Here is a 144,179-nt window from a genome sequence, read left to right on the forward strand (position 1 = left end):
AGCTGACAGGAGCAATAACTTCTCACAGCAACACACACACAGGTTCATTTGAAGCTGTTCTAAAATGATCTAAAAATGTGTGGTTGAACACATCTTCTCTCTTGTTTTGACATATTTATATATCTAGATTTTGAATGTTGGTGCAGTCTTGTATCCTCCTATGTTTTTTGTGATGCTCTGCATTTGATATAATTGTGCTATTGACATACACTGATTCCACCTACAACCAATTCTGTTTGGTCAGGATTAAAAAGTATCATCTATTTTCCCGTCAAAAACCTAACAAGACAAAACTAGAAAATGGCGTCTTCCATGTTTCCATGCAGGGCTGGCACACTTTGCATTTTTCCGGTGGGCCAACTCACTTTGGGGCCAATGTGATTTGAATTTTTAATATTAATTAAAAAAACAACAAATACCCCTCCACACAAACACACACATACACAAACATCAACAACCGGCCCATATAACTGGGGCAGCGGCCCATTGATTCATTTTTTCTTATGACACCAGACTGGCCCATTCACATCTCCTCCTGCACTGGCCCCACCCCTCCCTCTCTGTCCTCTCTGTGTCAGAGCGACAGACCTGTGGACGAAGAAGGGAGACTTTCAAAATGGACAGACGGCAACATCAAAAATGGAAAAGGGAGGTGCGGAGAAGTTGCGAGTGTGAAGAATTTACAGGCAGGGGCCGCCAAGTGTGCCAAAATCCCACGTTTGCTTCAGGGGCCACAGCAACATCAATTTCTGTGGAGTCTTTCAGGGCCATCGTGCAGCAACAGATGGAAGGAGGAGAGCAGACAGAGCAGCAGGAGGAGATGCAGGAGTGTGACAGGGAAGCCGAGGAGCACAGGGAGCAGGAGGAGAGTGTAGTCAACAGCAAGTGAGTATACTGGTACACTTGCACTGGTGCACTTGTCCATGGCACAAAAAAACACAGCTGTAGTACAGTACACATACTGTATTTAAGGGAACTGCAAAGGAGGTGTGGTGGGTGGTGTTCAACCGATCGAGAGGGGGCTGGTCTGGGCCAAAATTGCCAGGGCCGATTTTTTGTCGTCTTTTTGATGATTTTTTTGTCCCGAACTTAATTTGGTGTAATTTCCATTATTCAAGACCACAGATGACTGAGGTTAAATTAAACCTTCAAAATAAAAGAGAAATTTAGTGTCAGAATACACCTCTTTGTAAATGAACGGGTTGCCCTAGATTTAGATTAAACTTTATATTAAGTTAGTCAATGTGCAATACTGTTGTACTGTATAGTGATGTTAGCTGAGTAGCCCCCTGTTCCATATTCCTTACCCAAATAAAGAGCATGCATCTACAATATAAAATTGAAAGGATACCTGAGGCTCCTTTCAGGGTTCCTCTGTTTGCCACACTGGTGGATAGGGATGTCACTATAGTAGAATTTTGGTAGCCGGTACTAACACCATTGAAATTCCATGATTCTTGATACCAAAGACACAGCTAACAGCAGGCGCTGCTGCACACAGGTGTGCATGTGTGAGCACGCATACGCAGACTTCCATATAGTCAGTGTGCAGCAGTAATGTAAACAGACTAACATGGTGACAGACCATGGTGTGAAAACATTCATCTAAAATGTCAGTATTATATTTTAACAGACTGAACAGTGATGACTATAGCTGCTCATGTTGAGCACCCAGCTCATGCTGTTAGCCTAAATAAGCTATGGTTGGCCTAAACAAGCTGACATTAGTCTCTGTGAACATTGTGTGTGTTGCGTAGCTACAAAAGATGTCAGCTGTCACAGTTCACAGACAGTAACAGTAACATTCAGGACATTTTGACGACATGTTGATATAAAGTGAACAACTGGAACTCATCGGTCTGCACTCTGTGAACAGAGGACTGTACTATGAAGCAAGTTCAACATACCTAGGATAACTTTTAGTTATAGTGATGTCATAAAGTGTAATTCAACAACGTGAAATGTAAACTAACTACAATAGAAAAGAAACAGTAGAAATGATTTCTAATTATTTAAGTCAGATTAAGGATATTGTCATGGTTTGCTATGGCAGACACTTTTTGTTAGTTTTGTTTTGGAGTTTTTGCACTTCCTGTTTTATTTTGTAATTGGTTTCCATGTGTGTCAGTGTTTTTGCTTCCTGTCTTGGTCCTGTGTCTGTGATTGTCTGCCCCGCCCTAATGTGTTTCACCTGTGTTCAATCATCCTTGCCTCCCTTGTCTATATAGTCCTTGTGCTTCCCTTTGTCTGTGTCGGTTCGTCCCTTTTCAGTTCCGGGTTTGTTCACGTCTGTTCGCGTCTGTTCATGTCACGTTCATGCCATGTTCATGTTTGGATTTTGGATTTTTGTTTAATAAACCTGCCTGCACCGTCTCCCATGTGTTAGCTGCATTTGGGTCCTACTTACCTCGCAAAAACCCTGACAGAACGAACCGACCAGAAATGGACCCAGCAGTCTACGCCAGCCTCATGGCTTTTTTGAGTGTGCATCCATCCTGTAAGCAAGCGCCCTCGTCGGTCATCAGATCTCTGTTCAAGCTGCCTGTCCCCTTCTCGGACTTGGACCTGGAGGACTCTGATCGGGAGGACCCTGACGAGTCCCCTTTCAGGGGAACTCGCCTGGCAATTTTCAGGGGATCTCGTGGAGGCCAAAGAAGGCCAGGTAATCACGGCTCCCGTCGCCATGGGGAGGCTCGGCCTCGGCCCCAGCCCCAGGTTTCTCGCTTCCAGCCCAAGCCAAAGACCAAGGTCCACCGCTTCCAGCCCAAGCCCCAGCTACCCCAGTGTCCAGAGCCTCTAATCCCCTGTGGGCAGGAGCCTTCACCAACCACCCTGGCTGACGCATCAGCTGTTCCAGCGTCGGGGGTTCCAGTTGGCGTTTCGTCGGCTCCTGCCCCACCTCCTGGGTCGATCATCCCGGCCGGCGCATCAGCTGTCTCAGCGTCTGGGGTCCCGGTCGATTCCTCCCTAGCCCCTGAATTGGGTGGGCTGGACAAAGTCTCCCCTGCTCCACCTGTCCTGTCGCCGGTCCAGCTGACTCCAGACTCTTGTTCCCAGTCAGTGGTCCGGCCGATCCCTGCTCCTCGTTCCCTGCCGTTGGTCCGGCCGAATCCTGTCCCTCATGTCCAGTCGGCACTCCAGCTGACTCCTGACTCTGGTTCCTGGTCAGTGGTCCGGCCGATCCCTGCTCCTCGTTTCCTGTCGGCGGTCGCTGCTCCGTGTTCTCCAGCGGCATCTACGACTGTTCCTGTCCCTCCTGTGGTGTCGGCGGCCGCTGCTCCATGTTCCCCGGCGGCGTCGACGACTGTTCCTGTCCCTGCTGTGGTGTCGGCGGCCGCTGCTCCGTATTCTCCAGCGGCGTCGATGACGGCTACTGGTGTGACGTCACCACCTCTCCTGGTTCCTGATGTGACGTCACCACCTCTCCTGGCTCCAGCCATGACATCACCCCCGCTCGTGGTTCCTGCCAGGGCACCACCCCCATTGATTCTTGCCCTGACTCAGCCCATGTGGCTCCTGGTGTCCTTGACTCCTGCCAAGGCGCCACCTCCAGTGGTCCCTGACTCTGTGCCGCCTCCGGTGGTCCCTGACTCTGTTCCGCCTCCGGTGGCCCCTGACTCTGCGCCGCCTCCGGTGGCCCCTGACTCTGCACCGCCTCCGGTGGCCCCTGACTCTGCACCGCCCCCGGTGGCCCCTGACTATGTGCCGCCCCCGGTGGTCCCTGACTCTGCGCCGCCCCCGGTGGCCCCTGACTCTGCGCCGCCCCCGGTGGCCCCTGACTATGTGCTGCCCCCGGTGGTCCCTGACACTGTGCCGCCCCCGGTGGTCCGGCTGATCTCTGTTCCTCGTGTCCTGATGGTGGTCCAGCTGACTACTGTCCCTGGAACCAAGTCAGCTCCTGTTCGCCTTCCAGAGTGGCGACGCCATCCTCCGGCTCGACCTCCGGAGAGACCACGTCTTCGTCGCCGTCCTCCTGCTCGACCTCCGGAGAAACCCTGTCTTCACCGCCGGCCTCCAGAACGGCTCCGTCCGTTTGCCCGACCTCCGGGTCGCCCCACTGAACTGCCAAGCCTGTCCATAAGGCCTCCGCCTCGTCCCCCTGAGTTGCCATGTGTTGCCCCTGAGCATCGGAAGATGCTGTCCACTGGCCCCTGGATCCCTCCTCCCGCCCGAGTTTATGTTTTTGTTTAGGGTCGTCTGGGATTCGACCCTTAAGGAGGGGATTCTGTCATGGTTTGCTATGGCAGACACTTTTTGTTAGTTTTGTTTTGGAGTTTTTGCACTTCCTGTTTTATTTTGTAATTGGTTTCCATGTGTGTCAGTGTTTTTGCTTCCTGTCTTGGTCCTGTGTCTGTGATTGTCTGCCCCGCCCTAATGTGTTTCACCTGTGTTCAATCATCCTTGCCTCCCTTGTCTATATAGTCCTTGTGCTTCCCTTTGTCTGTGTCGGTTCGTCCCTTTTCAGTTCCGGGTTTGTTCACGTCTGTTCGCGTCTGTTCATGCCATGTTCATGTTTGGATTTTGGATTTTTGTTTAATAAACCTGCCTGCACCGTCTCCCATGTGTTAGCTGCATTTGGGTCCTACTTACCTCGCAAAAACCCTGACAGATATATTGTAAATAAGTTTTTTTGCTTTTTTGTCTGATGATGAACAAACTGTTATGAACATGTGAAGCAGATCAAACAGTTAAAGTTCATGTCAGACTGTTTCTGCTGCAGAGAGGAGAGAAAGAAAAGAGTCAGTCCGACTGAAATGTTCATTTATAACCATGGAAACAGTGAACAGTGTGTGGATCATTGTTGGTTTGGTTTTGATTTCTCCTCATGTTGTTCTGAGCTGCAGTGATGAAGAAGAGAGTAAAAGCTTCATCACTGTCAGGAATCCTGTCCATTAAAGAGTCTGTGTTCAGGTCAAATGAAGCTACAATAGTTATTATGTAGTTATTTAGTGATAAACTCTCCTCTGTTTGTTAGAGGCTCTGTTTTAAAACCAGAGTGACACATGGAAACAGCAACACATCCACTGATCTATACAAATATGTACTGATCTTTATTACTGATCACTTTATTGTAAACTCTTTTGTCCCTGTCAGGATCCTGTAGGAACGATGACTCAGTTTTTCCAGTGATTTGATTGGTCAGTAGTTTGTCTGTTTTGATCTGATCCACAGCAGGTTAGGAATTCAGTATTAGTTACCATGGTGATTTATCCTGGTAAGAAGTGAGCCACCATCGTACAACTGAAAACCCAGAGTTAAACCTGAAGTTACCTCGATAACCTCAGATCCTGCTTCATAGTACAGGCCTCAGATCTGATGTCTGTCTCTGAGCTGAGATCAGTCTGAGCTGTTCCCTCCTCTGACACCTTTTACATACTGACTGGTGATCTGTGTCAAATACTAAATATCAAGATACATCAGTCGTGGTGGTTCTTTTCACAAGTCGTGGTGGACTTGTTGCTCCACCTGCTGCTGTCATTCCATGTTTAGGTGTTATTGTTTACTGAGCCTGTCTTCTTCTTTTCTTACAGTTTGTTGTCAGAATAGGACACTTGTAGTGTTATTATACTGCCCCCACTGGAAGAATCACATCTCCAGTACCTATGGCATCTACAGAACCTACATTTCTGTAGAAAAGAAGGTATTGTCACATTTTCAGAATTTTGGCGTCAACTTGGTACTGAAGTATCTGTTCTCGTGACGTCCCTACTGGTGGACCCCTTTTAAACATATCAGTACTGAGGAACTTTATCAGGTTGCTTGAGGAACCCTTTTTTTGAGCATGGTCTGGGATCCACTGTGGGTACTTCAGAGCACCATTTCCTCACCATCTGAGATTACTTGAGCAACTGTGAGACCTATTATTGCTACAGCTGCAACAACAACAACAACAACAACAACAACAACTACTCCCACTACTGTTTCTACACCAAGGGATTACAATTCAAGGAGCATTTATTCAATGTTTTTTTTCTGTAAAGCATTAGGAAGAATACAATTATTAGGTGTCACATTATTAATAAAAAAAGAATGAAAAAAAATTACACAAAATAAATAAGCAGTAAATAAACAAATAAATACATGAACAAGACAAGAATTTGCCAGTGCATTATTAAAATTACTTCAAAAACATTTGATGACTTTTAGTGGCACTCTCGTCAAAACAACACAGTGGATTGTCATGTGTTAGGATGACTGGACCCAAATGCAGACAACAAAACAGGCAGGAAGGTTCAATGCACATGCTTTAATAAACAATGAATGTCCAACAAAATGCACAAGCAGGCAGTCAGCAGCAGAACACTGGAGATCAACTCAGGAAAACAGGAAGATTCACAGTCAGCAACAAACAGAAAATTCAAAGGCTGTCCAGGAAAAGAGGGACACATTTGAAGAAGCCTTTGAAATGGGACTGTCTAGTCTTCAAATGCTGCATCTGAAGGATGAGACCACAGAACTGAGACACAACTACTGACTTAAATACACAACACAAAGAACACACTGAACCACATTAAGCTCGGAACAGACAATCACATTGAAGGGAAAATGGACAAAGACAGGAAGTAAAACAACCACGAGAAATGCAAGGGAAGTAATTTAAAAATAAATCAATTTCAAAATTTCATGCAAATGTTAAGTAGTCAACAATAAGTGCTGAAAAGTATTATATGTATTAAAGCATGTATTAAAATGATGCTCTCATGTTGGCTCTATGCCAACATGATCACTCACTTTATACAGTCACAGAACAGTTGTGGGGAGCTTAATGCTAATCCTCCTGAATACCCTTTATGGGTTTTGTATACTTGAAGCTGAAAAGGAAGTAGCAGTAGTAGTATAACATCTAATAAAAAGACTAGGTCTAAACCTAGTACATGTCAGGACCGCCTTTGGTCAAATCTTGATATTATAACTGTGACATCGTCTTGACAAAATCAATAAATAAATGAAAGAAAATGACTGAGCTGTGGTTTAGGCCATATTTACTGTAAAATGATCTCTCAGAGAGAAAGTTAAAAGAAACTAGCTTTCTTATTGAGTCTCTCCGTCTGGATCCACAATAGTTTAGTCTTTATTTACTTCAGCTCCAGAACATCACAGACTTTTAATAGAGGCAGGTCTTTATGTCTAACTCCCTCTGTTTGATATGTAGAGCTGGTCATTGTCGTTAGTATGAAGCCTCATTACCGATGACTTCTCGCTCTCCCTCCCTCTCTCCTGCTCTCTCTGCTCAGTGTGTCTTATGTTCAGTTATTCCTCTGCCTCCTTTAGTAATAATGACACATGTAATCAAAGTAGTTTATTTGCTGTAATGGAGGCGAGGCTCAGTGTATTGGAAGTGCTCCTCCTCTTCCATGCAGTTCCTGAGCAGCGTGGAAACCAGAGCGGCTCAGTGGACTGCCTGTAACAAGGGGTGCAGCCCTGAGCCCCTGGTCAGCATCCACACACGGTCCAGACCTGAACCAGGTTTATACCCAGACTGTTTGAAACCAAGTTTCTAGATCTAGAGGCAATGAACTAAGTTGTCAACACTGCAGCTTTAAACACCCCCCTAATAGAACCTGTTTGAGCCAAATCATTTTGAAAGAGTCACCAAGTCAGTCAGGATTCCTGTTGATCTGATAGTCTGATGAGGGATGTGTTCATTTCCACCAGTTCTGCCTTCACGGTCTATGACGACTACAAAGGCCTTCAATGACCATGTCCTCTGAAGGATGTTGGCTCTGAACTGAGATACAGCTTATGCGGCTCTGCATGTGTTTCTTTTTTTATTCTACTTGTAGATGAAGGACATTCTCCTGTCCTTCACCGTGGAGCTGTGTGACCACGTCCACAGGACTTCAGATCTTCTGTTACAGGACTCTATCTTTGCCAATTGGCCAACTTTACTGTCCACAGGCATTTCTCAGGCTTTAGGTCTGAATTCTCTTCAGGCAGGAATCATTACAAAGACCTTCTCACTTAGCTCTCCCCCAAGTCAGGTCCAGCATCTCCATCCAATCTGCCAACTCCGTAACTACATAACAACTTGCTTTATGTAGTTGAGTGTCTGGGTGGAGATCAGTGCTGATAATTTATGATGATAACAGCGATTTTGTTGGTGAGAATGTTCAACATGGCCTCCGTTGTTGTTTTTAATGGAATTTTAATCAGGTTGTTGAGCAAACCATGATACGTACCATCACTGACACTGTTTTAATGTTCACACAAAAACTTTGTTACTGTTCTCATTCATTGAGGTTCCTGTTTCAGTGTCAGTCAACTGAACGACTTCAGTGGTTTGATTGATGCAACTCTGTGTTTCCTCACAAATACAAATAAACTTACTTGCTACCCTAACACCTGTGGTTTCATTATTTGTTTGTGTTTTGTGTTGCATTCATTAAAAAAATATTCATTTTAATGGGCGTTGAGTGGCGCAGTGGGTTGAGCAGGCACCCCATATGTAGAGGCTACAGTGGTTCGAATATCGCATCGGACGGCCCTTTACTGCATGTCATTCCCCCTCTCTCTGCCTCCCCATTTCCTGTCTCTCTCTACTGTGCTATCCAATAAAGGCATAAAAAGCCCAAAAAATATACTTAAAAAAAAATAATTTTTTTTTAATCAATTTATTATTGATACAACAATGACAGGAAATGATTATTAGTCACTACTGTGTATTTTGTCCATAATGAAAGGTGACATGATGAGGTGATGATATGATCTTCCTCCTAGTTCAGTAGCTACACAAACATTAACTCCACTACCTCAGATGTAATAATACAAATTTAGAGAAAACAGCAGATCTGTGATCTTTGAACTGACAGCTCAGCAGTGAGTCAATGTTTGTCGCGGTGGAAACAGGACGACGACAGTGTACAGGTGGATTACTCTGCAAACAGTGTTTGCTGTTAGTCACTGTGTTGTGTGTGAGCAGGTAGAGCAAACACTGTGTCCACTCTGATCCACAACTGCTCTACACCCGAGATCAGAACATTTCTACACCTGAGATTAAAACATTTCTACATCTGAGTTCAGAACAGTGCTACACCTGAGATCAGAACTGTCCTACACCTGAGATCAGAACGTTTCTACACCTTAGATCAGAACATTCCCACACCTGAGATCACAACTGATCATGTCAAGATTATCTCTCCCTACATATTCCATTTGTACGGGGACTGACCCCCACGGGGGCAGCTGATGCGGATAGTCTTTAAGACACATTATCTGTGGTGGCCACGCACTGATTAGCAACACGTGATTATATAAGCACCATGCATGCGTGGCCTTTTTGGTTAACCTTGATTTGAACCATTTCGGAGTGGAGATGTCTCCACCCTACATATTCCATATGTACGGGGACTCTGTAAGACACACCATGCGGAAACCAAGCAGACCCCACTCCTCCTGCGGAAGTGTGTATAGAAGCTTGACATTTGTTTAGAAGAGAGTAAATGTAGCATTTGTGTTTGACATCAGCGTGGTCCACTTACCTTGTGAGTAGGAGAACTGGTCTACGGGCCCCTCTCTGGACTGCTGCATTGTCTGACAAACACAGGCTGGTGAAAGTGTGGTAGCTTTTGGCACTGGGTTTTTCCAGTCAGCTGCTTGCTAGCCATCGTCCCATGTGAAATCTGACCTAGTTTGAGGAAGTGGCTTTTCAGCCGATCGCCTTTACACCGTGGCTGAAGTGTGGCTTGTGTGTGTTGGCGGTGGCGCCATGTAACACTCACAGCCTTTGTTGAACGCGAGCGAACATACTTTAGTTGTATGTGTTTTCAGGAAGTAAACAAGGTAAAAGCCGGGTGACAAAAAGGGCATGCCTCCATGTTCCATGAGTGTGGGATGTATGAGGGCTGAAGAGTGTTCCCGGTGGTGTTTTGCAGTGAATCCCAAGTTACATAAGCATTCACATACATTCAAACATATGGAAGCAGACTGGTAGCCCACACCTGTCTGGGTTGTGGCATAAAAATGCCAATGGAGGATGGTCATGATCAATGTGGCCATTGCTTAGGGCTGGACCATGCCCGCATGGCCAGCCAGGACCCAGCAGTCCTGCATTAACTGTTTTCTTCTGCCAGCTAGAGTGAGGGAGGCTAGGGCTCTAGCATTCTCTCAAAAAAGTCCAACAACTTTCATTTAGCAGCTGCAGCAGGCGAAGCAGCCGAGAATGGTGGTTTGGAACGACTAAGCGGGGGTGAAGCCTCAATCGGTCAATATCCTGGATGTAGCTATCAGGAAACGGTTGGCAATGCCCTCCCCTGTGTCAGAACCGTTTACTGCACAACAGCTGTCCTCTGCCCAGGTGAGGCAGGAGTAGCTTGATATAATGCGTTCCATGTTTGAAGCATCGGATGAAGGGGAGATTGACATCATGGAGTTTGAGTCAGAGGTCGAGGAGGCCCATCCCTGGAAAGGTCTATGTAGATGACTAGCATGTGTGCATGGTCGGGAGAGGATTGGCTGTAGACCACCACCTCCCATGGATCAAGCCTTAGGGGCCTTGGTGTCCCCCACACAATCTGTCTTGGGGAAGCCAAATTATCCCAGCGGGAACACTAAAATGATGGATACCATGCTTGCCAGAGTGCATGGAGCTATAGCAATCCAGGGACAGCTGGTTAATACAGGGGCTATTTTTGGCCTTGTATCAGCGCTAGTTGTCACAGTGGTTGGGGGAGGGATTTCTTACCTGGTTGCTGAGCTATAGCAGGTGTCCTCGCACCTGGCTAAGCTAATGAAAGAGCACGCAGTGACAAATGGCAGGGCCATGGCCTCCCTCTGGATGGTGAGGCATCATCTCTGGCTGTCTTAGTCACAGTTGCAGGGGGAAGACCGTGCCTGTTTGCTTAGTCTGCCTGTGGTGCCATCTGCCATGTTTGGGCCAGGTGCAAATAAAATGGGGAGAGACAAATGCTTCGACAGTGCGCTGAACAGCTGGTCCCGACAGCTCCACGGCCTGGGTCACCCCAGCCGGACTCTGTGGCTTCAGGTGACCTACGGGTCCATTTGGATGCCAACCGGTGTATTAGAGCTAGATGTGGTCAGGGATCCCCCAAGCCCCCCCAGTCCTGACGGCTCTCAGTACCCAGCCTCCCCTTGCTGCCTCTCAGGACAGCTCCTGTCCTGGGAGACACTTGGGGTGGACCCTTGGGTAGTTTCCACCATGACTCAGGGTTATCGCTTGCAGTTTCTGCATCCGCCCCCACTGATGAGGTCAGCCACCTTTTCAGTAGTTGCAGACCCTCAGCGCAGGAGGATTCTGGCTACAGAGATCGACACTCTTGGTGAACAACGCCATCAAAGAGGTGACACAGAACAATCAGCAGGCTGGGTTCTATACCCGTTATTTTCTCATTCCCGAAAAAGATGGGATGCTTTTTTCAGATCCCAATATGGGAGGCACACAGACACTACCTCAGGTTCGCCTTCAATTGCAGAACCTTCGAGTTCTGTGTCTTCCCATTCGGGATATCACTGGCCCCTCGCACATTCACAAGGTGCATGGATGCAATCTTGGGACCATTGCATCGGGAAGGTCTATGTCTCAACAGGAGGAAGAACAGGCTCCAGCCTTCACAGACTATGGAATTCCTGGTCATGTGTTTGGATGCCAAGGCAGGAAGTCTTTCTCTACTCCTTGAAAACAGGCTGCCCTCAGGGCTTGCTTGTCCCAGTTCCGTTTGGGAGCGAGGGTAACCTGGAGGTTATGCCTCTGCCTCTGGGGGTTGATGGCAGCCATGGTCCACATTGTGCCCCTAGCTCTCCTGAACATGTGCCCAGTGCAGTGCTGCCACCTGCGCCTTGGACTTTGCCCACAGAGGGATCTGCAAGCCACAGTGTTGGTGACACGCAGAGTCCGTGTAGCTCTCAGGTGGCGGGAGCAGCCAGCCAACTTGGTACAGGGCAATGCCAAGTCTTCAGTGGCTGGTGGCATGGGTTCTGGTTGCAGGCTGCCTACCTAGCTCTTCTGCACTTCCAGCCAGAGCTGGACAGGGAGGTAAGGGTTTCCCTTAGCCTTTGCAGACTGGCTCGGACGATATGGGAGTGGGCATACCCACAGTTTAAGTCCCTGAGAGTGATGCATGTGCCGGGTTGGACAAACCATGCGGCTGATCAGCTCTCTTGTACACCAGATCTGGGACCACTTTGGTACTGCCATAGCCGATCTCTTTGCCTCCAGGGAGATGGCTCACTGTCCCCTCTTCTTCTCCATGGGGAGAGACGATCCTCCCTTGAGCACAGATGCAATGGCACATCAATGGCCGCAGGGCTTCCTGTTTGCCTTCCCTCCCTTCATCCTCCTGCACCCGCTCCTACAGATTGTCCAAGTAGAGGAGGTGAGCCTCATCCTGGTGGCCCCCAATTGGCCCCAGATGATCTGGTTTTCAGCTATAGCACCCTTCCTTCGAGGACTGCCCTGGGAGCTCCCTGTTCAGTGGGACCTCCTGTCTCAGGCTCATGGGACTCTATTTCATCCCTTTTCCCTTCCCTTTTCCCTTTGAGAGGGCCGAGTTCCTAGCCATAGGATAACCCCAGTCAGTGGTTAGCACTCTGCAGGGAGCCTGGGCTTAAGGTGCAACTTGAGGCAGGGGGACCCCCTCTCCTGCACGGCCCATGACATTCTCCAGTTCCTCCAAGAAATGTTGGAGTTGGGAAACTCTCCCTTAACTTTGAGAGGAATGTTGGCAGCCATAAAGGCAGCTTATGTTGGTCCTCAGAAACTGGCAGGGGGGCGCTGTGACCTTATTGCTCAGTTTCTTAAAGGTGCCTGCAGGATTACTCCTTACCAAAGATGGCCAGCTGTCCCCCCATGGGATTAGGAGCTGGTGTTGAGAGCCTTGCAGCATGATACTTTCAAGCCATTGGAAACAGTTGGGCTAATATGGTTTTCTCTTAAATTGGCATTCTTTTTGGTGGTTACATCAGCAAAGAGAATGGGAGAGCTTCATGTCCTTTCAATACATGAGGAATGCTGCCGCTGCAATGCTGGGCTGGTGCGTCGCCTTAACCCTGCATTCCTCCCTAAGATCTGGTCCGAGTCCCACTCTGGTCTTTCTATTGAGCTACACCCTCTCCGCCCACCTCAAGACGGTGTTGGGGGGGTGAGTCAGACATCACTGTTATGCCCTGTCAGGGCCTTGACAGTGTATATTTGCCCGACATGTGCCCTCAGGACAACAGACCAGCTGTTTGTCTGCTACAAACCTAACTGCCTTGGGTGACCAGTCTCCAAGGCAAGATTTTTATCCTCAGAAAGTTATTTATTAGGAGAATATGGACTTTCAGTTCCTCACTGAAACCCCACAGAGGAATTTGAAATATTCCCCCATCATTGAACTCTGTCCCACAGACTGCAGTTCCATCAGCATGCCGAGGCTGTCAGGTCATGGCGGAGGTCTTTCAGTGATTTTCAGAAATCGTTTTGACTGCCAGTTAATTAGCACTGAGACCTTCGCCTCCTCTGAACTTAACATGACTAAAGTTGGTTGGTTTAAACCTTTCTATTGCATTTTAATTTACTGACCTCCTGGCCCACCTGACACATTCATTTCTGATTTTATTGAGTTCTAGTCTTGTTGGACAAAGATTATTGGTGATTTTAACTTTCACATTGATGATGCCTCCTCTAAGGTGCATCGAAGTTTCTTAATATCACTGAGTCTTTCAATTTTAAACAGCACGTTTCTGGGCCCACACATAGAGCAGGACATACTCTGGACTTAGTTTTCTCTTTCTGCCTAACTATTGATAATGTTTGCCTGGAGGATTTCCTGGTCAGTGATCATGTGTTATTTTTTAATGTTTCTTGTAATTTGGATCTGCCCCGTAAATATATATCTCGCAGGTGCATTATTAATCAGAGCACAGCTGAAAACTATATTTGACCCAGGTGTACTGTCATACTGTAATGATGTGGAGACATTGGTTCAGTTATTTAAGAAACAATGCTCGGTGTCGTGTGGCGTAGTGGTCCAAGCAGGCGCCCCATGTGTAGAGGCTACAGTCCTCGCTGCAGTTGGCCCCGGTTTGAGTCCCATAGCAGCGGCCTTTGCTGCATGTCATTCCCCCTCTCTCTGCCTCCCCATTTCCTGTCTCTCTCTACTATCCTGTCCAATAAAGGCACAAAAGCCCCCAAAAAATATATACTTAAAAAGTTGCTGATTTAAAGAAAAAAAAAAGAAACAGTGCTCCTCTGACATAGCGGCTCCTTGTAAATCTAGAAAAATCTGCTCATTCAAATCCTCACCCTGGATGAACGAGTCAATCTGTAGTTTTAGGCGTCAATGTAGAAGGACAGAGCGTTTATGGAAAGTCACAAAACTTGAAGTCCACCCAGCTTTATCTTAAAGAGCTTCTACTAAATCTAAATTAAATGATGAGGGATGCTAGGACTACTAACTTTGCAGCAAACAAAATGAAATCAAAAGTTCTATTCAACACTACAAATTCCATTGTGTCTCCCACTGCTCCACAACTGCTGATTTTGCAAAGACTTCCTGAAGTGTTTTGTGGACAAAGTCGCTGCTAACAGAGCAAATATCCCCCCTTCTTCTCTCCTGTTTCCTTGAAGGACTTAACTGAATTGTTACACAAACCAAACGTTCATCTGCCCCCGTTGACATTCTTCCCTCATCCCTGTTTTGAAATGTCTTTAATTCAATTGGCCCCATTATTTTATCTATTGTAAATATGTCTCTCTCAACTGGTTCTGTTCTAAGCCAGTTCAAGCATGCTATAGTTCAGCCCCTGCTGACAAAAACAAATCTTGACCCCATCCTCCCTATGAATTACAGGTCTATATCCAGGCTGCCTCTTGTATCCAAACTGTTGGAAAAGTTTATTGCCAAGCAGCTTACAGCAGTCTTGCAATCACACAGCCTGTATGACTCCTTTCAGTCAGGTTTATACACTCAACAGAAACGGCTCTTCTTAAAGTTACTAACAACATTATGATGGCTGCAGACAACAGTAAATGCTCATTGGTGGTTTTACTTGACCTCAACTGTGCCTTTGATACTGCCAACCATAGCATTTTACTAAATAGGTTAAACTATCTGGTGGGCATCTCTGAGTCTGCCCTGGACTGGTTCTTGTCCTATCTTGCTGACAGGAGTTTTTCTGTCTCTGTGGGCCAGTACAAGTCAGATGCAGCACCCCTGTTCCACAGGGCTCTGTTCTGGGTCCTATGCTGTTTTTACTATACCTGCTGCCTCCTGGACAGATCATTAGCCATTACAGTGGTATCTCCTGCCACTTTTATGCGGATGATATCCAGCTGTACTGCTCATTTAATCCAGATGAGCGAAACCAATTGTCCATTTTAAATGAATGTTAAGATGCCATAAAGACCTAGATGACTGACAACTGCCTTCAGCTAAATGGTAATAAGACAGAAGCTCTCATAATTGGTACGGAAAATGTAGCATTAAAAATCCAACAAGATATGGGGTCCTTGAGTGGTTGAATTCACCACAAACTTAGAAATTTAGGTGTCATTTTCGACCAGTCCCTATCTCTTGATAATAACATTAACATTTCTCACACGCTCATCTTTCTTCCACTTAGGGAACAATGCAAAACTAAGATCTGTGGTGGCCATGGCCGAGTTGGAGATCATTAGTCATGCTTTTATTTCTACTCGTTTAGACTATACTGCAATGCTCTTTTTACCTGTCTGAATCAAACCTATTTGAATTGTCTGCCTGGCTTTTAACCAGAAATAAGAACACACATCAGACCAGTTTTATCCTCCCTCCACTGGCTCCTAATCAAATTCTGTTTCAATTTTAAAATACTGGTGCTTACCTTTAGAGCATTGCATGGTCAAACACCTCAATATATTGCTGACTCCTCCTCCCTTACACAACAAATCTCAGGTGTTCTGAGCAAAAATGACTGGCCATTCCTCGAACAGGCTATAGGACCCGAGGCGACCATGCTTTTCCAGCCGTGGCTCCTAAATTATGGAATGCTCTCCTCATATCCCTGCGATCCATAGGCTCCTGCCATGCCTTCAGCAAGCAGCTGAAAACATTTTTATTCAGACAAGCTTTTGGTTAATCTATTTGAATACCTTGCTCTTTTACTGTGTAGCTCTTTACTTATTTTATTGCTTTTATTGTCATATTTTAATTTATTTTATTGCTCTTATTTACTTTATTGCTTGTATATTATACAAGTTCATATTTGTTGAACTTGTGTATGATCTATGATGTATAAGCACTTTGTGATTTTTATCTGTGAAAGGTGATATATAAATAAAATGTACTTACTTACTTACACTGGTCCCTGTTCCTCCTTCTCAGAGCATGAGGTGGAAAATAAACACCTAAAGAGGGAAATGAGTTTCCTTTAAAATACAACACAGGCCAGATCCAAACACACAACCTGCACTACTGAACTGTGTGTGAGTGAAGTGTGTGAAGTGTGTGTTTGTTTATCCTGTCTCTCTTCCTCTGCCTGTGATCAGTCTGACAGACGGAGGCTAATTCATCCAGGTGATAAGGCGTGTCATTAGGTCTTTGCACTGTGACCGTCACTACTGTGCTTAATTTGACCTGCTACATGTCGCCAAGCGCGCTGGTCAATATTAGCTCTGCAGCCACTGACTGAGGGACATGTTTGTTCAAGCTGCACCCGCCCCGCCCACAACAGAAAATAAACACAGCCTGAGAGACAGGGTGGTGATGGCTCTGATAGCAGCATGGAACAGTCACTCACCACGACCCAGAGCCAACAACTAAACAGCAGCAGCAGATGTTTGGTAAAGGAGAACTCAGGACTGCAGCTGGATGTCACATGTTTTTATCAGTCACCTGGGTGCTGATGGTTTTATTTGTTTCTCTAGATATTGAGTAAAACTTTCATACCACGCCCTGCTGGGGACTGTTTAATATCCCTATCCATCAAACAAATGTACAATATACACCCAAAACACGAACACACTCACATGACATGTCCTAATAGCAGCATTAAACACAATTAAACAAACTAAAACATTGTTAATTATATTACAGTTCAGGAAATCAAATTATTTCTCAGCAGAGAAGAGAATCATGTTAATCTCACAGTCTGATGCTAACACACTTCAACCTTCTGTCAAATGTCAATTTATTCATTGTGAATTATGTTTAACAAAGGTTTAATATTGATATTCAATGATACACTGCTGATATACGTAAGTGTGTTTCTGACAAATACATGAAATCAAAATCCCTTCATTTCTCTAAGTGTATTGTAATATAAAAAAGGATTTTGGTGTTACCTACCTACCTACCTACCTGCCTATATTATCTACCTGCCTACTGACCAACCGACCGACCCACCAACCAACCAACCGACCTATAGTTTTGACATACTTAGTTTTGTCTCCTGCTTTATGCCTTTTCCCATACTGAGTCACGTAGACATCCAGAGGCTGCACTAGTAATCCTGATGAACATGTTGTTATCTATGTGCACAGCATGAGACTGAGTACTTCCAAGATAAGAAAACTTGTGGTCTACTGAAGGTCAGGCCATCATATTGCTGACTGTTCTGTGTGGTTGCAAAGTCTGGACAGAAACTGAACCATCTCTGAGTCTCAGACAGCTCAGGAGGACTGACTTAGCTGGGGGAAAGTCGTCCAGGAAGCTGCAGTCCTCTGAGAGCAGCAGAACCTCTTGTGCTCTGTTGAGGTGACAGCAGAACAAGCAGGTGTACAGGTGTTCCTAATAAAGTGCTCAGTGAGTGTACAGGGTCCAAACCAAAGTATATTGTACAGAATTGAACTCCTGGGCATTTAGACTGTGATGTAACAGTAAAACACTCCACTGATTTACAGCATAGTATTAAAATATATTCATAAATACAAATGAAAACTATAGAAGTAGAGTTATTTGAGGAGTAAAGGGTGTGTCAGACATGAACACACCGCAGTCAGAGTAGCTGGTCTAACCCTGTTCACTGATTCTGAATTCAAAGGTAAAAAATGACTTTGTGTTTGTCGTCTCACAGCTTGTGTGTGTTTAAGTGTCTAAATCCTATATGAGGATTTATAGTGGGCGGGCGGGGGCGGACTGTGTCACTGTTTCGGCTCATATCCTGTTTGTTTAGACTCTGCAGCTCTATGAGGGCAGCAAGGTAGCAGCTCACTGGGTTTGGATTGTTTGTCGTTTGGCATTTCAAGTGGAACTAACAAGCCTATAAAATGGTAACGAGAGGAAGATGGGAGGAGGCTGAGAGCAACCTGGAGAGGAGAGGGAGAGCCATTCAGAGAAGGGGGAGGAAGAAGAGGGAGGAGGTGAGGAGAGGAACAGGAGATGGATGAGGAGAGACAAAGGCTGCGACACAAAATGAGAGCTGCACCTCACAGAGATGGGAAGAGGCTGAGTGGGAGAAATTTCGGGAGAAACTGTTGTTAACAATATCTGTTTTTTTTTCCCCGTGAAACACCAGAGACCTGAGTGGATCGCTGCTGCACCAAGGCCAAGTACATTTCAAGACCACTTACAGTGGGAGTCCCTAAACACTGAGTCTGAGACCAGATGAAGTCCAGTGTTTTTAAATGTTAATGACATTAAATCATGACTGTGACGTGAAAGGTCATGAGTAATAAACAGCTGATGATTCTTCAATCTGTAACTGTGCATTAATCAGCCTCTAAACTCATGCACATAAAAACTGTGCATGTGAAACGAGCACACAGAACAGATCCATGAGTGTGACACTCACTCACTCATCAAGTTGACAGTTCAGACTTTGGAGGTGGCGACAGTGGCTGATGAGGAGTCTCCGCTCCTCTGATTGGTCACCTTCAACACCGGATGCTGCATTGGCCGCTGGATTATACGTCCGATACCCGACAACGCTGGCTTGTAAACACATGAGTAAACAGAGGAGCTGAGGTTTTTCTGGAGAAAACAAAACTGTAACGTTACACTTATCAACAGATTTCAATAGTTAATGATCCTTGTGCAGGAGAAATGTTTTGTCGAGTTTCGAGTTACCTAATAGTTAGAGGAGAGAGTGTGTGTTAGGCTGAATGACTGAACTTACATGGTGGAAAATATATTTGAATCTTTATTAAACATCTTCAAATAATAAACGACATTATGCATGTTAAACACACCTAACAGTGATTCCATGTAGCACACTTTACAAAACTAATACAAATGGTTAATACCTAAATACAGTAGCCTATATATATAGTTGTCAGTTTATTAGAACAACTTGGTCAGTCTACCACAACAGTCCTGTAATAAATCCTCCATTATGAAGTTCTAATGTTCACTTTGTGTTTGTATTGATTCATCTTTGTGATGCACTGACAGGTGTTCCTATTATCACCTGTGTTGTTTAGCTTTAACTAGGTGTTCCTGATAAACTGACACCTGAGTATATATAAACATTTATAAACTATAATATAAGCTAGAAAATTCCTGGAGAAATTTTGAATGTGCCTGCTGCTTGGTGTGTGTACTTCACTGCTCACATTTCAATCTGTACAAAGGAGCTTACTTTTAGTTTCATGCATGTTGTAGAGACTTATCCTGACACTGACCTCAGTCACTGCAGGTGTCCCTCAAAAAGCCATTTGAAGCTGTCAAGACTGATCAAAATAACCTCACAGGGATGGTGTCTAACCCAAATTTGTCCCTACAACCGCAGCAAGACATGTATACACACATGTACGTGCCCTAACAGCAATAAAGCTATACCATAATATACCCATATAGACGATAGCTTCTAAGATCAAACTTTTATTATCTACTTTACCTCTTACCTTTTTGAGACTTTTATTTTGAGAGTGTATGTGCTTATGTTTGGCAGTATAAATTGCATAAGGTTTTGTACAACAGAGCCAATAATTTCCTTCCTTACCATGTTAAGCCTTTTATTTTGGAAATTGTGGAGTTGGTGTTTTTGTGTTTTTTTTTTTTTTGTGTGTGTGTGTGTGTGTGTGTGTGTGTGTGTGTGTGTGTGTGTGTGTGTTTTTGTGTATATGTGTGTGTGTGTGTGTGGGGGGGGGGATTTTTAATGCTACAAAATTTGTATTGCAGTCAATGGGAGAAGTGCAGGGTACTCCCATCACTTACTAAACTGTAAAAGATATCAGAATGAGACTGAAACTGACACTGGGTGATACAGGACAAAAAAAAATCTCAACATTTTTAGTATAAAATTGTAAAGAAAGGTTGGAATTTGTGGGATTTAAAAGAGCTTGTCTGATTTTCTTGAGGAAAATTTTCAGAGATGGCAGTTAGAGTGCGCAGTTGGCTCCGGTTAGCGAGTGGAGCTGTGCCTAAAGACAGCAGACATCGCTGAAGATAATAAATATCACAATCCTCTACACTGAAGTTACAACAACCCCACACTGAGCAAGCGAGAGAAAGGGAGAGAGAGATTAGCTAGTGGTAACTGCCAAGCTAAAGCAACTAGCAGATCTTACCAACATGTAAACAACTGCTGAGTTAGTGAAAGTTGCTAAAAGGAGCAGAGAGCTCTGGGTGCTGGAGCAGAACTAGTGTAAGTTTAAATGTACAGCACGTAAACGAGGATGTGGTGTATATTACATTATACAGTGGTGTGTCTGTTATTTAGCCGACCCTCAGTGATAAAAAGTGCTGGTGGTGGTGAATCAGCTTTGTCCATTTCTGCCTAGATACTGCGTTAGTAGCAGCTGCTGAGACCTGAGACCTTCTGAATTCTGTATTGCAGCCTATGGGAGAGCTGCCCTGATGGTTGAACAGTTCCTGTAGCTCAACGCTCAAAGTAAATTCAGTATGTCTGCTGCTGTATTTACTGTTGTACTGTCCAGTCTGAACTGTAATCTCTCTCTATGAGCACTAACTTGTTAACAGCTTTCTCCCTGTGTGCGTGTGTGTGTGTGTGTGTGCGTGTGTGTGTGTGTGTGTGTGTGTGTGTGTGTGTGTGTGTGTGTATGGGGCTGTGTTTGTAAACATCACAGAGATCAAAGAGCCTCTTAACGAGCTGGTTCACCTGTGTGTAGCTGGAAGACACAGAGCTGATTTTGGCTCGACGAGCCTCTCAAACGGCTGCTATGTATGAAAAAACGGTAACTCCTCTCAGAACCATGAGCAGACCATGACCGGTACAAGACCTTTGTGCACTGCATATTTTGCTTTGGTGTTTTTAGAGCCAAAAATGTTGAAACAGGAGCAAGTTACAAAAAAATGTCGTTTTTGCATTTCTGGGGAAATCAGCTCCTGAATTAGTTTTGCAGTCGATGGGAGAGGTGGAGCGGACTCTCATCACTCTGACGCTCATCTTCAAATTCTGTGCTGAGGTAGACACATTGTATGAAACAGGACAATTTTTTCTAATACTGAGGAAGCCACGATGTGAACATTGAAATATGTGGCAGTGAGGATGAGTTATACAGAATTTTTTCAGAGGAGTTGTAGAGCTTCTCCCAGTGGATGATGTCATCCACTCCAGCTCTGAACATTCAAGACACACCCCAACGAATAAGTCTGCAGAATAATAATATATGCCTTCAATGCTATTGCATGGCAGGCACATAATTAAATTAACTTTAAGGGGGTTAATTAGTATACAGTATAATAAGGCATTTTCCGTCTTTTTTAGTTTTTCTTAAAGGTAAATATTTTCCTCTTCTCCTGTGTTTTGTTGGAAGTTTTGATCCATAAGAAGATATATTTGTATTTTTAGGACCAAAAACCATCTCCATGTAGTTTTATATCTCCTCCCTCAGGCTTCTCTCTGAACCTCTAGTAACAACAGGTCAGTGAGCCAATCAGAAGGGGATAATATTGGATATGGACCAATGTGCAAGGGTGAGAGTGCAAGAGTGTTTAGTTAGAGTCTGATTGCACGAGGCTCCCCCACAAAGCAGGAAATTACAACCAAAAGTATTTGTACAAGTAGACTGAATTTTTAGCTGTAAACTGGAGATTCACTCATACAGCTGAGTTCTGTGTGAAGTTTTCACCCACAGACAGTTTACAAAGTGTTTTGACAACAAGTCCACAACAATAATATAACAGAAGGTGAAAAAGTGAGGCCAAACAACAGCAGCATAGAAATCAGATAAAGTTCAAAAGAGAAGACCTAGAATAGACTTCAATAGAAACAATTACAGGACCATAAAAAGATGACATCACAGGAAAGTCTATAAAAATGGGTTTAAAGAAGTCACTGATTCTGCCTCATCTCCTCTGGCAAGTTTTGTCAAACTTGAGGGTTCCTGATGGCAAAGATATGGTGACCTTTAGATTTAAGTCATGACTTTGGAACAACCAGAAGGGCCTGACTTGAGGATCTGAGGCTGCAAACTTGATTATATGAGGTTAACCTTTCTGTATGCAGTGTTGTGCATGAAGGCATTCAATGAATGGCGTTCATTGAATATGTTCATGTTTTTTGTGAACACTGAGCTGAACGAATCAGAGTGAACGCCGCTCACATTTTACGACAGTTTTATGGCACGCCGCATGACGTCTCCATAGACACGGCCCAGCTTGGCAGGTGTTAGTGGTACAGGTGGTACAGATGCATCTACTACTGCTGAAGCCAGTTGGTTTGAGCATTTGAAGCAGTTTTATGAACAAACAAGTGAAGACTCAGACAGATTATATATATATATGGATTTTAAATGTAACTCATGTCTGTGATTCTTCAGTGGTGTTCAGTAATTCATTGAGTTTGGGAGTGGCAATGATTTGGGGCTGGTGATGGATGGTAGAAGGAGGTTCCATTGGAAAAGAAAATCGGCCTTTACTTGTTAAAAATAAAAACGGAACAAATGAACATGAACCAGTTCATTTTTGGAATTGTGAACTTAATTCAAAATGTTAAAAAATGAACTATGAACGTGTTCTCTAGTTCATTTTCATATATATGAACTGAACTTTGAACTAGTTCTTTTTAAGTGTGAACTGGCACAACACTGTCTGTATGTAGCTCGGGTTCGGCTTGGTGTGGTTTAAAAGTGATCAGTAAAATCCTTTGAATGAAGAAAAGTGAGGATCAGGCTGACGTGACGTCTTCTGTTAAAACCAGGAAGAAGCCGAGCTGCTGTGAGTATGTGAGAAAGTTTCAGAACAAACAGCTCTCCAGCAGCTCAGCAACAATATGTCAAGTCATGAACACAGGTACAATTAGGAGCTGTCTACCACACAGCTACAGCTGCTTCCTGGTTTTAACCACCAACTGTCACAGGCAAAAGGCAAAAGGCAAATGCAATAACACAAAGCTGTCTTACATTGTGACTCGGGAGCAAGTCAATTATTGTAATGAATGTGTTCAGATAACATGCTGTTTTATTGCTATTATAATATGTCTTGTTCACCTGGGCTTTCAGCTTTGATCTGGATAATTGGCTCTGCTGTCTGTGGATCACTCTTCACAAACATGTGTCTCTGCAGTGTGAAGCACTCACACCCATGAAGTACAGGACTGTAAGTTAGATTGAGAGTGATGAATGTCTCTTCAGACAGCCAGAGAACCAGTCTGCTCCTGCTACCTCCTTCTCTGCCGAGTTTGTGGACAGGGACATGATTGTGGACCGACCTTCTCTGGACGAGATGGGTTTCAACTGGGAGACATGGAATACAGGATGAATCCTTATAGTTTTGACCAACTTTAATCTAAAGGCAAATGGGTGAATGACTAGGGTGAAAGTTCTCTAGAGTCTGTCTTGAGATATTTTTAGAAGATAGCCAAACTCTCTGACCTGCTTCATATGTAGGAGCCGGGGTCCGGTGGGGATCAGCAATGTGCTTATTTACTTATTTGCTTAAATAACACGCTTCTCAGAAGAGAAGCTCGGGTTTCCTTCCAGATAAATGATGGAGGTGCACCGCAATTTCTACTTGCCACGTAAAGAGAGGGAGCAGGTAACCCAGGGGTGCAGTAACACTCAATAAAGCAGTTAGCGCTCTGTTTGGCTGCTTGACTGAGGGTGAAAACAGACTGACGGAGGCTCCCAGGGCTTCACAGAATACTCTCAAACATGATGATGAACTGAAGACCCCTGTCTGAGACACTACCTCAAGTAATGAAGTCTGAACACACGGGCAACTTCTGCAGATTATCAGGGTGAAAGAAGCTCAAGAAGGACATCAAAAATGCACTGCTTTAGAGAAATGGTTAACTGTGATGAGTATGACAGTGTTACCTTGTGGTAACCTGCTTTAGGCGCAGACTGCAGGCTGAGACATAGTTACAGGTGTAGTCCACCCGTGGCTTTGAGAGGACTCAAGGTGCAGTTGTCTCCAGGACCATCAAACCAGGAAGTGTGGGCCCAATGCAAAACCTGTGAATGGAGTCAGACACAAAAAGACTTCACTTGGACCAGTATCTGGGTTGTGATTGCTGGAGCTCTCTCACCATTCATTCGATCGCCTGTTTCACTGCCGCCACTACACAGGACGGGGGAAGAAATGGTGTCAGGACTGGCAGATGACTCCCCTGCATTGTACTGTTGAGACACAGCATCAGGCTTGCTATTCCAGGACCCAGGATGAATTGAGACAACTGAAAAAGATGGCAGGAGTTCAACCATTTGGCTGACTGGATGAAGGTGAGGTTCTTGTGATCTGTCCACACTACTAAATACTGCTCAGTCTCCTCCTGCCAGTGCCACATCTCTTCCAGCACCAACTTTACTAACAAAAGCTCTCAGCCTTACACACTGTAACTTGGCTCTGCTGGTGACAACTTTCACAAAAAAGTGAGAAGTGCTGAAGTGAAGAGGCTCTTTAAACAGGAAAAGGTGGAATCAGCTTCAGTTGTCCAAGTGAAGGGGATGTAGGTGTAAGCTGGTGAGAGCTGGTGCCTCCTCTGCTGTAGTCTTTAACAAAGCAACTATAAAAATTAGCAAAGCCCAAAAAACCTCAGAGGTAGCTTGTGTGTGGTGGGTTTTGGCCTCTCTGTCTGTCTTCACCTGTCGCTCTCAATAATGTCTCCCAGGAGTCTGACTATAGAATTCACGCTTCTCTGCCTTTACAAACAACTTGTTCTCTAACAGCCTGGTGGACATGAGAAATGTGTTTAGTCATGTTCTTACAGAAAAAGAGAATATCATCCAAATAAGCAAAAACAAAATTGTTTCAGGAAATCCCTGAGTACATCAATGACCAAAGCCTGGAAGACAGCGGGAGTGTTAGGTACGATGGCTTAAGAAAACACGCTGCAAATTCAGAAAACATCGTCATCAATTTGACAACACATGTGCTGCAAATACTCACAACACGCTACTGCTTCACTCATTATCTGACGAGCCATGCTAACTCGCATTTCTTAGTTAACTAATCAAGGTTCCTTCAAGGGAAGGAAAACAGAGGAGAACACAGGAAAATGAGGCCAAGACAGTTTCTGACCCAACCACGTGTTTTCATTCTGGACAGCCTTATCCACAGCTCTCAGTTTAATGCTGAATCATTAAGGGGTCGAATGCCTGTCACACAAGAGTCCTACAAGAGCTGAGATATTCAGCCTTTTGTCCTTTGACCTGGAGGGTATCACAAAGGAAAGAAGGCTTGGGTTCTCATTGACTCTGATTGACTGTAAAGTTCAGAAATATCTTTACCATGTGATTTTCACATTATAGTTCTGAACATTTGAGAGGAACACCCTGACAGTAAACATGGACAATTACTATATAGCTTTGATTTAGCTTTGATCTCATTGAGGGAGGGGAAGCAGCTGGTTTGTATTGTACTCTAGTGAATCCTCTAAAGACCATCTAATTTGGGAGAAGAGGTGCAGGTTCAGTAAAATAATCCTCGTACTAAATCATCCAAGTCTATGTCGCTAAGATACTATTTATTTTCATTGAACTTGTCTTGACCCAAGAACTCAGAAAACCAACACACACACTGATGCATGCAAACGTTTAGGGGTGATGGGCTTCTTCACTATGGGACAATGTGATGGTCACAGCGACACAGGATAACATTATTCCAATCCTCCTTATTCACCCCATTAACTTGTTATCAACACAGGTTCTTTTCATTTGCAGTCAGTCACACTTATACATTTAATATCACACAGTTTGTTTGATTTAGGATGTTGCCTTGATGAGGGAACAGCTGGAGGAAATGAGTGAGCTTGCCCAGTCACACATGGCAGTGGCCCAGCAACAGCAGAAGTCCTGATACAATCAATCAGCCCAGCAGAGATCCTTCATCCCTGGACAGAATATCTTACTGTTCCATATTAATCTCCCGAAGGAGTGAGCGCAGCAACCTGAAAGAGGAAGAGGAAGTAAATGGTGCTATGGTGGACCTTGACCTCAGCCACCTCCCAGAAGACAAACAGCTTCAGGTGAGATTACTCTTGTGTTGTTAAAGAAGGTGCTGTTATGAGACAACTTGGTTACAGGATTCCTGATTGTCTGCTGGTGTCACTGAAAAAGGAGATTGACCTGATGCTGTCCCTGGGGATCATCAAGACTTCAAGAAGTGAGTGGTGTAACCCAGTGGTCCTGGTGCCAAAGAAGGATGAAAGCACAGGGTTTTGCATTGACTTCAGGTACCGGAATTCAATGTCTCAGTTCAATTCCTATTCAACACAGAGAATTGATGACCTGCTTCAACAGCTGTGAAAAGCAAAATACTTGACCATGTTCGATCTGCCTAAGGAGTGCACTCACTGAGTGGTCCAGGTAGATGACTGCCTTCAGGACACCTTCCAGTTCACAGTCCTGCCATTTGGGTTGGTTTCCGGTGCTTCCAAAAGCTTATGGATCAGGTGCGTTGTGATTTCTGCTGCACGGGTTCTGATGTAGCATATCTGGATGACATTGTCATTTACAGTCCCACTTGGGAGGCGCACCTGGAACATCTGCACACTGTCCTGGATCAGGTTACCATGGCTATGGACAGCCTGAGACAGCAGCCCCCCCCCCCCCCCCCCCTGAGCAGAGTAACCTGCAGGAGAGGGAGCAGGACGGAGGAGATGACAGATAGTAACCTTTGTCTGTGTTCTTCATTCAGCTTCACTCAGCAAAACTGTATATGCACATTTCAATATTTTTTTATTTATCGCAAGTCATATCATCATCGCAATATTGAACGGTGTCATCGTACATAAGATTTTCCTCATATTGTGCAGGACTATTGGTCTTTTATGTTTTATTGCACTTACAGTAAAGTTTGTGATAGTTACTCTAGTAATCTTCAATTATCTGTACTTCACCTGGTTCTGTGTCCAGCACAGCCTCTGTGCTCTGCTGTTCGCTCTGTGTGTGTGTGTGTGTGTGTGTGTGTGTGTGTGTGTGTGTGTGTCCTAAATGCAGCCCTGCCCAGAGAGCAGAGGACAGATATATATATTCTGTATACAGTGTCTTTTACATATATATATAAATGTATAAGACACTGTGTGTGTATATATATATATACAGACACACATATATATATATATATATATATATATCTGTGTGTGTGTGTGTATGTGTACATATATATATATTTATAGAATGCTTGACAAGTAGCAGAAAACAAGTCAATGTCACAGCAGAGGAGGGAGATTCCTGTTGGGAATTTACATTTGTTTAGACGCTTTGAGAGGGAGACATGTTTTATAGATGAACCACATGAAGTAACTGAATATTAGCATGCTAGTTACATAACTTGTCTGTCAGTGACCCAGCTAATGAGAAAGATTTGGAGAATTTCACTTTGATGTCTAACCAGACTTCTCCATGTTCTGTATGTTGTGTGCTATTGTGTTCTGAACCAACCAACCTGCTTCTTTAACAAAAGGAATGGAACATCATAACGAATAAAATGTATAATGTGAGATGATTCATATCTAAGTAACAGTTTTTAAAGTCTGTTACTAAAGTCCTGCAATTACTTCTAATGACCTGTAATAACCTGTAATGACCTGTTTTATTTGTGTGCCTTTGTGTCTGAGTTAGAGAAACTTCTGTCCAGTAACTGTTGCTCACAGTGTCTGGTTGTTCTGTTGTGCAGTGGTTTCTGTTGGTTTCAGTGGAGGTGAAGATGAAGATGGAGGTGGGAGGAGCTGGATGAGACACTTTTACTGGTGACCAACCATAAACATCAGTAACACACTGACCTGAACACTTACATTCACACACTCACACACACAGAGTCTACCATCATGTATGATCTTAAATTACATTGAAACTCTGTACTCTGTAACTGGTGAGAGAAGAAGCTGAGACGAGACTGTGTTTATGTGTGTTAGTGATGCTCTTGTGCTAAACGCTGATGAGTCACAGTCTCACTGACAACAACAGAAACATGATGAAACCTCAGGATCATGAGCCTGAGATCTACAGTGAACATGGAGATAATGAGAGGAAGAACACTTAATTCATATGTTAACAGCTTCTTCAGCCTGACTTACATGTCGTTAACTATAATCATAGTCCATTTTCATGATGACACACACACCCACACACACAGACACACACACACACACACAAGTGTTACAACCTTGTCTCATCAAGTAGATTACATGCCCTTCTGTTCACCTCCAGAGGTCATTGAACCTCATGGCCTGTTGGGCAACAAGCTGTTCAGCTAATCAGTGAGAGCCTCGTCTCTCCAGGGGAAGACATATGGTGAGCAGCAGAGTGACATCACAACAAATAACAACCACTGTGACATCACAAAAGAGGCTGTGCAGTGACATCATTCATCTCTTTGTGACCACATCTGGCTCCAACATGGAGGTCTCCTGCCACGCCAGCTCTAAGTCTTCATATAGGAGACTGTGGTGATGATGATGGTGAAGGTTGTTTTCAGTGACAGGTTATACAATGTCATTTAACATAAAACACCAGCTAACTGCTCCATGTCATGTTAGTCCATCACTACTGTGTTGTAACCTAGATTTCTCACAGATGAGAATCATCTTCCCAGACTGTGACCTGTGATCATCAGGTTTGGACCAATCAGCAGGGTCCTGTGAGGGAGGAGTTACTGGCTTTTATACACAAAAAAGACGACAACAAAAATCTCCCAACATGCTGTTTGTTGTTGTGTAACTACATCATGTGATTGATTGATTGATTATTTTTTGAAAGCAAACAGTTTCCGACCAAGCCTCACACATGGTTCTGCGTAACAAACATCTGACACACAGGGTTACAGGTGATCTACTTCAATATCACAACTGCTACTGGAGAGAATGAAATTCATTGTCTCCAGATAATGATCCCACCGAGTTTGGTGATATGACTTTTTCTCCACCAACAGGTCAGAGACTGTGAAATAAATATCTACTGAAAATATGAACACAAACATTTTCTAGAAATATTAATGGTTCGCAGAGATCCTACTGACTGATGGTTCCCTCATGTTTCCTCTGGCTGACATTTATGTCTCAACATGTATCTTATGGATGCTGGTCCTCTCTGGTACATTCATGTTGCCATCAGATCCTGTTGATCCTCTGACTCTAGTGCCATCATCAAGCCAGAATTTATATTTATGTATGTTTATGACCAAATACCTGCTCAACTAATGACGGATATGAACATGCTAGCATGCTAATGTTAAAATATAGCTTGCAGCACTGCTCTCTAGAGCATGTCTGTAGACTCTTTGTCTTCAGTCATAGTTTTTATATAAAGGTCTGCTGTTGTGTGCCTCTTTTAGAAAAACATAGCTTAAAGTATATTTTTCTATACATATACATGACATAAATACAGACGTGTCTGTAATAACAGGACGAAGAGGACTGAACACTGTACAAGTTGGATATACACTGTTGCTCATAAAGTTGAAATAAAATATTTTTTACCTCTTTCCATGAAATGATTTTGACAATGTGATTTATTCTTGACAGATAAAGTGTATATCTTCTCAAAACTTCAGTAGTCAATCTCTTCCGAACATATCGCAATGAAAATGAAACCACAATTAAACTGAAAACAAAATTATTCCAACTTTATGGGCAACAGTGTATATATATATATATATATATATATATATATATATATATATATATATATGTATCCTGAGGGCTCCAGGTTCACCTTACACGACTTCTACAGTGTTCATTCCTCTTCGTCCTGTTATTACAGACCGTGGTACCTGTGACTCCACAACAGCCATAGACTGTAAATAAAGGTGGATGTAGCCTCTGTGATGTCACCAACAGGTTTCTGAAGAGCGGTTTTGAAGCTCAGAGTGTGCTGCACCACCGTTGCCATCTTGGCAGTGTCTGACTCCGCCCCTAACTCCCAGCTTATCCAAAAATGAACAAAGGGCGGGGCCTGTGGGGAGCTGAGACTTCGGTGAATGTCGGTTTGTGGCAAGCATGCACTCACTCTTCAACATAACTTTAGTCCTTAATGAAATGTAAACAGGTGTTTTATATAAACAGGTGTCATGAAGGAGGAAATTAGCTCTAGAGACCAAAACTGTTTTTGTACCAGGCTGTAAACATGTTTATTCCTGCTGTAAAATTGGACATTTTAACATGGGAGGCTATGGGGGATTGACTCACTCTTGGAGCCAGACTCTTCATTCGTTCATTAGAGGAACTGCAGTTTTTGGTTCTTCAGTGTTGATGCTTCATTTTTCAGCCTTGGAAGCTGATGCTTGACTTTGCCATGGACTCACCTCTTCCATATTATGCAGGATGTGAACATGTAAGGATGTCACAATACCAGAGATTTGGTAATTGGTATCGACATCATTGCAATTCCACAATTGTTGATACCAAATTGAATACCACAGCAAGAAAGAAAAAACAACAGGCTCTGCTGCTACATGCACACACACCTCCATATGATGACTGTAGCTACTAATATTGAGCACCCAGCTCATGCTATGAGCTGTCACTATGTTAGCCTAAACAAGTTAACATTAGCCTAAACAAGCAAACATTAGCCTCTTTGAACATTGTGTGTGTTGCATAGCTACAACAGACGTGAGCTTTCATAGTTCACAGACAGTAACAGTAACATTCAGGACATGAACATGTTGACGACATGTTGTTCATATAAAGTGAAGAAGTGGAACTCAGCGGTCTGAACTGATCTGATGTCTGTCTCTGAGCTGAGATCACGCTGAGCTGTTCCCTCCTCTGACACCGTTCACATACTGACTTCTGGTCATCTACACCTCGTCCCTGATGATCTTTGTCAACAGTGAGATAACATTTATTTAAAGCTAGCTGTCAAGTTTTTTAATGGAAACTACATACATTTATTTCTGATGACAACATATACATTAAGGAACAAACAACCTTAAGTGTTTTGTCCACTTGAGGGCAGCAGAGCCAGTGTTCCCCCTCTTTTAGCTCTGTGTTTGGTCTCCACCAGCTCCTCTTTAGCTGCTAAATGTTGCTCTGTGTTCACCAGAGGACAGAGGCTTCATCAGAGTGGTGAGAATGTGAGAATAAATGAGCTCCACAGAGCTGGAGTTTCTGCGGTTTCTAATGACCACAATTCAGTAGTGTAATTGATGCGTGTTTTCAGAAAGCTGCAAGTCTAACATCTACGCTAAAGGATGTCTGTAGGCTACATGATGCAAAAATGTTTCATTGTCCACTTTTAAGGCTCTTTCAGCTGCATACAGTACTACAGTACTGTGCTGGTCTTATATCAGACTGGTTCTGTTTCAGTGTATGTGAAATCTAAATGGTCACATGCAGTTCCAGTGGACGGCTGTGGAGGCAGTGAAACCATTCATCTTTGAGTTAATGGTGTCAGTGATTTGACTGTTATTATCAGTGCAAAGATGTGTTTCATGAATAAATGTGAGGGTCATCTTTTCCTCTGGGTGTAGGAAAACATCAGACTCTTCAAAGTGTTGTGACGTCACGAGATTATAGATAATTAAAAATACAATATGACCACTCAGTTAATGACCTCAATACAGAACTTCTCTTCATACTGTCCCTAAAGGTGATGATGATGATGATGATGATGATGATGATCTGAGGAGGAGGGGGGAGGAGGAGGAGGAGGGATATCTCCAGTTAATAACCCCTGCCTCCTCTGCCTGTCAGCATCATGATCACAGAGTGTGCCGGGACCTCCTCACCAGCGGAGCCGCGCCATGATGACTGTCCGCGGGCAGAGCTGCAGCCCGGTGACGCCTGACATTTCCTGCGTCCAATAGCTGATTCCTCCGAGCAGCGCGGCGTGAAGCTGGAGCCCGGGCTCCAACACACACACACACACTCACTCAGTCACACACTCACCGAGGCTGCTCTGTCCACGTCCCTCCGGGGCTGCTGCTTCCGTCTGGGGATTCAAACTTGAGGGACTTTACCGTCGCAGGCGGAGAACAAAAGGCGGTTGGACGGCCGGTGTGTCCGCCTGGTGTGAATGTAGCGGCGGGCACGGAGTCTGTCTGCGGGGCGCACAGCGGTGCTGCTGGACCAGCCGAGGACGCACCAGGTCCAGTCCCACATCTCCTTCTGCCCCCTCCGGTGTCACGAACACAACCAACATGATCCTGCTCGGGACTGTGCTGGTTCTCTTCTTCTCAGGTGGGTTCAGGTTTTCAGTTTTATAAGAAGAGGTTTAATCTGCGGCCACACACTTCACCAGTCTGTTTGAACTCTGAGAGTAAAGTCTCCCTCTCCTCTCACATTCACCTCACAGTAAAGACTCTTTATTCTCTACTTTCATGGACCTTAGTCCAGGTATGGTCCGGGAAGGTTCACTTTAGTCCTGGAGCCACGAGGATGTAAAACTGTTTTTCAGCAGAAGAAGAAATTCTTCACACGACTGTTACTGAGTATTCCAACACCAGAGTCTCATGTAATCATTCCGTTTTGACCTGTGGTAAAATAATACAAATAACTACGATATTTTTGGATTTAAACGCCGCTAGGCTACGCCCTTCAGCTCCGAGTCCTGAACCCAAACCCTGGACCCAGAGACCGGCTCACTGATGAAGTCAGGTCCCCAGACTGTGTTGTTTTATCCCAGCACAAGCACAGCAAAAACTAACATTTATTTAGTTTGTATGATGATATACAAGCTTAAAGTATTTTTTTAATAATAAAATAGAAATATAATAAATACAAAATAGGCTAAAAAAAAAAAACATTTTTACCTACAATATAGAAAATACAATATTTTAAAATGAGCTTGTCTTAAAAAACAGGTTTTAGTTTTATAGTACTGTGATTTTTTTAAATGTCATATTTTGTCCCATTTGTAAATGAAAAAGCAGGAAAAATACAAATAATAATAATGATATAAATATTTCAAGTTAAAAAGTGAATTTTCCGTTACAGAGTTGTGATAATAAAGTAAATACACACTGACAGAATGTCTCAATTGTACACCTTTAAAATTTCCGAATGGAATCTCCATAAATATGTTAATTCCGTGAATGAGATAAATAACTTTACGGAAAAAAGAGGAGACTCTGATCATCCGTAGACCAGAACCTCAGACCTCCTCCTTCTGCTCTCATGACTGAAGTGTTCAATAGTCTCTGGTGTATTTCAGCAGCTGGAAACAAAGGGAATTTAACTGATTCTGTGGAGTCACAGTTTCTATGAATTTATACGCAGTCACAGACTGAGTGAAATATTTGTCTCCAGTTGTGCCGACATGTTGTTCTCCTGTACAGATCTTTACACTGCCGCAGATGATTTTCACCTCAGAGGAACATTTACAACACATTTCTTCTTTTCTTTACAGTACATGTTCTATAAACTGTAGAACGTTCTTCTTATTTTTCATCTTTTGTAATTTTTCCATTTGCGGTTCTTCTGATGAAGACGATCTGACAGATTTAACTGTTATCGTGCGGATGCTTTCATTTCCTCGTCATGTGTTTAAATAGCTCTGATCATGGTTTTTAACTGAAAGGATTCTTGAAGATTGGAAATAAATAATATCACATTTTCTCAGAGACACAGAAACACAGTTTTTGTTTAGACTAGATTATAAAACCAGATCTTTGTCAGTATCTGCAGGATGAATGTGCGGGCTGGGCTCGTACTCACAGTGGAGCAGCTTTTTAATGATCACTTCAGTAATTAACTTAGTGTTGGGTGTGATGATGTCCTGAGGATGACCTTGTTTACCTCACTCTTCCTCTTTGTGTGGTTGTGTAGCAGTGATTTGAGTGTGTGTGTGTGAGCACTAACAGCTTGTAAATGAAGAAGAAAAGAGGATCTTTAACAGCACAGTGAAGTGGAGGCTGTGGTTACATGCTACACAGGTGTGCTACCCAGAAAGCTGAAGATTAGATAACAGCAGAGTGGTGAGCCGACTCTAACAGCAGCAGTTTAACTCTAACCTGTATACAGAGGTTAGAGACAAAGTGTGAGGTTAAACACAGGGACAGATCTGTATCTTAATGTTGTGTTTGGTTGATTTGTTTTCTGTGGTTGTGAGTTTGAGAGGACAGAACACAACCACATCTGACTGTTAAGAGACAGATACTACTGCTAAGTGAAGCTGATCACTGTCACCTGACCTCACTGAGAACATGGAGACTGATGTTTAAAGTGACTTAAATAAAATCACATTACACTAATATAAATTCACATTTATAGAGCTGCTCCACAGCCTCCAGGTGTCCACAGGAGTCCCATGGTTTGTGTAGACCCCCTGCTGTACTGCTGCTGAGAGCAACATGAGGATGGTCTGTCCTCCAGCACGGCCCTGCTGTGTTCAGCAGGGCTGTGCCCCCCCCCCCCCCCCCCCCCCACCCCCTCCAGGCTTTCAGGTCGTGTCTGATTTTCCTTTTTTTCCATCTCAATCTAAATTCCCCCTCGGATTCAGCGGCGCGTCAGAATAAATTGTTCAAGTCGTTCAATGAGGAAGTGCAGTGAACCGATGCCAGTGTGCAAACACATTTGGAGCGGCAGTGGTTGACGTCTTATCGGCACGCACACAGGTGTGTGTGTTTGTGTGTATTTTATTAGGGGGGGTATAGACGCCACCAGTGGGTTTCTGAAGACCTCCACTGATACCAGTACTTCAGGAGTGAAGTATTCCCACAGGGAATTGGCTGGATCAGCTTCTTACCACAGTGACGGGCTCCTACATGAACACAGCAACTCCTATCCTCCTATCCTCCTATCCGTATTCCCATGCCATGCACCAATCAGAGTTTAGCAACATCTGAATCAATGGTCAATCAAATGTGATCAAACCAGTTGCACACAGTCCTGATGAGGAGGAGTAGTTGAGTTTTTAGTGTAAAACATTCACAGATTATTTATTCATAGCTAGTTCATGTTATAGAGAATTCCTTCTGATTTTAAACTTTCAGGAGATGATGATGTAGCTGGAGACCAAACTCAGGTTCTGATGATATAGTACATTAGAGCCGGGTATTGCCAATGATTTCCTGAATCGATTCAATTCCGATTCAGAAAGTAATTTGGTAGTAAAGTAGTAATTTGATCCGGTTTGATTCGATATTGATTCAGTCAGAGATATTTCAGTTACAACATAAATTTTTGTTGGATATGAATGAAGTTCTCAGGGAACTAATGCTTTAAATTGTTCCTCTAACCTGATGCATTATTAAAAACATTAATGTTGACATTATGAATGGACACAAAGCAGTTACATTAATACACCGTCTATTTAACATGACCGACAATTTAGACGCATCTCAAAAAACAATAAGTGTAATGTGCATTGTTAACATACTGTAGTGCACCGGCTACAGTATGTATGAACAGGTGCTTTTCACATGTGTCTTTAGACCTGCCACTGACTTTATTGGGACCTCATCTGTCATGTTATTGTGTCTCCTGTGCAGAGGTGTAGTGCTGTTTGTATATGTACCGGAGCACACCTATGGTCCACGCGCACGCTTGAGTTGCGGCTCGTTACAAAGGTTATGTAACCTCTGTTCCTACAGTGACAAGTTTACACGCATTTACTGACCTGTCGGTAAAATGAAGCCATATTGGAAACATCCATTCAGAGAAGCTGTAGTGGAGACAGAGGTCAGGTGAAGCTAACAGGCTAGGCTATGAAAACGTAGCTAAGCTAGCTTTCTGTCCAAGTGTAACAGACTGACTTTTGTCATGTTTCTGTGTAACTGCATCACAGATAAAGAAAGTGTCAGAAGTGAATAATGAATGAAAGGAAGTTTTCTGTCGTTTCATCTTCACTAATTAACCATTTAATTCACTGAGCAGCTCAGAGGCTACCGGCGGCTCCCAGCATCTTTTAAGGTGGAATGTTTTCTTGCTCATTGCATGATTGAGGTTTGGAAATCAATCAATACACCTAAAACGACAACATGACAACTCCGACCGTTTCATTTGTTTTAATTAGTTCTCAACATGAATTACACAAAGTGATTGGATCTTCAAGCTCCTAAAACTGTAAATATATTTCAACTGGAATCAGCAAACTGCAGATATTTTATTTCATCACTTTGAGAAAAAAAAGGAAAAAAAGGGGTGGAGCGTCTTTCTGGAGGCGCTGGCAACTCTACACCTACGCTCACGTGAAAAGATCTTGTTGTGACAGCCTCAGACATCCACAGGAGAGTGTAAAAGACATACATTAAATGATTGATCTTGGGTTTATGAATCGATATTGGATTATTAAATGAAGATCCATTTTAATGGGAGAATTGATTTTTTCAACCCAGCCCTATGGTAGATGTGGTTTTTGAGACGGAACCCAGGTCCTGACAATCTGTGGGTCAAAGTTCACCTAATCCTTTATTCATGGAGATTCCACTGGAATCGTGGAATTCCAGTAAATTTATAAAAGCTGGTGTAGAGATGATGTAAAAACACAGTCATTTATGGGTTATAGATCCAATTCCGGCTAGGGCAGCATCAGGGTCTGGACATAGACTTTGGTCCACCTATTAGTGACCTCTGCCAACGGCTAACTAAACTATAAAGTTTATCAATACATGACGTAGTACATAGACTCACATACTCACTCATTCCTGATCCAGTACTTTAGGCAGGACCAGGCATTCCTGAGACTAGTATCAGTATCATGGCCACTGTAGTAACTAGGTCCAAAACCAGGGTCCTGCTGAGCCAGTCTGATGTTACACAACTGTTTTCACCAAGAGCAGCAATCGACCTTCTAATGAAACATTAATCATTAATATGAATTATTGGATCCTACTTTAAATTAAAGGAAGGTGTCAGGTGTTGAAAGAGCGGGTTATCTTACTGTGGTAACACAACTATTACTGATGATTCCACAGCGCAGCAGGGGCATGAGCTGAGAACAACAGGAGTCCTTCCACCAGGCAGGGAGCAGGGAGTGGTGGGGTGGGTGTGGGGGCTAGAGCCAGAGAAGCGCGGGGGGGGGGGGTCGTCTTATCTGTACTGACCTCCAGTGACAGACAGCAACACTTCTACGAAGAGCAATGAGGCCAGAGAAATGAGCATTATAAACCTGCTTTGATGATAAGTGTAAAAAATGCTGGGACAGGAGAGGCGGTCATCCCAGGTCAGGGGGGAGACAGAGGGGGAGAGAAAGCGCGGGAGTGGGGGAGAGAGATGAGGAGGACTGAAGTGTATGAGGTGAATGAACCTGGTGAAAGAAGAGAGGAAATCCATCTTCCTTCCTCTGTCACATTTAATGAAAAATGAGCAACTTAACTGGCCTCCATCCACCTGGTTCCATCTGATCTGGGTGCAGAGGTGTGTGTGGGTGTATGTGTGAGAGAGAAAGAGAGAGAGCGTGTGTGTGTGTGTGTGTGTGTGTTGGCGTTCTTCTCTGGTGTATCCAGGGGGAAGTTTGGATGTCTTCTGTGTGTTTTGTTGATAACTGGGATTTGGAGCTCAAACACAGGGGCGGCAGATGGTGTGTTGGCTTCTGCTTCCTTGGCTGTGTGTGTGTGTGTGTGTGTGAATGAGTGTGTGTGTGTGTGTGTGTAAGAACAAGCATTAGATGGAGTGCTGTGTGTGTGGGTGTGTTGGTATGTCCTTACCCAAACTCAGTGTCAGACAGGAGTCAGTGGTCCCTGAAGGTAGCGCTGCTTTCTGTGGTCAGAGCTTGGACTGTTCCCAGGTCTGACCTCAGGCCCATCTGTTATCATGATGACAGATGTGTCAGAGACTGGCCTCAGATCTGTGGCTGGACCCACAATCCCCAGTTAGTCTTTTTGACAGACCGCCCCCCCTGTCTGCCAGACATTTAGTTCAGTGCTTCAGATCCAAAATATGTTTGGAGTGTTTTCATCTTCTTCTTCTGTGACTGTAGAAGCAGGAAGCTGATGGCACAGAAATCTGATGCAAAAGTAAATACTCATCTTCAGAAACACATCCCTTACAAAGTGAGTGTGAGGTTTCTCTGGCAGGGAGAACCGTCCTACAAGAAAGAGGTCTGGAAGATAAAACAGAAGAGACAGAAGTTTGAAGAGAACAACAGAATGATCAATGACAGGATGTAACATTAAAGCCTGAGGCCTCGATGATATGTTTCTTATTATGTGTTGTTTGACCGTGCCTGAAGACAAAATTGTTTATAGCTGCGGCAAAACACTTTATAGCTGTTTATAGCTGTAGTGAAGAGCCTTCTGTCAGCCCCCCCCCCCCACACACACACACACACACACACCATAATACAGATACAAAGGCTCATGTTGGTTTGTTTCAGTCCACAAAGCTTTATTCTCTTCAGAATCTTCTTGTGCTCACCTGGACACTTTGACCTCCAGGTGACAGTAGAGAAAACTGAGAATCATGAACATTGAAAATCTAAATGTGGAAAATAATTGTGACTGATCCTCTTGGGACCATGACAAGGTAAGTAGGTAAGTAAGTGGAGTTTATTTAATGTGCTGAACACTGGTAACAGTATGGAGGCTCCTAAAAAGGGAGCAAAAAGGGAGTGTGTCCCATTCTGCTTGCCTTTCTCTCTCTCTTTCATGGATATGCTGAGTGATGACAAATACATTTTATGGCTATGTTAAAACAACATCATCACAAATAATGTGTCTCTCTCCTTGACTGTCCAAAAGTTCTATTTCCATCCATAAAAAGCAGCAGGATAACAAACTGTCTGTCACACAACGAGCAGCTTCATTACAATCACCTGGTCAGAGTGTTGGTTATATGCGGTTATATATGTGAAACTGTGACGTTGCAAATTAAAATTAATACTACAAATAATAAGTTACTACATTAGTGGGAAAACAAATCAAATATCGTCTTGACATTTGCAAAGGCATGAGCTATCCTGATTGTTCTGATGATCGTTGATCGGCACAACCTTAGTCTGAATGTGCATGTGTGCATGTGTGTTCCATGTAGTAATATTCTTTATAGTCTCGGTGGTTTTTAATGCTGTGAGGGACGGGTCACTTTTTCAGCCTCGTCCGTGCATGCAGAGATTTCTCTGGGTTCTCAGAATCTTCTGATGATGTGACGATAGACGGTGAAAGGTTTTTAAAGTCTTGGACCATTTTCCCATGTAGTAGTGAACCTTGCACCTCACAATCATGACACCATCACCTGTTTCAGTTCACCTGTTTACCTGTCCAACTTTACAACTTCTTTGAAATGTGTTGCTGGTGTAAAATTCAGAATAAGCATATTGAAGTTGATAAGTTAAAACATTAAATATATTGTCTTTGTTGGCTTCAATTGATTATATATCATGCACAATCTTACTTTGTAATATGATCTACCTCAGATGAATCGTACAGATCGCCCCATTAAAAGTTTCCATATTTCGATATTTCGATATTTAATAATAAAGTTCAGTCTCTGCTAACCAGACCATGTTAAATGTTAAACAGCTAGCTTAGCCCGCTAAACGCAGCTGGAGACTGCAGCCTCAGCGAGTTTGGTGTAGCACCACATGAACCAGTTCTCCACAGGAGCAGAGCAAGAACCACCGTCACCAGCTGCAGTCCAAGTGGACTTACAGTCCATCCCCGGGACCATAGACCTGCTGCAGGACCAGAGACCCACCTGCAGGCAGGGAGAGAGGAGGCGGGGCTATCCAGGGCACAGACTGAACTTCAAAATTAAAACACATATCACACCTAATAAATAGATAAGTCTGAGTGGTGTTGTTGAGTCTTTGAGTCTGAGCGGTGTTGGTTAGTCTTTGAGTCTGAGCGGTGGTGATGAGTCTTTGAGTCTGAGCGGTGTTGTTGAGTCTTTGAGTCTGAGCAGTGTTGTTGAGTCTTTGAGTCTGAGCAGTGTTGTTGAGTCTTTGAGTCTGAGCGGTGGTGATGAGTCTTTGAGTCTGAACGGTGTTGGTTAGTCTTTGAGTCTGAGCGGTGTTGGTTAGTCTTTGAGTCTGAGCAGTGTTGTTGAGTCTTTGAGTCTGAGCGGTGGTGATGAGTCTTTGAGTCTGAGCGGTGGTGATGAGTCTTTGAGTCTGAGCGGTGTTGGTTAGTCTTTGAGTCTGAGCGGTGGAGGAGAGTTCCACCTCAGTTCATGATAATTGGCTTCCTGTTGTGTCTCTAGTCTATGTGTGTATGCGCAGCATTATTGTCTTAAAGTCTGACATCACAGTCCTGAGCAGATCCAGCTCAGCTGATGCCCCCTTTTCCATTCAGACTCATAACAGTCTGAAAGCACAGGGACTGGAGACTCGGCAGGAGTTCCTTTGCCTTATGTAACGAAAAATGGGCGGCATTCATCCCTGTCTGAGACCTTTGCAACTATTCAGCCATTATCCATTATTGTGCTCTTTGATCATAATTACACTAATTATGGCTCCTCTATTACCTCAGTCTTTCATAAACAAGGAAGCGGGGAAATGAGAGTGTAGAGGCTTAGTGATTCAGAGTCTCTTAGAGTCTGTGAAATGTGATTAGAAATGTGCAGGTGACACACTGACTTCTGTACAAATGATTCTGGTTCATCTGGGGAGGGCATGAAGTGGCAGAGAGGGGAACCAGAGCTCAGCTCATAGTGCTGATTTTCTGCAAACTGCTCCACATGGTCTTGCTCCTCAAAGTTTTCTATTATTAGATTGCTTGATGTACCCTGGTGCTGCAGAACTCATTTTAACAATATGATGAAGTTTTTTCTCTGTTACAAGGTCACTCAGACTCCAGTTATTGGCTCTGAAACTTCAGTGATCAGCCATGAACCAACTCTTCTTCTGACGTCAGATAAAGCTGCAAGGCTTTGGTACTGGGTTCAGGAGTGTCTGAGGTTAGATACGCTGTAGCTTGTTCCCTGGCTTTCTGACTGAGGAAATCATGATGACTGACAGCTCTCATTGGCTGTGATCATATTAGGGCTGTTACTTCTGTGAAGGATCATCAAACTCACCGCTGTCACTTTTCTAACATCTTTTTTTGAGAAAACACACAGGAAATACTATGACACTCATCCTGTTGGAACGTGTCCATGGCAGAGGACAGTCCTCATCAGTGGACAAGTTTCCATCGCAAGTAGACAAATCACAGTTGTGAATGTTCTTTGTTTCCACTGAATGATGTTATGTGAATAAAGCAGTTTTTTCCCCTCCTGATGTCATTCCAATTAAACATGATGACAGATTTTCATCAGCCTGCCTCTGTGGTGGACCTGGCTCTCTCAGGCCTGATAGGACAGGACGCGCGACTTGAATGTGAAATAGTGTTTCCATTTCAGTGTTGTGAAATACTGCTTTGTGGGTAAAAAAACACGTCACGGTTTAAGGTAAGACGTGAGTTTTATTTCTCAACTCATTTTCAAGATTAAGCAGGTTAAGCCAAGAACTCTCACAGCAGAAAGAGTCAGAAAAAAGACCTGTTGATATCATAGACATCATAGCAGCAACATCACAGAAAACTGACTCTTTCCACTATAGTTTCTATGTCTAGTCAGAATCTGAATGTGACACAGACATGAAAAAATATGAATATATTTTTGAACTATTTTAACAGCGGACACAGTGACATTTTAGTGATGTTTTTCTGTCCAAAATAAGTCAGATATTTATTAATAATGAAGAGAAATTCAACATCCAGTAACCTATACACTCTATGTAGAGAGATAGCACTGCAGCAGCAGAGACGCAGCTGGTGTGCACACACGTGCAAGCTGCAGCAGATCAGCAACGCAGCCGTCACACACACAAGGCAGACAGTTTGTTCCTGGCGTAATGGAAACACAGCTACTGAAGACTTTTCTCTTGAATGAGTGAAACATGAAATATGGTCATCATAAAACCCACATCAGAGTATCTTAGTGTAACTTTGCTGTAGGTCAAAGGCTACTGAAGATGTCTGAAGTGTCTTTACAGAAATGAGTCAGCTGCATGTTTAGATACCAGAGTGCTACTTCAGCTTCATAGTGAAGTGCTGATGAATAACTGAACCAGCTTCCTGGTCACTGACTGATTACCTCGGTCTCCAAAATGTTGACTCCACCCATCTGAGACATGGCACTTCAGTGAGTCTGTGTGATTGTGTCTGTTGTGTATCTCGATGCTGAGCAGTATATTTCCCAGCAAACACTGTGGTCACTGTCGATGTCTTCTTCCCAGGAGTCTGTTCACTTGGCTGTGGTTGCCATCACTTCTCATTCTAACTGACCACTGATTCCTGTCTTTGTCCCAAACAAACCCAACGTGTGAAACACATCACTTTCACTTCTCGTCACAGTGGAGGGAAAACATTGACCCAGAGAAACACAGAGCCTGTTTCTCCACCACAGCCAGCTTCTCTGTGCCAAATATGAGAGGAAGATATTTGAACTGAGAGGAGGATAAGAGCTGATAACAGCAGCCAGTATACAGTATACTCAGGTAAGTCAAAGACTGTGCAGCTGTAATAATAGAAGAGAATCACTGTGGATTACCTGCAGTTGTGCTTTGTGCTCTGAACTAATCCAGCAGCCTCCACATTAAATCCAGCCCTGTGGCTCAATGATGTAAAATACACTCTAAAGGCCAGGAGTAGGTTTTTATGCTAATTATATTACGGCCTCAGAATTAATGTAGTAATTATTTATGATGCTGGAGTGCATCATTATTAGAAAGAACTGTTTTATAGGTGAAGTAGCCTCAGGTGATGTATCACAGTTGAATCACAGTTCATTTATATATTTGTCTGTTCACCTGCTCTTCACACAGTGCTGAGAGAATTATAATGAGACAGACCAAAGAAAAAAGATGGTACGTTACTATTATCAGGTGTGTGTTTGGTGTGTGTGTGTTGCAGTATTGTGCTAGTTCACACTTGAGAAGTGTGAGAACTAGTTCAAACTTCAGTTCATATAGATGAAAATGAACCAGTTCACGTTCATAGTTCATTTTTTTAAAATTTTGAACAAAGTTTGCAGTTCCAAAGATGAACTAGTTCATGTTCATTTGTTCCGTTTTTCTTTTAAACAAATAAGCCGCTATTCTTTTTCAATCAAACCTCCCACCATCCATCACCAGCCCCAAATCATCGCCACTCCCAAACTAAATGAATTACTGAACGCCACTGAAGAATCACAGACATGAGTTACATTTAAAATCCGTATATAAATATAATCTGTCTGAGTCTTCACTTGTTTGTTCATAAAACTGCTTCAAATGCTCAAACCAACTGGCTTCAGCAGTAGTAGATGCATCTGTACCACCTGTACCACTAACACCTGCCAAGCTGGGCCGTGTCTATGGAGACGTCATGTGGCGTGCAGTAAAACTGCCGTAAAACTGTCGTAAAACTGTCGTAAAACGCGCACAAGCTGACGTTCACGGTTCCGCGTTCACAAAAAATATGGACGTGTTCAATGAATGCCGTTCATTGAAAGCATTCATGCACAACACTTTGTGTGTGTGAGATAAATTTTAACATTGTATTATTTCCTTGAGTGTTATTTTTTGTATAAGCTTTTTTGTACACATGATGAAGTGTTTTAGTGTGAGCTACAGCTCAGCCTCTGACTGATGTAAAACAGAGCAGAGTCTCTGTCTTTCTGTCTGTTCTTTGTCTTACAGTCAGGACTTGTGGTCATGCAGCTGTGGGGTAGGAGCAGTTTACACTGCCCAAACCTTCACACCCAAACACCCACCTGTACAGATGCTAGCTGTAGGTAGCAACAGATGTACTCATTGTGTGTGTAAGTAGTGAGTGTGTGTGTATGGTGTGTATTTCTGGTATTTCCTCTGGACAGCTCAGTCCAGTCATTAAAGGTTGTATTTGCCACCTTATGCTGAGGCAGATTTTTGCTAATTTTTGTCTCTGCAGTCTCCACATCAGAGAAAGTCCTCATCTGTTGAATGAGGGTGGGGTTGGTTCTTTGCTGATGGGCACAGGTGTGTTGCAGGTGGCTTCTGTGCTTCTCTTTGACTTCTTGTAAATAGTAAAAGCAACATGCAAAAAATCACATTAAATGACACTGAGGGTAAAACTACATTCAAGGAGCAATTTGTAAGTTTTGTTATTGCTACATAGCTAATGCTAGCATTAGCAGCTGTTTACTTACTGAGAACTTCAGCGATTGTTGCATTTACGATAGAGGTTATAATACATCCTCTGAGCAGCTTCATCTTCAGGACAGGCTGGAGGCTCAGTGTGGAGGCTGGAGGCTCAGTGTGGAGGCTGGAGGCTCAGTGTGGAGGCTGGAGGCTCAGTGTGGAGGCTCAGTGTGGAGGCTGGAGGCTCAGTGTGGAGGCTCAGTGTGGAGGCTGGAGGCTCAGTGTGGAGGCTGGAGGCTCAGTGTGGAGGCTCAGTGTGGAGGCTGGAGGCTCAGTGTGGAGGCTCAGTGTGGAGGCTGGAGGCTCAGTGTGGAGGCTCAGTGTGGAGGCTGGAGGCTCAGTGAGTCTCTATCATGAAGTGGCCAGGGCTAGCTGGTTAGCATGCTAACTTCTGGAGAAGAAAAGATGTAATATAGACAAGATTTAACATTGGTGTTTGTTTCCACCTCTGGAAACAATTTGACATAATCTAATTCAGAAACTGTTAACTCTGAAGTGAACAGTTCATATGTTGAAGTCTGGCTGTGCTGTACTTAGCAACAGCAGTCCTACCAGTGTGTGTGTGTGTGTGTGTGTTTGTGTGTAGAGCACATCTTTATGTGTGTAGCTCAACCTCTGACTGCTCTAAACTCACCAGTTCTGTCCCTTATTTCCCTTTTCCTCGGGCTCATGACATGTTTCATGGTTATTTTTGCCATTTGGTCCAAAGGTAACAAAATCCAGTCCACATAGAGAGGTTGATGCCTTTTTATCAAATATATCAGTCCATATACAGCTGCCTAAATAACACAAATCTGCAGCTGTTTACATTGTGTATGTTGTGAACTTATTAGTACTGTATTTATAATGATTGGTCCAGTGTCCCTGAGAGTCTCCAGGTTTCACTATAGGCAGAATGGTCAATTAAACGAATCAATAAATAAAAACATTGCTAATTTCTTAAGTCGACATGAAAGCTGTTTATGTTCAGTAAATTTTGTGTGCTCAGCCTAGTGCAGGAGTCTGCAACCTTTATTATTAAAACAGCCATTTTTGGCTCCTCTCCCACAAATTAAAATCATCTGAAACCGCAAAACCTATTCGACCCTTAAAATGAAGATAACACAGCGTTAAAGTTTTATATATAGTTATACTATATATAAAAGATCTATGGTTTATTGCATTTATGAAATTATAGAACTACAAAAAACTGTTGACATTTTATTGCTGTTTTACCTGTTATAACAAAGGAAAACACCAAACTCTTATGAATAGGAGAAAAAAACCCTGGCATGTGTATATCTACTTTTAAATAAAACAGAACTGTGCAGGATTATTTGAGTCATTCTGTTATTTGTGAAGGATTAAAAAAAAAATAAGTAACCCACTTTTAAATAAATAAAACAAATATCTGCAGCCTAATAGCTTTAAGAAGAGTAAACATAAGAACAGGCCAGTTTGTATTTAATTATGTTTGTATTTAATTCTGTTTTTATCCTCAGCCAAGTACAACATTCAACCGTCGAGACATTCAGAATTAAACTCTTTATTTTTTCTCCGAGACTTTTCTTTTTTTGGATTTATCCATGTTTAGCTTACCGGGGTTCTGAAACTCAAGATTAGCCAAGAGCTGAAGAGCCGCATGCGGCTCCAGAGCCGCGGATTGCCGACCCCTGGCCTAGTCATACATCTCATTCACAGATCATGTTGTAGTTTCTTGGCTGGTAGCTGTGACCTCTTGGAGTCTTAAACTGAGGCTGGCAGGCACCCAGCCAACAACTGTCACACAACCTCTGAATAACACAAGACAGTTGTAGAAAAATCAAGGAAATGACAATGAGTGCAGTTTGTGTGTTAATTTGATCCATTCTTGTCAGGGACCCTGAGCTGGTCCATGGAGAGAGGCAGAAGGAGGACAGGGGTGCACCGCTCATAGTACTGACTTTAACATGATGTCAGTTGGCTGCAGAATTGTGGGGACAATGAAGAAAGAGGTTATCAGATGAATCTGTGTCTTCATGTGAACCTGATCCAACATTGACCTGGACTAAAGAACAGCTGGAACATCCTGTGGATGAGAGTGTGTATTTCTCTTGAAGTCAGTACTCTGTTGAAAACCTGCAGCGTCTGGTGACCAGTTATCGACTGAACGTTAAACAAACTGGCTCAGTGTGAGCGGTCGTCTTCTCGGAGCAGCTCAGCAGCCTCCTCTGTGTTTTCACATCGGCCTGATGTGCAGCAGATGGTGTGCTGGATGTCCATCGTCCATCAGTGGGAAACAATGATAAAGTCAACCAGTGCTGATGGAGAAAGCTGTCTGACCCCGACAGTGGTTTCATCTGCCCTGCTGCCTGATACTGATGACAGACAGGTTCTGGAGATTCAACCAGGACTGAGACATGGACATTTATTTATCCCCTCATGTTCCTCTGTGATCAGTAAAGAGCTTTTATCCTCAGATAAACAGTTCAGAGTCTGGAGAGAAAAAAGTTTCTGCCAAATTAGCTTTTGCTTTAGCTAACCATTTCACCTCCATTGCCCCCCTCTGTAGTCAGCCTGGCCCTTCTGGCTTGGCAGCGTGCAGACTGTTTCTGTGGAACACCTCTTTAAAAACACTGGCTGCCTTATTCATTTCAATGGGCTGACTCTGGTTCAGTCCTGTCACAGTGGTACAGCAGAGACGTTGGTTCTGGCTTCAGTAGGCCTTGTGCACTGTTTGCCAACACAACATGTGCGACATGCAGAGCAGCTAGAGGGAAACACAGTCAATGATTTGCCTCTTAGTTCATTGTAATGGATGAATAGAAAGTGAGACCGGAACTCGTGCTTTTGTTCCAAAAGAAAGAAAAGTTCATTTAAAGTCACAGACAAACAACTGAGCTGACTGAAACAGTGTTGTTCATTCCCCATCATGTTCTGTGCTGTATCTGTAATTCAGTCTCAGAATGTCAGAATTTATGTGTCTGTCTATAAACTGTCTGTTTTTGTACAGTGAGACTACCTGTTTAAATAAAGGATTTAATATTAATAATAATGATAATATTTAATAAGGGCTGTGGTGTTGCTACAGCTCTTCACATCACACACATCACACATCACACACGTCACACGTCACACATCACACACAGCGTCACCGCTGTTCTAAACTGAAAAAGTTCCACACCAGACTTCATTAACAGTCGGCCATCATCACTGTCATCACTCTGTTCAGCTGCACTTTTATAGAGACATAATTCGCATGTGACTGTGACAGGCAGAAGGAGAAATAGTTCCTATCAACCCAGGTCTTATTTAGACGAGATCCTGGTGACAGAGGTGTTTCTCCCTACTGTGTCCCTACTGTTGATGATGAAATATACAATTACCACAAATCACTGAGTTCATATCGATCTTTGCAGAATTGATCTCGGATCAGAAACCTCTGGGATCTGAAGTATCAATATCTCAGGATCAACCCAATCACCACCATCTGAACATCAATGTCTCATATTAAAGTGACAGGTCTCTTCCTCTGTACCTGACTGAGTCACACTGAGTTCTTCAGCAGTCCAAGCCTCAGCTCAGTGTTTGGCTTCAGCCTGTGCCATGTGTGCAGGCTGTCCAATGTTGGCACATTTAGTTCACCACAGTCTGAGTTTGATGTGTTGTCAGCTGCTGCTGAATAAGACAAACACTGACTCCAGAGCTGCTCAGTTAATGACGTCCTGCCAGACGCACAACACAAAGACTGAAAATATAAAGTTAGAGTGAAAATACACACACTGCATCATACAACACTGACAGGTTCTGACTGGGGTGTGTTTCCTTTGTCTGTAATAACCGATATTGTTCTATCTGTCACACAGAAAATGTACTGATGAAGATCATATGGAGTTACTGCGGTCCACACAGTTAAACCCACAGTCTGTAACTTCTGCCTCGAGGGGTCAAATCAAAACAACACAACTCCTCCTCTAACCTGAACAACCACAAAGGTCATTTTTTTTCAACCCTCTGATACGACCCATAGGAGTGTCTCCTGAAATAGTGCCCCTATTCAGGCGTACTGGACCTTGGTAATAAACACGTGGACTGTACCGACAGTGGCATATCTACCTATGGTTACTATAATAACGTTCATGTTGCTTAGGTTTAGGAAAAGATTGTGATTTGGGTTAAAATAATTACTTCCTCAACATTAGACGATCTTTATTGTCAAGGTTATAATAACAACAACATTGAACAGTCATGGATATAATAATGTCCTGCTGCACAGACAACCTGCAGGCTCGTTTTTTACAGGAAGACATTCTCAAATAATAACAAAAGACAGTGTTGGATGACGTGTTAAAATTGCATGGGATCATGGGAGTTGTTGTCTTCACCACCATCACCGTCAGCTTCTCCTGGTTTGGATTCAGTGGTTCAGGAGGTTTTTACCTGGAGCTGAATTATCCAGAGGTCTCCTCCTCTCCACAACAAATGGACCAGGGGCCATCTTTAACGGTCCCTTATGATGAATCTTAGCAACGAGTGAGAAGAAGACCGAGAAGAGGAACTTCTCTCAATCAGATCGAGGTGCTTGTAGATGAGGAGATAGATTGTCTGCTGGGAAGTCAGGAGGGAGAGGTAGGCCCATCTTCTGGCAGACTTTTTCGGGTGGTATGAAAGTCTGCCTCCTCATGCATCCAAACATTACCATCATTTACTCTGTGCTCTGTGAATTTGGGAATGGGGTGAAGAGCGATTGTCACCTGCAGGTTATAACAGAGACTAATTGTATAGGGAGCTAGATGTATTGAATACTACTTTTAATAATTCCTTCCAGAACTGTAGGCATTATGGAACTCTGGGAGGCTGTGATATACAAGACCTAAGATAGAATTTGGCAGAATTATATTATTCCCAATAGGGGACATACAGCATACTTTCTCTGTTAGTTCGTTTTTAAAGACCCCAACCTGTGCGTGGGAAGTAGCATTAACATCTTTCAGGTCCCATTTTGTTATAAATGAGGTCGCTGGGACGTCTCCAGCAGCTGGAAGCTGAGCTGTCATTTTTTCTCTGATAACTCCAGATCCAGACATTCATGACAAAAATCTTCATCTGGTTCAAATATAGTTGAAAACCACCAAGGTGTAAAAAGTGTATGTGACAAACACAACACTGACACATGATCTTGGAGGATATGATGTCGTTGACAGGCGACCAATGAAATGTACTGTTACCATGATTACAATCACAGATTTCTCTGGTTTGAGAATTGATGGAAACATTTGTTAGAATGTAAGAACACGACTCAACCACATATAGAACATAGCTCTAGTTGTTTTTACACATTTCAATGTGGAAAGGTTACAGATTATAACTGTAATAATTGTTTTGATCAGTGAAACACCTGTAGTGGTGGCGGTCTCTGCTCTGGTTTGATGCAGTGACAGTGGACGGTCTCTTCACCTCTCGTACCTCCCTGTGTGTCCTCCAGCAAGAAGCTTAGTAAAGGACAGCAGTGTTTTTGATGTGGTATTAGTCTGTCTGGAGCTTTGACACAGAGCCAGAGTGGTCTGCTTTTACTGATTCACTCATCTCTGTGGTGTGGAATAAAGCTGCTGTGATTAGTGACAGTCTACAAAAATAAATATCAAAGTATTACATGATGCACTGATGGAAAAACCAGGATGTTGGTTTTGCTTTTTGTTGTTGTTTTGGCCGTGGGTTAAATTTATCTTGAACCTAGTTTATTATCTCTGTGCCTGAAATTAATATTTTTATGTGTTACATTTCAGGAGTTTGACTGCGATCTGAAGATATGTTATGATGTTATTTAGTGAGCGTTAGAGGAGCTGGGTGAAGAATTTTGTTGGACAGAGTCAGACCAGCTGTGTCCCTGTTTCCTGTCTTTATGCTGAGCTGAAGTGTTTATATATTTACAGACTGGAGGTTGCTATCGTCTCTCATGAAATGTATTGTTATTTGCAGTGGTCACATGGAAATTGTATATTGGTTTGCATGCAGTGACTCCAGTAGGTGTACACAAAACATATTTTATTTTTTTTTTCCATTGGTGAGATGAAACTGACATCATTAAACAATAACTTGACAACACAGGTTTTAAGGTCCTTGGTTTTAACAGTTGTACAGTTAGCTGTTGAACTGAGCTGAAACACAATACTTACATTTAACAGTGTAATCCTCAGGCTCTCTGTCTGTGTTGTTTGCTGCCTGTCATTACTGGCACAAAATGAATCTTGGGATATGTTGGACCATGAAGGATCTACCTGTTGGATCCTTCGTTTTCCAGTGGAAGAAGGACTAAAAGAGTCTATAAAATGGGACAGTCTAGTCGCACCACTGTGATGCAATCGGTCTTCAAATACAGCCTCCAAAAGATGCGGCCCATGAATTGTATCATGACATCATCCAGACCCATCCAGACCTGAACAACAAACAGTGATGGGAAAAGAAAATGAAGGCAACATGTTGGCAAAACTATCTGAAGCAACATTTTGGACCTGCTTCATATAAGAAGCTACAATGATATAACTTTATGTGTGAGCATCTCACAAAGATGAGGGTTCAGCCTCACTGTTATCGATGCTAAAACATGCACAACTAAACACGTTCGATGTGTCTGTGACAGCTAAATGTCCTGACATGTACTGTTAATGTTTATCAAATGTCATTAAAAATGAAGGTGGAGTAAGCAGTTCTGAAGAAAGACTGTTGATATTTGAACTCATCAGCAAAAACAAATACACCCCTCCTTTCAGTGCTCCTTCAGAAACTCCACCACGAGATTCGTGGATGTGCATTTCCAAAGCAACAACACACTGGTGGACTTCAGTGTCTTATACAGCGTGGAAGTGGAAACTGTTTCTCAAAACTAAAGCAAAACAAACTTCACTGCTATGCAGATGACACCCAACTAAACTTGTCGTTCCCACCAGACGACCCCACTGTCTCTGAGCAGATCTAGTCCTGTCTCTCTGACACATCCACATGGATGAAGGAACACCACCTTCAACTACACCTCTCTAAGACTGAACTCTCAGGGTCTAGAGAAACCTGGTGTCATGTTTGATGACCAGCTCTCCCTCTCTGACCATGTTGTGTCCGTCTCCTGGTCGTGTCTCTTTGCTCTGTACATCAGAAAAATCAGGTCTTACCTGACTCAGTACTCCACCCAGCGCTTGGTCCAGACCAGTCTACTACAGTCCACTACAGTCTACTACAGTCCACTACAGTCTACTACAGTCCACTACAGTCCACTACAGCCTACTACAGTCTACTACAGTCCACTACAGTCTACTACAGTCCACTACAGTCCACTACAGCCTACTACAGCCTACTACAGTCTACTACAGTCTACTACAGTCTACTACAGCCTACTACAGTCTACTACAGTCCACTACAGCCTACTACAGTCTACTACAGTCTACTACAGTCTACTACAGTCCACTACAGCCTACTACAGTCTACTACAGTCTACTACAGCCTACTACAGTCTACTACAGTCCACTACAGCCTACTACAGTCTACTACAGTCTACTACAGTCTACTACAGTCCACTACAGTCTACTACAGTCTACTACAGTCTACTATATTCTCCTACAGTGCACAACAGTCTACTACAGTCTACTACAGCCTACCACTACAGTCCAATACAGTCTTCTACAGTCTACTGCAGTCCACTACAGTCCACTACAGTCCACTACAGTCCACTACAGTCTACTACTACAGTCCAGTACAGTCTACTACAGTCTACCACAGTCTACTACTACAGTCTACTACAGCCTAATACAGTCTACCACAGTCTACTACAGTCAATTACTACAAATCCAGTACAGTCCAGTACAGTCTACTACAGTCTACTACTGTCTACCACAGTCCACTACAGTCTACTACAGTCCACTACAGTCAACTACAGTCCAGTACAGTCTACTACAGTCTACTACAGTCTACCACTACAGTCCAGTACAGTCTACTACAGTTTACCACAGTCCACTACAGTCTATTACAGTCTACTACTGTCTACCACAGTCCACTACAGTTTATTACAGTCCACTACAGTCAACCACAGTCTACTACAGTCTACTATTACAATCCAGTACAGTCTACTAAAGTCTACCACAGTATACTACAGTCCACTACAGCCTTTTACAGTCCACCACAGCCTACTACAGTCCACTATAGTCTACTACAGTCTACTACAGTCTACTACAGTTTACTACAGTCTGCTACAGTTTACTACAGTCTGCTACAGTTTACTACAGCCTACTACAGCCTACTACAGTCTACTACAGTCTACTACAGTCTGCTACTATAGTATAGCCTACAAAATTAAAGAATAACATCATGAACATGGTCAACACAGATCTGGACATTATAAGGAACAGAATTTACTGCAGGGCTATTGTTTTTTTTCTGGATATTCAAAAACAACATTTACATTGTAACAATTACATATTCATACTGTAAGAGTTAGATCACATTAGATTGCTAATGTTGCTTAAGACAACCTGTCATTCTGTTGTTTATTTTCATTTCCATTTAGCCTAAAACCAGTTGGACATAATCTTATTTGAATCTTATTTGTTGAGGTGTGACTGAAGGACTTATTCTTGGTCTTGACTAAAACTCAGTATATTTCAACTATTCTAGTAATGACTAAAAAAAGACAAAGAGTTTTATTCAACTGAAAACTGAGTACAAGTAAAACGGATCAGGTTGACTAAACTAACCCTAACATGGATTTCTGATCCAGGACTAAGACTGAGGCTAAAAATAATAGACAAAATTAAAACTTCTGATGAAAACTACTAAATGTATGAAAACTGCTATAAAGCCTTTGGTGTATCCAGAGGAAGTTGTGTGAAGTATGATAAATGTAATTTTTGAAAATGAAAAAATCTGGGGGTGTGGAGTACAGGGTGACACGGGAGTGGACTTTCACTCCTGTCCGATCCCATCCAGTGTTTTGTTCTTTCAGGGTTCTTTCACTCTGACTCCATTGTTGACAATGGCATTCTTTTTTACAGTGTTTCCCACAGGTGGAGAATTTACTTGTGGTGTTGGGTGGTGTGACCCATGTGCATCCAGAGACCCATGAAGTTTAGAGGGGGGAGACTGTAATCCCATTACCGTTGTTCCCTAAACGCCTCACATGCAGACAGTAGACACTAGCTGAGGGTAGCACTGAGAGAAGCCGCTGGTCTCCACTCCATCACTTCAGACAGGTCTGAGGTCAAAACCTATTAAGTTTGAAAAGAGTGAAACAAGGTTCTAATGTCAGATTTACTGTCTCTGCAGGGAGCAGACTGTCTGACGTTTAGTGGCTGAACCACACGTCCTCCATCCACACGCATCATCGGTCAGGTGGTCACCAGAGCAGACAGGAGAGAATAAAAAAGAATAACAACCAGCATTATGTTCAAAATAAAAAATGGTGATTATTCATATTAGAGCTCCACATCTGTATATAAAGACTTACCTGTTGTTATTATGATTCCTGTCCCGTCCCAGTCACATGATGACCAGTGAAACTGAGTCTCGTCACACAGGAATCCTGAACATCGTCAGCCTGTAGGTGGAGTCAGGAAGAAATTAGTTTAGCAGACCTCTGTTGCTGCTCCTCGTCTCTGCTGCAGGATACAGGATACGTTAGCGCCTACTAGCAAATCTCCAAGTGAACCGTTGGCAATCATGTTGCATTGTGGGTAATGTAGGCCACAGGTTTAGACATGAAGAGGCATGTGTGATATTACAAGTTGTTAAAAAAAAACGTCCACCATGGTTCTGCGTAGTTGAATCAGCATGTGGGATATGACAGCCATCAGTTATCAGTCTGTACTTCTAGTTTATTTACTTTGAGGACAGTAGTTATCCTGAACTGTGCTGTCATGTGACACCAGTGGAGTTTTCTCATTCACACCGCTCACTGAGGTTTTTGTAACTGAGTGAATTCACTGGACTTTTATTGTGAAATCAAACACCTCTGCTGTTTGTCTGAAACTGTGAACACTAGTTTAAAGTGGAAATGTGTCTGGAGCAGCAGAGATGGAGGTGAGCATGTGTGTGGTGAGTGTGTGTGTGTGTGTGTGTGTGTGTGTGTGTGTGTGTGTGTGTGAGGCTGCAGCCACTGGTCAGAGAGGTGATTGGCTGATCGCTGCTCTCATGTCCTGGGCTGTGCTGCTCCACAAAGGCTGTTTGTTCAACCAACAATGTTTTATGTATGTGCTTAGTCTTTCATCAGCACACTCAGTATTCAATTTACATACTGTCTACTGATCCGCTGCTGAATGTTAAGCTGTTTATGCTATCTCAGCCACTTTATTCTGACTCTGAGATGTGTATGTGGAGGTGTGTGTGTGTGTATGTGTGTGTGTCAGACAGATTGCTTTGCCCCCTCACCCCCTCCCTCCTGGTTGTGCAGTATTGTGTTCTGGTAATAATGATGGGTTCTGTGCCTCCCAGTCTCTCTCCCAGCAGGACACACACATAAAAGGGTCCTTCTCAGGGCAGCCGTGTATGTGTGTGTGTGTGTGTGTGTGTGTGTGTGTGTGTGCGCTCCTCTTTGTGTGGTTCTAAGAACATCATTTTCGGTGCTGCATTCTGATTGTGCCTCATACTGTGCGCGTGTCCAACCCATCAAGGTTCACATTGGAGCGCTCGCTCTCTGTCTCTGCCTCTATCTCTCTCGCTCGCTCGCTCTCTCCCACCTCGCCCTTTTTCCATCTATCTTTCCGTTCCCTTATTTCTCCTCCCTGTGTGACATTTCTGCTGTCCTCACTCAACTCCTCTGTTCTTCCTCTGTGCACATCAGCTATTGGATTTTACCAGGGAGCCTCTCCTCCTGTCTGCTGCTGCACATGCAAGCAGGTCCTATGGAGGGACGTCCACCTGTCCACACACTGTCATAAAGACAGAGTGGTCTGCTGCGAGACAGGAGACAGGTGGAGACAGTAGACAGACAGTAGATAGGTGGAGACAGATAGGGATGGGTATCGAGAACCAGTTGGAACCAGTTGGATCCATTGACATCATTTGCCTTTATGCTTAACGATTCCCTTATCGATTCCTTCCACTTAGTTCCGTGTGCCTTGCAAAGCAATGATGTCACACTTTCGTGAGAGGCAGTCAGCGCAAATGACAACGAAGTCGTCGAGGAAGTGTGGCTTAATTTCACACAAAATGATGCTAACAGCGCAACGTGCAGTGTCTGTGGCACTAAGATTTCAAGCACGGGTGGAAACACCAGCAACATGCGGAAACATTTGTCGACGCAGCACGGCAGGAAATATCAGGAGTGCCATGGGTTTGACGCTCTACGCCGCCGGTCAACGAGTGCGTCCCAGTCTCAGCAGAGCAGTGAAGGGACGTATTAGTGACGTGTCGGTCACGAACGAGCCGGCTTCTTTTTGTAAATGAACACAAGGCAGACCTCAAGAGGCAGACAGCACCCCCTCCTCGAGGGATTGAACAACCGCACAGAGGTTATTTATCGTGTTCAGTGTTCAGAGACTCATAATAAAGTTTGCGTTGTTGACGCTGAAAACCTGTATGGGCCTACTCTTTTCCACACAGAAAATCCACAGGAATCGATGAGGGAATCGAAAAAGAATCGGATCGATAAGCAGAATCGATCCCATCCCTAGAGACAGGAGACAGAGACAGGTGCAGACAGGTGGACTGAGAGATGAAATGGAGTGTCTGTGTCATGTCTGTGTGTTTGATGACCACAGTGAGGAAGTCTGCTCCACAGTGTTGTCTGACCTGTTTCACACCTTTGACCGGTTCAGACTGGACTCTGGACTGGTTTGGTTTAGGTGGTTAGTTTGGTGGAAAGTTCACACTGACCTGATCTGGACCAGATGACCACAGTTGTTGTTCCTGAGGGTTTGCCCTGTGTTACACCAGCTGATTCTCACTGAGAAGAATATTTATAAAAACAATCAACACAGTTTACGTGCTTCACCACCACATATCAAGATACTGGTTTCTAATCTGACAACAGCTCGTTCACAGGTCCTGTTACTGTGCTCAGTGACGTAAACAATGTCTCAACCCAAACACAATCATGCAACGCTCTAAGATCATACATCACAACACAGTCCAGGTCATCAGAACGTCACTCTCACTGAAGTGAAACAAAACCTGCTCCACGAGTGTTGGAGGACTTGAAGAGAACTGGTCTCTGTGTCAGAGCGTCTTTGTGTGAGTTGGATGTTCTTCTGAAATCATCATTTGGATTTACATCCAGTCACTTCCTGCTCATCATCATCATCACCATCATCATCATCTCCATCTCAGGAATAGTAAAAGTATTAATGTTACTGTCTGTGACACAGAGTTAAGTTCAGTAAATGTTCTCTGGTTTCTGAAGGTTAAACTGAAGATGTGTTCTCACTAACAGCTCCACACACACACTCACTCTGTACATATAATATACATGTATAATATATATAAGCTCCCTTTTTCACACACACAGTGAGGTTTGTTGAAGGGATCCACTGTTGTCTCATGTCTACACTGAATCACAGTGAAGACTGATGTTTCATCTTCATCCTCATCATCATCATCATCAATATCATCATCATCCCGCTAAACTTCAGTTTAATGTGATCAGTAGACTCTGGAGCTGCTTCCTGCTGTTCTCTAATCTGATCCAGAACCACCTGAAACACTTTCAACACTCAGAGGAAGTGAGCTGTTGAAACAGTTAACATGGTCAGAACACTGAGGGTTTACAGCTACAGCTTTAACTGGTTTGCTTTAATTATTGTTTAGACACCTGAATACTGTGGGTCCTCTCTGTTGTTACTCTTGTGAAGGTGAGTTCAGACAGAGCAGAGCAGGTGTGTGTTGTCTTGTGTTATTTGCATGAACATGTTTGTTCACTCTGATGCCAGACTGTACAGATGTGAACTGACTCTTATTTCCCTCCAGTCTCTTTCCTGTTTCATCTCATCTCTTTGTGTTTATCAAGTAGATTCATAAAAAACCTCAGGATAAGGTTCTGCTCAGGTGTCACAATGTTTTAATGTGCACAGGTACATCTTCACCTCAGTGCTTCAAAATCTGTCTGAGTACACCTTTATAAAAAGTAGCAATAGCTACAACAAATAGCTCATATAATAGCTTGAAAGTGCAATGTGTCTCCACGATGAATACTGCCACTTAACTCAGCACAGTTCTCCATGACAGACTCGTGCTGTAAAACTGTACGTGGTTATCTTTGGTTTCAAACAGCCTGTCATGTTTTAAGGTAAGGTTGGACCCAAAGGCAGATGAAACAAGGGAAAAACCAGTGAAAACTCAAACATCCATGTAGGCAAACAGGAAGCCGAAGTAACTCAGGGGAACTTGAACAGAAGCAGAAAGATGAGGAAACACAGGGAACTTGAACAGAAACAGAAGCACAGGGGGCAATAACAGATGAACTGACCCAGACAAAGGGCAGCACAGAGACTAAATAGACACAAGGGAGGCAAGGGTGGTTAAACACAGGTGAAACACATTAAGGCGGGACAGACAATCACCAAGGAGGGAAACAGGACAAAGACAGGAAGTAAAAACATCAAGAGACACAAGGAAAGTAGCAACAAAATAAAACAGGAAATGAGCAAACTCAAAGTGCAACATAAAACAAAACTCAAACAGGAATCGTCCATCATGGCAACCATGACACAGCCTCTAAAAGGAGCAAGACTGAGTCTGATCATTCAGTTACAGGTTGTTTTTGTAGTCAGTCAGAATTTACCACCTGTAACAAGACGCTGTGGTTGGAGGCGTGGCTGCAGGTGGCCTCTCTCACCACCAATCATGACCCCTGAGGCTGAAACATGAAGCATCAACACTGAAGTGTTCAAAACTGCAGTTCCTCTAGTGACCACTAGAGTCTGGCTCCAACAGTGAGTCAGTCCCCACAGACTCCCATGTCAAAATGTCCAACTTTACAGCAGAAATAAACATGTTTACAGCCTGGTACCAAAACTGTTTTGGACTCTAGAGCTAATTTCCTCTGTTTATATAACTCACCTGTTTGCATTTCATTAAGTCCTCTCAGGACTTTGATCTGACCTCTGACTCCTCTAACGTGTCTCTCTCCTTCTCTTTGTCTCCTAGATGTGTTGCCATCCTCAGCACCCATCTTCCCCTTCCCTCCCTCCCCCACTGATTGTGTTGAAGCTCATCGGGGATGCTCGGCTGACCCCCGGTGCGAGGCGCTGTACCGGGGCTTGGAGCTGTGCGCGGCTGACGCAGCAGTGTCCCCGCTGGGGGAACAGGCAGCATCCGAGTGCCTGGAGAGACAGGATGCTCTGCTGGCCAAACACCCGGCTCTGCTGGCCTGCAAGTGTCAGCGCGGCTTTCGCAAGGAGGAGCAGTGCCTGCGCATTTACTGGAGGGTCCGCCTGCTCCCAGGTCAGTCAGGGGTGGGGTGCTGGGTTGGGAGGGGGTGTGTGTTGGTGCATATCTACAGCTAGGTTTCCATCACAATGTATTCAATTCTAAAAACTGAATTATGACAACACCCTTCACCTTCAAACTCCCAGTTTGAAAACAGCTTAACAGTGATGTGCACAGTGTAGTTTAGGTTTAAGTGATTATCCTCATTAAGGCTCATTTTACATTGACAAGTCAAGATCAGAAGATTCTCCATCCATCCATTCATCTTCTATCTCCACTCATCCCTATACAGTGATGTGGGTGGGCCTGGAGACTATCAAAGAATGCACTGAGAATGGTAAGGTACACGCTGGACAGGTAGACATCTTACCACAGCCTTCAAAGCTGCACTAAATTTTAAAAAAATATAGACTGTGTGAAATGTAAAAAGTCCACACAGTAAAAACCACAGGAGCAGTTCAGCAGAAGTTAGAGAGCTTCACTTAAAGACGTCAGTCTAACAAATCTAATGATGTGTTCGTCTCTGTCCTCTCCAACGGTCCACCAGTTCTTCCTGAAGATATACATCTTTAAAAACACCTCAAATATACAGTTTCATTTTGTAGAACTGCTGTTAACGGGAAGGAAACTGTGTCTTTGTAGAGGACCTTTTTCAGCAGTGGATTAATCCACATCTGTTGCTGTTGAGTGTTTGTGGCAGCAGGACAGATATGCAAATGTTGTGTACAGAATAAAAAACATGTGAATTTACTGTATGAATCATCAGGAAGACAAAATGATAGGCTGTAGACATATATGAAGACGTCAGTCCAGGAGGGAGTCAGGCAGAACCCAGGCTTATCATAAACAGCACATAGAAGGAGAGGGAGATGAGGACATCATGAACACAAGGCAGGGACAAAGACCAGGAGCAGGCTCGGACTCCTTGAGGACAAAGGCCCAGATCCCAAACATCTGGAATGAGGCACCGACAGCCAGGGGAGGGAGAGAGGTCCCCAAATGGCTGATGGTCCAGAGAGCCTGAGTGGAAAGAGAGGACCGGGGGAGGAAAGAGAGAGGGAGGGAGAAGAGAGGAGAGGGGGAGGAAAGAGAGAGAGAGAGGAGAGGGGGAGGAAAGAGCTCACAGCCTGGACCCTCATGTGCTGGAGGGAATAAACAAACAGAGGGTCAGAGACATGCAGTGGCTTTTAGTTCACAGTGATCTCATCAGTAGGACCAATCAGACAGTCTGATGTCAACAGGGAGGTTGGTCCAGAGGGAGGGGACTTTTCTATTTCATTAGGAGTTCCTTACAGTCTGACATTGACAGGAAGCCTATGACTGGAAGATAAAACTGGTGTAATGTCAGATTTCCTGGATTTAGTTCAGATTCTAGCTGCAGTATCTGAACCATTTGAAGTCTTCAAGTATCGGCTCATGGCCTGAAAACAAAACAGTCTGGATGATACAGAGGTCTGAGTTAGGGTGTCATCTGCCATGGAAGAGAAAAGACTGAACTTTGTTACGTGGATGAACAGAGGTGATAAGCTTTGATGTGCTGATCAAAGGAGAGGGAGTCCTGGCTGTGACACTCTGTGTTGGGAGCTACTGTTGATCAAACTGGTGTCTTCAGTATGTTGGGCTGAGCCAGTGACCTTTAGGAGCAGGAAGTTATGCTTCACAGTCAAACAGGTCACTAATTTCAAGGTTTGAGAACAGTCATCAGCTCTTACAGAGAGAAGATATATATATATATATATATATATATAGGTCTTATAAGACTGTAACCATGTGAGAGCCAGAGATGATCTACAGTGTGATGATCTATGAAGCTCTCTGGTATCCAGAGCCACACTCAGATCGAGGAAGAGGAGCACAGAGGTGGGATCTGAATCCATCGTAAGAAGCAGAATTTCAGTAGAGTGGTTCTGAAAGGAGGTTGAAAGGGTTCACAAAGATCACTGTTAGATCCTGGATCCCTGGATCAAAGTTTGGTTTCTTAAGCTTCAACCAGATCAATTTTAATTAACAGTGCCAGTAGTCAGTGATGGCAGCACTGAATGTCCTGAAATCTTTGAAGAGTTCAGTTTCTGGTAGAGGGTGGAGGAGGAAGGTAGCAGGTTCAGAAGCCAACACCAGCTGACACAGTTTGTTAAAGCAAAGAGTGTCTGAGATTCAACATGATGCTCGTCTGGTTCGGCAGAAGAAGCCGGAGAGGAGGAACTGTTTATTGAATCTCTTTTTACTGCAGAAGAAGTCAAGGATATCAGGAGCAGCTAAGAGAGTTACAGTGTGTTCATGGTGATGAAGGATCATGTGACCCAGTCAACAGACAGACTCACTGATGTGTTTGAATAGTTTCTGGACAAAAGTGGACTCAGAGGAGTCAGACACACAGTCCCTGTCAGTAGAGACAGTGATTATTTGTTTGAAAATATAAAACTTCCAGCCTCGTCCTTTAAAACTCATGAGGGTCTTTACACTTTGTGTCACATCAGTCAGTCAACTCTGACAGCACACACTGGGGCTGCTATAGCTGCTATAGAAGAAACCAATCAACCAGGCTGATAATCGATCAGGCTGATAATCAATCAGAATGATAATCGACAGGCTGATAATCGACAGGCTGATAATCGATCAGGCTGATAATCAACAGGCTGATAATCGATCAGGCTGATAATCGACAGGCTGATAATCAACCTGGTCCGATCTGACCAGTTAACTTGGGCACCAAATGAAAACCAAGACATTCTGCAGCCGCCACACAGGCGCTGTTGTTGTTGTCAGAATGAACAGAACAGGAACCTCCTCAAGTGTCTTCATATTTTTTACAATAAACATGGAGACACTCAAGGAGGTTCCTGTTCTATTAGGGTTTGGCTTTGCATGATGTAAAGTTTACATCATGCAAAGCTGGTAGTTGTACACAGTTTGAGTGGTGTGTCCTCTAGGTGTCCTCCAGTAACAACCACAGGACTTCAGCAGATAAGTAAATGATTATTTTCTTAATGCAGACGATTGTCTATGAACACATGGTTGAGAAGCAAGCAGCCTATATCTCCATATGAATACACACAGACGTATACGTCTACACCACACACACTCAAAATACACAGAACAACCTTCTAATAACTACTGTAAATTCATAATCCTAATATTAACTATAAATGTGTAATAATCCCAAACAGTCACAAAGACCCACCGTGGACACACACACACACACACACACGCACACACACACACACGCACACACACACACACACACACACACACACACGCACACACACACGCGCGCGCACACACACACGCAAGCACGCACACACGCACACACACACACGCTCGCACACACACGCACGCACACGCACATGCACACACACACGCACATGCACACACGCACACAGACACACGCACACAGACACACGCACGCACACGCACACACGCACACAGACACACGCGCACACACGCACACACACACACACAACACACACACACACACACACACACACACACACACACACACACTCACACACACACAAAGAGCTGGTGTGATGTGAGCTAACAGTAGCCAGCAGACTGCCTCTCCCCTGTGGCCTATTAGTCAGTGGAGCATTAGTGTAATTACACACTCTTCAGTTCCTAACACTGCTAGGCTGCTCTAGCGTGTCATTACCATAAATATATAGCCTGGAATAGGATTTACATACATAAACACTTTACATGCCATTACATTCTTGATTGAGTTTGTACTTTGGAGTGTGTTTAAATAATTTGCAGGAACAAACGACTGGTCCACTCGTCAATCAAAGCTCTGCTAACGGGTTTCACAACAGGACAAAAGCTGCAATTACATGAAAGCATGGTGACTGTGTGTTTACCCTCCTGTCAGTCTCACACTGGTCTTAATTCTGTCCACACTGATGAGACTTCAGTGGCAGAGTGATGTGGGTTATTTACAGTAATACAGCATTTGAATCATTAGATTAATTCCCTAGCCCACCTGAGCAGGTAGAGTGTCTCTGGACTAGTGTCTCATCATTTGACAGAGGACAGAAACACGGCCGTCTTATCTCCACCAGCTTCAGCACAATGTTGCTTCATTTTACCCAAAGTGCTTTGTTCCAGCGTATCAGATGGAGTAACCATGGTTCAGATATTCATGGACTCCAGAGGATAAACCCCTGAACTTTTCATTTAGCACCATGAAGCTGACAGTTTTGGTTTTGAGTAACTTTTACCAATAAATATTAATATAAAGTTATATTTTTTAAAATATTTTGGTTTATAACCTAATTCCTATTCTACTTTGTGTTTGGTGCTAATGAGCAAATGTTAGCATGCTTACATGCTAAACTGAGATGGTGTACACGGTAACCTTTACACCTACACAACTGTTAGCCTGGCTGTAGACTGTAGCTGGATCTACAGTCCTGTCTGAGCAGGATACAGCAAAGCTACAAAGGACACTGCTGCTCTGTGGAGACTGTCTCCATCTAAAGTAAAAGGAAGACGGATTCAGAACATGGAGATACTTCAGGGACCCTCTGCACTGGGGATGCATGGGGGGGGGTCTTTGTTCTCCTAATTAGGTTTTTTGAAGTAATCGTCAGTTGAGTTCAGTGACTGTCAGACAATGAACCACAGACTTAATGAATATATGACACAATCACTGACTGTCACACAGAGCAGGGAGCTGCTCTCACTGTGTTTGATGTATTATCACTAATGTGTGTTCAGCTGATGTGAACACACTCCACCTCAGGTTGACTGTCCGTCATTTTGACTGACAGGGTCGCCAACATAACATCATCATCCACCAGAGTTTAATTCTCATCTTTAATGATAATGATTGACTATTTAGTAACATTTCATTTAAAAAACAACTCACAACATGAAGTCAGACCTTCCTCCTGGTCCACATGAACTTAGCCCCGGTTTTACTTCACATTAGGAGACTTTCATTAGGTTTTGCTTCTTTGCCTCACACAGACGACTTCTCACCTGCTTTGCTGCCACACTGTAGTCAAGCACCACCAGTTCTTTCCCTCCTGCTGCTGTAAGACCACACCCACCAAAAACTGACAAACTCACCATGTGCAATAATTAGCACACACCATCTGTGCAGTATTCCTTATCTGCTGCTATTTTTTTGACGTATTTGAATATCTATTTGTATATACTATATTGCTACACTGTATTACTAATCTATTATTATCTATAACTATCTATGATATCTATTATCTATTATATATATTTTTAATTTGTAAATTTTCAATATTTGATATTGTAATTTTGAATTTCTTTTGTAAACTTCTCCATTGTTGGACTAACAACGGACTTATGTTATCATGACAGACGTCCTTCACATTAAAGAATTCAGTCAATGACAGAAGACACTCAGTTACCTTGACCCCTGTACTGTAGCTGTTGATGTATGTTCTGTATCACTGCCTGTGATTACTTTACTTTCTGAAACCTTCTGAATGTTAACTCTTTGTGCGATGACCAGATCACCTTCTCATCTTAAAGGAAGATGTTGCAGTTTACTGATGTTCAATTCATTTTCAACAGCTGAGTGTTTCCTATTCACTGATCCTGAACATGTTTTTCAGAGACAAGATAACTTTGAGTTCATCAGGTCAGATTTACGGCCTGTTTGAATGTGGCTGACACTCTTTTATGAAACACAAAATTTTAGATTTCATTTAGGCAAAAGACTCTTGATGTACATGAATAAACTGAACTGAATGTTCGAGCACCTGCTTTAACTGAGTCTGTCATATGTTTTAGCTCCAGTTGTTGGTTCAAAACATTTCATCCTTGCTCCTGTCTCAGAAATAGTGCAGAAAGTCAAGTTATAAATCATATCAGATAGTTTTTATGTCGCTGTGTTCAGTCCAATCAATCATAATCTCTTCATTTAGAGGTTTGTATCTCAGGCTCTCCAGAACAGGTCCAGACTTCTTCAGTTTTTGTTTCCTCAGGTAAGATCTATGGTGTGCCACAGGGTTCAATCCTTGGTCCCATTCTTTTAGGTTTAAAGGAGTTTTAGCTGTTTTCCTGTGTACGTGGAAATGATCACTCCTGACAGTGTGTTTGGTGGAGGTCACACAGTGCATTTCAGTTTCCAGTTGTTGTCTTCAGCTCAGTGTCTCAGATGTGTTCCTCCACAGAGACTGTGGGTCACAGTGTAAATGATAACTCAGGTGTGTCTGTTTGTTTTTTTTCCCCAGGAGAGGATGAGCTGGAAATATCTCCTTATGATGACACTCTAATGGATACTCGCATGGCGTCCTTAGTGGCCGGTAAAACACACTGTGACACACACACTGTGACACACACACTGTGACACACACACACACACACACACACACACACACACACACACACACACACACACACAGTCAGTCATGCAGTCTTTGTTATGATTCTGTAATTTGAGTCAGTGTCCATCACTGTCACACATGGAGTGTTTAATGGCAGATTCTATATAGCTCTGTCTTACCAGTCATACAAATACACACCAGGAAAAAACGAATCAATCAAGACAAAATCACTAAACCTTAGACGTGATAATCAATGTATCAATCAATACACTTATAATAACTAGTGACCAGCTGACAGAGAGGATGTTGCTCTTTCTGCATGTCTCAGGACCTGCAGTTACACTCAGGTGCTGGGGGCTGGAGTAGACATCTGCTTCAACATCATTTTGTCTCAGAATTTTTTCAAACACTTCATATTTTTAGAATTTAGCCTGTTTTCTGTGTTGGTGGGCCAGGAGGAGACAGGACAGTGCTATGTGGTCTGGGCTTTATTCGATCCCTGGATACTGTAGCACTGTGGACCTCTGAGCAAGTTTTTGTGCCCCTGACAGTGGGGCCAATGAAATGGGTTGTCAGTCTCTCAGTTGGTCCAACACTTTGTTTCAGAGCTAATATTGACAACTGCTGACCAGATCCCAGTAATGTTTGGTCTGATGTCACGGAACCCAGACCCAGAACTAAAACCCATGTAAATTTAAACAACAGTTACTGAGGCTCAAGTGTGACACAGTGTTCTAATGGTGAATCTACCCTGACTCTTTTTAGTCCAATTCTTTAGTTTATTGTCCTTTATTAGTGCCTGAACACTGACCGGTGTGAGGCCAGATTCTTCTTCTTTTCTAAAAGAAATAACCTTTTGAGCCTTAGCATGTTCAAAAACTTATCAAACACGTGTCAGGCCGGTGAACATTTACATGTTTTATGGGTCTTGCCTGTGGGTATGGCAAAATGACTTGATAGTGCCCTAGTGTGTTTAGTTTCCTTTACCGTTGAAGCTGGTGAGATATTCACCTTTAACTTTTTGGTTCAGCGTATTTTATTTCATGGGAAGATAAAGAAGGATAAGAGGGATAATGGTCATCATTGAAGTGAGAGTGAACAATGGAAACAGATTCAGGTCCATCATCATAGTCACTCTTCAGATACACATTGTCAGGACTGTCAGGGTTTGTAGGGGTTTGAGGGGGAAGGGTGGACCCAAATGCAGCCAACACTTGGGAGACGGTGCACAGAGGTTTAATAAAACAGAGAACAACAGGTAACATGAACAGGTAACAAGAATAGAACCAAGGCAAACCAGACTTGAACAGCTTGAACCATGGAGGAACAGATAACGCGACCAGACGAAGACAAACCCAGAGATAAACAGAAAGACAACAGACGAACCGACAATGACAAAGGGGAGCACAAAGACTATATAGACAAAGGAGGCAAGGGTGATTCCACACAGGTGAAACATATTAGGGCGGGGCAGACAATCACCGCACAGAAACAGGACCAAGACAGGAAGCAAAACACTGAGACACACAAGGAACCTAATTACAAAATAAAACAGGAAGTGAGAAAAGTCCAAACAACACTAACAAAAGTTGTCTGCCATAGCAAACCATGACACACATGATGAGTAAACATCCACAGGTTTCCTCCTGTCTGACCTGATGTGAAGATCTTACCAATAGGAGCTCTGACGTATAACTGATGGTGTTTTGTTAACTCACTTCCTTTTCACCTGCTCAGCATCATCTTACACCCAGCTGGATGGTGAGAACCAGTGCCTGAAGGCAGCTCAGGACTGTGGCCTGTATGAGAAGTGTGGCTCCCTGCGATCGGAGTATGTCCTGGCCTGCACCAAGCGGGTTCCCGGGTCCAACCGGTGCAACCAGCACAAGTGCCACCGGGCCCTGCGGCGCTTCCTGGAGCGGGTCCCTGAGGAGTACAGCCTGGGTGTGCTGTTCTGCCCCTGCACCAACGCCCTGTGTGGAGAGAGGAGGAGGAAGACCATCGTACCCTCCTGCTCCTACCAGGACATGGAGGGACTCCAACCCAACTGCCTCCACCAACAAAGTTTCTGTCGCCGTGACGACCTCTGCAGGTTGGTCACATGTCTGAGGCTGATACGGTCTGTTAATGATAACCTTTAAATTGATTCTGTATTCATTAGTACAGTGTGTGTCTGTGTTAATGTGTGTGAATACAAAAATTATAGTGTTACCCTGCAGCTGACCTCTGATCAGCTATAACAACATGAGGACAGTCTGTTGGTGCAACACATTATATTGATCACTCCCAGAGCCGCTGATAGTCCGAGTCATTAACACATCATTGATCTCCCATCATATGGACAAACAGATCCAGATGTTTGGTATTGAATGACTTTAACCTCAGGTAAACATCAGCACAGGTGAGCAAGACTCAGGTGTTGTTACATCACAGATTCATCAGGTCTCTGTGACACAGAGAATGTAAATATTCAAGTTAATTTTCTAACCTGGTATCTCTGATATCTTCTGCCAGGCTGGAGAGTTTTTACTCAAGACATTACAGAGCAGTTACATAAGTCATTAAATACACAGTTTAACTTCTCTACAGCGAAGTTATTGTAGTCGTCATCATCTCTGCCTCCATTAAAGACAGAGTCCCAATAACCTGAGTGTTGAAGATCAAAGTTCAGCTGAACTGAGCTATAAAACAAAATATTAGATAATGGCACTATTAACAGGTGAAATGTTAATAGTTCAGTTTATTGAAGAGACACGTTTTCACATCAGCTGCTGCAGAGTGAGACTCATCAGTGGAGACTATTATCTGTGTTGTTCCCTCAGAGCTCGATTTCTTTGGTAATGGTTTGTTAGTTCATTGTGTTTAAATTCTCATGATGTTTGTCTGTGTGAATGGATTTACAGATCACACATATGTATATAGATAGATAGATAGATAGATAGATAGATAGATAGATAGATAGATAGATAGATAGATAGATAGATAGATAGATAGATACTTTATTTATCCCCTAGGGGAAATTCATGTGTCCATTAGCTCATTGTTGATGATAATAACAATAATAACAATAATGATAATAATAATAATAATACTAATAATAATAACAGTTGATAAATAAACAATAATAATTAGATTAGTCCACTTCCTTTGGCTGAGGTGTTGTATAGCCTGATGGCAGTGGGAACAAAGGATCTCCTGAACCTCTCTGTTCTGCAGCGCAGTGAGATGAGACATTTGCTGCAGCTGTAGCTGCTTCTCTGTCCTGCCAGAATGTTGTGGAGAGGATGATTGGTATTGTCCAAGATGGCCTCCATCTTACATAGCATGTGTCTCTCCACAACAGTCCTGAGTGAATCCAGACTCCCAGCACAAACCCAGCCTTTTTGACCAGCTTGTCCAGTCTTGTGTTCATGTTTGACATGCTGCTGCCCCAGCTGCCTCCAATATGTTCTTTGTAGGTGAAGTGTAGAGGGTCAAGTGCATGTTCAACCTGTGGACTGAGAAGGTGGAGAAGCAGCCGCATCAGGGTCTTCATGATGTGTGATGTGAGGGCCACCGGTCTGTAGTCATTTATCTCAGCCGGTCATTCTTTTTTAGGTAGACATGATGTTTTCCACAGGACCGGGACCCTCCCTGTTTGTAGGCTTAAGTTAAAGATCCTCTGGAGAGGCTCAGCCAGCTGGGCTACACAGTCCTTTAACAGCCTCGGACACACACCATCCGGACCTGTTGCCTTTCCAGGACGTAGCCTCTTGAGCTCCGCCCTCACCTCCTCCACAGTAAAGGACAGGAGACTTGACCCCAGAGTGGAGGGAGTTGCAGCTGCAGTGTCAGGTTGTGGAGGAGATGCTGTAGGAGAAGCTGCAGCTGAAGCAGTGGGAGAGAGAACAGGTGAGGCTGTGTCAAACCTGTTGTAGAACAGGTTGAACTCATTGGCCTTGTCCACATCACCTGATGTTGCCTGGCTGTTCTTCTCTTTATAGCCAGTGATGGTCCTCATCCCCTTCCACACCTCTCTGGTGTTGTTGTGCTGCAGCTTCCTCTCTACTTTCTTTTTGTAGTCCTCCTTCGCCTGCTTTAATCTCCTCTTCAGCTCATGTTGCACACACCTGAGCTTCTCCCTGTCTCCATCCCTGAAGGCCTCCTTTTTCTGGTTGAGGAGGGTCTTGATGTTACTGGTGATCCAGGGTTTGTTGTTTGGACAGCAGTGTCCAGTCCTCGCTGGTATTACAGTTTCCATACAGAAGTTAATGTAGTCCGTGGTACATTCAACCATTCTATCAAGGTCAGGGTCCTTGCTGTTATCATTTTCCTGTGACTCCAACAGGACATTCCAATCTGTGCACTCAAAACAGTCTTTTAGAGACTCACTGGCCTCTGGGGTCCAGTTCCTGAATGAGCGGGTGGTTGCCGCCTGCCTCAGTACACAGGGCTTGTAGGAAGGCTGAAGCAAAACCAGATTATGATCTGATCTGCCAAGTGGTGGTAGAACTGAAGCAGTGTAGGCCTCCTTGATGTTTGCATACAACCAGTGTCTTATTTTCCCTTGTGGGACAGTCAACATACTGAGTGAAGCCAGTCAGGTTAGAGGTGAGAGTGACATGGTTAAAATCCCCCGATATTGCAATGAATGCATCAGGATGCTCGGTCTGTACTCTGGCAACAGTCTTGACCATGGTGACGATGTGTTAGAACTGCCTCGGTACATAGTTCAGTCTAAGACCAACTGCCAAGAGTTCAATATCCCGACAGTAGATCTTCTCCTTCACTGTGATGTGACCGGGGTTGCACCTTCTATTGTTCACAAGCAGAACCAGTCCTCCACCTTTATTCTTCCCACTTGCTCTGTCTGCTCGAACTATAGTGAAGCCACGTAAATCCACGCAGCGGTCGGGAGTGTTGTTGCTTAACCAGGTCTCCGTGAAACACATGAGACTACACTCACGATATGCTCACTGGTTTGTCACAAGTGCCTCCAGTTCATCACACTTGTTAGCCAGGGAGTTGACATTTCCCATGAGGATTGATGGTGGAAAAGATTTATATCTCCATCTTCTAGCCTTTAGTTTAGCCCCGGCTCTGCATCCACGGAACGGCTTCTTCATCTCAGCTGGTATGTGATGTTCAACTCCATATCTGGTAAACTTTAAAGCCAGGAGTTCCTCCTTTATGTACATTATTTTCTCCATCGTCAGACGAAACAATGATGTAGAATAAAAAACATCATTCGACAAAAAAATATACTAATATATATGAATATATTGCAAAAAACTACAAGCTACGCGAACTTGTTGTCAGCGCATCATACAGTGAACAATAGAAAGGTTTCACCATGTTAAATGCTGGTGTGACCAGGATTATTATTATTATTATTAATCTGTGTTACAATGGTTCAATTTCCATCCTTTAATGTTTCATGTATGAGAGAAATAGAGACACTTCATATAAATTCATATTTATCATAAAGTAGTAGAAACAAAGCAGGGGGTGATGGCCCTCAGACATATAAACACATCCTCCATCCTGTAAGACAAGTTTGACGGAGCAGAGGGTCCAGAGTATGAAGAAGAAAAAACTGATGAAAAGACATAGAAAATGTGTCAACACTTGTACTACACTAAAAACACTCTACATCCACTGAACCTAAATTTACATGAAACACACACATCCTCATTTCCACTGTTTGATGTTGTTTTCTGTGTCGCTGCCAGGTCCAGACTGGCTGACTTCCTTAATAACTGCCAGCCCTCTCCTCTGACAGCCAGTGGCTGTCTGAAAGACTCAGCAGGACTCTGCCTCCGAGCCTACGCTGGACTCATTGGTACGAGACGCAACAACAAAGGGTGGGGTGGGGGGTGGGGGGTTATTGAAAATAGAAGACTGCATTTTATCTGCAGACATTAACTCCAGGAGAGAACATCTGAGTTAGTCTCCAGAATGTTGAACTGTGGATCAAAACAAAATCAGAGAAGTGTAAAACATTAAGCTTATTTATGGTGTTTCTTCAAGGGATAGTTGGGGTTATTTGACGTGGGGTTGTGTGAGGTATTTATGCAGAGCCAGTGTGTTACCTGCAGTAGATTCAGATCAGAGCGCTGCCAGTTAGGAGAGGCAGCAAGAAACACTAGTGATGTGCTGCTGTGGGCGGGGCAACAGAAAAAACCTGATTTAGACACTTTTATCAACACCCACCGAAACAATCCAACATCTGTTTCAATGCTTCATGTATGATAGAAAATAAAAATAAAGTGACGTTTAGCTCTTTCTGATTCACTTAGCTGACATGTAGTTGCGACATAATACAGTGTGCGCTCTAGGTGCGCTTGTGCGTTGGAATACGGTAGTTCAGTGGTTGAGAAAAATGTAGTACCAAAGAAAAGTGTTGTTTTGACACTTTTTCTGTTGCCCCGCCCACAGCAGCACATCACTCTGCTAGTGTTTCTTGCTGCCTCTCCTAACTGGCAGCGCTCTGATCTGAATCTACTGCAGGTAACACACTGGCTCTACATAAATACCTCACACAACCCCACGTCAAATAACCCCAACTATCCCTTTTAATACAGAACAACTAAGCACAAAGAAAAAAGAACAGTAACTGATGCACAAGATTTCAGAGCATGGACAGTTTTAAAGCCCCAAAGAAGAACAACACAGGTTAGAATGACCTTTATGACCTGTCTCCAGTCGGAGAGCAGAGCACAGTGTCTGCTGTGACAGGAAGTTTGTGAGCAGGTAGAGAGACAGGAAGTGTGTGAGCAGGTAGAGAGACAGGAAGTGTGTGAGCAGGTAGAGAGACAGGGATGGTGTGAGCAGGTAGAGAGACAGGAAGTGTGTGAGCAGGTAGAGAGACAGGAAGTGTGACAGCTGACAGCAGATCAGTATAGAGTGTAGAGTCTCTGTGAGCTGAGACAGTGATGGATGACTTCTATATGAGCCTCATAGTTTAATCATCATATTTACAGCTGACAGACACGACTGTAAAAACATCATGGTCACAGCTTTTCATCAGCTTTGCAGGAGTCGACTCTGATCCCAGCGAATCTGATCACTTCTGTTATTGATTATCAGGAGCATGTTGACAGAATCCATATGAGATAAAAGCCTGACAACTACACTGTCACCTGTAGCTCCAGTAAAGTCTTATACTGATGTATAAGGAAACCAGCAGCTGTGCACAACCCTGTCTCTAATTTGCAACAGCAAAGATGTATATTTTTAATAGAGTTTTTTTATGATTATGATGAGGAAATTAGGAAATGTTTATTAAATTAACTTACCTGACAACCTGCAAAATGTGATATGATATGCTGAACATATAAGTAAAGTTTTCACTGTCAACATCCACTGTAACTGAAGCCTCATTAAACCTTTAAAACAAAAAAGTCTCAGAGACAAAACATGTTCATTAACATTTAATAATTAAATCCAACCCCAATATAACCAAAGAGATTTTATTGACTAAAGCAAAAACACAGAACCTGTTTGTGTAATAAAACAATTTCCTACCAAACTGCTCAAAGTGAAAGTCAGTGTAGAGTCCGGCCCATATGTTTATGTCTCACTGTGATAAATAAGTATTGATGAATGATTGTTTGTTTGATGACCTGCAGGAACCATCATGACGCCCAACTACATCAGCAACAGCTCAGCTGATGTGTCGCTGTGGTGCAACTGTGAGGGCAGCGGGAACCAATGGCAGGACTGTCTGAGGCTGCAGCGCATGTTCACCCACAACAACTGTCTGCGTGAGTCTGAATTACAAGCTTGACATACTAGTCTCAGTCTGACGACATTCACATCATTCAGATTCATTTATGTTTCTATTGTCCCTGAAACGGATTTATTGACGTTTTGATCAGATCTCAGGCAGTTTGTTATATTTGTATCTGCAGGATCAGTGGTGTCAGAGTTCCATGTGCAGGCTGTAGAAATCATTTAGTCTCAGTCCAGCAGGAACACACCTGAATATGAAGATCACCTGGTCTTAATTAGAGTTTTACTCAGCTATACTATGACTCATCAGCATGAGGCAGATGAAGCAAGGCCTGCCTGGTGCCTCCTGCTGATTAGTTAGAGTATAGTTGAGTAAAACTCTAGTTAAGACCTTTATCATCTCAGTTTTAGTCATTTTTAAGATTTTTTATTTCAGATTTGAGTCAAAACATGATGACGACTCACAGTTGAAGAAAACATCACTAATCTGAGAAATGACAGCATCACACACCTGAATCCAGACTTGCACAGACTGACCTGCCTTTAGACAGTGCAAAGCTAACTGTGTCCTTCTGCTTCCAGTCTTTATGCTAATCTAGGCTAACCACTCCTGACTCTGTCCTATGACATATGACTATGTCCTTAAAACACAGCTGTGAAGTTGATGTTGATCTACTAAGTCTAACCTCCTCCACAAACCTCTGAACTGATTTTCACAAAGGACACAATCAAAATAAACATTTTTCAGAAAATGCTGACACTTCATTTTTTCTTCATTTCTCTATGAAGAACATTTGTGCAGATCAACACATTCATATTCATATAAAGAATGTTTCTGAGAGCAGAACTTGATCTTCTTCTTAACATCGATTTTTCTAATAAAGAATATCCTAAAAGAACATAAGGACATGATTTCCCATGATGCTCTGCCTGCCGTTCCAGATGGTTTTTATTCCAAAGCAGCAGAGTATTTTGGTGATATTTGGAATATAGAATGAATGGCTGCAATCATATTGTTTTAATAAAGCCTGTTTTAAATAATGCATCTGAAGACTAGAATTAATGTGTCACCAGCAGTGAAGCTCTGAGCTGCAGCTCAAAGGGAATAAATGAGAAATGACTTGGACATGATGAGTGTGTCTGGGTGGCTGCTCCTGCAGTGATGTTCACAGCTTGAACTGAGCTCCACCTTTGTGTCAGCTACATGCTACAGTGTTAGCATTCATAAGAGTCTCAGTATGTGTGTGTGTGTGTGCGTGTGTGTGTGTGTGTGTGTGTGTGTGTGTGTGTGTGTGTGTGTGTGTGTGTGCAGTGGAGGGCTCCAGAGGTGTGAGGAGAGGAGCCTCCAGCTGTCACTCAATCACAGCAGCTGTCAGTCAGACTGTCGATACACACTGAGCCGTGATGTCCAAACACTAAAGTCTGGATCGATACGTCAATGCACTTTCCATAAAGCTCTGTGATTTATCAAGCTGCAGACAGCTCCGACAATAAAGCTGCCAAATAGATGTGAAGGTTCATGCCCACTCAGCTGGAGCACACACACACACACACACACACACACACACACACACACACACACACAGTGACGGGCTGTGTCTCTGTGCAGGTAACTCTATCAGCTGGATGGGGAGCCCCGGCTCCCTGCCTGCAGACATCACCCCCCCTCCTGCTCCCAGACCCTCCCCGTTGGTTCAGGAGGATGAGCTGCTGAGAAACAACCACCTGCCTGAGCACAACAACATTGTGAGTACACTTCAGTTCATCATCAATAAGACAGGCTGCTAATTGTTCTCCTCATTAATCGTCTCATCAATGAAACGTCAGAAACAAGACCAGCAGTCTGCAAACATGCTAGCTGCTCAAAATGCTAACATACTAATGTTTAACAGGTTATAACCATCTGAGTCTAGCATGTTAGCATGTTAATAGCACAAAGTACAGCTGAGGCTGATGGGAATGTCAGTAGTTTGTATTGGACAAAATGAAATTTTGTCTTGAAGGTGGCATTAGATACAAAGTGAAGGGAGTTATTAAAGTCATCCTCTGGGGACCATGAACGTCTGAACTGTCCAATAGATGTTGAGATGTTTCTGTCTGCATCAACAGACCATGAGCCACGCTGCTGTTGTGGCTAACAGATGCCACCATGTCTTCAAGTATTATTAACAGTACAAAGATTGTCAGTTTACAGTCATGTATTATAAACAAAGAATAAAGTCCAACACAGAGTCCATGCTGTTAATTTTCATAGTGTTCAAACTGAAAAATAAAATCACCTGTAAAAGGGTTTTAAAGAACATTATGTCTAAAAGACATAAAATAATAAACATTAAGTCATTAACGTGCAGAATCCAATGTAATCAGACATGTTGCTATCACATGAAATGACAACATATTAATGTTCATGGGGCATGTAGTAATTAATTACATTAATTGAGTGTTTAATATTAATTAACAGTTTCAAGGAAATACCACTGGCAGGCTTTTATTGTGAAGGAGCAACAGGAAGTGCTGAGAATATCGGCCGGGCTAATAGCAGATTAGCATGGTAGCATAAGAGGTAACACACTAATACATGTGTCCCGGACAAAGCTCATCATTGCTACACCTGTAACATACTGAGAGGAGCTGAAATGGGATCTGAGGGGGCGGGGTTCAGGACTGAGGTCCAGATGCTGGGAGAGACCTCATCAACACTCATGAATAGAGTTATTCAGATGGAGGAAGTTCACCTGTGAGCCTGGGACACACTGAGCAGAGGGCAAACCATAAGAATCATTGAGTACCATGCACATCATTTTATCTCCTGACTGTTAACAGCAACTGACCTGGAACAGAGTCTTAGTCTGATCAGGACTGGGCTCATTATAAATAACATCTTCTCTATGTAATAATATAATAATAACTACATGTTCCTTTATCATTTCAATATCAGCTCTGATAATTAATAACTACAGAACAGAGAACTGCTGAAACATAATAATAAAGAGCTTTATTTTACTAAATGAAATGAAAAGCATAGCTTTACATGTATTTGAACCATCTGTTAATCAGTTAACAGTTAACCATCTATTAACCAGTCGACATTTAACCAACCGTCTCAACAAGTTTATAATAAACAATCTCAACACATCTTAACAATGAAACAGCTCTCACACATCATTTTCTCTTTCTCTCTTCTCTCCACTTCCTCCACTTGTCTCTCCTCTCTCTCTCTCCTGTGAGTGTCTCTCACACAATGACTCCAGTCATAGTGATTGGTTGAGTAATGTCATGTTAGTAATGTCACCTGCTAAAAACACTACAACACTCCATCACTCATGATTTATGTCATGACGGTGTCTGGGTTTGGGTCTGGATCTGGACAGTGGTCCACCTGTTGACCAGGAGGTCGTGGTGAATGTTGGCAACCATAGTTTGTTTCCTGTTGACAGTCGTCATTGTTTTTTAATGCAGCCTGAACTACATGTGTATTAGTGTAGTGATGATGACAAAGATCTCCTGACCTCATCAAGTCATTTTAATCTGTTTAACGTGTTTAACAGACAGGAAACAAACAGATGATACTGCTCTCCTGATGGAGGTGTCGGCACTGCCCCATTATGACTGGACCTGGGGGTGGTGGGGTGATTTTCCTGTGCTGAAGGTGACTGTAATCCTGTGTGTAATAGTTACAGCTACAGTTACTAACTGATCTGTGAACTGACTGGTTCTCCTATCCAGAGATAGATCTGTCATTTTATTTTCTGGGCTTATCTATGCCTTTATTAGACAGGAGACAGGAAAGTTTGGGGTGAGAGAGAGAGGGGATGATATGCAGCAAAGGGCCATGGGTCGGATTCGAAACCAGGCCGCTGCAGTAAGTACTGAGTCCTCATGGTACGCACTGTACCAGGTGAGCCGCCGAGGCGCCACACATCTCTCATTTTAAACTGGATCAGTCATGGAGTCATTACTGTGTAAACAGCTGCTTGTTCTTATCAGCTCAGACTGAACTTTGACTTTAGTGCAAATGGAGGAAGTCAGAAATGTTTTTACTAATCTGATAGATGGTAACATGCTAACATTAACATATTGGCCTATTTGGGAACCAATGATATAAGCCGCCATGAAAGACCCTTCAAATGTGCTGCTGTAATGTCAAACACAGGTACTGCTCTATTAAATGAAAGTAACCTGAATTAGCTGTTAGCACATCCTGTCAGTTCAGACAACTATGACTGTATCACTTTGATACTGAAGAAAAACCTGATGATTGTCATCAGGGGTAATGACTGGAGTGGAGGTCACATTAGCTGCTTTTTCTTTTTTAGAAAAGTGGACAAAACAGTTGTGAATGGTGTCAGTGTGTTTTATGTGTATGTTCCTCTTCCTCAGCTCTCCGTCACCCCCACTGGACAGGCTCTGGTCCTTCTCCCTTGTCTTTGTCCTGCTGGATGTCCAGATTTACCAGATGCTGTGACCTGTCCTGCTCTTTACCAGATGTTGGTGCCATTAGAATGATGCTGAGTTAGCTGTTTGAATTTCCTGTTAGCAGTGGAGCATGGATGTACAGACAGCTGTGACTGATCACTGTGATCCTGAAGAGAACTTACACCTGGTTCTGGTGTATTCTGTCTTAGCAGATGTTGTTAACACTGACGTTTGTGTTCGATGTGAACTCAGAGGAGAACATATGATACACAGGGGTCTGTCTAATTGGTCTCCCCCAGCCAATCAGGCGTCAGTCTGTGGCTAAGAGACGAGCCTTGGCCCTGAAGAGTTTTGGTCTCAGTCCTGTTGGATGAGGTTTGTGTCTGCAGTTCAGTGATGTGCAGACGGTAACACACACACAGAGGCTGTGCTGTTAGCTCCTGTTAGCTCCTGTGTCTCAGAGACACAGCTCCTGGCTGCCCTTCATCAACACTGACCACTAAATGTGGTCCAATCCAATCCTGGTCCTGGCTACTGTAACCTTGGCCAGACCACAATCTGCTGTGGCTGTGGCTCCCTTGCTCCCAGCATGCCTCACTGCCAGAGATAATCTGGGCCTCCAGACAAGAGGGGATTCCAACTAACTCTTCCTCCTCCACTCGCTCTCTCTCTCTTTCTCTCTCTTTCTCTCTCTCTCTGTGTCCATCTGTGTCTCTCTCCCAGTGAGCGGATTAGATGAGGTGTTGGTTAGAAGCAGAGCATCAGTCAGGCTTCATTAGTATGAATTTATTCAACACCATATGTCTCCTGCTTTTTTCTCCTCTACGCACAAATCCCTCTCTTCCCTCCTTACTTTCTTCTCTCTATCCTTTTTCTCACTTCCTTCATCTTCCTTTCCTTCTTTTACTCATTCACTCAGTTCATTCAGTGTTACATCTTCAATCTACCGCCCCCCCATCCATACCTGCTCCACATCTCCTCATCTGTCCATCACTCAGCAGTGTGTCTTGTCTCTCCAAGCAGCTTTTGCTTGTTTCTCTAAAGTGATTTTTCCAGCAGAGTATTCAGAGTCTCTGCTGCAGCAGTGGAGGAAAACTGTCATATTCAGAAGAACAGATGAGCTCTTTGTTTTTATGTTTTCACAGTCAAATTTCTACAATCAAGGGGGGGGTGTAAATTACTTTAAGTATGTATTTGTTAATGTTCCTTTAGGTTTCCTTTAGACAGACAAAGGGAGTTAGTGGGAAAAATGTATTTTATTAACAAAATGTCACTTACGACCAATCCAAAAAAACTAGTTAAACACCGGGAACTTAAAAGGCAAAACAGAAAACCCATAGCTATGGATAGATGTAGGCTTCATGTGGCCTCATATCACCTCACATAAAAATAATATAGGGTTATACCGGCAGTTTGTACATTTGTTGTCAGGTGAAGGGGATTTAATTACTCCTGACTGGCAACAACAACAAAAGGATGCAGGACTTACCTGAATGTGGAAGTACAATGGAAGTTTTAGGACATTAACCCTTTCATTTCTGAACCAAACCTGATATAAGAATTATTTAATGAAAGAAAGAAGAAGAAAGAAAGAAAGAAAGAAAGAAAGAAAATAACATTTATGGTATTTCCACCAGTCCGTCCAGGGTGTCTAGCAGCTGAAGAGAGTGAGCTGAAGGTAGGCGCACTCAGAAAACAGCAAGCCAATCAGAGGAGAAGCTTAGAGCCTCCTCTCTTCTGATTGGCTCACCAACCTGTTGTTACTAGAGCTCCACAGAGAAGCCTGAGAGAGGAGATGTAAAACTACACTGAGATGGTTTTTGGTTCTTAAAATCACAAATATATCTTCTTATGGATCAACACTTCAAATAAAAGAGAAAAATATGGAGCTTTAAAGTGAATGAAAGTGATCTCACACTGTGTGTGTTAATAAGGCAGATCGGTTGTTCCAGCAGAATCCTTCTTATCCAAACAAATGCAAAATAAGACGTCCTCTGTTTTTTTAAAGATTATTTTTCTGCATTTTGAGACAGGAAGCAGAGAGAGGGTGTGACATGCAACAACGCTCACACTCATTGTTTTCATGTAGTGTGAAGAAGTTAGTTTGGATCTCTGTTTGTTTGTTCTTCAGTGACAAATCTATTTTAAAACTCTATATTCTATAATCAGAATTATGATGAAATACAAATGAAGAGTTACCACTTTTACCTGCTGAGAGCTGTTCTGTCATTCACACCATGTCTCCCTGTCAGGTGGTGGAGAGTGAGGAGGAAGAGCAGGAGCTGACACAGACAGAGGAGGAGGGTGATGAAGGTGGCCAGTTTGATGTCATCCCTCTGTACTCAGAGAGGGCCACCGTCTCCAACCTGGGCTCCTCTGGGACCGGAGTGGCTCCAAGCCTCAACACTGGCCCCGCTAAACCCACTGTACTGCTGCTCCTGCTCCTGTCTGCCTCCCTCAGCTGGGGGTAGAGTGGGGATACAGACAGACAGACACACACACACACACACACACACACACACACACACACACGCACACACACACACACACACACACACACACACACATACACACAAGTAATGGACCCTCTAACAATCGTGGACTTATTGCTGTAAAATGATAAGAAACATGTGAAGAGATGGACTTCACCTTTTGTCAGTAGCATCCCCTCAGTCCTTCACTTCCTTCCTTGCTTCCGTCCTTCCTTCCCTCTCTGCTTTGGTCAACATGGTCTGACTGCAGCTGCAGTGGTGCATTAACGTCCTGCAGACAGGTGAGCAGGTGTGTGCATGCTGCCATCAATGAGCTTCACGTAGATATTCAGTATTCTGTTAGTGTGAGCGGCTCCTCAGGTGTTAGCATGCTAACATTAGCCCAGGTGTTTTAGTGGGATGAAACACTGGCTTGTAGGTAATGCTGTGTTGTTGTGATGTCATACATGTCACAACAGCCTGAAGAGAAACAACTGACAAGTCAAACTCCTCCTCCTCAGTCTGGATATATCCTTCAGCTGTAGCTGCAGCTGCCAATCAATAACAGGTCTGAGGTGAAAGATGGTCCCATGTGTCCTCAGTCCTTGATCCTCACTCCTCTATCCTCAGTCCTCAATCCTTGATCCTTAGTCTTTTGTCCTAAGTCCTTTGTCCTCAGTCCTCACCCCTCAGCCCTGACTCCTCAGTCCTCACTCCTTAGCTCTCACTCCTCAGCCCTCACCCCTCAGCCCTCACTCCTTAGCCCTGACTCCTCAGCCCTCACTCCCCAGTCCTCACTCCTTAGCCCTGACTCCTCAGCCCTCACTCCCCAGTCCTCACTCCTTAGCCCTCACTCCTCAGCCCTCACCCCTCAGCCCTCACCCCTCAGCCCTCACTCCTCAGCCCTGACTCCTCAGCCCTCACTCCTCAGCCCTCACCCCTCAGCCCTCACTCCTTAGCCCTGACTCCTCAGCCCTCACTCCTCAGCCCTCACTCCTCAGCCCTCACTCCTCAGCCCTCACCCCTCAGCCCTCACTCCTTAGCCCTGACTCCTCAGCCCTCACTCCCCAGTCCTCACTCCTTAGCCCTCACTCCTCAGCCCTCACCCCTCACCCCTCAGCCCTCACCCCTCACCCCTCAGCCCTCACCCCTCAGCCCTCACTCCCCAGTCCTCACCCCTCAGCCCTCACCCCTCAGCCCTGACTCCTCAGTCCTCACCCCTCAGCCCTGACTCCTCAGTCCTCACCCCTCAGCCCTGACTCCTCAGCCCTCACTCCCCAGTCCTCACTCCTTAGCCCTCACTCCTCAGCCCTCACTCCCCAGTCCTCACTCCTTAGCCCTCACTCCTCAGCCCTCACCCCTCAGCCCTCACCCCTCAGCCCTCACTCCCCAGTCCTCACCCCTCAGCCCTCACCCCTCAGCCCTCACCCCTCAGCCCTCACTCCCCAGTCCTCAGCCCTCAGCCCTCACCCCTCAGCCCTCACCCCTCAGCCCTCACCCCTTAGCCCTCACTCTCCAGTCCTCACCCCTCAGCCCTGACTCCTCAGCCCTCAGCCCTCACCCCTCAGCCCTCATCCCTCAGCCCTCACCCCTCAGCCCTCACTCTCCAGTCCTCATTCCTCAGTCCTCAGTCCTTGCTCCTCAGTCCTCACTCCGCTGTTAGTTAGACTGATTGGGACACACTGTATAAATGTAGACTTTTATTAATGTAAAAAGAAACTCTGCTGCTGTCAGCAGTCTCATTGTGTTCACATTCATCCTCATGATGAGTGAGGAACCAGGACAGAGACGATGTGAGTGCTGCATGCTGGGTGTTCCTCTGTTCCTCCGCCTGGATGTGAATACCCCACAAATATAGAAATGCCCCCGGCTGCAGTCAGACCTTGTTTTTTCTTCTGTAAAGAAAAAGATTACATTTTGTTTTGAACGTATTGATAGATGAAGACTCGTCCTGTGTAGGAGACTCACCTGTGTGTGGGTCACCTGACAGCAGCAGAGTGAAAGGACACTGATTTACAGTGCATTAGTCAAACTTTATCATGGTGATGAATGGACTGAGTCTGCTCTTTCTGTTCAACAGCCATGGTGAAAGACAAATTACACACTTGTCTCTTATTGTTTAATGAACATGAAGCACAGGGTGTGTGATGTGTGTGTGTGTGTGTGTGTGTGTGGGATCAGCAGAGACTGCAAACACAACTGGGTAAAGCTTTTTGTTATAATTTAAATCTTCACTTCATCATTTCCACCCACGTCAGCACACACACACACACACACACACACACACAGCACCTGCCATTTATTGAGCCAATGCAGCTCTTTCTTGCTTTATTGCTCCTTCCCTGTCCCCCCCACCCCACTGACTCAGGACCAGGACCAGGACCAGGCTGCCACAGGCTCTGATATGAATAAAAGCAACATTATAAAAACAACACACCAGAAACAATATGAGCTCTAAAACAGCAGAACAAATCAAATGACTCCCCAGCAGGCGAAAACACACAGTACCATTGACACCGACACAGAGAGAAAGGGGGGGGGGGGGGATTCAGAACAAAATAAGGCCGAGTCCCTGTGTGGTCTTTGTGCGTTTGATGTTTTACTTGTTTATAGTTGGGGGCTGATAATCAGTCCCTGACAACATCTCTTTATCATCTGACAGGCTCCTGGGGGGGTGCAGGGTTGGTGGGGGATGGGAGGTTTGCAAGGTGGGTGGTGGGGGGGTATCAGGCAGTGATAGAAATAGAGCAGTATAGTGACAACAGAAGGGCCCTGGAGCACAAACATCTTCAGCAGCTCTTGATTCTCTGTGTCTTATAAATCTTTTGCTGACACTAATGTTTTTCTTCCTCATTCCTTCCTATTTCTGGGGAACGTGTAGAATTAACTTCATCTGCAGGGGCGCCAGAGATGGTGGAGGGCATGGAGACAAAGGAGGGGGGGGGGGGGGACAGAAAATAGAGGAGAGCGTCAAGAAAAAGAGGATGAAAGAAAAGAAGAGGTGGGAGGAGGAAGGAGGAAGGAGAGGAACAAAAAAGAAAAAGCAGAAACGACGCAGAAGCAAATAAGTGGAAAAGAAAAAGATGGAAGGGGCAAAGAGAAAGAAAGAGAAGAGGATAAAATAAACAAGATAAGAGCGAGAGGTGAGGAAGAAGAGGGGAAGGAAGACAGGCTGATGAAGAGGACAGTTGAGAAGAAAGGAAGAAGAGAAGGAGAGGAGGAATAAAGAGACCGGTGGAGTCAGACTATACAAAACACTGAAAGGTGAAAAGGAACAGAGAAAGGAGAGGGCAAGGAAAAAAGGATGAGCAGAGAGAATAAAGACGAAGAGAAAAAGGAGGCACAGAGGAGGAGGAGTTCTTCTTTCTGAAGCCACTGAGGACACGAACTACAAAAGAAAAGAAAGGATGAGGAGAGAGAAAGAGAGAGAGGGGAGAAAGGTCTGCATTGAACTTTAACCTCTCTTTGTCTGCTGTTGTGTACAACTGCTGAGAAACACACACACAGACCTACACCTCAGTGTGTGCATCTGTGTGTGTGTGTGTGTGTGTGTGTGTGTCAGTCTCAAACTAAACCTGTCCATCAGTGAAAGTCACCTGGTCTGTAAACACTGATGATGTGAGGAGGAGTTTGCTGAAGTCAGAAACAGTAATCAGGCTGTGATCTAACAGAGGACTGATTACAATGAAACATTCATTTATTGTAATGACTGTATTCATTATATAGATGCAGGTCTTGACAGCTGTGTAAAGGTTAAAGAAAGCTCGTCATCACACTCAAGTCATTTAACTCAAATTCAGACTCAAGCAGGAGAAAATAAATTCCACATATTGTCAAAAAATGTCATGAACAGATTCAGACTGAGACTCCTCTGAGCCTCAGAGCTCCACACACATTAACACACATCAGTCCATCACACATATGTTCCCTCATCACCATCCACACACACACTGGAGTTTATTCTGACTCAGTCCTGCACACACTGTCCTGCTGTCACAAATACTACAGCACTAAATGTGGATTAATCCGCTGCTGAAAATAGTCCCTCATAAAAGCACTTTTTGCTCCTGTGTGTTTGTTGGAAACTACAGGGATCAGCTTTTCAAGATTTTATTAAACAGGAATAAACACAGCATATTGCTGGGCCCTATATTCCCCACCCCCTCTGCATGCGTTCTGGGCTCATGTATGTAATCAACCTTCACTGATGCGACTCAGCATCAGCCCACTGAAAAGCTAGAGGGCTTTTAATTTGAAACGAATACAGGAAGTGTTGACTAATGCAGTAAGGTTAACAGGGCAAACAGGAGTGCATCAAAGTGAGGCTTCATACTAATACCATTATTACCAATTCCACATGTCAAATTGAGGGAATTAGAAATAAAGACGTGTCTAATAAAGACTGTATTGCTGGGACTGGATTTTGCATTTTGAAACAAGTCAGAGACCTGATCACATCTGGTCGTACCTGGTCAAACTAAATCTATTTATTTCCATGAAACTGCTCCAGACCCCCCCACAGATCCCCCCCGCTGCTGTTCATAGAATTTCACCTCCTCCCCCCAACATCCACCTGTGAGCTCAGACTCCATGTTCCCATTGGGGACAAGTTAGTCATGTCCACTTGCTCTGTGAGCTTGATGTTTCCTCGTGCAGAGTGAAGGTCACAGCCTGGATGTCAATGATCATCATTTACATAACATTTACATTGTGGTCTGTTCCATGTGGGTCAGCTGACTGACCACGTTTGAGGTGAAGATATCCCTCCATCTCCCCCTCACCCCCACCTCCTACCACCCAATAGTAGGGGTTAATTGAGATCAGCAGGGGAGGGCAGGCGAGTGATTGACGGGGGCCAGCGGGGGCCAGAGCGACGGCCCTTTACAGGGGAAACCATTGTTCATAGTAATTGACTCAGCTGTTTGTCGTCCAGTGGCAGGACAACATGAGGGGAGAGAGAGACAGAAAGAGAGGGAGAGAGAGGGAGGGAAAGGTGGGAGTGGACACCAGTGATTTACATTAATATGTACTGAAATAAACAAGTGGAGAAGCCATGCATTAAATCAACCCAGAGAGAGAGAGGGAGAGAGTGAGAGAGAGAGAGAGAGCCTCCAGGGTGAGGAGGAGGATGTGTGTGTGTGCTTGGAAAGAAGCATCTTTTATTGTTCTATTACTGTGCAGTATATTTACACACAGGAAAGTGCACACACACACACACACACACACACACACACACACGCACACACGCGCACACACACAAACACACAGACACACACAGACACACACACACACACCATGTCAGATTTGAGCATCTAGTGTGTCTGCTTTCTCTCTCCAGTATTTTAGTATTCTAATCCATCATTGGCCTGACATGGGGAAGCTGTCTCTCTCCTCTCTCTTCTCTCTCTCTGCCTGTGTCTCTCGCTCTCTGTCCTCTCTCTCTGTCTGTCTCTCTCTCCATGCTGCTGCACATACACCGCATCCAAACGCAAGATAAAGACGGAGCAGGGGGAAAAACAAACTCCACAGCAGGGAGAGCTTTATCCACAGAGATAAAGTGGCGGAATAAAGCGGCGACAAAGAGATGTAGAGGAAGTGAAAAAGATGGAAAGAGAGGGAAAACGGGGGGATGGAGCAGAGGCAGAGAAAGAAAAGGAAGGGGTGGAAATGGAAGTGGGGAAAGCAGGGAGAAGAGGGAAGTGAAGGCAGAGGGGGAGGGGTGGTGGGGTGAGAGAGGAAAAGATAGAGACAGAGAGATGTGTGTGTACGTGTGTGTGTGTGTTTGTGTGTGTATGTGTGTGTTGCAGTGTGTGGCGGCTGTAGTCCTCCCTGCTCCATTTCACACTCTGTAGGTCCTGAAGCATCGGCGCTCAAAGACTCACACACACACTCACACAGAGACACACAGGCTGTGTCCTTTTTCAATTTCTAATTCACACACACATATACACAAAACACACACACTGGTTTGCCACCATTTCTCAGTTTTCTCAGTCATGCTTGCAGATAAACAAAGATCCACAAACACACAGTCACTGTCACTAAAGTCCTGCGGCAGCTGGACCTCTCTCTGCTGTCAGTCACAAACATCTCATCTCTAAAACATGTCAGTGCTGTTTGAACTGGTGAGGTCACATGGTTCAGTCACTGTGAGGCTTCTTCTACAGCTGCCACCTTACACCAGAGACTGACACAGAGGGAAACACAAACTGACATTTGGATTAACATTTGGCCTGGTTATAAAATTATAACTTTGTTGTTTCAATAATACAATTTTTTTCTCAATTATTTACAACTGTACCTGAACCCACAGACATGTTTTGTTACCAGTGGCCCTACAACAGAGGAGCAGGTTATTCTGTTTTAACTGAAGCTTTAAAAGGTTCATGTTGTTAACACTAGACAGTGTTACTATGTTTCATCATGTTTTTTAACCTACTGTTTAACTTCATGTTTGTGACATGTTCAGCCTGGTTTACTAAAACATACTTTACGCGGGAAACTATTAAGGTTAGGTGCTTGCTAACTACTAGATTAGATGCTAGCTAACTGCTGGATATAGTTTAGCTGCAAGCTAACTTCTAGGTTAAGGTTAGCTACTTGTTCACTACTAGATTAAGGTTAGATGCTTGTTAACTACTAGATTAGATGCTAGCTAACTGCTGGATATAGTTTAGCTGCAAGCTAACTTCTAGGTTAAGGTTAGCTAGTTGTTCACTACTAGATTAAGGTTAGATGCTTGTTAACTACTAGATTAGCTGCTAGCTAACTGCTCAATAAAGCTTAGCTGCTAGCTAACTTCTAAGTTAAGGTTAGCTACTTGTTACCTGTCAGATTAAGGTTAGACGATTGTTAACAACTAGATTAGCTGCTAGCTAACTGCTAGATAAAGTTTAACTGCTGGCTAACATCTAGGTAAAGGTTAGGTGCTTGTTAATTACTAGATTAGCTGCTAGCTAACCACTAGCTGAAAGTTAGCTGCTTGCTACCTTCTAGATAAAGGTTAGCTCAGTTCCCCCTGTGTCTAAACCAAGCTGAACACTGGTTGTACTGTGTGTGAACTGATGATCATCTTCTCTTCTGATTCTGAATCAGATGGCATGAGAAACAAATGTTAGCATTTTATATTTGCCATGTTATTACCGGTTTCATTTTTATTCCCACATTGTTTTGTTGTCTGGATGTGAACACATCAGTATTTAGACACTCAAAGACTGACAGACCAGATGAATGAGACTGTCAGTTTGGTTGAACAGTGGTCTCCAGTTACACTGAGATAATGAGATAATGTTGATGTAAAAAAAAACAGTGTAACACAATCAAGAGTCAATACAATGTCCCAGTAACACGACATCAACCAAAGTTAGCTCCCATGACCACCATAACTAGTCAACCAGACTAAGTAAGACCACAGAGTGAACTGGTGAGCTCTCTTATTAACTTGTCATTAGTGTGAGGAAGAGTGTGTTGACTCCTCAGTCTGACTGTAGGTGGTTATCAGCTCCTTCGCTGTATCAGGAACTCTGTGACAGGACCTCTGGATCAGGACTGACAGTTGCGTAACTGGTTCAGCAGCTGCGGTGGTTTTGGAAGTGGACTCAGTCACTGACCAACATCTGGTCAAACGCACAACCTCTCCTTTCACTCTGTTGTGTTTGAGGCAGCTGTGTGTATCGGTCAGTGTTGGACTATGCCAGAGTGTGTGAAAAGGGAACAGTGTGTCTCTTCTGACGAGACAGTTTGTTTTTTTGTATTATTTCACAGACTCGTGTGAGGATATTTACTCTGTTGATTTATTTACTTGTGTAACTGTCTCACTCCTGTACACTGACTGGCACTGTTTTAATTAAATATGTAGTGAATGAGTTTTAGGACTTCCTGGAGTTTCCTGGTCCCCCCAGGTATCCTCTCCAGGATGCCTGGACTCCTGGACTCTCTCCTGTTGCGTCTGAACTGTTTCAGATGTGTTCCTTTTTAGCTGGATGTTTTTTCCGGCTGACACAGATGCACACGCTCGTCACCATGCATTGCCAGGGTTACCCCCATCTCCCCCCCGTTGCTGCACCCTGGGTGATCCCAAAAGCTAAATGGAGCTGAATGATCTGTGGAGCTCTGATTCTTTTCAACGCTCCGACACCTGGCGACAAGCCGGCAGCCATTTTGAGCCTTCTTTTTCCCGCTTGACTGACTGAACCTGCTCCTATCTCCTCCTCCACCTCTTATCCCGGCAGGTGCCTGGCTGAATGGAAGATCATCGCCATGGAGATTGAAATGATGACACTCTACACTCACACACACACACACACACACACACACGGTCAGAGACTCTGTGAGCTGCTCAGTGATTGGATGAAAAGTTGTGTGCTCTCTTTCATCCCTCTGTATGAAGATGGATGGATGTCTCTGTAAACCTTCCTCTGAGGCCGGGGCCCTGGAGAGAAGCAGGTGGAGATAAATGTCCCCCACTTAAAGAATGTTGACTGACACCCCCCCCCTCTCTCAGTGTGTGACCCCTCCCCCCTGTGCTACTGTGCTCTCTGCCTGTTGGACTGTTGGGACTCTAACTGTTGGTATGAACTCCAGCACATGAGTAAAAACATGAGTTGAAGTAAACCTGTGTATCTCCAGGGGGCATGTACGTGGCCCCGCATGAAGTCTTTCTGTTCCTGATCATTCGTTGACCTTAAGCCCTGCTGGACGTCCCCCTGAGGGGACAGGAAACACTCTCTCATGCCTCTGCTGTGTTCACATGTGAAGAATAAAATAAATGTACGAGCTGACATTTCGTTACCTCCACCTCCAGCGTCTCTTCTTCTCTAATTACTCCAACTAAAGATTTATCTCTCTGTTGCTTATGACTGTGCTGCAGCACATGGATTTATGTGTTAAAGAGTTAGAGTCTCACTCTCAGCTTTTTTTGAGCAGACTATAGGAATAGCAGCTCTTCATCACTGAGGATCTTAAGTTGTAAAGGTGGAGCTCTCTAAGGCCTGATGTGATGGTCTCTTATGTCTTAATTCTACTTCTCCTGATCAGCTGTAGTTTGGAATAAGTCAAAGTCCATCAGTGTCCAATTGTAGATTAATGTCTGGTCCCCAAAAATTGAAGAGACTATTAATGAGGCTGCAGTCTCGACATGTGGATGTAAACATCCTCAAGTCAACACTGATTTCAGATCCAATCTGTTGAGATTCAGAGAGAACACAACAACAAGCATGTAACTCGTTTAAAAAAAATAAACTAGTTTTACTTTGTTTTTATTTAATCTTGGTTCCGTTTGGTTCTGGTTTATTCTTCTGCTTCACTCTCATCAGTGTTGTTTCCAGCTGCAGCTGTTTTTTAAATAAAATCTCTGATAAACTACTGTCCATTTCCTTCTCATCTCTAAACAGCAGACACACACAAGTGAATGAATGCAGGTTTGACTGAATAAATATAATGAGGTAAGAAATAATTTTATTAAGCTCTTTATGCAGTTTGTGTTGTTTTTACATGAACTGAAAAAAAAAATAGAAATAATATAGCAACATCAATAAACACAAAGTCAGTTTATTTTAAATTTAACTTTAATTGTCTCATTTATAATTGCATTTATTTTATCTTTAATTCATGGTTTCATTTTAGTGTTTTTTTACTAATAGGTTTGATTTGGTGTTCACCTCTGCTGACATCTGTCTGCAGAGCTTTGTATCACTGGTTCCATTAGAAAAGCTTGTTTTTGGTGATTTTTGGTGACGTGATATTCACACTCGCTGCAGAGCGTGTTTGCTCCAACATATGACTGCAGTAATAAGCATGCACATACATAATGATGCACATGTACTACACAGAGGGATCAGTGTGATTTAAATTGACTGATTGATTTTCCTTCAGGCAGGAGTTTTAAGTACAGGACAGATTGCAGCCAACACAATGGGCCTGATACAGCAAGATCCAAGCCTCAGTGACAATATCTTCATTAATTCATTCAGCTCACCATCAGCTCAGCATCAGGTCAGGATCAGGTCAGCTTCAGCTCCCCATCAGCTCACCATTAGTTCAGTATCAGCTCAGCTTCAGCTCTCCATCAGCTCACCATCAGCTCAACATCAGCTGAACATCAGCTCACCATCAGCTCACAATCAGTTCTCCATCAGCTCACCATCAGCTCAGCTTAATCTCACCATCACCTCAACTTCAGCTCACCATCAGGCCAGCTTTAGCTCAGCATCAGCTCAGAATCAGGTCAGCTTCAGCTCAACATCAGATCAGCTTCAGCTCACCATCAGTTCAGCATCAGGTCAGCTTCAGCTCTCCATCAGGTCAGCTTCCCCTCAGTATCAGCTCAGCATCAGGTCGGCTTCGGCTCTTCATCAGCTCACCATCTGTTCACCTTCAGCTCACCATCAGCTAGGAATCAGGGCAGCTTCAACCCGCCATTACCTCAGCATCCTGTCAGCTTCAGGTCTCCATCAAGGTCAGTTCCAGCTCACCATCAGCTCAGCATCCGGTCATCTTCATCTCACCATCAGCTCACCATCAGCTCACCATCAGCTCAGCTTAAGTTTACCATCAGGTCGGTTTCAGCTCACCATCACCTCACATTCAGCTCAACATCAGCTTAGCTTCAGCTCACCATCAGCTACAGTTTCAGCTCACATTAGCTAATCATCCGGTCAGCTCATTGCACCATCAGCTTTCCATCAGGTCAGAATAACCTCACCATCAGCTCAGCGTCAGGTCGGCTTCAGCTCCCTACCAGGTCAGCTTCAGCTCAGTTTCAGCTCACTATCAGCTAAGCTTAAGCTGACCACCACCTCACATGCAGCTCACTATCAGCTCAGCTTCAGCTCACCATCAGCTCAGCTTCAGCTCACCATCAGCTCAGCATACGGTCAGCTTCAGCTTACCATCAGGCCAACATCAGCTCAGTATCAGCTCTGAATCAGGTCAGCTTCTGCTCAACATCTTGTCAGCTTCAGCTCACCATCAGTTCAGCATCAGCTCAGCTTGAGATCACCATCAAGTATGCTTTGGATGACCATCAGGTCAGTTCTCCATCAGCTCAGCATCAGGTCAGCTTCAACTGTCCATCAGCTCACCCTTCGCTCAGCATCAGCTCACCATCAGGTTAACTTCAGTTCACCATCAGGTCAGCTTCAGAGGAAACAGGGGAACACTGCTGAACTCTTCTACAAGTTTACTGTTCGTCATGTATCTTAAATTTATCATCTGAGGAACTGCACGTTCTCACTGGCCAGAGGTAAATAAATCAGAATAGAGAAATATTAGACCTGGATCTGTGTTAACTCCTGTCTGCTCCTCGGCTCGTCATCCTGCTGCTGTGGGAACAGCTCCTGTCACACTGAGATGAGAATGAGTCCAAGGGTGTTTTTAATAGAGGCTGTCAGTGTGGGACTGATGAAAACACACTGATATCTCACAACTCATTTGATGACGGCACAAAAGAAAACAAGCGTGCGCACACACACACACACACACACACACACACACACACACACACACACACACACACTTTTGGATATGTGGTTGTATTGCTACACTTGCAAGGACCTTCCCTTAATCACAGTCAGTGCCTTCAGTCTCTGTAGTGAGACTTTGTCAGCAGGGATATACATGGCCCAATCTTGAGGTGGATGGACTACAGCAGCAGAAGTCCAGGTCAGGTTCCACTTCCTGTCACCAAGAACAGAAACCTGAGGCTGCAATGGACACATACTCACTGCCAGTGACTGATCTGATTGACCAGAGAGAGACAGGTAAAACTTTGAAAAATAATGGTCATTTTCATTTACAAAGATACCTCTAATCATAATTCTCGGCCCATAAAACATGTCAGTGTAATGCTGAACCATATTAACTGGGAAAAAGTACTGAAACAAATAACAAACAAAGAAATAATAACAAAAAATCTAATTAGAAAACCATGATTCTGGAGGAACATGGTGCAGTCCAACCAGTAACCAACACCATTGAAGCAGGTCTGGTTGAGCACAGACTCCTTTTGATGGTCCAGCCAGGAAACTCCAGCAGCAACCTCCCTGAAGTGGTAACTCAAAGAAAACTGAATTCACTTAATGACAATAAATTACTTCAGTTTATGAAAGTAACACAACAAAACGGATATAGAAAGTTGAATAAATGTGTGCACCAGATGACTGTATTATTAAGCATGGATAATAAAACGGTGTATGTTCAAACCAAAACCTGTGTGTGCAATTCTTTATCTGTTTGTATATGTGAGTTTTGAGCATCCCAGAAAGACAGACTCATAAACTAATGGTCTGGGGAATGTTTTCTTCTTAATACCAATCAATCCTGGTCTGAATGTCACAGTCTATCTGAGTATTGTTGCAAGTCTCCAGACCTGAGTCCAGTAAAACACCTTTGGGATGTGGTAAGAAGAGGAGATTGGCAGCATGAAGTTGCAGCTGAACAAATCTGCAGAAACGATGTGATGCATGATGTCAACATGGAGCAGAATCTCAGAGGAAAGTTTCAACATCTGGTGGATCCATAACATGAAGAACCAACATCTGGTCCTTTAAAGTCTTATTTTGTACAATATAAATTTCTCCAATGGAGAACACAGAATATGTAGGTGATGAGGCAAAGTGTTCGCTGTAGTAATTTAATTTCACTTCACACTCACATTACAGTGAGAACACTTTACATCCCAACAGGGCATGTGCCTGTGTGGTGTGACTTATGTTCATTCACACACAGTGTCATTATGTCCCATAATGCACTGAGACCACAGAAAGTGACCTCATCCTCTGTTACCCCCCATTTATTCATGTAGCAGTGGTTCTCTAATTACACAGTCATTCTGCACAAGATGGCTGCTCTCTGCTTTAAAATGGACTGATGTGATTGGTCATCACCATACCAGCTGTTAATGTATTCTGACTAATCCCATGCTGTTTGCATCTCTGCTGCAGTTACACCTCAGGCCATGAAAATCAGCATTGAGCCACACCCTGTGATCCTGAGCCGTGCACCACTGATTCACAACAAAAGACCCCAGGTGTCTGGAGGAGCAGATAAAAGCTCTAATGAGGAGAGTCTGAGAGAATCACTGCTGCAGTCTGTGATCAACACTCCAACTGTAGCATTTATTTAAATGTCAGAGGTCATTAACTTTAAAGAATCTGTCCAGACAAAAACATCACCTGAACACACACACGCACGCACGCACGCACGCACGCACGGACGCACAGACACACACACACACACACACACACACACACACACACACACACACGCACACACACACACACACACACACAACTGAAGGAGAAGTTGTCTGTACAATAAAGACTCTGTCTTCATATGTCAGAATGTAAGTATACACACACAATTCCAGATGTCTAATGTTGTGTGTGTGTGTGTGTGTGTGTGTGTGTGTGTGTGTGTGTGTGAGTACTGAGTATTTCCAGTCTCCATGGCTCATCTCTCTCCAATGACCCTGTTTACATTCAGGCCTCAGATTCTCTTTACCTCCACAGACACCTCTATCCCTTTGATCTCTCACCACCGACTGCAACCCCACCCACCCCCTCACACCCACCCACACACACCTCATTCACTCTGTTCACTTTGAAACTCTCTGTTCTCCCTCATCTCTCTTCTTCACTATTTGACAAATGTTCAAGTTGTTTGCTCTGATACTTTCACACTGAAGCTGCTTCTATTCATATATGTAAAATAACATAAACAGCTGAAGGTGAAGGTCCAGCTGTAAGTGAAGGTTCAGCTGGAGGATCAGAATTATATAGCTATACTGTAAGGTAAAATAGTCTGACCCAACTGCTAGTCAAGAACTCTGACATTGGATGTTTCAGCAAAACCCAGAATTTGTTTAATAATCTTTTTCAGTTTTTTTAATGTCCAACATTTTGAAAATTCTGTCTTTGTACATCTACACATGACAACAGATGAGGTCAGGGAAAGATGGTGGTTATGGGAAATAAATAGGGATAAGGCATGTTTAGGGTTCCTCCACATCCATAGTTTTTGCCTTGCTATACAGAGAGCATTCAACGTACTGCGCCAGATGTTGGCCCTGCACCTAAATTGTGAGATATTAGTCCAATTGTCCAATAAGGAGTTCATTTAAAAAAAGAAACTGGGCTGCAGTGATGAACTGTCCCTCTCTCCGACAACGCTTTCCAGCTCCTCATGAGGCATCCCAAGGCGTTCCCAGTCCAGCTGGGATATCTAATCCCTCCAGCAGAGGTTTGGGCACCCAGGAGGTTGTGTGTCTTCAAACCTCCAAACAACTGGCTCCTTTTGACATGAAGGAACAGCGACTCTACTCCGAGCTCCCTCTGGATGTCTGAGCTCCTCACCCTAACTGGAAGGATGAGCCCAGAGGCCCAATCGGTCAAGCCTCCACGGGTAGCAAAATAAATCTGGCCCATACTTGGGCCACATGCTTGTTTTCTTCTGGCCCAGTATATACCCAGTACCACAGCCGAATCTGGCCCATATACAGCATGAATGTCAGATGCTACTTCCACATTTAGACCAATTTAAGCACACACACAGAAAATCTTGTGGCTGTCAGACAATACTGAAGGATTACAACCGGAATCTGACCAGATGTGGAAGTATATGGGCCAGACTCTGGCCGAGGACCCAGACGTATGTTCTGTCACTCCACAGGTACTATCCCCAACCTCCATGAGACATTGAAGAGGCGTGTCAGCCATGACAGCCCAAAAATGTCCAAAGCCTTCAGCATCTCAGGGCAAATCTCATCCATACCTGACGCCTTCTTGACTACCTCAGTGACCTCTGCCACGGCTATGAATGAGGTTTCCCCCAAGTCTTTCAACTCTACCTCCTACTCGGAGGGTTCAGGAGCTCCTCAAAGTGTTCTTTCCACCACCAAACAGCATCTCCACTCCACTCCTGAGTTGTTGAACAGTTTGAACAACTTCTTTGCAGCTGAAAAAAAGTCCCTCTCCATAGCCTCCCTGAACTCCTCCCACACCCAAGTTTTAACTTCCGCGACTGCTGAAGCTGCAGCCCCTCTGGCTTTCCGGTACCTCCTGCTTCTGGAGAACATGGCCCACTCTGACTCTATGTCCCCAACTCTCCTAGGATGCATGAGAATTTATTCTGGAGGTGCAAGCTGGCATCCGCCAGACATTCCCAGCTCACCCTCACTACACATTTGGGTTTGCCAGGTCTGTTCAGCATGAGCATTGAAATCGCCCAACAGAACTATCGAGTCCCCAGGAGGAACCATTTCCAGTACACCGGCCAGAGACTCCAAGAAGGTCTGATACTCCGAGCTGCGGTTCAGTGCAAAACCAAACATAACAATCAGAGGCTTCCCCTCAGTGATCTACAGTCACATAGAGGCAACCTTCTCGTTCCCCAGGGAGAACTTCAATACAGTGGTGCTCAACTGAGGACTTGTGAGAATCCTAGTCCTAGCACCTGTCACCTTGGGCAAAAAGAGACACTCTAGGCCCTCTCCAGTAGTTTGGTTACAGAGCCACTGCTTTGTGTAGAGTTGAGCCCAGTTATATCTAGGTGATACTGCTCCACCTCCTGCATCAGCTCAAAATAAATTGCTCAGATAGATTCTCCACAATTCAACATTTCAGTACATTTTACAGAAACCATGAGAACAACAGTATAATTAATTAATTAATTTACCAACATTGTAAACCAGCAAGAGGAGAAACGGTGATGTCTGTCTATCTTTGAAGAATTTGTGAAGTGTGATTTTCTGTCTGTTCCTTGGTTATTGTTGTCATGTGAAGTCCATTGCAGACAGTCCTGCAACTTTACCATATATGCTGTGACTGCTGTCTGTCTGACTGAGTGACTGAAGTCCTGATCTGTTGATTAAACCGCTGGAAACAAGAAAGTAAACCCTGTGAGATACATGTGGCCTGAACCCTTGAAGAAGGACTAGGGCAGTGATTTTTGGTCACTCTCACTATAAATCAAAATGTGATTGGTTAAATCACCTTCCACTTACTAAACAAATACACACAGCTGCGGGGGCTTCAGGCCTTCTGTCCTGGTTGTGAAGTCCTAACCAATGAGTGAGCCAGCTAACCTTTAATTTGCCTGGGCAACAACAACAAGGAAAGATCTGATTGAAGGCCTTTGAAGGCCTATAAGGACTTGAGGGTTTCCCACTGCTGAGTCGGGTAGTTAGTCACATTCTCAATGGGTGTTGCTTCAAGATGTGGTTGAGGAGCAGAGGGATTTCATTTCATTGAACTGAACTGATCCAGTCCTGCTGGATTCATCAAACTTTACATAGAGATAACCCTCAGCTGACTTTTGAGCAGCTGGAATGAAGGTGGAGAACTCAATAGTATTGTGGCCAAATACAGTGATATGCATCATTCGGTTTTTACGTTCTTAAGGGTTCAGAGCTAGAAATGCAGTTGGTCATTTAACATGTGGTTCAACCATGTCCAGATGTAAAAGTGTTTATACCTGTCCTAAAAGGCCACCCTAGAAGGCAGAGAGAAATTCTGCTATCAGAGTCATCAGTGTCTTCTCCTGGCTTGGTTAAACTGCCTCCCTGATCTCTCTCCAAGAACTCTGGCCTTTGTATCTTTCTAGTCTCATCTTGTACAAACAGGGATAAGGGTCCATACTTTCGGACAGTCTCGGAGGCTTTCATGGTTTTACACTTGGTTATGAAAATGACAGATGTCCTGTAGTTCAGACTAGAGCTATCCTGAACGAATCTTACATACTGGTGTTGGGGCTACTCTGAAGGTATGTTGATCGAAAACCAGTTCTTTCTTTAATGTACTCCGCTATATTTTGTCCATGTCAGCTTGGTAATGTTGCAGAGTTGCTGTCCTTCACCAGAGCCTACAGTGCAAGGTAGCACAATCAAGTTTTTTTGCCGTTGATACCAATACCGATCATCTATGAGTGAGATCAGCTGTTCCAGTCTCATGCATTTGGTAAAAGTTCCACACGGCTGACATGTTGTTTTGTACTGGTGGCCTGTGGCACACCGGTGCATTAAACAAAGTGGTAGGGTGGGACTACACTACACAGCACTCAGTACTTCTCTCAGTCGCAGATACCAGATTATTAACCACAGGTGATCAGTTTAAAGGTGATTGTTGATGAGGAGCATTAATGCCGATCTTCCTATCATGTAGTTTTAATCTAAACATGATCAGTGGCCCATCAATCATCCCCAGTGCAAGTGTTTAGTTTGCATATGTGAGTTAAATTGTGACAATATGGGAGCACCAGGCAGGTTGACTTGTCAGACTCTGTTTCACAGTAGCAATGAACAAAATCTTCAAGTTCAGCTTCTTGGCTTTAACACATCACTAACATCACCAGCAGCAGGTCATATAAGGTGTTGGCTGGTTAAAGTTAAACTGAGCTGAAGACTGTTTCATGTCCTCTCTGCAAACAGGTCTCATATCAAAGTCTGCTTCCCCTTAAAAGGAATCGTGTGTTTTCTTCCCATTAAAATGTTTCCTATTGCCCCTCCCTCCATGGTTGGGTTAAGGTTTAAACCAAGCATGAACCGCTGGGAATAAAAAGAGAAACCAACACTGAAGTGCCAAAACTGCAGTTCATCTAATGCCCACTAGAGTCAGGCTCCAACAGTGAGTCAATCTCCATAGACTCCCATGTTAAAATGTCCAACTTTACAGTAGAAATAAACATGTTTACCAGGGCTGGGTTGAAAAAATGTATTCTCCAATTAAAATCAATCTTCAGTTGAATAATTCAATATCGATTCATTAAACTCAAGATCTATTTTTTAATATACGTCTTTTGCACTCTCCTGTGGATGTGTGAGGCTGTCACAATGAGATCTGGTCAGGTAAGCATAGATATAGTGCTGCTAGAGCCACCAGTACAACATTCCGCAACTTTTTTTCTCAAAGTGATGAAATAAAATATCCACAGTTTACAGAATTAGGTTGAAATGTATAAACATTTTAAGTGCTTCATCACTTCTGTCATGTACAGAGCTAAAAAAACAAATCAAATGGTCAAAGTTTTCATATTGACATTTTAGGTGTATTGATTGATTTCCAAACCTCAATCATGCATTGAGCATGACGCAAAAAAACATTCCACCTTAAAAGATTCTGGTAGCTGCCGGTAGCCGCTGAGCTGCTAAGTGAATTAAATGGTTAATTAGTGAAGATGAAAAGACAAAAAACATCCATTCACTCTTCTGACAGTTTGTTTATCTGTGATGCATTTACACAGAAACATGACAAAGTCAGTCTGTTACACTTGGACATAAAGCTAGCTTAGCTACGTTTTCATAGCCTAGCCTGTTAGCTTAGCTATTTTTTCATAGCTTTGCCTGTTTTCCTATCTTAACCTGACCTTTGCCCTTCTCCTCTGAATGTATGTTTCCAATGCGGCTTAATTTGCTCAACACAAGTCAGTAAATGAATGTAAACTGGTCACCGTAGGAACAGAAGTTACATAACATTTGTAACAAGCTGCAACTCAACCGTACGCGTGGACTATAGGTGTGCTCTACACCTCTGCATGTGAGAGGCAACAGTGTGACAGATGAGGTCCCATATCAAAGTCTGCTTCCCCTTAAAAGGAATCGTGTGTTTTCTTCCCATTAAAATGTTTCCTATTGCCCCTCCCTCCATGGTTGGGTTAAGGTTTAAACCAAGCATGAACCGCTGGGAATAAAAAGAGAAACCAACACTGAAGTGCCAAAACTGCAGTTCATCTAATGCCCACTAGAGTCAGGCTCCAACAGTGAGTCAATCTCCATAGACTCCCATGTTAAAATGTCCAACTTTACAGTAGAAATAAACATGTTTACCAGGGCTGGGTTGAAAAAATGTATTCTCCAATTAAAATCAATCTTCAGTTGAATAATTCAATATCGATTCATTAAACTCAAGATCTATTTTTTAATATACGTCTTTTGCACTCTCCTGTGGATGTGTGAGGCTGTCACAATGAGATCTGGTCAGGTAAGCATAGATATAGTGCTGCTAGAGCCACCAGTACAACATTCCGCAACTTTTTTTCTCAAAGTGATGAAATAAAATATCCACAGTTTACAGAATTAGGTTGAAATGTATAAACATTTTAAGTGCTTCATCACTTCTGTCATGTACAGAGCTAAAAAAACAAATCAAATGGTCAAAGTTTTCATATTGACATTTTAGGTGTATTGATTGATTTCCAAACCTCAATCATGCATTGAGCATGACGCAAAAAAACATTCCACCTTAAAAGATTCTGGTAGCTGCCGGTAGCCGCTGAGCTGCTAAGTGAATTAAATGGTTAATTAGTGAAGATGAAAAGACAAAAAACATCCATTCACTCTTCTGACAGTTTGTTTATCTGTGATGCATTTACACAGAAACATGACAAAGTCAGTCTGTTACACTTGGACATAAAGCTAGCTTAGCTACGTTTTCATAGCCTAGCCTGTTAGCTTAGCTATTTTTTCATAGCTTTGCCTGTTTTCCTATCTTAACCTGACCTTTGCCCTTCTCCTCTGAATGTATGTTTCCAATGCGGCTTAATTTGCTCAACACAAGTCAGTAAATGAATGTAAACTGGTCACCGTAGGAACAGAAGTTACATAACATTTGTAACAAGCTGCAACTCAACCGTACGCGTGGACTATAGGTGTGCTCTACACCTCTGCCTGTGAGAGGCAACAGTGTGACAGATGAGGTCCCAATAAAGTCAGTGGCAACTCTAAAGGCAGATGTGTAGCTGCACTTCAGATTTAAACTATGAAGTCAGCGAAGATCTGTACAAAAGCAAAGCTGTATGTAAGATGTGAAGAAGAAGCTGTGTGTACCTGTTCATATATACTGTAGCCGGTGCACTACGGTATGTTAACAATGCACATTACGCCTATTGTTTTTTGAGATGTGTCTAAAGTGTCGGTTATATTAAATAGACAGTTAATTAATGTAACTGCTTTGTGTCTATTCGTAATGTCAACATTAATGTTTTTATTAACGCACCAGGTTAGAGGAACAATTTAAAGAGCCTCAAAAGAACCAAATCTCTAACTGAATTGATATTGAATGAAATGGAATCAGGAATCGAACTGAATTGGGACCTTGTGAATCGGAATCAAATTGATTCAGGAAATCAGTAACGATACCCAGACTTAATGTTTAAAGCCTGGTACAAAAACAGTTTTGGTCTCCAGAGCTAATTTCCTCCTTCATGACAACTGTTTATATAACTCACCTGTTTACATTTTATTAAGACTTCAAATTATGTAGAATTAAAGGCGTGGCCCCTTTGAGTGACAGGTGGGTTAGCGTATGCCATATACTCCACACGCCCGTCCTCTTTGTCCATTTTTGGACAAACTGGGAGATGGGCGGAGTCAGACACTGCTAAAATGGTGACGATGGAGCAGCCTCTGAGCTTCAAAACTGCTCTTCAGAAACTTGTGGGTGACATCACGGAGGTTACATCCATCTTTATTTATCTCTTTGTCTATGGTTTTGCCTCAGGTTTTGGATGAATGTAGCAGAGATAACTGGTTGGGGTTAGATCAAGCTAAGACACACAACATCCCCACTGGGACCCTTTAAACCATCACCAACATTACCAGTAATACAGTTATTTATCCTTCTTCTGTTTGTTCAACTTGTTTCATTGTGAACACCTCTCAGATTTTACTGTCACACTGTATCAACTGTGACCTTCAATAAAATGACTTTATCAGACTCAGATATGAGTTTTTGCCAGTTTTTTCCTCTTCCTTCGTCCCTTTGTCCCGATCTTTCTTTACCACCATCATCAAAACAAAGTGATTCTCCAGAGCTCTGAAGGACGAATGCAGAGAGAGGATGATGATGGTGAGCAGGGGGAGGATGAGAAGTAGGTAGAGGAAACAAAGTAAAGCTTTTAATCTGTAAATGGAGAAGGGTAATGGTCATTTAAGCATTAAGATATCCCCTCTGTCTGTCTGCTCTGTGTGCGTCTCCTTAATGCTCCTTAAACATTTATGAAGGCTGATAACAAAGAAAGAGCGTAGCTGCACACAGTAATCAAATCACTGCTGGTTACAGGGCTCTACTCGGAAGAGGGAGCGGTGGGGAGGAGGGGGGAGAGAGAGGGAAAAAGTTGGGAATTAAGGGGAGAACACAGAATGACAGTGTGAGAAATAGACAAAGATTAGAAGACAAAGGAAAATACATCACCTCTTAAAATAGTCATCTGGCAATGTGCAAATAAACGGAGTGTCTGTCAAGGAGAATAAACCAGGACGTATATTAGCCTGTGTCTCTGAGGTTCATCCCACACACCTCACTTTACACAGAGTGTTCACTAAGATTCATGACCTCCTAAAAGGGTTGGATTTTACAGGCTCAGCTTTTCACACTACTGTTAATGAGATAATACAGTTTGATACTGTTAAACCTCATGACAGATTTCTAATATTATAGTGTAGGAAATATTAATATGGTGTCAGAGCTGTGCTGCAGTCATGTGTCCTGAAGGACATAAACTACAGATACACTGAATGCTTTTACTCCCTGTAACATGACTCTTTATTATCTTTACTGTTGACATGCGTCATGATGAACTCTCTATGAGTCAGTTCAGTTTATTAAGTTTTGTAATTTCACAACATGACACAAACAATTGTACACAATCATCCCCCTTTCTGTCGCTGTAGCAGAGAGAAACAAGAGGAAGCGGAGACATTAAGAGATCAAATATAAAACAGGTGATGGGGAAGTTCAGAGTCCAAAAACAAAACAAACAAAAATGTAACTGCAAACAACAATATGTAAGATAACTGTATGTCACATGTCTCACAGATGTCATGGTCAGATCGAACACAAAATGCTGTGAAGATGATGCGCATGGAGTTCCAACACCATCAGGGAAAAGCTGGATTAGACAGGACCCGAACCTGGTCACCAGGTTTAGGTCCCGCCACAAGTATTGGGTCCCAATTAAAGGCAGGTGCTCATGTCAGAGTTACAAGGCCACAGGTGAACATCAAAATCTGCTAAGATAAGACATTCAACCCTGGACAATCCAACTGGGCCATGTAATTACAATAACAACAGTTCCTGCACTCAGTGTATGGAGCCCTAAAAAAGAAGAAACAAAACCCCACAGCACAATGAAAATAACTCACAAACATCCCCCTCTCCAGTTCGGCTGGACACTCACCTGTCTAACGCAGCGCCAACAACAAACAAGGCAAACAAGAAAACATTCAGACACTAACACTCACCATGGCAGTCACCGGAAAACACAAGGCCTGAAACAGATACATATCTCTGTTTTTATCCCAGACGAGCCCCAAAGTGGTTATGTCCCCAGAAAGAGTCCAGGGATATGGGGAAGTAAAAATGGATCAACTAAGAACCAGGCAAAACAGAAAAGAAACAGGAAACCACATTCAACAATAACTAAGGATTTATTATTCACAATAAGAGAAAACTACAATGAAGAACGAATGGGAAACTCACTGGGAAACTAAAACTGCACCAGAACCAGGACAACACAAAGTAACCACAACCACAAATTAATAAATAGACTTCAACAGTATAGCTTTGAGCAGCTATCCTCACTAGAACACTCACACTGTTTGTGAAATGCTGATGGCCCACTCAGCCTCTGAGCCCCAGCTCCTGATTGGTGAACAGGGACAGCCATGCCAAATCACATGGCACACACACACACACACACACACACACACACAAACAACACAGAGGCACGTAACAACCTGTCAAATAAAGAGAATGAGTGTGGTTGAGGTTATGTTGATCCTGGCAGTGTCTTCTAGAAAACGGTGTTATTGTTTCTCCTTCAGCAGACTGTACTGTATATAATGCTGTCAGGACATGGCACCAATGGGTTTTCTGCTCTCTGGCTGCAGCTCGTGCTCGGTGGAGGTGAAATAAAATCCCTTTCTTTTTGGGAGCGGTTAAAATTTGGTAATGAATGATCAGTTTAGCATGACTAATGTTTAATCACCCACATTCCCAGGATATTAATCCCCCCTGAATGCAACAGCTGACAGTGTGGGCTACTTCACATTGTGCTGAGAACGGACCTTATCAGAGCTTTATTTTCTGCTCATGGCTCCAGTGAACGGATCAACAGCGTCTCAGCCTCAGGCTCACACAACGACACCAGCCTCGCAGTTTCTACACATGATGGATCTGAGTGATGATCTTGGTTTGGAATCATTTCTCCATATCTTCCTCTTCCTCCCTCTCTCTTTCCTCCACTCCTCTCACCCCCCCCCCTCTCTGAGACCAGTGATAGGTTCTGGTTTGTGCTGATTCACAGCAGATGTGGCTGAGACAGCACGGCCAGGTAACAGCCACTGGGTCAGGACAGATAAAGATGAATTTCCCTCCAGAAGCAGGTAGGGACAGCAGCAGAGCTCCCCTCATATAGGATGTGTGTCATCCAGCTGGGGAAAAGAGGGGAGTGGGGGGGGGAGTTACTCAGGGTTAAATGGAGCCAATCACAGAGAGAAAAACAGCATTACACACCACATTAGGCATCATCTCACCACTCTCTCTCCTCTCTTCTGCCCTTCCTCTCTCACCCCCCTCTCTCTCCCTCCCCAGGTGTGCAGCCAGCTGATAGTGTCGCCTCTATTTGCACATTCACTTGAAATTCTCCAGAACTAATAGATTCTACCAGATTCAACTAACTCCATACTGCTGATCTGAGCTTATTACAGCCAACTAGCCAATCATTCAACCACCCATCGACCAAGCAGCTGAGCTGCAGATATAATGTGGATATGAGCTGTGCATCTGGAGTCTAATCTATACAGTCAATCCTTTATTATTGTTTCACCATGAGCTGAGGCTTAATAACATCAGTGGGATGACTGCCTGCCTCTCCCTTATACTGCTGTGGTCAGTAAACACACTCTCAGGTGTGAAGAGCAGTGTGCAACTTCATGTTCTTTTTGATAATGTGGAAGATTCCAGGATTCATGACTCATCACATAAATAAAAACCCAACTGAACTCAGTCCTGGAGATGTCCTGGTGTCCTACCAGAGGACAGAGGACAGGTCAGTTGTTCTCTGACCCACAGCGCCAAAATAAAACATGGACTAAAACTCACTAATTAGTTAATAATATACGATGTGAACTTGTTTTGTTCATGGGAATCTGAATTAATCTGCAATGTGCTCAACGACTCTGATAGATAATTAGTTAAAAAAAAGATGTAACAACATGGATCAGGAAAATTTCATACAAGTACTACAACTACAATTCCTACTACTACAGGTACTACTACTACAGGTACTACTATGTACTACTACTGCAGGTTCTAACACCACAGGTACTACTACTACAGGTACTACTAATTCAGGTACTACTACTACAGGTTCTTCCCTTACAGGTACTACTAATACATGTACTAATACTACAGGTTCTAATACTCAAGGTACTACTACTACAGGTACTACTACAGGTTCTAATTCAAAGTCAAATTGACTCAGAAACTAACATCTCTGCTCAACCTTTTCAGATCACAATTTTTACACTTTTTCTGGAGTGAAATGAGATTAGATGTAAAACTAGCTTCTTCTGCAGAACCAGCTGAGCTTTATGTTGAGACCTAGACAGTCTTTGTTTTTGAGACTGTATGTCATTGTCTGGATACTGTCTAAGCTTGTGTCGTCTCCCCAACCCTCCACCAGCTAAACTCTTCCCAGATTTCAGTTTACAGTTTTTCAACCTAAATGCTGAATATAGCTAATTACACCTGGTATTGACACGCTAGTTTAAGACTTCTGAGTTTAAACCTCTACTGTAGAAACCACACCTTGATCTAGATCTCTGAATCATCAGCGATCAGTCTCTAACCTTCCCTTCTTTTCTGAAGTACTAGAGAGAGTTGTGTTTAGGCGTTCACATACCTAACAGTTTGGTGAATGATCTTCTGATGGAACTAAGCAGAGTAAGATGGATGGACTCTGTGATGATGGAGACACAGTAGAGAGAAGAAGACAGCAGATGACAAAATATCAGGAGAAGTTCAGGAATCTTCAAACATCATGTTCAGCACCTGGATGATCTTCAGAGTGTGTAATACTGTATTTACTTTGATCAAATGAGAATTTCTCCTCTCACCCGCCCACCTCACTGTTATTACTAGATTCAGTTCACCTGCTTCTTAATAGCTGGGCGGTTCAGTACTGTATCCAGGTGGGTGACTGTGACTCTGTAATTAGTTTCTGCCTGCTCCTGGAGCCTGCTGAGGTGAAGTGTCATGCCCAGACGATTGTATGCTAATATATACATTCTTGTTTTTCTGCAGTCCTGGGTCAGAACATGTCTCTGTGGTTTATTTCTGGCTCTGTTAAAGGTGGAGTTGTTGCTCTGCTTTCAGCCTCTGCTGAACGTGTGGTTTTCTGGCTAAAGTTATTTTGTTTCATTTGCTTCAAGCTAATGGTAACCTCTGCTCCCGGTCTCTGATTGGCTGATTGTGATCAAGCCTTGGTGGGTGTGGCTCTCATTCGCCCTCTGCCTGTGAAGCTGCTCTGTGCTCAGGTGTTTGTGCACCTGGCCTCATCCTGTCCCCTCTCAGTGGGACTGCAGTTCTGTCCCTTTGGTCTTGGCTCTCGACCAGTTTGGACTTAAGGCCCTACAGTGTTTCATGTGGGTTTGGGTCTTTTTCTTTCTTTAAAGTTGATTGTGATTAGCTGATGATTAGCTGTGGTGCCTCTCTGTCCCTGTGTTGTTAGGTGACTGGATTTCATGTGTGTTGACCAGGATATTTAAATGAAACAGGAAATCAAACTGATGTTAATGATGAGATGGTATTAGAGGTCATTGGTTTCGAGTTTGTGACTGTTGTTTAGCTACAACTTTTTAATAGAACTACAGCTTTACACAGGAATACAACTGAATGGCGTCTTCTGACTCTAGAACCACCATCAGTCCAGACTCTGGACTTTCAGCAAGGCTCAATTCATTTTTCCTAAATCATCAGTAAATCTGTTTTTTCCCAAAATTGCTAAAGATGACTCCAGCAACAGTCAGTCTCATCCAAGTCATTCAGCTGACATTCTGCATTGTGCCAGAAACAAATGGTTTTCATCCCGTCCTCCATGTTTGATCCAGTCTCCACCATATGTTGAAGAAGCTTCAGCTGCAGTGTGCCAGTGAGTCTGGCATCAGAGGAGCTGAGCTTTGTTCCTGGAATCTTCTGTCTGATGAAGAGCACAGTTACTCAGCAGAGATATTAGTCCTTCATGTTTCAACAGTTCCTTTGGAGCCACCATCAATAAAGCTGAGGTCATGACTTTAAAAAGAGCCTGTTTCAGGTAATTACGGAATTCTAATGACTTACTGGAACTGTCTGAATTTTAGCATCTAGCCTCTACAAGTTAATGGGCAGTACATGTTTATATCATTCATTCAATGTTCAATTTGCTAATGAAAGAAGGCTGTTATTAACATAAAGCAGTGAGGTCTGTTCAGTTGTGATTCATGTCAGACCAAGTAAAACAAGTAGGTTGAGTTTCTTAAAGACAACTTCAGGGTCAGTATGTTTTAAGTACAATGTTTTTATTGTCGCAGAGCCTCTGAAAACAGCTTCCTGTCATTAACCTGGGTCCAACAGGTTTTATAAATGTTTGAAACTCAGTCTGTCAAGAGCTTCTTTATTACATCTACGTCTTTGTATAAAATTGCAATATAAGTGCAATATCACAGATTTCTCTCAAAGAGAGTCTGAAAGTGTTTGTCATTAACCTTATCTGTGTGATTCATCCCGCCTCTCCCCTCTACCACAGTGTGACCATTCAGCACAGCTGTAAACACCCCTGGTGAGTTTCAAACAGAGACCAGACCTACTGTAGGAATATCATGTGATGGACCTGAACACTGGAGAACAATCAATACAGTCACTTGTATTAACCCTCTATCTGACTGTAGGTGGGATGTTGATAGTCTAAACTATTGATAAAGCTGATTCAGTTAGATGATTCATCTATACCGTGGTGTGTAGGATTGAAGATGCCACACTTCAATGATCATCACTTACATTTGAATTAACAGCCACAACATTTAACTCACGAGTGGTTGGTCTGTGAGAAAAACACAGGAAATGTTCAGTGTTAATACAACAGGGCTGAGCAGGACTGTGAGCCTACGTCCTGCTGCTCCATCACCCAGGTCAGAGCCTGAGACAGAGCTGACAGTACAGACACAAACATGAAGTGGGCGGTGTCTAAGAGATGCTCAGTGGGTAGACAAGTCCTTATTGCACCTGTGTGAAGTGAGCATGACTTGACATGCTTTTGCTTGGCACCTTGCAGCTATATTTGTCAGGTGAAGATGGCCAGATGCAGGTGCCTTGCCATGGTAACCGCAGCGACCATTCAATACCACATGAACATTCCTGCTGCTTTCTACAATACCATTCCTGTTCTCATGTATAGCTGCTGACTGTATTCACTGTGGTCTGGGTCCATTCACTGAACCTCTTCTCTGACTGGAGAAAGATACTTTCACTGCAGTTAGCTTAATGGCACAAAATTAGACATGACATCACTCACCGCACAGGAACACACATGACGTCTAATACTCCACCGCCAATCTAGAAAAAAAGAAATTGTCAAAAATCAGCCTCCCTCCTGCAGCTCTCCCTTCATATCACGTGATTCATACAAACAACACAAGCATCTCAGCTGTAAGCCGTTTGTTACAGTTAGCAGAAGACTAAACTATTAGCAACATTCAAAAGAGAAGAGAGGTACAACAAGTTCACTTTATTTCTGAAACGTTTCTCCGATATAGACACATGTCCATTCGAAGGGATGTGCACATTTGCATCAGTAGAACAGCCAATAGGAATGCTCTCACTCTCTGAAAAGAACTATGCTTGGCTGACCAGCACAGGCTAGATTCTCTAAAGTCTGAGAACAGAGCCAAGAGGAGGAGCAGACGTCTCTCAGACCAGTTAAATTACAATATGAGAATTACTGCCTACCTCAGCTTGGGAACTCTTTGCAAAACACCCATGACAATAAAGATCTGGGTCTGTGGCCATAAGCAGCATGGCTCTAGGGATGGAAATGTTGGCCGGTTGGTCCACCACCACTCAGGACTAACTTCTGGATGTAATGTGATCATAATGACGTTGTCTGTTTGTCTAGAACTTTGGTTTATGATCAAATGCCTGCCAAATGACAAAAAGACATAGTTTAGTTTTGTGGTGTCATTGTGTACCCACTCAGAAAGTTCCAGGATTTCTGTATACTCATTTAAAAATGTACAAGAATACACAACAATATTGTTTAGTGGCAGAACTTTCACTTAAGTGTTTTTGTCACTTACCAACAGACACAATTGCTTGTTGGTCATTTCCTCGGCTCAACAGTACCTTTATTGCGCTGCATGTTTTTAATTAGCTAACATTAATGTATCATCACTATTTTAAAGGTTCTGTAAATTTTCTCTGCTGCTGAATGAGATTTCTTGTCAGCAGAAGGTGGTGGTGATCGTCTCTTGACAACAGCTTCAGCCACCGTTAGACTAATGTTAGCTATGTAGCAATAGCAAAACTTACAAATATCTCCTTTAATTTTCAAGGAATTGTTAGAGTCTGAGTCAGTGAGCCATATTTCTGTGAATGCCATGAGATAAGCATCCCTGCATTCATGTAGATGACTGATATTCACATGTAATTCATTCATTTTATTCCTCAATGATTGGACGTTCACCAGGAAGACCACGGGATGTGTTTTATTCAATAAACAGTGATGCATGCCACCTTTTTTCCCCTCTTTTTGTGATATAAGCCCCTTTTTGGAAGTATTTCCGGCTCACTAAATATCTCCTGCATTATGTTTGAGATCCATGAGTGAAGAATGTTGGACCCAGGGTCTTGAGACTCTAGATTTAAGAGAAACTGTATACGGTTTACTGAATTGTTTGGGAGTGACAGTGTAAGATTCAGATCCCACAGCTACTGAGGTAGGATGAGTGTGTTTGATGGAAACGCATAGATAAGGGAGGAATGCAGAGCTTTTAATAACAATATTAACAATTTGCCCTGGTTTTAAGTTCTCCTTGTCTGTGTTCCATGTTGGTCTTAAATGCAGGCCAGGAAGCTGAGGCCTTATTAAGCTTGCCCGGAAGGGATCAGCCAGAATTTGGCTATGATGCCAGTGTTTTTTCCCAATCAGCTGGCTGCTTGCATACACAGTCTGGGGAAGCGAAGCATCCCATGGCCCCATCAATAACAGATTTGGGGTAACAGGGTTGGCATCTGCAACATCCGAGGTGAGATTTGACCCATGACCAACCTAAAAGCATCTTTAGCAGACTTTATCTCTCTCTCCCAGGTACCGCCAAAGTGTGGAGAGTTGGGGGAATTGAATTTGAGGGTGACCTGTTGTCCCTGTAGCTGCTCCTGAGGGGCAGGGGTCATGTCACAAAATGCCCTTTTTAGGTCAGAATATCCCCCACAGTCTGATAAGATCTCATAGGGTTTACCCCTCCTTGCCACAAAACACCTGAAGGCCATCAGGAATGCATCTGAGTCCAGACCATCCAGGATGTCCAGATGGACAAATTGTGTAGTCATACATTTGAGTATTATCCATCTCGGAGTCGAGCGGAGTCGAGCTCATGGTAGGTCTGCCATTTTGGGAATATTGAGTGAAGCACACCACTTTTGACTTTGTTGACAGGACCATCGCTGTTGACAGATTGCAGCTCTCCCTCTAGGAACCCGGTATCTCCACCTCAGCTCTGCAAAGAGACGTTACCGGTCCTGCGTGGAGGAGTTTCTCATCATAGTCCTTGATTAGAAGTTCTGCAATGGGATGCCTGGAGTCTAACACAATTGGATGCATGGCAACAGGGTCAAGATCCTCCTATCTCCTGAGCCGTCCTTCTACTTGGAACCTCATACGGCTGTGGTTCCAGTAATAATAACTTACCGCTGGAAGGAAGAGACTTATCTGTGCTCTGTGATAATAGTTCCGATGGAAAGCTGTGTTTTGGCCTTTTCAACAGAAGGATCTTGGTTTCCAGCTTTGGTTGAGAGACTGGATTTGGGTCTAGTAGAGGGATAGCTTTGACAACTACATCCTTCTAAGTGCTGCACTGGGAGATGTCCCATGTGGTTGGGAAAGCAGACAAAAAGCTATTCAGGAATTTTTTAAGCTTTTCAACCTTTCTGTGTTCTCCTCACATAGTGTAGCAGGAAGGCAGGGCCAGTGAGAACTGGCTAGGAGAAGGAAGGTTCGTAGGTCGATCTCTGTTGTATGTTTTGCCTCTGGTGGGGTCATCAGCAGGGTTTTGGGGACTCTGCATCACCAATCCTATGCATTTTTCATTTCCTGGGTGTTTGCCATTTGTGTGCCAACAAAGGCTTTATAGCAGCAAGAATCAGAATGGAGCCACTGCCACACTGAGGTGGAGTTACTCTCGAATTGGCAGGGTTCTGACTTTCAGCAGCGTTAGAACTCCTGATGGACCAAGAATGTGACCAGGTAAGACGTCATCATTTAAACTCTGTCCCTGATGCTGGTGAGGACAGTTGCAGGCAGAATGGCATATGTATGAAGTTCATTCTCATTACTATACAGCACAACTGGGTCAACCTTCAGGATGACTAAAAGGATATCACTTGAGATGGTCAAGATAAAATTGGGGAGCTGAGGAGCTGTCCATCATGCACATACTGGGGTGGGGCGGGGGTAGTTTCACCACAGGTCTCCCCACTGGAGCAGATGAATCTATCAAATGGCACACTTCTATCTCTAATAGTCTAACAGTACTAATGCAATTAGTAAAATCAATCACAGCAGGAAAAGCTACAAAATAAACCACAATGAATTCATAACACTGTGAATACAGACCTGTAATTTCACTCACATAATTTTTCTGGGTTGTGTGAAATGGTCAAGAATAATATATATAATATATAATAATTAGTCTGCACACCACCATGTGTGTGTCTTGTTTATTTAGTTGTACATATGTATGTTCCCCTGACCTAAATCCAATTGAGCATCTATGGGACGTTATTTATCGGTGCATCTGACGCCGCCAAGTACCACCACAGACTGTCCGGAGCTCACTGATACCCAGATGTTGTCAGGAATGTACACAGGCACACAGGGGCCATACACACTACTTAGTCACATAATGCGTTGCCGTGATGAAATTCACATGAGTTGGATCAGCCTGTGATTTAAATTTTTCACTTTGATTTTCTGTGTGATTGTGAATCCAGCCTTCAATGAGTTAATAATTTTGGTTTCCATTGACCGTTGTTACGTCATTTTGTTCTCAACAAATTATCCAATGTACATCAGTAAAGATTTTCAACTTGAATAGTTTGTTCATCAAGATCCAATGTGTGATTTAAGTGTTCCCTTAATTTTTTTGAGCAGCATACACGTATATATATTTGTAAATATATGCTGAAGGGGGTATACGCCCAGGTTACCATAACCGCCACTGACTGTGGGTCAGAGCGGGAGCCCTCTCTAGTTTGTGCAGGCCTCTGCTGAGAAGGTGGTGGTAGATGGGGAGGAGGTGTGGGGTAATTTGACCACAGGTCTCCCCACTGGAGCGGGGGAATCTATCAAATACCGCACTTCTATACAGTACTCATGCAATTAGTAAAATCAGTAATAATAATAATAACAATAACTTTCGATTTTTATAGCGCCTTTCAAGGTACCCAAAGCCGCTTTACAGAGCTAGAAGACAAAAAGTAAACAAATAAAACAACCAGGAAAAGCTACCAAATAAACCACAATTCATTCATAGTACTGTGAATAGCCTACAGTCCTGTAGTTTCACACACATCATTTTTCTGGGTTGTCTGCACACCAGACTGGTTTATTATTTTATTCTGTATATAATTTTCTTTCGATTCTTGTTACCTTATTTCGGTATTTAAGATTGTATATTATTTTGGTATGAAACAACTTTCCTTGAAGGAAAGCAAGAAAGCTCGTGCATTAGTGTTATAATTAGGTTCTCTTAAGTGTGTTAATCTATTTGTGGTTGGAGGATTTGTGCAATTTAGTAGTTTGATTCTCTATTTTATTCTTGCTACTTTATTTTGGTATTTATTATTGTATATAATTGATATGTATTGGTATGGGGGGTTGGGGGGTTTGCCCAGGGCACCATACAAGCTAAAACCGCCATAGCAATAACGAAAAAATAGACTCCTTAGCAAGATACATTGTGGCTTGCCTGGCATTCTCCTTTGGAGTTAAGTAGACCAGTTCTTCATGACCTCTCTCCTTCCAGGGTCAGCAGAGTTCTGAGTGGCTCTCTGAGACTGGTGGCGTGCATGTGCTTTGGCCTGCATTCATATTGAGAGGTCCTCCAGAGAGAAAGGGGACTTCTTGACAGATGGTGACTCCAGGCAAAGTTCATGAACATCATCAAAACCAAGTATCATAGATCACTCTGATCCAGACCTTGATTAAGAAGTCAGAGATTTATCAGTCTGATGAATCGTCATCAGTGAAGCGCACCACTGACTGTCACAGCTGTGAATAACTGTCTCCAGGGAGGGTGTTTAACACTAAAACAATAGAGAATCAGTCAAAGAGCTGTTGATGTGATTGGCTGTTAGCTTTGTGTTGTTTATAATAAACTGTTGATAACACTGACCCAGTCTGTCAGAATACTCTCAGTTACATGTGGATGTGTCTACTGTATGTGTTTAGGAGTGTATTGGTGCTTATTAGGCGTCACTCTGGTACAGGTGTGTGCAGGCTGGGAGGGAATCATCCCAGCATACCCAGTATACCCACTACAATAAACTACACCACACACTGGTGCTGATCAGTAAATATTAACATGCTGAACTTGGTTTGGTTTCATAACACCTTACCATAGGACATGAGTAAAAAATTAGGTGCTAACTAACACAAGTGTACAGCTGTTGGTGTCTCTCAGTCTGAGGTCAAACACCAGAACAGAGACAAAGAAAACAACCTGAAAACAACATTTATCCACTGATGCTCAAGACGTACTCTGAGTTTAATGGTTTTAATGAAGAACTTTTTTTTAGTTCTTACCCTGATTTTTATCAGACAGACAGACAGACAGATAGATTATCAAACAGCAGCAGTCAGATGATCAGACAGGTTGTAAACTAACCTCCAGGTTCACTTAACTTTTCTGGAAGAGAAAACAAAGGTGAGCACCCATCACAATTTATAGACCCACCTCCTGCTTCAACTTTGACCCACAGTACTTTTTTTTTTTTTTTAGGGGACTTTTTTATGCCTTTATTTGATAGTACAGTAGAGAGACAGGAAATGGGGAGGCAGAGAGAGGGGGAACGACATGCAGCAAAGGTGTCCGATGCGGGACTTGAACCGGGGCCAACTGCAGCGAGGACTGTAGCCTCTACGCCTCTAGACCACTACGCCACACGACGCCCTGACCAACTGTACTTTGACTCACGTACAGTTTTCCTGTGTAATGAGGGATTACTGATGACATGTCCAGTGTCTCTGTCAGTTTGACCTCCAAATGAAGTGGTTTAGATCATCTGGGTAAATTTCTGGTTTTACAGTTGGTGTGGTTTCTAGTCTGATTTTGTTGTAGTGATGTAGTTTTTGGTGCAATGTCACTGTCACTGATCATCATGTCATTGATTTCATGTAGGGTGGCATGGTAGGCAGTGGTTAGCGCTGTTGTCTCACAGCGAGAAGCTTCTGGATTTGAACCCTGGGTCTTGGGCCTTTCTGTGTGGAGTTTGTATGTTCTCCCTGTACCTGCGTGGGTTCTCTGTGGGTTCTCCAGCTTCCTCCCAAATGGTGACATTAAAGTGCCCATAGGTGTGAATTTGTGCACAAGTGGTTGTTTGACACTCTATATGTCAGCCCTGTGATGGACTGGCGCCCTATTCAGCATGTACCCCACCCTCCCCCAATGTCAGCTGGGTTTGGCTCCAGCCCCGCAACCCTACTAGGATAAGCAGTATAGATAATGGATGGATGATTTCATGATACTTATATATCATGCTTTGTTTGGCAAGATGGCGACATGCACAATGGGAGGCGGCTCTTTGTCTCTGAGCCTGAAGGTGTGTGTTTTAACAGAAAACTGGAGCAGTTTCTTCCCAAAGACCATTTACATGCTGGACACAAATATAGTGCAATACTGCCACCAGGGGCGTAGGTATAGACAGTACAAACAGCCCAACCTCATTGGGGCCCATGTTGTATAGATCGATGAAGAATTGTGAGCATCTACGCCGCTGCCCTCAGTGGTGTGTCGACAAATATGCAGCAGGTAACCTTAGAAGCAAGCTAGCTAACTTCGGTCTAAATAATCATCATATTAGGTTATTGTGTTAGATGTAAATTTTAAGAGAGGCATACATGCATTTTTAACTTGGACATGTATTATTTAATTGTAACGTTAGGCTAAGTTGTAGGCTACTAGTAAACGAATGTCTCTACCTAACTAATAGCCTAGTAGATGCTGGCTATTCCTAGCCTTAGATAACTGTTAATATTTCAATATTTTTGGTTGCAGGCCTAACCAGTCAGAGACAGGGTCAGAACCATGCAGTTCAGTTGCAGTCAGTGCGTCAAGTTGCCCAACCCAAGCAGCAATACCTACTGGAGATGAACGATGCATTAAACTGCAGCGCAGCTGGCTTTGCTACTCTCCAAAATTGGATTGTGCATACTGTGAGCCCTGCTGGCTATTTTGAGACCGCAGTTTAACCCATTTCAACGACACATGGGTGAAGGGAGTCAGAGATTGGGGGCATTTGTCTGAAAAAATGGAGCTACACAAGTCCTCCAAGTCCTCTTGCCTATATTCTCCAGTTGTCTGGTGTCCATTGGTTAATACTCTGGAGCTGACCCTTTGACCTTTGGTCTGGTTCTGTGTTATTTGGGCATGCTAAAAGCATGGTCTGTTTGTGAGATAAGGGTCCTTTGTCTCTGTTTCCTATCAATTTGATAGTTTGATGGTGGGAAGAGTCACAAAGTGTCAATTGTGGGTCTGTAACTCTGCATGTCCTTATAATGAACTTCCTTAATGGCTTGTGACTGAGGCCAGGCCAGGTATGTCCGCTACACGACTATGCCATACCTGCTGGTCTTCTAGATATGAGTCCATTGTTGCTATACGGTACTGATATGTGGACGTAATGAAAGCACTGACAAAAATATCTCTGACCAGTGCCATGAACCATGAGCGTGGTGAAGCAGCAGGATTAAAGAAAAAATTGAGAAATTCACTTTAATTTTTTGTAGTATTGGAGAGTGTGAATGGTGTTTCTAAAATGCTCCAAGCCACAAACAGTGACATACAGAAAGCAGTGACATTGCTGGAGAACACCATACAGAGCCTGTCTGAGAACCGTGGCGCTTTTGACCACACAAAGTACAGATGATAAATGGGGAGCTCAGACCACTTTCGAAAACATGAGTCAGAAGAATGAAACGTCATTATGACGAGCTGTGTGAAGATGAGCACCTATCCAATGCAGAAAGCTATTTCAGAGTCAATATTTTTAACACTAATCTGGACACAGTAATCAACCAGCTTATTTCAAGATTCAACAATATGCGAGCAACCTCTGACATGTTTGAGATCCTACACCCCATGACTCTTCAGCTCGCAGGCGATGATGAGCTGTATGACAAAGCAAAACATCTGTCTGACCACTACAACAGGGATATAGGAATTACGTTTCCTGCGCAACTGCTGTCATTCAGGGCCTGTTTTAGAGCACAGATTGCTCAGCAGTCCTCAGTCTCCCAACTTGCCAAGATGTTGATTGTGGATCATCACTCTATAACATCCACCTTTGGTGAGGTGTGTTGCCGTGATTCATGAGGTTACTGTGGTAAAAATGACTGAAAAAGTCTGTGGTTATTTCAGCACCACAGTGAAATGGACAGCTCCCCTGCACTACGCTTAACTGAGGAGCCCAAGGGCCCGTCATAATAACCTGCTCTGGGGCCCGTCATTACTAACTTACACTACTGACTGCTACTACTGTAAGAATCACCATTTATCTCACACTACTATTTATTCATGTGCAGTAACCTATTAACAATGTTATTGTTTATTATTGTGCAATATAATACATTCTTCTTCATTTATTTCTTATTTTACTATTAGAATGAATCATTGTCTTGTGATTTTTTGTGTTGCTTGTCTATTTTTCTTTCCTTCCCACCAATAAGGAACAGCACTCTTAATTTCGTTGTATGCAGTTTACAATGACAATAAAAGCCTGATAGTTGTAGTGATAAAAGGAAAAACCAGTGTTTCCTTCATTTCTTGACATCAGCTGACACTTCTCAATCATCCAAAGAGCTCACTGACCTGTTGTATTTTTTATCCAATCAAACCTCTGCAGTGAGCGTCCTTCTGCTGATGAGAAGAAACGTTAATCTGTTGTCATAATAAAAGCTTGTAGATTAATTAGTGTGCTCCAGTCAATTAGTCCTTTCAAAGATACATGAGGTAAACTGAGCGACCTCCAGCTACATGTTGTCTGCAGCGCACCACACTGAAGCTGTCGTTGTGTTGATGTGGCAGTGACAATGTCTTATGAGCACAAGACAGAGTTCTGTTATTGAAGGGAAACTCAATCATAACTTCAACCAAGTCTGAAGTTGATCTCATGTTTCAGATAAATTAAAACATTGATGTAGCTGCAGTGGAAATATGATGCTGTGACATCATCCCATTTGTCCTGTTGAGGAAATGAGGAGAGGAGAGAAAGGGAAGGAGAGAAGGAAAGAAAGAAGACAGGGATGAAATGAGAGTCAGGAAAGAAGGCAAGGAGAAGGATGCAAGAGTAGAAGAGTAGTAAAAAAAAGGAAGATACTTTGACATGACAGGAAGGAAGAAGAAGAGAGAAGGAGGTGCGGGTAAAAGAGCAGAGAAGTAGAAGCAAAGGAGAGTGTAGAGAGGTAATGAGGGGGACAGCAGAGAGAAGAACGACTACAACGCTCATTAAAGAAGAGAAGAGCTCCATTAACCAGCAAACTGTCCGTGTGTGTGTGTGCGTGTGTGTGTGTGCATCTGATGTGTGTGTTTACGCACTCCAGTGGCTGCAGGGCTGTTGTCTGTACCTCATAAGTATAATGATGGCACATAAAGGAACTTCATGGCATTACACACACACACACACACACACACACACACACACACACACACACACACACACACACACAGACACACACACAGCTGGTCTAGACTGCAGTGGCTCCTAGCTTCTAATTACATATTGATACAGCAAACAACACAAAGCTAATCTCTGCAAGCTGATCATAACAAAACTAAAGCTGTACACTGTATACACACACACACACACACACACACATACACACACACACACACACACACACACACACACACACACACACACACACACACACACACGCATCTCCTGGAGACTCACTCTAACCTTAAAACAAGTCTTGAATGATTTACATTATGAGAACTTGTATTTTGTCCCTATACTATGACTGTAAACAGGTTTAAGTCCCTACAATATGAGTAATACCTGGACCACACACACACACACACACACACACACACACACACACATATTCACTCAAAGACACAGTAGCAGCAACTATTATAATGCCTAAAATTAATGAGCTGAATTGGGACTGTAATGTGGATATGGCTTCGCATCCTGATGAGAATCCATAAAGCAGATCCTTTATTATGGTTTTATGAAGAACTGAAGCATTGCAGAAAACTTAATAACACTGTTTGGCTGACTGACTGGCTACGTGCCTGACATCTTAGCTGCATGCAAGGAAAATTTCACATTGAACTACTTGTGTTAAATCTGTAAATCTTTTTTCAGTCTCCCTCTAAAACAAGTGAAGCAGATTCAGAGTGAAGATGCAGCAGTGACACAAGTTGAATTTCTATGACTCCACAGTCTTTCATCTCTCAGAAGCATTCAGGAAATAATCATGTAATTGCTCATCATGGATCAGATGTTGGTGAATAGAGCCACTGTGGGCAGTTAGAGGCAGTCAATAATTATGATGTTGCAGCTGGATTGGTTTCACATTATTTCCTCAACAATATTTTTAGGTTATGTTGTCCTTTAAATGAATGACTTCATTCTGATTAGTTTCATCCTCTCCTTCACTTTGTCTCTGATTTAAAGAAACAGCCCAAGGTAGTGTAGTGACAGACACACAAACCATCTCCACCTCTGGATACGACTTATAAAAAATCATGATTTTGGCATCAAGTTTTTCAAAGCACTGTACTTCCATTAATATGAGCTGCTTTTTAACCATTTTAGCATTGTGGTGAGGTGATCTTTTCAATAAGACCTGTAGCTTTCCCTCCAATATCCCATTTTCAAACACAAGCTTCATCTTAAAAGCTGTTGTCTGTCTAGGGAGACGGAGCGGATTGTGTGTATGTGTTTCCCTCCTCCCCCTGGTGGCCACAGTCACCAATGGCAACTAGTGTCTCAGCAGGTGCTACTGATAGTTACTGGGCAGAAATGGGTAAAGCTGATTCTGATTGGCTAATGAGACTCATTAACTCTTATCCTTTTAACTCAGGTGTGAGAGCAGCTCTAAGGTAAATCAACAAGGTGTATTTGCGTGTACTTGTGTGTGCGTGTTAATGTGTGGTTCTTTGTGGTCCTGACAACTTCAAAGCGCAGTTTGAAGGTTGAGTTTACGCAGTTTCCAACACCACATACACACATATATTGAAAGACACACAAACACCATCACCACCTTATGGATATTAACTGTATAAGTGTCTCAACCTGGTAACACAAGCTTTTTGGAGGCTCTATGGTAGACAGCTCTACTGCCACACACACACACACACACACACACACACACACACACACACACACACACACACACACACACACATACACACACACCATCTCCACTATTTGGATTAACCTTCAAAATAAAAGTCTCAACATGGTAAGAGCGAATTATTGGCTCCGTTGTACAAAACCTTATGCAATTTATACTGCCAAACACAGGTGCACAGACATTTACAGACACAGGTCATCTCCATGACATGGATACACTTTCAAAATAAGAGTCTCAAAAGGGTAAGAGGTAAGGTAGTTAACCCATTTATACCGGGTGCTGCGTAGCGCAACATTGCCCCTCCTGCTGGTTGCTGCGTAGCGCAGCATTGTTGATTACTCGTCATTTTCATGATATATTTATACATATTTTACATATTTATATGCTGCATGCGTCATAAAAATGACGAGGAATCAACAATACTGCGCTACGCAGCAACCGGCGGGAGGGGCAAAGTTGCGCTACGCAGCACCCGGTATAAATGGGTTAATAAATTCGATCTTAGAAGCTATCATCTATATGGGGATGTAGTGGTATAGCTTTATTGCACATCAACTTCTTCTTGTTAGGGCATGTACATGTGTGTATACATGTCTTGCTATAGTTGTGGGGACAAATTTGGGTTTGAAACCATCAGTGTGAGATTATTTTGGCCAGTCGTGACAGCTTCAAAAGGCTTTTTGAGGGACACCTGCAGTGACTAAGGTCAGTGTCAGGATAAGCTTCTCTTCAACATGAATGAAACTAAAAGTAACGTAACCTTTATACAGATTGAAACGAGAGGAGTGAAGTAAACGCACCAAGCAGCATGCACCTTCAAACGTTCTCTCCAGGAATTTTCTAGTTTATTATTACTGCTGGATATTGATCATGCTTTTTCACCAGCACAGGCTGGTCTTTCATCAACCAATCACTGTGGTTCGTGCAAGCTAGCTCATCCATGAAAATTGATGTCAACCATAGCAACAGAGTTGCGCTCTTAGATCAGGAGTTTTCATTTTTCCCTAGTAAAAGCTGGTCTCAGCAGTTTTGTGAAGAGGATTTAGGAGAAAACCTTTATTTAGAAACTTTTAGTGTGACTTAGGAGAACTCTTAGTGGTAAGATAACATGCTTTGTGAGTATGGGCCCAGATGATCACAACACTGAAGCCTCGGAGATGCAGTATATCAACATATTTTCTCTACACTTCGTAAAAGCAGCTGCCTTATCAACCACCACCAATGTGAGGAGTCTCCTGTGAGCCCACCAGGTGTGTAAAGTGTGTGCAGGTGTGTGACACCACATGGGAAAATATAAAGGTAACACACTCTCTGAGCCCAGTATGATATATGATGCCTTGGCCTGTACTAACATGACCTTTAGCTAACTCTGACCCATGGTCAGCTAAGAGAATCATCATCATCAGATTCATCTCCGTGTGTCCAGTACGGAAACAGATCCAGGACCTGTTTACCTTAGCTTAGCGTAAAGACTGAAAGCAGCCTGAAAGCCTTTAGTCAAAGGAAACAATACACCTCCCAGCATCTCCACAGCTGTCTGAAAACCTTTACAACCAGCTGGGCTTTTACCAGCTCTGTTAGGACTGCTGAGCTCTATTAGCCTGGAGACACACAAAAGACGCTGTAATCTGCATTCTGTCTTTTCATCTCACTTGTAAGTGGGATCCCTGCGTCTACAGCTGCAACTACCCTCACTGATCTCAGATCTCTTCCTCAGATGCACTGTGATGTAATAAGAGCAGATTAGGAGCCATTAGGAACAGACTTTTGTTACAACATAATTATCAGGCAAAGATTGGAAAATGACTTTTCATTTGCTATCACATTATTAATTGTACTGGTGTCCCATTATGTCCTGTGATTAGACACTCACACTGTGCTTTCGATATGCTTATGTTACATTATAATTATAATGCTTTATTTGTACCACTTCCAAAGAACATTCGAATAAAAAAAAAAGGAGAAAGGTGAGGACAGAGGAAGAAGAACACAGTGGAGGATGATGAGTTTATAAATCAAAGTGCTTCATTAGAAACGCAGGTTACTGTTAAGTTTGCTTCACTGCAACTTATAGTCAATTCAGTTGTCTGTCACTCTATATTTTGAATATATTTAAAATTAACTTCTATATCCTCACAAGTCTTCATATAGATGCTATTGAAACAAACAGACAGTCTGTTCATGGCGGATATCAAGTGTTTCACACAGTGTCAAACTGATATTCATCATTGTCTGTAATTTGTACTGTATGAACATTTTCCTTTTTCTCAGTGTTGGATTCAAAGTCAACAAAATACTTTATGATGCCCCAGAAACCAGCAGAATAATGTGACTTTATTCAATGTTTTAAGGTTAAACAGACCAAAATACACCAGTTTTTTACGTCAGTGGTCATTCCGTCACTTTCTGTGGGGATACAGAATCAGGGGTTCAGATCCCATGATGACTGACATCCTGCTGTGGTAAGATTCATAGACTGTAAATAAAGATGGACGCTGCCTCCGTGACATCAGCCAAAGGTTTCTGAAGAGTGGATTTGAATCTCAGAGTGCTTTGAGAGAGAGATTTAAAATCCGTATATAAATATAATCTGTCTGAGTCTTCACTTGTTTTTTCATAAAACTGCTTCAAATGCTCAAACCAACTGGCTTCAGCAGTAGTAGATGTGTCTGTACTGTCTGTACTGCTATCACCGGCCAAGCTGGGCCGTGTCTATAGGGACGTATACGGCCGTTCACCTTTACGTTCATCATTTGTTCATCATTTGTAAAATGATTCGTTCAGTTCACTAAAAATATGAACATGTTCATTGAACGTGTTAATGTACAACACTGGTAAGAAAGGATGAATGTGAACGAGGCAGGTTAAACTTCATGGATTCATCTTTAACTGGCTGTTCAACCTTTTTACATTTCACACACAGGAAGTGCCTGAACTCCAAGGTCAGCTCAGTGGCTGTAATTTTTGTTGCTTGGTCACAAAGATAATTAACAAGGGTTATTAAGGTTATGAAGAAGACAGGGCAGTCAGTATAAAACATACTTGGATTATATTTTTTCCTGTATGTTTTAGTTGTGTATCTGTGAAGTGTGCACTGTCACATCAAAGACTAATTTCCCCACACAGTGAACGACAACAAAGTTTTTCTGGATCTAAATTCTGAATGTGGATGACGACCATACTGAGCATATTTAAAGTTACATGCTGAATGCATTATTTAATTCAAACCTCACTGATTCCTTTGATGCCATCCCTTTCTCATGGCAGAGTTTCCCCCACAGGAGAGCATCTGGTGTGTTATCTCCTGTCTTAAATCATGAGGCGGTGTGAAGGGATCACTGTGGCAGGGGGCTTAAAGCAGACAACAAACTCCTCATCATCTTTGTTTGCTGGCTGGGATGAAGCTCTCGCTGGTTTCTTACAGGACTCAGTTCTAACCACAAAGTGCAGAATTTCACGTTTCCCGTAAGTGACAGTTTGAAACAAGATCACTGCTGTTATGATGATAACATAGAAACAGATAACATAGAACAACATAGAAATAGATCCTGTTTGTGCCGTTTTGGAGAAATGAAACCAACAATAATGAGCATCACACGTCAGATAAACTGTGAAAACCAGAGAACTAATTTTAAATAGAAGTTCATTATTTTTAATCAGTCATCACACATGATACAGTAAATATAAACAATACAGATATTAAACTGCCCACATTCTTATCAATTTAAGCTGATCACCAAAAAGAAAGAAAATTGTTGACATTTATAACCCTCACAAACAGCTCTGTAAACCAGTCCTTTGAAAACTAAAACAAAATTACACATTTTTGAATTTATATTAGCATTGTTCCATAATTTAATCCCAATAATATAAATACATCCACTTTTAATCCCTTTTTTAAAATCTTTTTGTACAGTAAATTTACAAACACCTCTGAGATCATGTTTGTCTCCTGTATTGAAAACATATGTACACAGTCTGGATTGACTTTGATTTAACCCTGAACATTACATTTAATGGGAACAGAGAAACAATGGATTAGTATTATCATAGTAACAGCCTTATTAATTATACGTATGGCTATTGAATTTATACTGCTTTTAATGGTCGACCCCAACACTTGCACACAATAATTTTAAGTAGTTTAATTCATATCCTGATCACATATGGTGCCGCCTCACAGAGGTGAGGTTCAGTCTATTATCTGTTTCATTAGACACCCAGCCTGAGGAGTTAATGTGAAGTGTGCAGGTATCGGGGCAGTGTACAGAATGGGCTGTAATGGTGTTAAAGAGGCTGTTTGTGTGGTATCTTGAGGTGCTGATGTGAAGCAGTGATCACTGCTGACACGTCTTTACTTGCAATCAAAAATAAGTTTATTTACAAGAAAGAAACAGTGTCAAAAAGTGCCGGATCCTGGAGCATCTCTGCCAATGTGAGATCTCTCTCCTTCTGTCTCACAAACCCCTCTATTTATCCGTCTCAACCCTCCTTTGGGAGTTGTCCTTCTTTCAATAGAGTAGCTTTTACCCAGAGGTTGACCACATCTGGTCTCAGGCCTCTGGTCTTTGACCTCTAACCTTTGGGCCAGCAAAGACCCCCACATCCTGGGTCTCCCTTATCATGGTTAACAGAAAACTGATGTGTGAAGAGTTTTACCCCTTAATACACATTCCTTAACTTCAACTTATAATGGATGGCTCAAGGAAACCTTCCAACAACATCTTAGTTGGCACCCTTCTTGAACTTTAGAGTAAGACATACATAAAGGAAGAGCATACAACCATTTAGACTATTAAGATAAAGGAGAATTGAGGTGGATAATACACGACATTTGAAAGTTTTCTCTGCTTCTGAATGTGATTTCTTGTCAGCAGCAGGTGGTGGTGAGTGTTGTTTCAGCCGTCCTTGTCTTTATAATAGAAGAGGTTATAATACCTCCCTTGAGCAGCTGCGTCTTCAGGACAGACTGGAGGCCACAGTGAGGAGATGGGTCGAGGCTAGTGTGTTAGCATGCTAACTTCAGTCGAAGAAAAGACGTGATAGAGACAAGAGTTAACATTGGTGTTTGTTTCCACCTCTGGAGACAGCTGTTGGTGAGTAAAGGAATGAAGTTTTATGCTGAGCTCACAGCTGCTAATGCTAACGTTAGCTTTGTAGCAATGGCAAAACTGATATATAGCATATACATTTATATATATATATATATATATATATATATATATATATATATTTAATACACAGCCTAACAGGATTAACAAGTAACCATTTATCTTGGCTCAGAACAGTCTCTATACCATCAACATTCAGAGAAACATTCACTGTGTTTAACTCAAACCTGGGGTGTGTTTTCCTCTTCTTTCCACATCTCCAGTCAGTATGAAAGTACAGTATGAAAATTAAACACTGGACAAATAAAACTGATGTGATGGTCCCACTGAGGATCACCTAGGATGTTTTACATGAGGAAGCTCTTTATCAGAGGCGGGGCAGTTAACTATACAACCTTCATCAATGAGGTCTTCACTGTTCTAAAACTGAAAAATACTGTTTGATAATACAAAATATTGAGTATAAGAAATAGACCTCATCATTGTGTTGCTTGTTTCTAGCCCCGGGGCCTCAGGGCCACAAACACCCTCTGGTTGTTGGTTGGTGAGAACCACAGCTGTAGTCACTGTTTTTCCCCCAGCAGCCACAAGGGGCAATATCGAGCTCTTTCCACACTCAAGGACAAACTTAGAAAAGTGACTCAGCAATGAGATGTATACTCTAACAGACATCAGTATTTTTCTGTGTTACAAGAGGGAAGACTAAAAGAATTAAGACGAACTGGTCGGTTTGATAAAGGCTCATCTGGTCTCATCTCCACCTCCAGAGTTCTTAGAGTTCATCTTGAGACCATGAAGACCTGCAGCAGATTAATTCAGGCAGATATTGTTATTTTCAGGACACTTCATTTAACTGAAAACAAAAAAATCTTAACCTCATCACTAATCATCACCAGGGTCTTAGGCTTCATCCTCTTGGGACCATGAATGTCTTTAGCCACATTTCACAGAACAGATCCTGTAGTTGTTGAAATATTTCTCTCTGGTAGAATGACTGACTGGACTGAGCAGGTCCAGTCAGTCATAAAGAGACGGTAGAAGAAGAAAGGGGAGAGATAAAAGACTGGAGGTGACATGATAAAAAACCTGGGACAGACAGATGAAAGATGAGTGGATGAGATGAGAAAGAGCAGACAGACAGAAATTATTGGGGAAGGCATAAAGAGACCATAAAAAATGAAAGAGCTGTTATATACTGTATGTAGAGGGTGTGGGTCAAACAGAGTGGATGATGGGATGAGTAAATAATGAGATGGAGAGGAGAGGAGTGGGTCCTCAGCTAAGTCAGCTGGCCTGTACTGTAAATCCTCCACCCTGTAAATAATTCATCCTCTCTTCTCTCTGTGCTGATGACCGCTTTTATTTTATCACTCACATCCACTACACTATAGTACTCATACACTTGACTCCTGAACTTAGAGTAGCACAAACACTATTTTGTTCATCAGACATCTTCCTCCTCCTCCTCCTCCTCCTCCTCCTCCTCCTCCTCCTCCTCCTCCTCCACCTCCACCTCCTCCTCCTCCTCCTCCTCCTCCTCCCTGCACAACCACCTCGTCCTCTGTCAGTCCTGTCCCTCTTTACTGCTCACACCTTCTTATTGATCCATGTTTCACTGGTTTTCTTTTGTGCAGGTCTCTGAAGTTCTGCTGTCTTGAGCCAGACTGAGCTGGACTGGACCACACACTGAACTTAAACAGGCTGATCTGGAGAAATCCTGACAGGACTTGGCAAATTGTATTGTATTGTAGACTAGATTGGTTTGGTTCAACAAAACACATTTAACCTTTTAAGTTCTTGACACACAGACCAGACTAATAGCCTAGACCAGCTGCACCTGTGCACAGAGTGCCGACATGATGAGACAAAACAGAACATTGATGTTTCTGCTTTTCTAAGCTCCACATAGTATAAATGTAGATGTCCATGTGTTGTTTGAGTATAAAGAAGGTCTAGAGAGCCTCCTCTTTTCTGATTGGCTCACCGACATGTTACTAGAGCTCCACAGAGAAGCCTGAGAGAGGAGATGTAAAACCACACTGAGATGGTTTTTGGTTATTAAAACCACAATATATCTTCTTATGGGCTTCTTAAAGGGCTCTTCCTCTGGAGACCAGGCACTTGGTTCATTCGTGGCAATTACATTATGACTGGACAATGTAATATTTGTAGTTTGGCACAAAGGTGGTGGTTAAAGGAGAGAGATCATCAAGAATGTTGCCTTGACAGCCTGACCACAGTCAGTTGGGGTTCACCCTCTGGGACATGGAACCATGAATATCCACTTTCCAAAGGGAAGATTTGGATTGATGGTGGAAGTTAGAAAAAATAATTACCAGACAATCTGGAGACCATGAATACTCACCGTGAGTTTGAGATCATTTGAAATGGACTCAAGTGTTGGACAAACAGATGGAACAGCACAGGGCCCAGAGTCTCTGTCCTCAGGCTCTATTGCTGTGTGAGTCCTTCCATTAACTTCCTGATGTTAGTGTTTGGTTGTGGAGGCAGGAAGGAGAACAAGGAGCCACACAAATAACTGTCCAAACACAAAAGGTAAATGTTCTTTCTTTCCTCAGCTAACCCATCCACTGAAGAATATGAGGAGGTGGTGGAGACAGAGTGAAAGTAAAGGGACGGCAGAGGAGGAGAGGGGTTGGTGGGGGGTGGGAGGTGTTGGGGTGTGAGATGGAGCCAATGAATGAGTGTTGTGGAGAGAGAGTGCGAGGAATGATTTGAGGCCTGCAGGTGTTTTCATATCCTAAAAGAGATCGATATTTGCGTTGGTTCTGACGCTGACTGTACCGTGCCGCTCCAAATAAATAACCATAATCACAAAACGCCCCAAGATTGACTCTCAATAGAATTATCATTCTTTTCTCTTTGGCAGATTTGGATATTGCTCCTTCAGGGTTCTCAAATGACTTTGTTGTCGAGTGTGTTGTGAGAGTGTGCGTGCACACTTGTTTATCTGTGTGTTGAGAGCATTCAAATTTCACTGAATCAATGAACTATGGGCATTGTCTGAAGTGTGTGTGGGCAATCTTGTGACAGTATATAGATCCATGCTGGTGTGTGAGTGTGTGTGTGTGTGTGTGTTTGTGTGTGTGTGTGTGTTTGTGTAGCCATGGGCTGTGAACAACAACAACAGGCCACAGTAATTGAATCTTCATCTGAGCCCTTAAGTCTAACCATTAGACTAACACATACACACACACACACACACACACACACAAACGCACACACGCACGCTGCTCGTTCAGTCTCATTACAGTATCAGAACACTACAGCAGTAGATTCGGTCCTTCATCATTAGGAGCTGATGGCCCACTGTGTTGGAGCCTTCAGAGATACACAGACAGAAAAGTTACACGATGGTGTTTTTAAGCAGCAATGAATATCTCATCTGGATCAGGAAAAGAACATTAATGCCAAACTGAAATGAAAACAGCACGAATCTGATGTAGACGTGATTCACTCAGAGTGTTTGCTTTCCATCCTGGGTGGAGGGAGAATCTTTATCACTATAGCTGAAACAGTCATCATTATCAGGGCTGGAGAGAGGCCGTGGGCCCAGGTGACTGCTGGTAGCATTGAGGCTGTGTTTTGGCTCAGACTCAGAACACGTAGACACGAGTACTGGAGCATGGTGCAGAGAGACCCTGGCCCCGGCCTCATTGCTGAGTAGTGTGCTGCTGACTAATAACTCTTGGTCAGAGCTGTCTCCTCTCTGCTCTGTAGTCAACACTACTTTAACTGTTGTCTTAATGGAGCTGCACACCCCCATCAGACCCACTTACCCCCCACCTCCCCCATCTATCTCTCCCCAGGTCTAATTCAGCCCCGCTCTGCAAAAAACAATGAAATGGAATCGACTGATCCCACAAAGGGCATTACAGTTCGGAATAGGATATCAATAATAATAATAATAAGAGTGAGGCTCAAGCCCTGCCAACGCCCCTAGAGGATGTAAACTTTATTACACCTTGTAATATGAAACAGTGGAATGAAGGAACAAGATGATGATTTACAGACTTCGAAGAGTCTGACCTATGGAGACCCTGATGATGAGACATATTTTTATCTTGTGCGTACAAGTTACTTTTTAAATCGCAGATGAAAAAAACTGGTTTTATGACTTTTTCAGCAGTGAAACAACAAACATGAAGGTTACTACAAATACGTAAAGTTTCATTAGGGTGTATCCTCATGGGAGGTTGAATGTTAACTGATACTGTATTTCTTCACTTCTGGGGGACACTTTTTCTGGAGGGGGTTACTGGAGGAGAGATCGATGAGTTTTCAAAATCCAATTCATCCTCAAGGAAGCATGAATATCTATACCCAAATCTGAATGAAAATCTGGTCCTTTGTTTCTGAGACATTACATTAGAATTCAAGGAGACTATGAATACCCTCAGCAAAACTTCAGGATTCAATATTTAGGTTTTGGTTAATTGTTGTGCAATTCTCTATGTATACTGCATCTGTCAAATAAAAATGAAATGAAATCTACATTCAATACTAAATCCAGAACCTTGGGGGTTTGTAGTCACTGCTGTTCATGATGATTGTTGGGCTCACTGGATCCTGAAATCCTGAAAGAATATCTGAGATTAGAGCTGTGCTCAGTAAAATTGAGATTTAACTTTCATTGATTAAGGTACCCTGGAGTCATATTTAGCTTATCTTATTGGTACAATGATCAAGTTTCTCAATTTAACTGTAATATGCATGTTGAATAAAACGGTAAGATAAATCGACCAATTATTAGAAATCAGTCCTCTGACAGAATGACCTCCTTGATCCAGATCAGTCAGACTTTAAGAGCAGCCACTCCACTGAAACAGCTCTGTTGTCTGCGACAGAAGCCCTAAGAGCTGCAGGTCAGTCCTCAGTTCTGATCTTACTGGACCTCTCAGCAGGTTTTGATAGTGAACCACTTCATGCTGCTGTCTGTTCTCTCTGACATCTCAGTAAAGACCTTTCTTGGTTTGAATCCTATCACACCGGGCTCTACTTCAGTGTGTCATGGCAAGAACAAACCTCCATATCCCATCGCCTTCAGTACTGGGACCCCTCCTCTTTGTAATATACTCTACCTCCTTGGGTCCAGTTATCCTCCCACATGACTTTTCATATCACTGCTATGCAGACGACACCCAACTAAACCTGTTATTATCACCAGACAACCCCACTGTCACTGAGCAGATCTAGTCCTGTCTCTCTGACACATCCACATCCACCTTCAACTAAACTTCTCTAAGACTGAACTGTTAATCATCCTGGCCAACAATCTCTCCATCATGATATGAATATCAAAATCACCTCTTCATCTCCAACCAAGGTCTAGAGAAACCTGGTGCCATGTTTGATGACCAGCTCTCCTTCTCTGACCATGTTGTATCCATCTCCTGTTGTGTCTCTTTGCTCTATACAACATCAGAAAAGCAGGTTATACCTGACTCTGTACTCAACCCAGTGCTTGGTCCAGACCACGGTTATCTCTAACCTGGACTACTGAGGTGCTCTCAATCAGCCTGAAAGGTCGCGTCACTCATCGACCGCCACCGTCTACCCATGACCTCCTGAATGAGATTCAGTCTCTAATGCTGCCTTCAGAGAGACTTTTGGGACTCCTCCATCTACTTGAACTCAATTGTATTGTAATTGTATTGTAATCGTAAGGATTATTATTATTATTATCATCATTATTTTATTACTATTATTATTATTATTATCATTAGTAGTAGTATTAGAAGTATCAGAAGTAGTAGTAATAGTATAGTAGTAGTAGTAGTAGTAATAATAATAATATAATTAAGGCCAAAGCATGGACCGGTGTTACTGCCAACAGGAAATTATGTTTGTACTCCTCTTGTGGGTTGACCACATTCACCTCAAATGTGGTCAGAAAAGCCTTGAGACCTTGATGATGTTTTATTGTGAAATGTGTGAGTTTTTATCAAATGGCGTTGCCGTGGCAGCACAGCTATGAAACAGGAAGTTGTTGTTCAAGGGAAAAGATATGCTCGAAAACTCACAGCACCTGGCACACACATCAGAAGTAATGCAAGCTAGTGTCTGGTACAGGTGTCAGAATTGGGTGAGTCAATTGGCTTGATAGCGCCCCCTATAAAATTTCCAAGAAATTAGTCCCCAATGTGTTTCACCTAGATGTACACAATTTGTCAGTCGCATTTAACCAGCTCTCCGACATGCATGATGAGGGCCTGATCAATGCTGCTGCTTTCATTTTCATTTTCAGACTTTAAATCTGGATAATCTGGAATTAAAAACCTCAGCTCTTTGCCATCTTAAAATCTTCAGTATCTTCACCTCACTATCTCTCCTGATGAACCTCAGACCCCCCCATCCTGCACCCCCCTCTCTTCTGCTCTTTGATTAGTTTTATTGTTGTTTTAATGGAACTGTGGAATCTGCAGTGCAGCTAGACTGGACTGGATGGATTAAAGTTGAAAACAGGTAATGAGTTTTTGGCCGGCCAAGCCAACACTCACAAATTAACAATATCACCCAGGAAAGCACTTGTCTACAGCTCAGAGCTGTGTTATGCAGGTATTCATTTAAAAATGCTCCTGTCCTCTCAGGCTAAAACACAGACTGGGGCACCAGCAGCAGAGACTGAACCTCTAATTGATACACTTCTGACTAAATGTAAATCTGAGACACAGGAAGTGACAAATACAACACTGGAAAAGAAGCACTTTTTACTCCCTTTGCCCCTTGATATAAAGACATCAATCACACAGGTCCTACGCACTGATCCTGACACGTGCAGCTCACTGACATTGTTTTAGAGGATTCAGAGACCTGAGGTTTTCCACACACACTCTCCTCTGTGATGCATGTGTGAGAGGAGACTCTGCTCTCTGTCTGACAGTATCACCTTGGTGGGACATCTGAAGATGTTCAGCCTGAGATTAAAAGCCAGTCTAATGTCTATACATCAGTATCATCACCATGAACTGATATCAGCTTATGTTAAAACAATCTGAGTGACTGTAATAAAGATACAGCAACTAAGGATTATTTCATTGAGAAATATTCAAGGTTACCATGGTGACATCGGTTTGTTTATTTTGTCTGGACAACAGGGTTTAATAGTAAGAAATTAGAAAATATTCACATTTGAGAAGCAGACACCACCTTATGTTTTAACTTGATAGATGTGATTAAACAGTCAATCACTGAATATCAAATATAATTTTCACTGATCAGTGAAAAAATAACATCTGATAAACATTTAGCTTTTAGCAATTACATGTAAAACATGACAAGGAACCTTTTTAAATTAAACTGCATGTTAGTTTTTCATGGGATTTGACAATATGAAAAATATCTAACATTGCCAGCCTGAGTCTAAGTTGTTCTGTCTTTTAAAGCACTGTACCTTTATAAAAAATATACATATTGAGGAAACAGCCCAAGTAGAATTATATATCACAATAACTCACTGTAGGTAATGCAGGTTGAATAACAAATATGACTTATTTTCCTGCTCACTGAAAAATTGTTTATAGAGACATTATCCTTGGTTGAGGACAACTCCAGATTTCACCTGTTCTACCATTTGTCATTAAGTATTGATAATACATCCTCCAACCAGGGATGGATCGCCAAACAGGAGTCCAGATGGTCTGGAGGCCCCTGTGCTAGAGCCTCTCTTTGAAGTGACTGCTGATATAACTTATTGTTCATGATCCACGTGGCTCAGTCAGAAGTAAGGATGACCCAATCCTCGTTTTTAGTCAACCTGATGGCAGATCTGAACCATAAGGGTTAGGTTGCAGTGGTCAGATGTACATTGTAGTCAGTTCTTAGCTAAAAACCCAGATACACAAAACTTTAATAATGACTGAACCTTTTAGCTCAATGGAGCAGTGAAGAAAGAACAGATGACCACTAGATATAATATAATATAATATAATATGAGGGGCCAACACAGCCCCCTTTGGGCTTCGGGGCCCTAAACATTTGCCTGATTTGCTTCTCGTGACGATTCACCTCTGGTTGTTGGTTGAAACGGGTGTTGGTAGCACCCAGTTGCAGCAGGAGAAGAAAAGAAAACCAGGTAAGATTGGTGATGACTTTTATTTGCAGGAACGAGGATGAGCAGCAGTAAAGTTCAGGTTTATACACAAGTAGTCTCTTGGACGTGCACGCGGAAGAAACGGTACCGTTAGGGAGCAGGCTGGAGACGTCGTCCAGGGAGCAGGAGGATCAGAACCAGGTGAGCAGTCAGCAGGGCGGACGAACCAGGAAGGAGCAGGCAGGCGGGTAATCAGAGCCCAACAAAGGATCAGGAAACCAGCAGGGAAGTACTCACAAGACGAAGTCACGAAGACAGCTGGGTTGACGAAGCAGGAGTCTCTGAAGGTGAAGATCTGGTAGGATGGTAGGGAAACTTACGTTGCCACGTCAGAGCTAAAGAACACCAAACAGCCACAGGCAGACGGGAACCAGGAAGTTCACAGGCAGAACTCGTGGTCAGGGACAGAAGACTGAGGCGTTTACCAGGGCAGAGACTAAGAAGGAAGGATGGTCAGAGACAAGCAGCGTCAATACTAGGAAGTCAGTCCGGAGATAATCTGGCAACAAATGAAGGAACCGGGGATGCATAATATACTGGCTTGATGAGTGATGAGATGCAGCTGAGAGTCCAAGGTGGAGCTGAAGGCGCTGATGAGGTAGGTGGGGCCGGCCAGTGGGGTGAGACAGGGGCGGGTTAAGTGGAAAAACACTGAAGCAGCAGGTGAAGAAAGAGCAGGCTGTGACAGCTGGTTATATTTTGGATCTAGGAGGAGGTACCTCTGACGTTTCTGTGTCCCCCTCTGTAAATCTGTTCATGACCAGGTGACAGACAACGTTCTTCTTCTCTGGGAAAAGAGAAAAAGAGATGAAGGAAACGAGAGGACGATATGATGTAGTAAAAACAAAAGTAATAACTTATTTTCTGCTTGACTGGCAGTTAATAACACCCCTCAAACTGAAATTAGTTACAGCACTTTTGTCTGACAGAAGTAGGAATATTATTGTAAGGTGTTTGTAACATCATGGAGGCACCGTAGACACATCTCCAGGGAGCTGGTGTGAAGGTTGTGTTGTTTGCGTGATAGGTCCATATGTGTTTTCCTGGGAGATCAGCCCATCCTCTCCTCGGAGCCTTCTCCCTCCTCCTCTTCCTCCCGCCCCTTCATTCCTCTTTCCATGCCATATGTCTCTATATTTGATGTGTGAACGAGTGTGCGTACATCCACAGAGCTGTGCCTGCTCACACGTGTGAGTGTGTGTATTTGTGTGTCCATATTTGGAAGAGGTCTTAATCAGAGCGTGTAGCTGAGTGAAATATGAAGAGCTGGGTGATTTCATTAAGGTGGTGGAGTGATGGAGCTCATCACAGCTCACAGACATCTCAGATGTCTCTTTATTTATCCTCAACATTAATCCAACAAAACAATTCAGTTAAGAGCCTCTCTGTCTTTTACACCTCCTCCTCCTCCTGTATTTCATTTTACTTTGGTGTGGAGAGCTGAGGCATACGCTTTGTTCCAGTGTGAGTCTGTAATCACAACAGAGAGGGACAGACAGGAGAGAAATACAGAGCAGATAATGTATATAACTGGTTTATTTACTTGCTTTCACTTGCATCATTTTCTGTTTCTAAATCAAACTGCACAGTAGGAGGCATGACGAGGTCTGACATCACAGAGAGGCCACAAACAGACAGACAGGAAGAGATGAAGAAGAGCAGCAGAGTGGAGGATTGGCTGAAGAATGACAGACAGACAGCAGTGACATTAGTTTGTGTTTTCAGTAACACACTTTATTTCATTGGGCTAAGCTTGTAGTGACACATGTAGATACCACCGTAGTTCAAGTCCAATCGTTGTGTTGTAAAACACTGTTACTGGAAATCTGTAACTTTAGATATTTCATCACTTTAATAAAAGGTTGTTCAAATGTAGTGGTTAAAATGATAATCTGTAACCACAACCTTAAAATATGTGAAAAGAACTAGACCTATGATTGAACCAGATGAAGGATTTGAACCAGATGAAGGATTTTAGTCATCGGACGTCTGGATCTGAAGTTATCAAAGAAAAAAATGACAGCTCAGCTTCCAGCTGCTAGAGACGTCCTGTCCTGTGTCCACTAAACTGTGTTGGTGAATCACTGATTTTTTAAAGTGGAACTGTTTTATTCAGTGTTTTCCTGGTTATAATCAGCTGGTCTGTTTGTTGTGGAGAGGATGAGACCTGTGGATAATTCAGCTGCCGGTAAAAACCTCCTGAACCAATGACACTGAAAGAATCCCTGAAACATTGTTATTGTGCTTTTTCATTTGATGTTTCATTTATGACATAACTACATTATTATGATATAATGCAACATTACACTTACAATGTTACCATTAGTTACAGTATGTTGCTGCTACGTTGTTGCATTATTCTATGGTATTTTTTATTTGCATGACATTTGACATTTAATGACATTGCTGCCATGTGGCTCAAATGGGACGATTTACTGAGTAATCAAAGTCTGTGCAACTTTATTGGAATGTCATAATTAAACAGCTAACGTAATTTACAATATCTGCTTCTTTACACTCTTGATATGTCAGCATACAATGAAAGAAAAAAAAGGCTCCTGAAATTATTCAGGATTCAGGAGAAATTCATTATTATATTATCATTATATTATTATTTTAATATTTAAACTAAATGTAAGGTTACATTTTGGGACAGCTTTCCAAAAATGAATTCCAACATATTGATACTGTTACGTGCCAGACAAAGGGAGGCCAGACCCAGATGCAGAGTAATACAAAAACTGGTTTATTTAACAAAGTAGCAACAAAAAATCACTTGGGTAGGAATGAGTGTAAAGTACCAAATAAAAGATCAACAAAGTACCAACACAAATCGTAGAACAAAAAATCACCATTCAAATGGGAAAAAAGGCACAAGGTCAAAGTACAACAGAAATAGTGTCAAGGCACCAAAAAACTCACTAGACAAACAGGGATACACAGGGAGAACGTTGCGTGGCGAGAGGATAGAGATCAATGGGAGCGCGGGGAACAGGCGGATGCCAAAGGAATAATCCGGCACTGGGGACAAGGAGAGTGAATCTTAAGTAGGGTGCTGATTAGGCCGAACAAGCTGCAGGTGTGTCGGTGGAAGAGCGCTCCCGGATATCGCCCCGCCTCTCGGCACTCACACTGCAGGAAGGGGAGAGAGAAGTCAAAAAGGAGCAAAAAGTAAACACAAAAAAAAACCCAGACAACAACAAATACATGATTAATATTGATTGATTCATGACATCTTGGAATCACTGGATGGCACCTCCTGGTTCAGTGGGTTGGGTTTGCAGTCTGGCTATTGATAGGATAGGAGGAAAGAAAGCTAAAGACTGTTTTCATAACATCTCTTGGCCTCTTCTAGTTTAAATGCCATTTGGCCTACAGAATACAGCTACGACCTTCCAGTATCTAATAAGTGGAAAATTTGCTTCGTCTATATAGATGATATTATCATGTTCTCTAACTCCCACGAACAGCATCATCCTGACCTGGCATCTGTCTTCCAGAGGTTACAGGCAGCTAACCTCAGCCTCAACATATTTCTTGGCCACATAGGGCCTGATTTACTAAGATCCCAAATAAAGAGCCTGTTTGGGGTTTTCGGGTGATTTACTTAGATTAACAGCGTAATTGACTACAGGTGCACAAGTGATTGAGCCCGCCCTATTTAAAGGTTGTCAAACCATTCCAGCGTTTCCTGGGACTTGCAGGCTGCTGGGCTCCTCTGAATCATCTCAACAGGAAGGGAGTTGAGTGGAACTGGACCAGTGAATGGCAAGCTGGCTCTGCAGAATCCTCCAGTGCTAGCACTGCCCAATCCATCTCCATGCCATTCTAGGTGCACACTGATGCTAGCAAAGTGGGTCTTGGAAAAATCCTGTCCCAGAGCACCTCAGAGGTGGAGCATGCAATAGCTTATGCCTCAAAAGCACTTCAAATTCCAGAGTAGAATCTTTCCACATCTGAAAAGAGCAACTTGCTGTGGTCTGGGTGGTGGAGAAATGGAGACATTATTTGGATGGAGTGGAGTGACGTCTTCACGGACCTTGGAGTCTTGTCATGGCCTTTTAATTGCTCAAAGTCCACCTCTTCTCTGACTAGGTGGATACAACAATTTATCTTCAAAGTCCATTATCAGAAAGGATGCCTTAACTCTGCCACTGTCCAGACTGTATGAACCTCTCTGTTCATCCATCCCCACGTCTTGCCATCTCCATTTTAGCTCACTCTGATCTGCATTCCACCTTGGTCAAGAGTCAGATTTCCAAATAGCTGTATTTGACATGTATTTAGGGAAATAATAAATAGATCAGTCAATGATAAATAAGAATATGAAATGCTGAACTTAGTTCCACTCCCACTCCCTCTCTTTCAAATCATGAAGGGAGTCATCAATAGGAGTTATTGTAAGAAAGTAGACAGAGATCTGACAGGCAGCAGTGGAATTAGAAGTCATATGTCTGAGGTTTTAGAGAGGATCTGGATCAACAAAGCAGAACACAAAGGAGTGATGAAATACTTCTTTCATTTTCAATATAGTTGGGAGTAGTGGAGTTGGGCAGGCAGGTGTGACGGACAGGTAGGAATCTTCTGAGGTGAGCTGGTGAACCGAAATCCAAACTGACGAGACAAGAGTGGCAGGCGGCAGGGTGGCAGAGGAATGGACCTAAGGCACAGGAATTACAGGGTAAATGAGCAGTTCAAATAAACAGCGCAAAAAGGTTTCCAAAAAGGCAAAGCCTTACCGTAAAGTAATACCGCATGATGAGTCAGAACAATCAATGAGTTGAACTGGGTTTCCTACTGCAGGTGGTTGTGGAGTTGCTTGTGTGATGAACAGCAGGTGCGGATGGAGACTGGAGGGAGCAAGATCTAGGAGGAACACAGCAGAGAACAAAAGGAAAACAGGGAAAGAAAATAACCACATGGTCCTTATTCCAACAATGTCACTAATAGAAATTAAATTATAAAAAAGGAAAAATACTGATTGAACTCATGCAGTACGTGAGGATCATTTAATATTAGCAACTCTTGACTGATGAAGAGAGCTTGTATCCTATATATGAAATATATGCAATTATCGTCGTCGTCGTCGTCGTCTCCAGCTTATCCGGATCCGGGTCGCGGGGGCAGCAGCCTCAGCAAAGAGGTCCAGACAGCCCTCTCCCCAGCCACCTCCACCAGATCCTCTGGGAGAATCCCGAGTCGTTCCAAGACCAGCCGAGAGATATAATCCCTCCAGCGTGTCCTTGGTCGGCCCCGAGGCCTCCTCCCGGTGGGACATGCCCGAAACGCCTCCCCGGGGAGGCGTCCAGGAGGCATCCTCACCAGATGAGCGAACCACCTCAACTGGCTCCTCTCGACATGGAGGAGCAGCGGCTCTACTCCGAGTCCCTCCCGGATGACCGAGCTCCTCACCCTATCTCTAAGGCTGAGCCCAGCCACCCTGCGGAGGAAACTCATTTCGGCCGCTTGTATTCGTGATCTCGTTCTTTCGGTCATTACCCAAAGCTCATGACCATAGGTGAGGATTGGAACGTAGATCGACCGGAAAATCGAGAGCTTCGCCTTCCGGCTTAGTTCCCTCTTCCCCACAACGGACAGATTCAGCACCCGCATCACTGCTGAAGCCGCCCTAATCCGCCTGTCGATCTCCTGCTCCATCCTACCCTCACTCGTGAACAAGATCCCGAGATACTTAAACTCCTCCAGCTGCTCGATGAAGCTAAGAGGACCACATCATCCGCAAAAAGCAGAGACGAGATCCTCCCGCCACCGAACCCAAACCCGTCCACCGCCCGGCTGCACCTAGAAATTCTGTCCATAAAAGTTATGAACAGAACTGGTGACAAAGGGCAGCCCTGGCGGAGTCCAACCCTCACCGGGAACAGGTCCGACTTACTGCCGGCTACGCGAACCAGACTCACACTCCTTTGGTATAGGGACTTAATGGCCACTAACAAGGGGCCATCCACCCCATACTCCCGGAATGCCCCCCACAGGGAGCCCCTGGGAACACAGTCGTAAGCTTTCTCCAAATCCACAAAACACATGTGGACTGGATTGGCAAACTCCCATGCTCACTCCAGCACCCCAGCAAGGGTAAAGAGCTGGTCCACAGTTCCACGCCCAGGACGAAAACCACATTGCTCCTCCTCGATCTGAGGTTCAACTATCGACCGGACCCTCTTTTCCAGTACCCTGGCATAGACCTTACCAGGGAGGCTGAGGAGTGTAATTCCCCGGTAGTTGGAACACACCCTCTGGTCACCCTTCTTAAAGATGGGGACCACCACCCCGGTTTGCCACTCCAGAGGCACTGCCCCCGATGTCCACGCAATGTTGCAGAGGCGTGTCAACCAAGACAGTCCTACAACATCCAGAGCCTTGAAATACCCAGGGCGGATCTCATCGACCCCCGGGGCTCTGCCACCGCGCAGTTGTTTCACTAATGACTCCATGAACTTTCAGTTTATGTCATCTTATCTGGTTCTCATTGTATATGTAGTACTGTGTGTTCTAGCTGTAAGCTAGCTGTTAGCATAGTTAGCACTTAGTGTGCTGTGCAGTCAAAAGCTGAGGTTGTTTGATGTATTTCCTCAGATAGCGGGTAGGGTCTTTATTTACTTCACCTGCAGAAGGCCACAGATCTTTATTTGTAATTCTCTCTGTTTGATAAGTATAATCGGTCATATGTTGGTAAGAAGTCTCATTTTGATCTGCTCCCGTTTTCTCTGTTAAAGTTACTACATTATGCTGCTCATACAAACTCAACACTTCCTGTAGCCGTTTCAAATTATAAGCCCTCTAGCATTTCAGTGGACAGAAACCTCCATTTCTTAACATGTCTTTTGTTGTGAAACATTTGGAGTCTTACCATATACAACAACTGTTGGATGGGATCAAAGGATGACAGAGCAAACTGGATCAGACTAGCCTACTCCGTACCAGGCTAACTGTCAAGCTTAATGTAGCTGTGTTTAAATGAATTTCCAATGGCCTGAAATATAATCCCAAAAGACAGTTCCATCAAGTGTCTCAAAGTGTTTCAATTGAACATTTTCAAATTAATAATGTATGCTATCAATTATATTTATGAATTATAAGATAAATAACTATCCTAACTTTCAGCCCCATATGTAAGTGAATGGATGGAAAATAAGTATGATCAATATGCTGATCATTATATTGTTATCTATATTGGTTATTGTATTGTCACGAACGGCTCAAAGCCATGACAAACAAAACGGGATGGGTGGTCAAAAAAACTCAGACTTGAACCTGTGTCACTGCAGTTAGCATTAAGCTGTTATGGTCTGGTGAGCTATTGGGGTGCCATACTGCTGACCTTGCCTTTACTTGACATTACATTATTCACAGCACTTTGAGGACATAGTTTATAAATGACATGACATGTACTGTAAGGTGGTAATTGTTTTACATGTGTGCACCTTTGGCTTTAGGATGTGAAGAATGTCTACCTTAGGTAAACTACTGACCTGGGGTGAGCAGAATGCCAATGGAGCCATTACATGTCTGGGTTTTATTGCTATGTTGTTGTTTGTTGGTTTATCTACATCTCCCAGATACTTTAGTGATGCACCCCTTTGTTGGGTTGGAATGATAAAAGTGACACACAGAGGTAAAGGTCTCTAGGTCAACAGATGTTAGTTACATCCTCCAGAGCAACATACTATATAAGCAGTTCAAGTTTTGTCATTCAGTGAGATACTTGGTGTACCCTGCACTAGATCTGTCCTTCATGCATGAATAAACCAACCAAATTTAAGTGTTGACTTGTTGGTCTGATTGTGCACATCTTTTTCATCTTTCGGTCACGAGAAATCATCTTTTCATATACAAAAATAATGAACAAATTATTTTCAAATAGCCTACAGGACGATCCTGTATTACACGGGTGGTAACCCTAAAGCAGAATGTTTTCTCTTCTTTCTGTGACATGATCTTGTTTTCTACAATCGACTGTTCTGGGCTGCTTTTACAGTCCTTGTGTGTGCTTAATACAGCTTGTTCAAGCCTGGTTTGAGTTTAATGTTGATGAGGCTCAGCTAAACTGTGTTAATAGAATGGTTTGAATCTGCAGTGTGTCATGGTCTCAGCCTGGAGGCTCCAGGGTTTTGGTTTTTTGGACTTTTTTGGGACTTTCTTGATGATTTAGTTTTCTGTGTCTTGGGTTTCTGTTCTGGGTTTTGAGTATTTTTGGTTTGAGTATTTCTGGTTTGGGTATTTCTAGTGTCTAGTTTAGTCTTCCCTGTCTTGTGCTCTGTTTCCCCGTGCACTTCCTGTTTTATTTTGTAATTTGTTTCCTTGTGTGTCTCAGTGTTTTGCTTCCTGTCTTGGTCCTGTTTTCTGTGTGGTGATTGTCTGCCCCGCCCTAATGTGTTTCACCTGTGTTCAATCATCCGTGCCTCCTTTGTCTATATAGTCTTTGTGTTCCCCTTTGTCTGTGTCGGTTGATTACTGGGTTTGTCCTCATCGGTTCACGTCGCCTGTTCATGTCTGGTTGGTCGCAGAGCTGTTCACGTCTGGTTGTCCTCAGTCTGTTCATGTCTGCTTTACCCTTGGTCTGTTCATGTTGCCTGTTCCTGTATTTTGTTTAAGTTCCTGAGTTCCCTGTTCTTCCCCTGTGTTTCCCTGTGCTTCACCAGTGTTGTGTAAGCTTTTTCAGTTAAATAAACCTTTTGCACCGTCTCCCAAGTGTTGGCTGCATTTTGGGTCCTACTTACCACAAACCTTGACACAGTGAAAGTCAACGTTAATTCAAAATGGGAATTTATAAGGAAACAAACAAGTTTATATTACTATATAAGCGGCATATTTGACAACACAGCATGGCCCTTTGAAGTGAACATGTTGCATACTTATATGCTTTTCGTCATGTAACTAATTTGTGCTGCAGGCTGAAGCCCAACTTCGACAGGATACAAATATAGAATGTAATTAAAGTGTACTGCAACTATGAAGAATTACCAATGCAGTGAAATGCAGTATTTGAAGTTCTTCATTGTACGTTTGATTTAGTTTTCAGGCCCTCAGAGGAAAGTGAGTCCACCCAGCTAGCAAATTAAGCAGCATGTAGCCGTCGTGCCTGATCTAAGAATAGCTAGAGGCCCCTTCTCCTCCACACCTGAACTAACTTGGTCGGATGCCTGAGGAAAATTATTGTAAATATTATGAAGGTCTGCTGTGAATAAATGATCATCCTCTTACCATATAAACCTTCTGTTTTTCTTAATTAAGAAATCCTACAGCTTTGCCATGACCATTCATTCTCTCTGTTTCCCCTGGGATTAAAGTTCCCTTCTCATTTATATTCCTACAGTCTGTCCACTGGTCTGAGATGTGATTTATTTTTTCTACCTGGATCGTGAACTGACATCTCAGAGTTGTTTTGATGTGCTAGCGAGAGACCTGACCAATACGGAAACCAGCAGGACAACAGACAAGACGAGAGGCTCAGCAAGACATAATACAAAGAGACAATAAGTCTTTCTCCCTCTGTGTGTGTGTGTGTGTGTGTGTGCAGGGAAAGCACACACACACACTCATGAACAAGGGAAAAAAATGAAAGAGAAGAACACTGTCAGAGCACAAAATAACAGAGAAAGGGTTAATGATCAGCTCCCCTGGTGTTCAGTCGTGTCACATTTTCAAACAATTTGAGTACTGAGTGTGTGTGGTCCAGGTCTTACTCATGTTATGGGGACCTTTATCTGTTTACACAGGCACATTATGAGGGACTTGTCTTCCTTATGAGGACAAAAAAAAAATCCCCTTAAATCATTAGACATGTTATGTTAAGGTTAAAGCATAACTCTGGGATTTTATAACCTTACAATTTCAATTTTATATCATCATAAATCATTACAATGAATGCAGCCTTTCAATAATTGGGCACACGCACTTGCACCAATCAATGTAACATTTCAGATTTTTGGTTCATACTAGCCCAAAGAGCATGTTCACCAATTATGGTGAAATTCTGCCCACTGTGTTCCGTGGTGCACCCTATAGGTTGGGCTGAAAATGCTTTATTAAATCTATTCCCAATCATGCTATGAAGACGTACCAAGATTTATGATTGGACAAATGGTTAATGTGTACAAACCTCGGGCCTGGGGCCTTTCTGTGTGTAGTTTGCATGTTCTCCCTGTGCCTGCGTGGGTTCTCTTTGGGTTCTCCGGCTTCCTCCCACAGTCCAAAGACATGCACAATAGGTTAATTGGCGACTCTTAAGTGCCCATAGGTGTGAATGTGTGTGCAAGTGGTTGTTTTTCTCTATATGTAAGCCCTGCGATAGACTGGCAACCTGGCCAGGGTTTACCCCGCCCTCCCCCAGTGTCAGCTGGGACAACCCCTCCCACCCTACCAAGATACGCAAAATGGATAATGGATTGAAGAATGGACATACAGGCTTTGCAATATGTATATATTTATGTAACATGTCTATGTACATATGTTTCATATATAATTTTTACATATCCTTAATTTTATATGTACATACATGTCATACATGGAAATGTAATACATCTACATATTACATTGGCACATAATATTCGCTAAGCTCCACCCTTTGTGAAGACATTTTGGTTGACCGAATATAGTGGTAAAACAGACAAACTGAAAAAGGCAAGGGGAAGACACAGAATTAAATATACGAGGATGTTTGAACACAAGTGGGAAGTAAAACAACCAAGAGACAAGGGAAGTGATTTCAAAATAAACCCAAAAGTCCAAACCATGCCCATAAATCCAAAAGAGTTTTCTCTGGGCAGACCATGACAGGGACACTGATATACAAGTCTACAAATGAACTGATGAGAAAGTAAAGATCAGCTGACAGCAATAAGGCACAAGCTTGAAGTGTTCCAGGCACCCAATGAGGGAAAGAGGGTGGTGTTGCAAACCTACAACACATTTGGAGACAGAACAAAACACTCGAACATCAGTGGACATGACACCACCTAAAAAACAAACAGTTTGCTTAATGTATGACAATAATTCAGTTAACTGAAAATGCAGTTGTACGGTAGCAATTTAGACATTTTGTAACAGGAAACAGAAAACTTACCGCCTCACCAAAGAAAAGAGAATCCACAGTTGGTGCATTCTTATATTGATAAATAACTGTGCGCCGCAAAAAGTTTTGCCGTGACACGCAAGTAAATGTTTTTAAATCATGTTCTACTCAGAACTTACCAGCTCATTAAAAGGTATTTTAAACCTTTTTCTAAAGATGAATGCCTTGGTTTTTCTCAAGAGTTTTCTAGATCTGTTCATTCCCATCCACCAAAGAGCACCGTATTTTTGCATCAATACATGTTTCAAGAAGCTTTCCAGTTCCATGGTTTTTCATTGTATACGCAGCATTAGGGTGGTGCTTTGAAGGAGGAGCAGTTACCTTGCTGGGTTTTTGGAACAATTTTTACAGCTTTTCTCACCATGACGTCTACCAGTTTTTCCTTATACTCAAGAAGAAACCCAGCAGATCATCAGCAGTACCTCCCTACTAGAGCAAATGGCTTCTTCAGACTCTCCAAAGACAAATATCCAGAAGATCTTCCTTGACTTTAAGAACTTAAAATTGTAAGACACAACATAGATATATGTTTGCAAGACTAAATGCTCTGTCCAGTTGTTTTAGTTGGTACAGGTATCTAGCCTATAGGATCTTTGTGTGCTGGTGCTGGGGCTTCCTTGGTCGCAGAATCTGGGTCGTCATTCCAGTCTGCGTGGTCCTACACATCCATGCCAAGTTTCCTGACACCACAGGCCAGTACGTGGGTTTTAGACTGCCCCATGATAGAACCGGGACACAGAGCTGGATATGACCTCCTCCTTCTCAGGCCGCTCGAACTGTGCAGTGAGGTCCTCTGAGATGGGGATGGCCTTTTTACAAAACAATGACTGAAAGTCTGTTTCTAACTACCTCCTGACATTTTCTTTACTATATTTTATTGTTGATGGAACTGTCATAACATTATACATGCAATACTTAATACAATGTGTACAACACATTTTTTGGTTGAAAAATAAAATAATATAACACTTATAAAATGTCGGCTCAGTCTTAACTGGTGTAGCTCTGCATTCTCCCTTCATGGCCTTCGGAAAGTGGACCTTGAAGAGTGGTTCACCTTCTTTTCTTTAGGTTTGTGGTCGGTCAGCATTTTCATTTTAGTACATGGCAGCCAGGTAGATTCTGGAGGTACAATAAAGAGAAAATCAAAGATGTTAATATTGACAGAAACCTTAGCCAACACACTCTCACAAGTTCTAAGTAACCACAGCTTCATATACCTGCACAGCATTCCAAGATAAATGACTGTTAGGTTTATCAAAAGTAGATGCACTTCAGATGGCTACAGACCTGTACTTCTGATGTGAGGCTGAAGAGTTTTCAAGGATAACTGTGTGCCTACAGTACGCATCTCCATTGGGTCAGTCTGGCATGCAACAGCTGCAAGCAGTGCAAAAATAATAACAACAAATGCACTCAATTATTTGTAAATTGGATTGTCAAAAGCTTGTAAATGCTGCAAATAGCTCACTATCTGTGCAGCAAAAAATGTA

The 144,179-nt window shown here is 43.1% G+C and overlaps 1 protein-coding gene across 1 annotated transcript; it reads left to right on the top strand.

Moving 5' to 3' along the window:
* The first annotated feature begins 31,119 nt into the window (after positions 1-31,119).
* On the top strand, positions 31,120-88,340 carry LOC130173663 (GDNF family receptor alpha-4-like). Its single transcript, XM_056383101.1, has 8 exons — positions 31,120-32,439; positions 58,361-58,657; positions 64,852-64,923; positions 66,682-67,036; positions 70,656-70,765; positions 72,555-72,689; positions 74,267-74,403; positions 79,326-88,340. The coding sequence occupies exons 1-8, from the start codon at positions 32,400-32,402 to the stop codon at positions 79,542-79,544; spliced, it is 1,365 nt and encodes a 454-aa protein (XP_056239076.1). The 5' UTR covers positions 31,120-32,399; the 3' UTR covers positions 79,545-88,340.
* The last annotated feature ends 55,839 nt before the right edge of the window (positions 88,341-144,179 follow it).

This window comes from Seriola aureovittata, chromosome 8, assembly GCF_021018895.1.
Source record: "Seriola aureovittata isolate HTS-2021-v1 ecotype China chromosome 8, ASM2101889v1, whole genome shotgun sequence".
In the NCBI taxonomy this organism is placed as follows: domain Eukaryota; kingdom Metazoa; phylum Chordata; class Actinopteri; order Carangiformes; family Carangidae; genus Seriola; species Seriola aureovittata.

What these genes read in the sequence shown, in the direction of transcription:
- LOC130173663 (XM_056383101.1), top strand. Translation starts at nt 32,400, where the DNA reads ATGATCCTGCTCGGGACTGTGCTGGTTCTCTTCTTCTCAG. An exon ending in CATGGCGTCCTTAGTGGCCG is followed by an intron (nt 64,924 to 66,681) that starts GTAAAACACACT and finishes TCACCTGCTCAG; the next exon opens with CATCATCTTACACCCAGCTG. An exon ending in CACCCACAACAACTGTCTGC is followed by an intron (nt 72,690 to 74,266) that starts GTGAGTCTGAAT and finishes GTCTCTGTGCAG; the next exon opens with GTAACTCTATCAGCTGGATG.